The sequence below is a fragment of the Dendrobates tinctorius genome, unplaced genomic scaffold, assembly GCF_039654945.1.
Source record: "Dendrobates tinctorius isolate UK_male_01 unplaced genomic scaffold, ASM3965494v1 ptg000028l, whole genome shotgun sequence".
In the NCBI taxonomy this organism is placed as follows: Eukaryota; Metazoa; Chordata; class Amphibia; order Anura; family Dendrobatidae; genus Dendrobates; species Dendrobates tinctorius.
Window position 1 is genome coordinate 59,122,483 of NW_027361696.1, and position 144,179 is coordinate 59,266,661.

At 46.4% G+C, this 144,179-nt stretch overlaps 1 protein-coding gene across 1 annotated transcript; it reads left to right on the forward strand.

Annotated features, from left to right (window-relative positions):
• The first annotated feature begins 40,128 nt into the window (after positions 1-40,128).
• CBLC (Cbl proto-oncogene C) lies at positions 40,129-117,612 on the forward strand. The gene is made up of 10 exons (XM_073570803.1): positions 40,129-40,741; positions 85,204-85,350; positions 88,438-88,594; positions 88,895-89,016; positions 107,823-107,960; positions 108,695-108,782; positions 114,125-114,256; positions 115,307-115,393; positions 115,962-116,003; positions 116,165-117,612. The coding sequence occupies exons 1-10, from the start codon at positions 40,455-40,457 to the stop codon at positions 116,456-116,458; spliced, it is 1,494 nt and encodes a 497-aa protein (XP_073426904.1). The 5' UTR covers positions 40,129-40,454; the 3' UTR covers positions 116,459-117,612.
• The last annotated feature ends 26,567 nt before the right edge of the window (positions 117,613-144,179 follow it).

Below are 144,179 nucleotides of genomic sequence, written 5' to 3' on the forward strand. Positions count from 1 at the left end.
TACCATGCCTGGGTTATCAAGTCAAATCGTGAATTCCCCAGTACAAGATGAATCGGACATGGAGTGCACTGATGCACAGCCACTGCTAGATTTTTCTGCTGGTACATTCACTCAGAGCACTACATTGTCCTCGTAGTGTACTGAGCCAGAATCTGACCCTGATGAAACTCAGGTGCCCGTTCCCGCATACTATACCACCATACTCGGTGACACAGAGGAAGGTGCACATGAAATTGAAGAGGAGGTGATGGATGACCCAGTTGTTGACCCAGATTGGCATCCATTGGGGGAAGAGGGTGCCGCTGCCAATAGCTCAGAAGAGGAGGAGGAGGATCCGCAGCAGGCATCGACATCGCAACAGCGTTATCTGGCAGGCCCGTAGCAGTCCAAAAACGGGTTACAAAAACCCAAAGAGTTGCAGGACAGCTTGGCCGGACGGTCAAATTAGCACAGCGCGCAAGACCTCAAAATGTCTTCCATAGTAAGAAGAGTACAGTGTGGCACTTTTTTTAACAAAATCCTAATGATCAGGCAAAGGTTATCTGTAAGAAGTGCGCAAAGACCTTTAGCCGAGGGAAAAATCTTAGAAATTTGAATACCATTTGCATGCTTACACATTTAACCACCATGCACTTGCAAGCGTGGACGGACTGCCAAACCTCACGTACCGCATGTGCACCTGCTCCGAATGAAGGTAGTCAGCAACGCTACATCGCTTCCCCCACTGTAAGCCCACCGGTTAGCACACAACCAGCAGCAAATGTTGAGGTGTCATCGCAAGGCCAAACCAGTCAGAGAATCACAATGTTATTGTTGCGAAAGACTGAATCTAGGCCAACAGCTACACCATCACCAACCCTCTCTCTGTCTGCCATGTCCACCGCTAGTTCCACAATATGCAGCTCTCAAGTCCAGCTCACCCTACCAGAGACTCTCAGTAGGACAAGAAAGTACTCATCCTCTCATCCACGTACACAGTGTTTGAACGCCCACATTGCCAAACTAATCTTGTTAGAGATGATGCCCTACTGGTTGGTTGAAAGCTAAGCTTTCCGCGAGCTCATCGCCTACGCAGTACCACGCTATGACCTACCCAGTCGGCACTTCTTTTCTCGGAAAGCCATCCCAGCCCTCCACGTGAATGTGAAAGACCGCATTGTCCATGCACTCAAGCAATCAGTGAGTGGAAAGGTGCACCTCACAACAGATGCATGGTCCAGTAGGCATGGCCAGAGCCGTTACGGGTCCATCACTGCACACTGGGTTAATGTGGTGGATGCAGGGTCCACAGGGGACAGCGGCGGTGGGACAGTGCTGCCTAGCCCACGGTATAGGAAACAGTTGGCTGTAGGCGTTCGACCCTCCTCCTCCTCCAGAAGCGAAAGCTCGTCCACAGAGCGCAGTCGCACGAGCACTCCATCCGCAGCTGCCAGTGTTGAACACGAGGTGTCCCACTATCAAACAGCTAGTGGTAAGCGTCAGCAGGTTGTGTTGAAGATGATGTGTTTGGGCGACAACAGACACACTGCAGAGGTACTGGCTGACTACTTGCAGCGACAAACTGAGTCATGGCTGGGCAGTCTACATCTTGAGGCAGGCAAGGTAGTTAGTGATAACGGCCGGAATTTTGTGGCAGCCATAGCCCTTTCAAAACTCAGACACATACCTTGCCTTACTCACACCTTGAACCTGGTGGTGCAGTGCTTACTCAATAATTATCCGGAGTTAACAGCACTGCTCCATCAGGTGCGAAGACTGTGCTCGCACATCCACCGGTCGCCCGTACACTCCAATCGTATGCAGAAGCTGCAGCGATTGATCCACCTTCCCAAGCACCGCCTAATTCTCGATGTTGCAACAAGGTGGAACTCCACCCTGCACATGGTTCAGAGGCTGTGCAAACAGAGGCAGGCTGTAATGCATCTGTAGGAGGATACACGGGCAGGCAGTTTGAAGGCAGACATGGAGTTGTCTGATGTGCAGTGGTCGAAGCTGAAAGACCTCTGTAAAGTCCTTCAGTGTTTTGAGGAATGCACATGGCTGGTTATCGCAGACGACACCATCCTAAGCATGAGCATCCCACTTATGCGTCTGCTCATGCAAACTTTGACGTACATTAAGTAGCAGGCTTCTGCAGCCGAGGAGGAAGAGGAGGAGGGAAGCCTTGATGACAGTCAGCCATTGTCTGCACAGGGAACTCTTCTGGACGAGGAGGAAGAAGAAGAGGAAGAGGAGGAGGAGGATGATGGGGATGATTATTTAGGGGAGGAGGATGCTTCTCAGGGGCAAGAGAAAATGTTGGCGTGGCAAGGTCAGGTACAGGGTTTGTGCGTGACTGGAGGGATGTTGATTTGCCAGAAAGTGCTCCTCCACCCAGCACTCGCAGTGCATCATTGACACCTGGAACATTGGCCCAAATGTGTGATTATGCCTTGCAGATCCTAAAAAGGGACCCCCGCATTGCCAAAATGATGAACGATGACAACTACTGGTTGGCCAGCATCCTGGATCCACGCTATAAAGGCAAATTCCAAAATATCATGCCACAGGAGAACCTAGAGCTAATATTGGCTAACAAACAAGCAAATCTGGTAAACTGTTTGTTTGAGGCACTCCCAGCACACAACGGTGGTGATGGTTCTCCCACGAGCCGTAGGGGGCAACATGGAAGAGGTGCTCGTGGTGCACACAGCCGAAGTGGCGTTGGACACAGGAGTTTCATGACCATGTTGCGGACTGATTTTTCAATTACCGCTCACACGGCTGGTAATACTGCATCGATTGAAAGTGACAGGAGACAGCAGTTGTCAACTATGGTTACAAACTACTTCTCCCATATCGATGTTCTCCCTCACAGGTCATTCCCCTTTGACTATTGGGCCTGTAAACTGGACACCTGGCCTGAATTGGCACAATATGCCTTACAGGAGCTAGCTTGCCTTGCTGCTAGTGTGCTATCCGAAAGAGTCTTCAGTGCTGCTGGATCAATCCTAACAGAAAAAAGGACCCGTCTATCGACCCAAAATGTTGATGCTCTAACCTTCATTAAAATGAATCATGCATGGGTTTCAAAGGATTTTGTCCCACCTTCCCCTGCTGACACGTAGGTTGCCCGAAAAATGGATCGGTTTTGTCCTCCTCTTCCTCGGACTTTTCCAATTCCTCCATTTTCAGCTGCTGAATATCCAACATCAACATATGCCATTTTTCCACCTCCCTAACTGGGCTGCCTCCCCCCCAGGGCCGGGGTCACCACCTGGTGCACGCACCCGTGCGAGTGCCGTTGCCCTGGACAGGTGGGTGGGCCCACACTTGGGCGACTGCGCTGGCACAGGGTCCCTCATAGTACAATCAAGTGTCTCTGACGGTGGGGGTGCACACCCGCCGTCAGACACACCGGCGTACTATGAGGGACCTTGTGCCAGTACCGCCACCCACGAGTGGGCCCCCCCTGCTTGCTCAGGGCCGCAGCACTTGCAATACTTACCTCCCCCTGCTCCACCGCTGTTTAGTCTGGCCTGTTAAATCCTTCACTGGGACTGCCAATACAAATTTGGTGAACTGAGAGATGATGGTTAAAACGTAGCTATGCCCTGTCCTGCTGGTCTCTATCTTCAGATGATCAATGGCTTCCATTTGTTATGGACATTGACTCACAATGAGATGCAGTGGTGGTTTATCATCAGCTTTCACGGTTTTCCGACTCACAGACGTGTGACATTCCTGCCCACATTTTTAAATGTGTCCTCTGATCCAATCCGATAGAATCGCCTACGGCCTGTGGCTTCTGTCTTTTGCCCTCCAAAGTTACCTGACAGATCATGATAGGCAGTGAGGACAATGTCTACATCTCACCCTGTGATCACAATTTGATGGAGATGAGTAACGGTGATGGGATCCACGGTACTGCGATACAGCAAACCTTTCTTCACAAGAACTGTTTTCGCTGTCTCCACAGACAAAGTAATTGAGGGTCAGCATCGCCTCTGAGAATTCTCCCGGGAGTTTTTCCTGTGATTAGTAATTCCAAAATTTCTGCAATCACTCGACTTTCCATCTGTACTTGTATCCATCTCGTTTCCTCTTGCGGAGAGTCTGGACTGTCTTACTGAGACTGAAATATATATGAAGATTGAAAAATACCCCAACAGTGTATACTGGTGTACGCTTCGAATACATTACCCTTTTTCTACTTTTTAGATTCTTGTCTAATCCATACTGAGGCTGTGAGTGTCTTTGTCGGACTCCGGAAATATACACGGAGATTTTTAATGTTTAAACTATGCTATATATACCTGGTATCCAGTGATACTGTACCCTTTCTCAACTTTCTACAATACTGTCGAATCCATACTGGGCCTGAGACCGTCTCAGTCTTCCTCCTGATATATAGACATCGATTTGTAATGTGTAAACTATGCTACATATATACCTGTTATCCGGTGATACTGTATCCTTTTTCAACTTTCTACAATCTTGTCGAATCCATACTGGGCCTGAGACGGTCTGAGTCTGCCTCCTGATATATAGACATAAATTTGTAATGTGTAAACTATGCTACATATATACATGTTATCCGGTGATACTGTACCATTTCTCAACTTTCTACAATCTTGTCGAATCCATACTGGGCCTGAGACCGTCGTCGAACTTGAACACTTTGCTTAAAATTCGTCTGTTAGAGGTTCCGTTCGAGAACGGTTCGTTCACCAAAAGCGTAACTTTATTTTCACATTAATAATGGTTTTAAGTGTTAATAGACAGTTTCATGGCATAGTAGCGGTGTCTGGTAGCCAGCGGTGTAGTGCACCTGTCAAGGAGCTACACCGTGTGTGTTTCTAATAATTTTTTACCGCATCTTGTCCAGAAAATCCTTTTGGGCCTTGTAGGACTGTCTGCTACTCAGCAGAAGAGCCCATCCGTGAACCTAGCTATGCCACCTGTTTATGAAAGAACCAGTTTTTGACTGCATTTAGCCCAGTTAATACTGTGCCTAGTAACTGTGTCTGCTACTCAGCAGAGGAGCCCACCCGTGAACCAAGCTGTGCCACCTGTTTATGTAAGAACCATTTTTTAACTCCATTTAGCCCAGTCAATACTTTGGGCCTAGTACCTGTGTCTACTGCTCAGCAGAGGAGCCCACCCATAAACCTAGCTATGCCGCCTGTTTATGTAAGCACTGTCTGCTACTCAGCAGAGTTGCCCACCCGTGAACCAAGCTATGCTGCCTGTTTATGTAAGAACTGCGTGCTACTCAGCAGAGGAGCCCAGCTGTTAAGCAAGCTACAGCACCTGTGGTTTGGACAATTAATTTTTTCACATTCTTTCTGGAATGCCGGTTAGGCCGAATTCCGGTTGACCTGCAATTACTGGGAAATCCTCGTTCGCGGGGAAGAATTGGAATCCCAGATCACCATCACTAACTGGGTTCAGCGGGTTATCCGCACCTGTAAGCGACACACGCTGGTCCTTTCAGTGTAGCGCGCATGCAGCCCTGGACATGTAAGGTCATGACTAGTGTTGAGCGATACCGTCCGATACTTAAAAGTATCGTATCGGATGGTATCGGCCGATCTAAAAAAAATATCGGGTATCGCCGTTTCCGATCCCGGAAGTCCCATTCAAGTCTATGGGACTTCTAGTATCGGAATAAGAAAAACCCTATTTTTGCCTTGTACAGCCTCTCTGGGGTCTGTACGGGCCTTTCGGGGGGCTGTGCCGGCCTGCCGGGGGGTCTGTGCAGGCTCCAGTGGTCTGTGCAGGCCTGCCGGTGGTCTGTGCAGGCTCCGGTGGTCTGTGCAGGCCTGCCGGGGGGCTGTGCCGGCCTGCCGGTGGTCTGTGCAGGCTTCGGGGGTCTGTGCCGGCCTGCCGGGGGGGCTGTGCCGGCCTGCCGGTGGTCTGTGCAGGCTCCGGTGGTCTGTGCCGGCCTGCCGGGGGGCTGTGCCGGCCTGCCGGTGGGCTGTGCAGGCTCCGGGGGTCTGTGCCGGCCTGCCGGGGAGCTGTGCCGGCCTGCCGGTGGGCTGTGCAGGCTCCGGGGGTCTGTGCCGGCCTGTCGGGGAGCTGTGCCGGCCTGCTGGGGAGCTGTGCAGGCTCCAGTGGTCTGTGCTGGCCTGCCGGTGGGCTGTGCAGGCTCCGGGGGTCTGTGCAGGCATCGTCCGATGGGACTACAAGTCCCATCGGGCGATGCCTGCTACCATGACAGTGATTGACACATTAGCCAATGATGGGACAGTAGTAGTCCCATCATCCGGCTAATGTGTTGAATGTAAAAAAAAAAAAAAAATTTACATGCTACATACATGCTACATACATACAACATGCATACTACATATATGCTACATGCAACATACATACTACATGCAACATGCATACTACATACATGCTACATACTACATGCATGCTACATACATGCTACATACTACATACATGCTACATACATAATACATATATACTACATGCATGCAACATACATACAACATATATACTACATACATGCAACATGCATACTACATATATACTATATACACTACATGTAACATACATACTACATATATACTACATGCTACATACATGCTACATACTACATACATGCTACATACTACATACATAATACATATGTACTACATGCATGCAACATGCATACTACATATATACTATATATACTACATGTAACATACATACTACATATATACTACATGCTACATACATGCAACATACACACTACATGCTACATACATGCAACATACATACTACATACATGCTACATACATGCAACATACATACTACATACATGCTACATACTACATACATGCTACATACCACATGCATGCAACATGCATACTACATATATACTGCATATATACTACATGCATGCAACATACATATATACTACATACAATACATACAGTCATATGTAAAAGTTTGGGCACCCCTATTAATGTTAACCTTTTTTCTTTATAACAATTTTGGTTTTTGCAACAGCTATTTCAGTTTCATATATCTAATAACTGATGGACTCAGTTATATTTCTGGATTCAAATGAGGTTTATTGTACTAACAGAAAATGTGCAATCTGCATTTAAACAAAATTTGACCGGTGCAAAAGTATGGGCACCCTCATCATTTTCTTGATTTCAACACTCCTAACTACTTTTTACTGACTTCCTGAAGCACTAAATTGGTTTTGTAACCTCATTGAGCTTTGAACTTCATAGCCAGGTGTATCAAATCATGAGAAAAGGTATTTAAAGTGGCCACTTGCAAGTAGTTCTCCTATTTGATTCTCCTATGAAGAGTGGCATCATGGGCTCCTCAAAACAACTCTCAAATGATCTGAAAACAAAGATTATTCAACATAGCTTTTCAGGGGAAGGATACAAAAAGTTGTCTCAGAGATTTAACCTGTCAGTTTCCACTGTGAGGAACATAGTAAGGAAATGGAAGAACACAGGTACAGTTCTTGTTAAGCCCAGAAGTGGCAGGCCAAGAAAAATATCAGAAAGGCAGAGAAGAAGAATGGTGAGAACAGTCAAGGACAATCCACAGACCACCTCCAAAGACCTGCAGCATCATCTTGCTGCAGATGGTGTCACTGTGCATCGGTCAACAATACAGCGCACTTTGCACAAGGAGAAGCTGTATGGGAGAGTGATGCGAAAGAAGCCGTTTCTGCAAGCACGCCACAAACAGAGTCACCTGAGGTATGCAAAAGCACATTTGGACAAGCCAGATACATTTTGGAAGAAGGTCCTGTGGACTGATGAAACAAAGATTGAGTTGTTTGGTCATACAAAAAGGCGTTATGCATGCGCTGTATTGTTGACCGATGCACAGTGACACCATCTGCAGCAAGATGATGCTGCAGGTCTTTGGAGGTGGTCTGTGGATTGTCCTTGACTGTTCTCACCATTCTTCTTCTCTGCCTTTCTGATATTTTTCTTGGCCTGCCACTTCTGGGCTTAACAAGAACTGTACCTGTGTTCTTCCATTTCCTTACTATGTTCCTCACAGTGGAAACTGACAGGATAAATCTCTGAGACAACTTTTTGTATCCTTCCCCTGAAAAGCTATATTGAATAATCTTTGTTTTCAGATCATTTCAGAGTTGTTTTGAGGAGCCCATGATGCCACTCTTCATAGGAGAATCAAATAGGAGAACTACTTGCAAGTGGCCACTTTAAATACCTTTTCTCATGATTTGATACACCTGGCTATGAAGTTCAAAGCTCAATGAGGTTACAAAACCAATTTAATGCTTCAGGAAGTCAGTAAAAAGTAGTTAGGAGTGTTCAAATCAAGAAAACGATAAGGGTGCCCATACTTTTGCACCGGTCAAATTTTGTTTAAATGCAGATTGCACATTTTCTGTTAGTACAATAAACCTCATTTGAATCCAGAAATATAACTGAGTCCATCAGTTATTAGATATATGAAACTGAAATAGCTGTTGCAAAAACCAAAATTGTTATAAAGAAAAAAGGTTAACATTAATAGGGGTGCCCAAACTTTTACATATGACTGTACATATAGACATACAGTACATATAACATAGAGTACATAATCACCGTCACTTGTCACTTTGATCCCCGAAGCCATTGTCCCCTTGAGGAATAAATATCAAAATAAAAAAACACCAATATACTTACCCCGATCCGCAGAAGTCCACGAGGGTCCCACGTCCATCTTGCGTGGAGAACAGCAGCATCAGCTGATGCTACCGTTCTCTACCAGCTCCAGGAATACAATGACGGAAGGTAGGTATCCTTCCGCACTGTATTCCTCCACCACTTTAAAAAAAAAAAAAAGTCCCTAGTCTCACTTTATGCCATTGCTGCGTGGGAAATTCCAATTTTTGGGAAACACTATACTCTGGAGAATGATATATGGAGCCCACCATACACTGGAGCATTCCAAAGGTGGACATCAGACACTGGAGCAGCATTTACAGGGCCCATTATACACTGGAGCATTAGAAATGGGGCCCATTATATATGGAGCATTATTTGGGCCCATAAGACAGTGGAGCTTCATCTATGGGGACCAACATATACTGTAGCATTATGTGGAGCTCATCATATACTGTATTGAACATTATATGGGACCAATGATTCTGTATGGAGAAATATATGGGCCTCATTACTCTGTATAGCGCACTATGCGGTGACCATAATACTATATAGAGTAATATACTGTCCGTTTTTGGAGCTATTGGAGAATTTAAAATGGATATCAGTCATGTGATATAAGAAGTGAAGTATTTTTCATTGTACTATACTGCTATTTATCTGCCGTATCAGAGAATCATGAATTGCGGCATGTGTTAAAGGAGCCCATTAACACTCTTTGACCCTGGGTCCATGAAAATCTGGAGCCAGCCCTACCCCCCCACAGCTTCAGCCAAATAACCCCCAGTTTTCAATGCCTAACTATTATTATAAAGTAAATTAATGTTGACAAGCTTAAGTAATAAGAATTGATGTTTTTGGCATTAAAATGGGCACTGTAGGTGTGTCTACTGTCCTCCACTCACTGCCGACCTTGGTTCCCCATTGACTTGCATTGGGTTTCGTGTTTCAGTCGGACTTTCATGAAACCCGACTCGACCCGAAAAAAGGCAATGTCGCTCATCTCTAATTTCAATACATGTTAATAAGTGCATAAATGGTACGTAACATACAGATACACCACACGTGGACCACATAAAGCACATGGTAGAGAGAGGGAGATCAGGGTACCTGCCACCTCCTTACACACCCATAGTGTTATGCTTTTACAGCCCCCTGACATAGTATGATCCTCACACAGTCCCCCTGTACACAGTGTGATTCCTCCACAGTCCACTACATACATTATAATGCCCAAACAGCATTCTACATTCAGTATTATGCCCCCCACAGGACATTCCCACCACATGCAATATGATTGACTTAAGACCACCACACACACAAAATTGTACTTTAGTGGGCCATATAAAGCTGGTGCTTTACCACTAAGCAGGTATTGAAGAGGTTGCCCACTAATTTTTCATTGATGATCTATTTTTAGGTGACCATTGTTGACCAATGTCTGATTGGTCAGGGTCTGACACTCGTCACCCTCGCCGATCAGCCGTCACAGGTGGTGGTGGCGGCCGCCATTGGCAGGAAGTATTCACTTAGAGAGCTGGGCGTCTTCTGATAGTGGTCGCCGCAGGGTACTGCACATCTGCCTCCTATTAATTTGAATAAGTGTTGGAGCCATCAATGAAAAAGTAATGGACAACCTCTTTAATATTTATATCAAGCTAAGGAACATTAGTTAAAACTTGCTCATGTAAACCCTTTGCTATTGTCCCCTGTGCTTTATATTACATTTCAGACAAATCCGCTATAAACACAAGCCCACTACAAGAACAGTGTATGCTGAGAAGTTTTCTGCATGCACGGCTGAACATTTTCTGACTCAAGTAAATATGAGTAAGGCTAAAGACAGGTGAACATGTCATTGGTGCACGCACCACACTGGGGCCCAAGGGGCAAGAGGGGCCATTGCCACCTCCAAAGTAGCTGGAATTGGACTGCCAAGTAATAGTGATGAGCAAACGTGCTTGGATATGGTGCTCTCCGTGCATGCTTGGGTGTTAACAGAGTATCTTCTACGTCCTCGAATACTATGTTCGTATTCAACAGCCGAAACACATGCATGGATTGTCTTTTTGTTAGGCAATCCCTGCATATGCTGCTGCTGTCAAACAGCCACGAGACATGCAGCTGTAGGGACTCAAACATAGTATTCGAGCACGCCACTCGATTAGCACCCAAGCATGCTCAGATAACACCTTATCTAAGCACATTCGCTCATCTCCACAAAGTAACCAAATTCGGTTCCGATACAAGCGCCCTCTGCTGGCAGGAGAGATCCTATACACCTACTTCTGAACATGCTTTCTTTATATGAACACTCGGTGTTCGGACTCTCTCTGCTGGTAAGTAATGAGTACTTCACTGAAAATGTGACCTCGGTACTATTGTCACATTGACTAGCTTTTCTGGAAGTTCTACATTTTCACCATATGGTTTACAAATAGAAATGTGACTGTTGTAATGGGCATAATTATTAATAACTCCATATTGTCAGTTCATATTTCCTTATGCTCTTAGGTTATATTTTGTGTAATAGTCTAACAAGGGAAAAAGAAGGTTACATAATATAAAATTGCGGATTTAAAAAACTTTTTGAAATTTCATAAACTTTATTTTTTGCATTACATAGTGCAGGTAATAATCCTATGAAGGGGATTAATTATTTTTGTGCATTTTACATGACATGCTATCATGTAATAGTATAGGCTAGCTTTTTATATATTGTATATATAATACATAGTCATGTACTTCGGAGCCGTGTGCCTCTGCATTGTGCTTTCGTAACACAGCATCTGATAAAACATGCCATCATTCCTTATGGCAACTTCATTCCCTAGTCAAAAAATATTAATGTGCTGTTTTTTTCCATCTGTGACATAGACAGAGCTTACAGGTTTTTATCATCTGTGACATGGGGAGTCAAATAATTAACCAATATATGTAATATCAATTTTCACATGTGTTTTTGACATCTGTATGCTCGTTGTTCTGTCCAGCCATATAATTGCTGTCTAGAAAGTCATTTTTGTGTGTATTAATCCTTCATATATTTCATACTGTAAGGTAACAGCACCACCTGCTGGCCATTTAATGCATAGATTCTAGCTTAATTTGCAATGTATTGTGGGATTGTTCCTGTTACATCATAGTCTTGGCTTATGACACTGTGAGGGGAACAGCAGCCTTTATTCCTCCATGTGTCTTAGGAGAATCTACACCATTCGTGTTCTTCATGCTTCTTAAACAGCCTGCTCTAAGCATAGTTGGCAAGCACTATCTAGGTGTTATAATCCTGTGTTTGTGGTATTAAATAGGTAATCATCAGCTATGTATTACCTCATGGTACCTATGTATTACCTCATGGTACCTATATATTACCTCATGGTACCTATGTATTACCTCATGTTACCTATGTATTTACTCATGTTACCTATGTATTACCTCATGTTACCTATGTATTTACTCATGTTACCTATGTATTTACTCATTGTACCTATGTATTACCTCATGGTTCCTATGTATTACCTCATGGTACCTATGTTTTCCCTCATGTTACCTATGTATTACCTCATGGTACCTATGTATTTACTCATGTTACCTATGTATTACCTCATGGTACCTATGTATTACCTCATGGTACCTATGTTTTACCTCATGTTACCTATGTATTACCTCATGGTACCTATGTATTTACTCATGTTACCTATGTATTACCTCATGGTACCTATGTATTACCTCATGGTACCTATGTATTACCTCATGTTACTGTGTATTGCAGATTTTCTGTATTTTATGCTCTGTGCAGATATATATTCTGAAATGCTCCTGTTATTGCATTCTATAGTTTCACCCTTTCCTGTCACATCTGCAATCAATAAAAGAAGGTTGTAATTTTACAGCCTCTTTTCTTAATGAAGACAGGGGGTTTAGCTACATCTCATTGCACACCCTGCTAACGTGTATGAGGACACTATACTCGTTCTTTCTATTCCAGAAGGGGGCTGGAGGGGGCACAGCCTAAAGGAAGCCCCCATGACTGCAATGGGCGGGTAGGTTTTTGAATTTGTTTTGGCCGGGCAATAATGGTTGGCTGGGATGGGCCAGGGGAGGGGTTTGGGGTGGGGGGGGCAGCCTGGTCAGGGAAAAGTGCGGGAAAGCCTCACTTCACCAACGAATCTGAAGGAGAGAAGACCCTTACCTTAAACGAAGCAGCCAGATGGAGACCGTGGAGCAGCTGATGGCCAGACTTCAAGAGGCCGCCCGGTCCAGGAGGGGAGGATGGCTTCAAACTCAGCTTTCCACCATCCTCAGAGCAACGGACCCTCCAGGGACCAGCCGGCGAGGAAGAAGGACCAGACCCCCCGAAAGGCTGTCGCCGGAGGTGACGCGGCGCAGCAGGCGACGGCTGCGGAGCCCCTCCAGGGACCCTGCGGGCGGCGCAGGCACTGGGGTTGCTTCCCCTCCTAGCGCCCGTCCCGGCAGGAATCCGCTCAGCCGGGCTGTGGGCGCTTATAGCCGGAGAGCGGAGGGCGCCCAGGAGCAGGAAGTGAGACCGGAGGTGACGTCACGGGCTGGAGACGGCTCATCGCGGGGCCCAGCAGCGTCCAGCCGGCCCCAGGGAGATGGAGCAGGCCGCGGCAAGTCTGCTGCCACACGTGGGGGACGGCAGCGGGCAGTGACAGGAAGGACGGCGCCTGGTGGAGCGGCGGCAGGTACCCCCAGTGATGCGGACTGCTCCGGGGTGCCTGGCAGTCGGGGCGCCAGATGGAGTGGCGCAACGGGCGGGCGGGGGCAGCGAGGGGGCGCCCTGCTTGGCCTCACCACAGCAGGGAGAGCAGAGGGAGCAGCTGGCGGGAGGGGGCAGCGGGACGGCACCCCACCTGGCCCCAGCACAGCGCGGACGGCAGAGAGAGCGGCGGGCGGGAGGAGGCAGTTGGAGACCGCCCGACCTGGCCCCAACACAGAATGGAGGGTGGAGAGAGCGACTGGTACCCCCGACCGGATGCCCGGCAGTCGGCTGGAGTGTCATACGGACCGGTCAGGCTGGTCCGGGTCTAGAGAACGTCGCAGATCCCGTTCGGGCGGGAGTTCAAGGGAGCGTCGGGATTCTCGTGCTCGGGTCCCCCCTGGTGACGAGGAGGCCAGGGGCGCGGGCCTTGAGCAGCCGAGCGTGCTTCAGGAGGACGGAAGGCGTCAGGATTCTGGATATCCGGCTGGCGGGGACACAGCACCCGCGCAGCTTGGTGAGTATGGCTCTATGTCTTGTTTGTTGCCCACAGGGGCTGTATTACATGAGATTGGAGATAGGATGGGAGATGTTAGGGAACAGGGGGGCCTAGGGGTCCTACCGGAGCTGAGGTGCCCGGACTCAGGGATATTTTAGATACTATGCCAAAAGTATTGCGGAGATTGGAAGGGGGGGTAATTGGAGAAGCAGCTCCATCCCCGGCGGGGGTATGGTTAGCGGGGCGTGGTTCCGTCACTCAGTCAGTAGATGAGGCGGTTCGCTCTGTGGAAGGTGACGAGGGAGCATCGGCGGGGGTATCTGTCTCGGTGCAGACGGAAACGGATAAGGGGGATAAGATAAAACTGGACGATAGGGCAAAGGGGGAGGTTTATGTGTGTTTTGAGGGGCCTCTGGGTGCCCATTTGAAAAAAGAGGTGAAGGAAAAGATTTGGCGCGACGAGTATGTTGAGATATTTTCCCTGCTTCTGTTAGAAAAATTTAATCTGGAGAAGGGAAAAAAAGATGATAGTAAGAAAGAAGAGGAGGAAAAGAGGAGGTGGCGTCTGATTCCACAGACTTTTGTGAATTGGATGCAGGCATTCGCTATTTTGGCGAGTGTCATAGGTGAAAAGTCTCCAGATAATTGTTCTGGCTTGTTTTGTTATTTAGACGCTATTGGGGAGGCGCATCGTATCTACGGGGGGCAGGCGTGGCTGCGATATGACGAGCAGTTTAGACAGAGGAAGGCAGTAAGGCCAGAGATAAAGTGGGACCAGAAAGATATCGGGTTGTGGTTGAAGGTGATGGCTCCAGTGAGGTATGGGCAGTCCTTTCACGGGAGCGGGGGCGGTAGTAGTCAGCCGGCAGGTCACGGAAGTGGTGGTCAGGCAACCCAGGGAGGAAGAGAAAAGTCAGGGACGTGCTGGCAATTTAATGATGGGCAGTGCAAGTATGGGACCAACTGCAAGTTCAGGCATGCGTGCTCCCACTGTAACGGTGGCTCCCACGGGGCTTCAAAATGTTTTAAGAAGGGGAAGGGTAAGCCAAACGTGGGTGCCGGTCAAGGGGGAGAGCCCGGTGAGAGTTCAAAAGATGGCCCCCTTTCTAAATAGATACCCATCTAGGGCAGAGGCTAGTGTTCTTTGGCACGGTTTTGTTGAGGGTTTTAGGATTCCGGCTCCCGGCCATGTGGTTCCGCTTTCGTTAAAAAATTTGCGGTCGGCAGTAATGCATGCGGAGGTGGTTGATGCGAAATTGAATAAGGAAGTGGAATTGGGCAGGATGGCGGGTCCGTTCCCCGCGGCTCCAGTGGCGGGTTTGGTTGTTTCCCCATTGGGGGTAGTGCCAAAGAAGGAGCCGAACAAGTTTCGTTTGATTCAACATTTGTCGTACCCAAAGGGCTTGTCAGTCAATGACGGTATTGACCGAGAGTTGTGCTCAGTGGAGTATACCTCCTTTGATACGGCGGTGCATTGGGTGCGTCGTTATGGGTCAGGGGCTTTGTTGGCAAAGACGGACATCGAGTCCGCGTTTCGGTTATTGCCGGTTCATGCAGACAGCATTCCGCTGTTGGGTTGTTTTTCGGACGGGAATTTTTACCTTGATAGGTGTTTGCCGATGGGTTGTGCAATTTCGTGTTCGTTGTTCGAGATGTTTAGTACTTTTTTGGAGTGGGTGGTAAGGGATGTCGCAGGTGTGGAATCGATCATTCACTATCTGGATGACTTTCTTTTTATTGGTCCCCCGGATTCACCGTTGTGTAGGAATGCGTTAGCAGCCATGGTTTGGACGGCAGAGCATTTTGGGGTCCCGCTTGCATCAGAGAAGACGGAAGGGCCGAAAACCGTTATAAGTTTTTTGGGCATAATCATCGATTCGGAAAGGATGGAGTGTCGTTTGCCGGAGGACAAGTTGTCATTGTTGAAGCAGGAGGTGGATAGGATTGCGAAGTTGCATAAAGTGACTCTGAAGGAGTTGCAATCAGTGTTGGGGCGTTTGAATTTTGCCTGTAGGATCATGCCTATGGGCCGCATTTTTTCTCGTCGCTTGGCAGGTGCGACGGCAGGAGTAAAGGCTCCGCACCATTTTGTTCGTTTGAATAAAGAGCATAGGGTGGACTTGTTGGTTTGGCAGCGTTTTTTGCAGAATTACAATGGTCGGTCACTAATGCAGGAGGAGGCATTGAGCAATTTTGATTTTGAGATTTATACGGATGCAGCGGGTGGTTCTGGTTACGGCGCCTACTGCAAAGGAAAGTGGAGTGTGGGGCGTTGGCCTCAGGCCTGGCAGTTGCTGGGCCATACAAAAAACTTGGCATTGTTGGAACTGTTTCCTATTGTGGTGGCGGTGTTCGTGTGGGGTCCTATGTTTGCGAACCGGAAAGTGCGTTTTCATTGCGACAACGCCAGTGTAGTGGCGGTGATTAATAGCTTGTCGGCCTCTTCTCCCCCAGTGATCAGATTGGTTAGAGTTTTGGTTCTTCGCTGTCTGGAGTTGTATGCAGGGATTTCAGCAGTGCATGTGCCCGGTGTTTCGAACTCAATAGCAGACTCTTTGTCTCGTTTTCAGTGGGGGCGTTTTCGAGAGTTGGCACCAGGAGCGGATGTCGTGGGCGTGGAATGCCCTTCTCAGCTGTGGAAGGTGATTTTGGAAGAGCGGGAAGACTAATCCGGGAATCGTTATCTCAGCAAACCTGGTCGGCATACGAATCCTCGTGGCGAGTATGGCAGCGGTGGATGTCAGAATGGGATGGGGTTGATAGCGAGGAGGATAGGATGTTGTCGGTATTGTTTTTGGTCGGGAAGGCGGCTGACAGCGGTTGGTCCGCCGCTAAGGTCAACAAATTTGTGTCAGGCTTGGCTTTCGGTTTCAAGTTACAGGGGATGACGGACGTGACGAAGAATTTTTTGGTGAGACAGGCGTTGAAAGGCTTTCGTAGGGGTAAGAAAGTTTGTGATAAACGAAGGCCTATTTCGTTTACTATGTTGGAAAGCTTAGGCAGAGTCCTGGAGGGTATTTGTACTTCAGGATTCGAGTTGGTGCTGTTTAGGTTGGCTTTTTCTTTGGCCTTTTTTGGAGCAATGCGGATTGGCGAGGTGGTGTCATGCAGCAAGGTTTCACCTGGTGGGTTGCAGGCAGAAGATGTGGAATTTTGGTCAGGGGGCATCGTTTTTTGGATCCGGCGTTCAAAAACGGATCAACTGGGGAGGGGCAGAAGGGTAGTTTTGGGGCGCATTGGTCGGGCACTAATGTGCCCAAGTAGTTGTTTGGAATCATATTGGAATGTGTGGGCAGGTAGGACGGGGCCTCTTTTGTGCCATGCGGATGGCACCTATTTGTCTCGCTTCCAGTTCATTGCAGTCTTGAAGAGGGGATTGTTGGAGTTGGGCCTTCCCCAGGACAGGTTCGGGTCGCATTCTTTTAGGATCGGAGCGGCAACTGAGGCGGACGGTCTTGGTCTGGGGGCGGAGGCAATCAAAGGAATTGGCGGGTGGCAGTCGGATCGCTACTTGCTATATGTTCGACGTTAACAGTGGTTGTGGCTCCGGTTAAGTAATTTGTTTTTTATAATCTGTTATGTTTTTTCAGGTGGCGACCCCTTGCTTGCCTGGATATTTGGACATTCGTATGTGTATTGGGGTGCGCTGAGAGCTGATGCGAGGCCAGATGGTAGGCAGTTGGGTTTTAGGAGGGGACAGGTTCTGGTTCGGTGGTTGGGTTTTCGTGGTATGGTGTGGAGCAGGGTGTTCCCGGAATTTGCCAGGTCCGTCCGCCTGGACCGAGCCCCCGACGTTATCGTCATACATGTTGGAGGTAACGATTTGGGGGTCAGGCCGGTGAGGGACTTGATCAGGGACATACGTTCCGATTTTTTAAGATTGTGGGCATCTTTCCCGGAAGTGTTGACTGTATGGTCGGACGTTGTTCCGAGGCAAAAGTGGAGGCAGGCTAGGTCTTTAAAGGGCATTAACAGGGCAAGGGTCAAATTGAATCGAGCAGTGTCGGGGTTTGTGTCTAGGAATGGGGGCATTAGTGTCAGGCACTTTGAGTTGGAGGCAGGTGTCGGTAATTTTTGGTTGGGTGATCGGGTTCATTTAAATTCTATCGGCACTGATCTGTGGGCATTGGCAATACAAGAGGGGATCGAGAGGGCCTTGGTGGTTTTGGGGCACTCACGAGCCTGAGGTGGTCAGGGCTGTTCGTGGTTGGCGGGGGGTGGGGTTCTTGGAGTTGACGGTGATTGGTCGGGGAAGGAGTTGGATGTAATATTCCCGACAGTTTTAAAAAATGGTATGGGGGATCTGGCTTTTTGGTTATGGGCTCTGGACGGGGTTTTTACCTCGGGAGCTCTGGTGGTGAGTCTCCCGGAACGGGAGTTATGGTGCCCTTGAGCTGGGTTGGACGGCTGGGGGTAACATGGTGGTTTAGTTTTTGGTCTTGGGCCAAAAAGGTTTTTTATAGCCAGATCTTTTAGCTCCAAGAACCCTCCCCTCATATTATTTGTATTTAATATTTGGATGTTTATTGTTAATATTTGATTGTTTGTTAATAAATTGGCCGCTGTGGCCATAATTATCCAAAGGAAAAATGGTAGTCTGTGTTATTTTAAGAATATGGGATACTAGGAGTCGGGGTGGTTTTTGGGAGAAGAGAGAAAAACTGGATTCGCCATATGCGGTCAAGAAGGGGGCTGGAGGGGGCACAGCCTAAAGGAAGCCCCCCATGACTGCAATGGGCGGGTAGGTTTTTGAATTTGTTTTGGCCGGGCAATAATGGTTGGCTGGGATGGGCCAGGGGAGGGGTTTGGGGTGGGGGGGGCAGCCTGGTCAGGGAAAAGTGCGGGAAAGCCACACTTCACCAACGAATCTGAAGGAGAGAAGACCCACCCACCCTCCCTTTTTTAGGCAGCAGGATTGAATAAAAGGTGTTAGGGGATTTTTGTAATTGATAACAAAAAAAAAAAAAAAATAACAAAAAGAGGAAAAAGTAGCAGAGGCATTTTGGTGGGAATCTATGCGAGGCGCTGCTTGTTGCTGTCGTCACAGTGGCTAAGGGGCGGGGGGTGGGGTTCTTGGAGTTGACGGTGATTGGTCGGGGAAGGAGTTGGATGTAATATTCCCGACAGTTTTAAAAAATGGTATGGGGGATCTGGCTTTTTGGTTATGGGCTCTGGACGGGGTTTTTACCTCGGGAGCTCTGGTGGTAAGTCTCCCGGAACGGGAGTTACAGTGCCCTTGAGCTGGGTTGGACGGCTGGGGGTAACATGGTGGTTTAGTTTTTGGTCTTGGGCCAAAAAGGTTTTTTATAGCCAGATCTTTTAGCTCCAAGAACCCTCCCCTCATATTATTTGTATTTAATATTTGGATGTTTATTGTTAATATTTGATTGTTTGTTAATAAATTGGCCGCTGTGGCCATAATTATCCAAAGGAAAAATGGTAGTCTGTGTTATTTTAAGAATATGGGATACTAGGAGTCGGGGTGGTTTTTGGGAGAAGAGAGAAAAACTGGATTCGCCATATGCGGTCAAGAAGGGGGCTGGAGGGGGCACAGCCTAAAGGAAGCCCCCCATGACTGCAATGGGCGGGTAGGTTTTTGAATTTGTTTTGGCCGGGCAATAATGGTTGGCTGGGATGGGCCAGGGGAGGGGTTTGGGGTGGGGGGGGCAGCCTGGTCAGGGAAAAGTGCGGGAAAGCCACACTTCACCAACGAATCTGAAGGAGAGAAGACCCACCCACCCTCCCTTTTTTAGGCAGCAGGATTGAATAAAAGGTGTTAGGGGATTTTTGTAATTGATAACAAAAAAAAAAAAAAAATAACAAAAAGAGGAAAAAGTAGCAGAGGCATTTTGGTGGGAATCTATGCGAGGCGCTGCTTGTTGCTGTCGTCACAGTGGCTAAGGGGCGGGGGGTGGGGTTCTTGGAGTTGACGGTGATTGGTCGGGGAAGGAGTTGGATGTAATATTCCCGACAGTTTTAAAAAATGGTATGGGGGATCTGGCTTTTTGGTTATGGGCTCTGGACGGGGTTTTTACCTCGGGAGCTCTGGTGGTAAGTCTCCCGGAACGGGAGTTACAGTGCCCTTGAGCTGGGTTGGACGGCTGGGGGTAACATGGTGGTTTAGTTTTTGGTCTTGGGCCAAAAAGGTTTTTTATAGCCAGATCTTTTAGCTCCAAGAACCCTCCCCTCATATTATTTGTATTTAATATTTGGATGTTTATTGTTAATATTTGATTGTTTGTTAATAAATTGGCTGCTGTGGCCATAATTATCCAAAGGAAAAATGGTAGTCTGTGTTATTTTAAGAATATGGGATACTAGGAGTCGGGGTGGTTTTTGGGAGAAGAGAGAAAAACTGGATTCGCCATATGCGGTCAAGCGTACATTCAGTGAATATTCCTCTCTACCAAACTATGAGAACATTCCTCCTGCCTTTTGCAAAGCTTTTTTATGTGGGTGAAGTGAGAGCTACATGTTCCAAGGGTTGACCTAAAACTTCTCACTCCTCTACTTTAAGAGGCTCTGCAGAAACTGATGAAATGTAAAAATGGAAGCAACACGTCAGCCGGCAAATACGTGCTCCAAGTGATTGCTATGAAGCTACCCAAACCTCTACTTAATGAGTTCCTGAAGAACCTCGTGGAATGTATCATTAGGACTGTGGAAGACACCTGTACAAGGTTGAATTGTTGCCTCCAAACTACATGTTTATTATGACTCCTCTGGTTGTTTAATCATTTGAAAATCACATGTAGTGCCAGTGACCCTTGTTGTTTTCTTATTTCGTGATAAAAGTATAGGTATTTTAATGCAGATCACGCCTTGACTTGAAACTCTGACGTCCCATCCAAACGTCTGAAGACTGAGAGGTGACCTGTAGAGCTGGACCCATATTTTGCACTTTTTTATATGATCTTTATCAATGTTGACTGTCAAGATAAAGTTAATTAGCTACCTTAGTGAACATACGCTTCTTTGCCTGCTGAATGTCACTTTATACAATGTATAAGGAGGAATATGCATAAAATCTGCACTTTTTCTGCAGAAAAATGCTAATTATACTGTGTTTTTTATGTTAGATGACTTCCACTGGGAAGACACCACACAGGAACATAACCTTAAAGAGGTTGTTCACTACTTTATCATTGATGACCTATACTTAGAATACACCCGGGACACCTGCCGATTACCGTAACTGTTCTCGGTGACGGCGTCGGCCACCGGCCGGAACTACTCAGTTGTTGAGCTGATCTGTCTTCTGCTGATTGCCTTGGCAGGGAACTGCACGTGCAACTCCTATTGATTTAAATTGGAAGCAATGTACAGTACGCTCCTGAGGCCACTTTCAAAAGATGGAGCAACTCTGCAATAAAAGGGGGTTTTACACATAGCGATATCGCTAGCAATATCGCTAAAGCATCACCGATTTGGTGACGTAGCAGCGATATCGCTAACGATATTGCTATGTGTGATACTTACCTCCGACCGGCTCCCCCGCTGTCTGTCGCTGATCGCGCGAGATCGCGCAGCTCCATTTCTCGTCGGGCGCTTCCTGTGGCGCCGACGAGCGACGTGTGGAGGCGGGCGGGAGGACGTCAGGATCGCCGCGTCTGAAAGGTAAGTATCGACCGCTGCATCGCTGTGAGATCTGCCTGTGTGGCAGCTCACTAGCGATCATTTAGCGATGCATCAGCGATCCTGACCGGGTTGTATCGTGGTCAGGATCGCTGGTGCATCGCTAAATGTAAAAGGGCCTTAAGCCGTTCCAGGTGGTGACCACTGCCATCAACTAGCTGATCGGCAGGGGTGCCGGATATCAGACCCCGGACCCTGAGTGATCAGACATTCATGACCTATCCTGAGGAAGATATAGTAGACAACCTCTTTAAGTAACATAAGGATAAAAGGTAATTATGGTTGATAATTGGGTCTTTTAATACTCTAATATGTAGAGCAATTGTCTGACTTGCGGTAGAACCGGTTCTCCACGTTGTCCTACAATGGTGACCTTTCGCGACATTAGTGGCAGAAGCTCCAGTTCATAAAAAGCTGCTAATTAACATTCATACAGAGTTTAGAAGGGAAAATGTCACCTATTTACATGACAAACATAACAGGCCGAAGCTGGAATTTTCTAGATAGAATAGAAATCCATTAACAGTCTAGAAATAGATATTGGTGTGAAAGTTCCAGCGAAAGGTTTTGCTGATAAATCCATGTCTGCTCAATGACTTAATGGCTTTTCCATACATAGCCTTAGGTAGGTAGTAATTTGCTGATCAGTAGGAGCCCAACCACTATGGAAAAGGCATCTAACTTTTTATGTTCAGTGTATACAATACACAATCGTGTCCCTCTGTACTATAGAGCAACGTGCCTCAGTTTTGTGCCTTTGTAATACAGTTTCTGATGAAACATGCCATAATAATTTGTCAATTTAATCCCCCAGTCAACAAAAAAAACTAATGGTTTATTAGTTGTTAATATACAGTGGGTGAAATAAGTATTGAACACGTCACCAATTTTCTCAGTAAATATATTTCTAAAGATGCTATTGACATGAAATTCTCCCCAGATGTCGGTAACAACTCATCCAATCCACATAGGCAAAGAAATCCAATAGGGATGAGCGAATGTGTTTGGTGATACTCGGATATCAATCGAGTTTCTGGGTGCTCGGCTGTGCACAGAACTCGACAAGCATTCGCTGGTGCTCGGATTTGAAGCTTGAGTCCCCACCACGCATGTTTGGCGTCTGTTACACAGCCAATAAACATGTGGGGATTGCCTGTCAGTCACTTTAATGCCATAGCCATATAGGTAGTGGCAATACTGTGATTGGCTGGCCGCATTACCTCTTTAGAGGATATAAAAGGACAAGCGCTGCCACACTGACACCATTGCACAGCTTAAGGACAGTTCTGACAGAGCAGTTATCCAGGCCTGTGTGTGCACAGTTTAACTAATATAATCTAATCCTCTAGTATCGATACTGATGCTGATGCAAAACTATCATACTAACAGTCTTCCTAATGGCTAATCCTGTGTTTTCCTGTTGTATCAGATACATTCAGCATTTAGCCTAGGGACAGTTGCAGGAGTAGTGAGAGTGGCAGAATACAGCCTCTAGGCAGGGCTTAGGACTTTGCAGTCTGTTGCTAAATATATAGCTACTGCACGTCACCACATTCTTTTTTGGTGGGTGAAAAAGTTGACTATATTGTCATCCAGACAGTTTAACATGCTTAGTGTTACATTACAATAGTATATAAACCCCCCAAAAAGTTCACTTTTTTCTGGATTCGATTAGTCATCCATACAGTTTAAAGTGATTAGTGTTACATTATGGTGGTGTGGTATATAAAACTCAAAAAAAAGTTCAACTTTTTTTCTGGATTAAATTAGTCATCCATAGAGTTTAACGTGGTGAGTGTTGCATTACAGAGGTATATGAAACCCAAAAAAAGTTTTGTTTTTTTTCTGGATTCAATTAGTCATTCATAAATTTTAACGTGGTTAGCGTAACATTATGGTGGTATATAAAACTCCCAAAAAAGTAAAACTAAAAATTTCTGGATTAAATTAGTCATTTATCATTAGTCATTAGTGTTTAGCATTGTTAGTGTTAGATTACAGTGTATATACAAGTAAAAAAAAAAGTCAACTTTTTTTTGTGTACTCAATCAATCATCGATAGAGTTTAACGTGGTCTGCGTAAAATTGTACAGGTTTAACAATTTTTGAAACAACTTGGCCTGCTGCAGTTGACTATTAGGCCAAATGTCAGGATGCAGACATGAGGCTCAATTAGCTACTCCAAATCGTTTGTGATAAAACAGTTCCAAACATTGACTATCGTCATCCATACAGTTTAACCTGTTTTGTGTAAAATTACTGTGATTTAAAATTTTTGAAAACCGCTTGGTCTGATACAGTTGACCACATTTTTTTGGTTCATTAAAAATAATTTTCATTTAATAAAGGAAAATTGGTTTCCAGAGACCTAGAAAATGCGTAAGGTATGCTGTAAGTGCTGGAAAAGTGGAAGTTCTGATGTTGGTTCACGCAGATGCCGAGGACTTGGGCAGTTGCAACTGCACCACTGGAGCACAAGAAACAAGTCCATCCATGACAGATAGCTTACTGTCCCACTTTGCAGGGAGGCACGGTACACCACTTCTGAAGCCACACCAGTGTGAACAGTTGGTCGGTTGGATAGCAGATAATTAATGTCAGTCACTGCTTTTCAACCATGCTTCCACAGAATTTAAAATAAGTTAAACTCATGAAATTGGCCTGGACAGAAATGATGGTACCCCTGAAAATAATGTGACAAAAGGGACATGTTAAATCAAGGTGTGTCCACTAATTAGAATTACAGGTAGCTACAATCTTGGAATCAGTGAGTGTGTAACTTCTTGATTGTGGCCTCTCAGGGTGCAGAGTGCATGTTCCAAAAGGGACATGAGGAGATGCTGTATAGTGATGCACAAAATTTATAGCAGCCATGGTCAAAAGAAGATTACGGTGGGTAATGGCAAATTTTGTCTAAAGAGGTAGATGATGATGAGACACAGTTGCCGATAAGTCAGGTTGTTGTTAAGTCACCAATTCAGAAGGACCAGGGTGCGGCGGTGGAAGACAAGGTAGTAGTTGACAAAGTCACCAACCCAACCTGGGAAGCTAGCATGCAGAGCCAGGCTGTCAGCGCTGCGGGGGAGGGATCAGCAGCACCGAAACTTGCAGGAGAGATATTGGGGTGACCAGAGGGAGAAGTTGGGCAACTGATCTGTAGAGCACCGACACTCGTGAATTTCTCCATCAATGAGTTAGGTGTTCCCCAGACTGGGACTGCCAGTACAGTGAAGTATCAGGTTCCAACTTCTAATGCACTCAATGCAGAGGGGAGGATGAAGGAAGAATGAGGTGCCAGGAGAGGAAACAAGCAGAGGTAAATAGAGTTCTGAGACATAAAAAATGATCATTTTCAACCTGTGCCATGCCAAGATCAGCAGAGGTATGACCACTAAGAGCTGTCACGGTCACGTATGTCTGGACGCAGCGAGTACCGCAAGGCGAACTCATATGACACACGTGACCCTGGATACACCGCCTCCAGTGGGGCAAATTTAAATAATAAACACGTGCAGCTGGATACACCGGCTCCAACTGGCGAATTTAGACATTACATGTATATACAAGTCTGGAAACCCCGCCTCCAGTAAGGCGAATTTAAACAATAAGGCAAACCTGGGAAACATTAACAATGGTGGGCCCTGCGATAGGGAATAGGGAAATGGAGACCTCCTGAGCTCCCCTGAGCCAGTGGCCCTGCACTCCTAACGTTCCCTATGCCGGTTCCGCACCGGGCGCGCAACAGGAACCTAAACCCCTAGCTCGTCCTGACCTAAACCCTCACTAGGGAATTGGTCGGTGCAGAAACTAATCCCACCACTGCACTAAAGCACACATGAGGAAAGATGACAAAACAGGGGAAACACCACTTAGCTTTGCTCTGTTGTGTACGCTCCTAGCAACAGAGCCCACCACCTGTGTGCATCTTCTCCTCCACCCGGATCCATCACCATAACTGGTCCTTCACCATAGTGCAGCCTTGGAGCAGAGTCCACCACCAATTGCAGAAGTCCAGTAACAGAGTCACAAAGATGTGTTCAGCTCCTGCCCAAAAAGTCCAGCATGCTTGAGTCCAGCTCTCAGCAACCAAGTCCCGCATGCTGAGTGCAACTCTCTCCATAGTCGTCACTAGAGTTGAGCGAAAGGGGTCGAAAAATTTCAAAAGTCGCCGACTTTTGGCAAAGTCGGGTTTCATGAAACGAAACCCGACCCTAGGATGAGGTCGGCCACGAGGTCGGCGACTTAAGCGCCAAAGTCGCGTTTCAAAAGTTTGTTTTGCGCTCTTTTTCAGCCAATCAGGATCCACGGACACTGTGGGCAACGTGATGACATAGGCAGGGGTCACCACCATCTTTCAGAAGGGCATGCAAGTGATTGGCTTGCTTTGGTGGGCGTCACAGGGGGTATAAATGGGCGTGCACGCCGACCGCCATCTTACTTCTGCCGATCTCAGTATAGGTTGAGGTTGCTGCTGATTCTGTAGGGAGAGCGTTAGGCAGGGAAGAAGACAAAAAAACTGCTTCTGCTGCTAGCGATTTGGCCTGCACAACACACCAGTCACTGTGTGTGCAGTGCAAGGGGAGGCTATATAGTGGTGTATCAGTGGTGTTGGTTGTTGGGCTGCCTTCTAAGGCTTCCTGACATTCCTGCATTGCTGTTTACCCACTGCTCCGCAAACTGCTTTTTTAAAAGCAATCCCAATTTTTTTTTTTTGTCCTGCTGAGAAGAAAAAAAAACTGCTTCTGCTGCTAGCGATTTGGCCTGCACAACACACCAGTCACTGTGTGTGCAGTGCAAGGGGAGGCTATATTGTGGTGTATCAGTGGTGTTGGTTGTTGGGCTGCCTTTTAAGGCTTCCTGACAGGCTGGCATTGCTGTTTACCCACTGCTCTGCAAACTGCTTTTTTAAAAGCAATCCAATCTCCCTTATCCTCTAGTCACTTTTGTCACAGCTGTGCCATCGAGCCTGTGACATAGCGCTCAGATATCAGTGGGCCTCACACAATCCAAAAGTGTCCAGTGTCCACAAGTGTCTGCAGAAATTCAAAATCTCCCTTATCCTCTCGTCACTTTTGTCACAGCTGTGCCATCGAGCCTGTGACATAGCGCTCAGATATCAGTGGCCCTCACACGATCCAAAAGTGTCCAGTGTCCACAAGTGTCTGCAGAAATTCAAAATCTCCCTTATCCTCTAGTCACTTTGGTCACAGCTGTGCCATCGAGCCTGTCACATAGCGCTCAGATATTCATTGGGCCTCACACAATCCAAAAGTGTCCAGTGTCCACAAGTGTGTGCAGAAATTCAAAATCTCCCTTATCCTCTAGTCACTTTGGTCACAGCTGTGCCATCGAGCCTGTCACATAGCGCTCAGATATTCATTGGGCCTCACACAATCCAAAAGTGTCCAGTGTCCACAAGTGTGTGCAGAAATTCAAAATCTCCCTTATCCTCTAGTCACTTTGGTCACAGCTGTGCCATCGAGCCTGTCACATAGCGCTCAGATATTCATTGGGTCTCACACAATCCAAAAGTGTCCAGTGTCCACAAGTGTGTGCAGAAATTCAAAATCTCCCTTATCCTCTCGTCACTTTTGTCACAGCTGTGCCATCGAGCCTGTGACATAGCGCTCAGATATCAGTGGGCCTCACACAATCCAAAAGTGTCCAGTGTCCACAAGTGTGTGCAGAAATTCAAAATCTCCCTTATCCTCTAGTCACTTTGGTCACAGCTGTGCCATCGAGCCTGTCACATAGCGCTCAGATATTCATTGGGCCTCACACAATCCAAAAGTGTCCAGTGTCCACAAGTGTGTGCAGAAATTCAAAATCTCCCTTATCCTCTAGTCACTTTGGTCACAGCTGTGCCATCGAGCCTGTCACATAGCGCTCAGATATTCATTGGGTCTCACACAATCCAAAAGTGTCCAGTGTCCACAAGTGTGTGCAGAAATTCAAAATCTCCCTTATCCTCTCGTCACTTTTGTCACAGCTGTGCCATCGAGCCTGTGACATAGCGCTCAGATATCAGTGGGCCTCACACAATCCAAAAGTGTCCAGTGTCCACAAGTGTGTGCAGAAATTCAAAATCTCCCTTATCCTCTAGTCACTTTGGTCACAGCTGTGCCATCGAGCCTGTCACATAGCGCTCAGATATTCATTGGGCCTCACACAATCCAAAAGTGTCCAGTGTCCACAAGTGTGTGCAGAAATTCAAAATCTCCCTTATCCTCTAGTCACTTTGGTCACAGCTGTGCCATCGAGCCTGTCACATAGCGCTCAGATATTCATTGGGTCTCACACAATCCAAAAGTGTCCAGTGTCCACAAGTGTGTGCAGAAATTCAAAATCTCCCTTATCCTCTCGTCACTTTTGTCACAGCTGTGCCATCGAGCCTGTGACATAGCGCTCAGATATCAGTGGGCCTCACACAATCCAAAAGTGTCCAGTGTCCACAAGTGTGTGCAGAAATTCAAAATCTCCCTTATCCTCTAGTCACTTTGGTCACAGCTGTGCCATCGAGCCTGTCACATAGCGCTCAGATATTCATTGGGTCTCACACAATCCAAAAGTGTCCAGTGTCCACAAGTGTGTGCAGAAATTCAAAATCTCCCTTATCCTCTCGTCACTTTTGTCACAGCTGTGCCATCGAGCCTGTCACATAGCGCTCAGATATTCATTGGGTCTCACACAATCCAAAAGTGTCCAGTGTCCACAAGTGTGTGCAGAAATTCAAAATCTCCCTTATCCTCTCGTCACTTTTGTCACAGCTGTGCCATCGAGCCTGTGACATAGCGCTCAGATATCAGTGGGCCTCACACAATCCAAAAGTGTCCAGTGTCCACAAGTGTGTGCAGAAATTCAAAATCTCCCTTATCCTCTAGTCACTTTGGTCACAGCTGTGCCATCGAGCCTGTCACATAGCGCTCAGATATTCATTGGGTCTCACACAATCCAAAAGTGTCCAGTGTCCACAAGTGTGTGCAGAAATTCAAAATCTCCCTTATCCTCTCGACACTTTGGTCACAGCTGTGCTATCGAGCCTGTGACATAGCGCTCAGATATCAGTGGCCCTCAGACAATCCAAAAGTGTCCAGTGTCCACAAGTGTCTGCAGAAATTCAAAATCTCCCTTATCCTCTCGTCACTTTTGTCACAGCTGTGCCATCGAGCCTGTGACATAGCGCTCAGATATCAGTGGGCCTCACACAATCCAAAAGTGTCCAGTGTCCACAAGTGTCTGCAGAAATTCAAAATCTCCCCTGTCCTATAGACACCTTGTACCTTGTTTTACATTACTATATAGTTTGTTGGATTTTGTCTACATTTCTACCAAAAATGAGGAAGGCTGGTGGAAGAGGCCGTGGAATTGGGCGGGGGTTGGCAGCTGGTAATGATGGTGTTGGTGGTGGATCTGATGGTAGTGGCAAGAGCAAAATAGGACCGAATGCAGGAGGTGTTGAGCCTGCGTCATCGTCTGGCTACATAAGGCCTCGAACGCTTAGTTTTCTAGGAGTTGGCAAACCGCTTTTAAAGCCAGAGCATCAGGAAAAAGTTTTGTCTTACATTGCTGACTCAGCCTCCAGCTCTATCGCCTCCTCTTCTTCAGTTGTAAAAAGTAAAAGCACTGAGTCGTCATTGGAGGCTCATGTTCATGAACCACACCAGGAGGATGATGGGGATGATTACTTAGGGGAGGAGGATGCATCTCGTGGGGCAAGTGAAAATGTTGGCATGGCAAGGTCTGGTACAGGGTTTGTGCGTGACTGGAGGGATGTGGATTTGCCAGAAAGTGCTCCTCCAACCAGCACTCGCAGTGCATCATTGACACCGGGAACATTGGCCCACATGTCAGATTATGCCTTGCAGATCCTAAAAAGGGACCCACGCATTGCCAAAATGATGAACGATGACGACTACTGGTTGGCCAGCATCCTGGATCCACGCTATAAAGGCAAATTACAAAACATCATGCCACAGGAGAACCTTGACCTAATATTGGCTAATAAACAAGCAACTCTGGTAAATCGGTTGCTTGAGGAAATCCCAGCACACAGCAGCGGTGATGGTTCTCACACGAGCCGTACGGGACGGGGGCAGCTTGGCAGAGGTGTTCGTGGTGCACACAGCAGAAGTGGCGTTGGAGACAGGGGTTTCATGACAATGTTGTGGACTGATTTTTCAAGTACCGCTCACACAACTGGTAATACTGCATCGATGGAAAGTGACAGGAGACAGCAGTTGTCAACTATGGTTACAAACTACTTTTCCTCCCATATCGATGTTCTCCCACACAGGTCATTCCCCTTTGACTATTGGGCCGCTAAACTGGACACCTGGCCTGAATTGGCACAATATGCCTTACAGGAGCTCGCTTGCCCAGCTGCAAGTGTGCTATCGGAAAGAGTCTTCAGTGCATCTGGATCAATCCTGACAGAAAAAAGGAGCCGTCTGTCAACCCAAAATGTGGATGATCTAACCTTCATTAAAATGAACCACGCATGGGTTTCCAAGGATTTTGTCCCACCTTCCCCTGATGACACATAGGGTGACAGAAAAATGGCTTGCTTTGGTCCACCTCTTCCTGGGACTTGACCTATTTCACCTTTTGCATCAGCTGAATTTCCAACATCAACATATGCCACTTTCTAAAACTCCCTAACTGTGCTGCCTCCCCCCCCATGGCCGGGGTCACCACCTAGCGCACGACACCGTGCGAGTGCCGTTGCCCTGGACAGGTGGGTAGGCCGACTCTTGGGCGCGGGCACTGGCACAGGGTCCTTCATAGTGCAATCAAGTGTCTCTGACGGTGGTGGTGCACACCCGCCGTCAGACACACCGCCGTACTATGAGGGGCCCAGTGCCAGTACCGACGCCCACGAGTGGGCCCCCCTTGCTTGGGCAGGGCCCCAGCATTTGCAATCTTTACCTCTCCCTGCTCCTCCGCTGTGTAGTCTGGGCCGTCAAATCCATACTGTGCCTGACACCGTCTGAGCCTGCCTCCTGATGTATAGACATATATTTTGAATGTGTACGCTATCCATACATGTTATCTGGGGATACGGTACCCTTTCTAACCTTTGTGCAATCACGTGCAATCCATACTGGGCCTAACACCGTCTGAGCCTGCCTCCTGATGTATAGACATATATTTTGAATGTGTACGCTATCCATACATGTTATCCGGGGAAACGGTACCCTTTCTAACCTTTGTGCAATCACGTGCAATCCATACTGGGCCTAACACCGTCTTCCTGCCTCCTGATGTATAGACATATATTTTGAATGTGTACGCTATCCATACATGTTACCTGGGGATACGGTACCCTTTCTAACCTTTGTGCAATCACGTGCAATCCATACTGGGCCTAACACCGTCTGAGCCTGCCTCCTGATGTATAGACATATATTTTGAATGTGTACGCTATCCATACATGTTATCCGGGGAAACGGTACCCTTTCTAACCTTTGTGCAATCACGTGCAATCCATACTGGGCCTAACACCGTCTGAGCCTGCCTCCTGATGTATAGACATATATTTTGAATGTGTACGCTATCCATACATGTTATCCGGGGAAACGGTACCCTTTCTAACCTTTGTGCAATCACGTGCAATCCATACTGGGCCTAACACCGTCTTCCTGCCTCCTGATGTATAGATATATTTTGAATGTGTACGCTATCCATACATGTTATCTGGGGATACGGTACCCTTTCTAACCTTTGTGCAATCACGTGCAATCCATACTGGGCCTAACACCGTCTGAGCCTGCCTCCTGATGTATAGACATATATTTTGAATGTGTACGCTATCCATACATGTTATCCGGGGAAACGGTACCCTTTCTAACCTTTGTGCAATCACGTGCAATCCATACTGGGCCTAACACCGTCTGAGCCTGCCTCCTGATGTATAGACATATATTTTGAATGTGTACGCTATCCATACATGTTATCCGGGGATACGGTACCCTTTCTAACCTTTGTGCAATCACGTGCAATCCATACTGGGCCTAACACCGTCTGAGCCTGCCTCCTGATGTATAGACATATATTTTGAATGTGTACGCTATCCATACATGTTATCTGGGGATACGGTACCCTTTCTAACCTTTGTGCAATCACTTGCAAGCCATACTGGGCCTTACACCGTCTGAGCCTGCCTCCTGATGTATAGACATATATTTTGAATGTGTACGCTATCCATACATGTTATCCGGGGATACGGTACCCTTTCTAACCTTTGTGCAATCACGTGCAATCCATACTGGGCCTAACACCGTCTGAGCCTGCCTCCTGATGTATAGACATACACTCACTGGCCACTTTATTAGGTACACCATGCTAGTAAGGGGTTAGACCCCCTTTTGCCTTCAGAACTGCCTCAATTCTTCGTGGCAGAGATTCAACAAGGTGCTGGAAGCATTCCTCAGAGATTTTGGACCATATTGACATGATGGCATCACACAGTTGGCGCAGATTTGTCGGCTGCACATCCCTGATGCGAATCTCCCGTTCCACCACATCCCAAAGATGCTCTATTGGATTGAGATCTGGTGACTGAGGAGGCCATTTGAGTACAGTAAACTCATTGTCATGTTCAAGAAACCAATCTGAGATGATTCGAGCTTTATGACATGGCGCATTATCCTGCTGAAAGTAGCCATCAGATGTTGGGTACATTGTGGTCATAAAGGGATGGACATGGTGAGCAACAATACTCAGGTAGGCTGTGGCGTTGCAACGATGCTCAATTGGTACCAAGGGGCCCAAAGAGTGCCCAGAAAAAATTCCCCACACCATGACACCACCACCACCAGCCTGAACCGTTGATACAAGGCAGGATAGATCCATGCTTTCATGTTGTTTACGCCAAATTCTGACCCTACCATCCGAATGTCGCAGCAGAAATCGAGACTCATCAGACCAGGCAACGTTTTTCCAATCTTCTACTGTCCAATTTCGATGAGCTTGTGCAAATTGTAGCCTCAGTTTCCTGTTCTTAGCTGAGAGGAGTGGTACCCAGTGTGGTCTTCTGCTGCTGTAGCCCATCTGCCTCAAAGTTCGACGCACTGTGCGTTCAGAGATGCTCTTCTGCCTACCTTGGTTGTAACGGGTGGCAATTTGAGTCACTGTTGCCTTTCTATCAGCTCGAACCAGTCTGCCCATTCTCCTCTGACCTCTGCATCAACATGGCATTTCCGGCCACAGAACTGCCGCTCACTGGATTTTTTTTCTTTTTCGGACCATTCTCTGTAAACCCTAGAGATGGTTGTGCGTGAAAATCCCAGTAGATCAGCAGTTTCTGAAATTCTCAGACCAGCCCTTCTGGCACCAACAATCATGCCACGTTCAAAGGCACTCAAATCACCTTTCTTCCCCATACTGATGCTCGGTTTGAACTGCAGGAGATTGTCTTGACCATGTCTACATGCCTAAATGCACTGAGTTGCCGCCATGTGATTGGCTGATTAGAAATTAAGTATTAACACACAGTTGGACAGGTGTACCTAATAAAGTGGCCAGTGAGTGTATATTTTGAATGTGTACGCTATCCATACATGTTATCTGGGGATACGGTACCCTTTCTCACCTTTGTGCAATCACGTGTAATCCATACTGGGCGTGAGAACGGCTGGCGAGCTGTTAAGCAAGCTACAGCACCTGTGGTTTGCACACGTAAGTTTTTCATTTTTTCAGGAATGACGGTTAGGCCTAATTCCGGAACTGCGGTTGACCTGCACTTACTGGGAAATCATTGTTCGCGGGTAATAATTGTAATCAGTGATCCCCATCACTCACGTTGTTCAGCGGGTTATCTGCACCTGTAAGCGACAAACGCTGGCCTTTTCAGTGTAGCGCACATGCAGCCACGGACATGTAAGGGCATGACACACCAGTTATTGGCCAATCTCATGTGCCAGAGCCTCACGTGTCCCTCTAGTAAGCCGGACTCGGACCGCGGGGCATGACGGAGTCTCGTTCGTTAACGGAATTAAGCTTGCAATGTGTGCATCTGTTCTGTAGCTGGCATGGTTGAGGTTTCCCAGGTTGAGTCGAATTTAACCGTAGGCTCCACTCCTGGTTGTGCCCTTCTGGACATTCCTTTAAGGTTCAGCTTTGCAACCATACTGCCCACGTAAAACAAACACTTTGCCTTCATGAACGCTGTTTGGAGGGTCATGACTCGTGGGAATAACGCCGCCCAATCAGTTAACCTGCTAGAGAGATCGTTCGTTGCTCCCAAGCATGACATCACACTCCCTAGGAAGAAGGTAATGCCACTGTGGCGACCGTACTCCTGGGGGCGACACAAGTGCACTGATGCCCAGCCACTGCTCGATGAATCTGCTGGTACATTGACCCAGACCACTACATTCCCCTCGCACGCTACACGACCTGAATCTGACCCTGATGAAACTCAGGTTACCCTTCCCATATACAGTTCCATCTTACACGGTGACAAAGAGGAAGCTGCAGATGAAAGTGCAGGTTCGGCCCACCCGCCATCAGACACACCACCGTACTATCAGGGGCCCTGTGCCAGTGCCGTCGCCAACGAGTGGGCCCCCCCTGCTTGCTCAGGATCACAGCACTTGCAAAGTTGAAATACTGTGCAGTGAGATGGAAGATGGGGACGACGAGGAGTCCAGACAAGTACAGGGATTCCCTAGCGAGGAGACTTATTTGATTGTTTTCAATGTTGGGACAGCAATTTTTGGGGAGCACTATACTCTGGAGAATGATAGATGGGGCCCACCATACACTGGAACATTCCAAAGGTGGACATCAGACACTGGAGCAGCATTTACAGGGCCCATTATACACTAGAGCATTAGAAATGGGGCCCATTATGTTTGGAGCATTATTTGGGCCCATAAGACAGTGGAGCTTCATCCATGGGGACCAACATATACTGTAGCATTATGTGGAGCTCATCATATACTGTTTCAAACATTATATGGGACCAATGATTTTGTATGGAGAAATAGATGGGCCTCGTCATGAGATGTAAAAAGTGAGGTATTTTTCATTGTACTATACCGCTATTTCTCTGCCGTATCGGAGCATGATGAGTTGTGGTATCAGTTAAAGGGGCGCTCTTTCGCCCAGGGCACATGAAAACCTGCAGCCAGCCCTCCCCCCCCACAACTTTAGCCAAATAACCCCCATTTTTCAGTGCGTAACTTGTATTATGAAGTTAATTAAGGTTGACAAGCTTAAGTAAGAAGAATTGATGCTTTTGGCATTCAAATGGGCACTGTAGGTGTGTTTCCTGTCCTCCTCTCACTGCCGACTTTTATTCCCCATTGACTTACATTGGGTTTCGTGTTTCGGGACGACCCCGACTTTTCCCTATAATCGGACGATCTTGCTCGACCCGACTTTTGGAAAAGTCGGGTTTCACGAAACGAAACGCGACCCTAAAAAACCAAAAGTCGCTCAACTCTAGTCGTCACTCCACCAAGCCATGCAAGCACTTCCTGCCAACACCATAAACTGTGACTCCACCACGCCATGCCAGCCCTTCTTGCAGACCACCTAGCTGCCACTCGTCCCCTCTGGCTGGGCTGCGCAAGACTCATGTTCGCTCCTTCCTCCCCCAGGCTTACTTGCCAAATGAACACACAATATCACCAACAGTGATTGAACCCACCTGGCTCTCTTTTATAGAGCCTAACACCTGATTTGTAATTGCGTGCATATTAACCCTAAAACTAAGGTGCGATACCACTCACCACCACCGGGCAACTAAGAATGAAACACCACGTGTAATAATTCTAATGGCCACCGGGGGCAATCACTTTGGCACCTAGCCAATGGAAAAAAAATTTCAACTTTGTCCATTTAAACTGTCAGATCCAGCCTGGATCATGACAAGAGCCTAACCACCACCAGCATGATCTGGCACATGTCATCTAAGAACCTGACTCATAGGCTGAATGCCTGGGCCCACAATTGGTGCCATCAGGTGACACCATTGCCTCTTCCCCTGTGCTAGGTGCTTCCTAATCCCCTGTCATTAATACTGGCGCAGATACCTAATGCCCTGTACCTATCCATGCACATTCTGAGGCACTATCATCTGGCACTTCCAAAAACTTGTCCCAGCACAGAGTTAAGCTGTCCCTACTCCAGACCTTGGAACAAAAAAGAAAGTTCCCAGCCACCCACCCACAGGCTAAATGGGCACATTTCCAGGCTGCTTGCTGTGGAAATGTTGCTGTTTAGGCTCGTAGACATGGAGTTTTTCTGCCAACTCTCAGTACTCCATCCCCAGCAGCCACTATTCCTCCCAGTATGGTCTCCTGGCCTTGATCCAGGACGTGTCCAGTAGCATCACCTGTACTCTTGCCATTGCAGTTACTGGGATTGTACATTTAACAACCATAACGTGGAGAAGCGCTGTTGGCCAGGGACGCTACATTTCTCTGACTGCACACTGGGTGAACATTGTGAAGGCTGAGGCCAAGTCTCACCCTGGCATGACACATGTGCCACTGACACTGAGTATTGCTGGCCCTACTTCTATCAGGGTTTCTTCCACCTCCTACACAAGTTCCTGCAACCCCACCCTGCCCCTTCTCATACTACATCTCTGATTTGGTATCACAGACAGGGCCGGTTTTAGGCAAAGTGGGGCCCTAGGCAAAGTTTAAAATGGGACCCCAAATGCTAACATATTGCACATCACACAAGCATTTCGATTGTATTTACATGAGCTGAGTTCAGGATGCTAAATGAGTGTTATCGACAATATTGAAGTCGTTCAACACTAGTTTCCCGGCCTCTTTCCACCGTCTGAGAAAGAATGATGGGGACAGAATGATCACTAATGGATCAATCTGTCCCCATACAGTATCATGTTATCAGCAGCACATCTACAGTTAACACCCCATAGTCCTCCATATAGTATAATACACTCCTCAGTTTTCCATATAGTATAATACACTCCCCATAGTCCTCCATATAGTATAATACACTCCTCATAGCCCTACATATATTAATATACACTCAATACTCCATATAATATAATATAATACACTCCTCCATATATTAACATACACAGCTCAGTCCTCCATATAGTATAATACACTCCTCATAGTGCTCCATATAATGTAATACACCGCCAGTCATCCATGTAGTACAATTCACTTCCCATAGTATAATGCACACCATTGTTCTTCATATAGTATAATGTATTCCCCATAGTCCTCGATACAGTATAATGCAGCCCATATATAGTATAATGCAGCCACCCCATAGAGCATAATGCAGCCACCTCAGAGTATAATACAGCCCCGCCATCAATATAATTTTACCCCCATAGAACATAATGCATCCCCCCTCTTATAGTATAATGCAACCACCCCTTAGAGCATAATGCAGGAGGTCGGTAGCGGTTAGAGTGGGGCTATGCTGCAGCCCCAGCCTCTCAGAAAGGTCACTGATTCAGGAGTTCGGCAGTGGTGGCAGGAGAAGTGGGGCGAGACCGCGGGCTCCATCCTCTCAGAAGGGTCCCTGATTCAGGAGTTTGGTGGCAGTGGCAGGAGGAGTGGGGTGATGCCGCGGGTCCCATCTTCTCAGATGATGTTGGCACCGGTGAACGGAGATCACCTCTCCTGTAGACATCCCTTTGGAGGGTTTCGTGAAAGTGACTGCCAGAGGTGGCACATGCGAAGACTGATATCTCGGGAGGTGAGATCTTGTCCAAGATCTCCTTATATCTTAATTTTCGCATTCATCACCTCCAAAGGCCACTTTCCTAAAGCCCACTGCAAGGATATGTACAGGAGAGTACACTGGCGCAGACTTCTTCTGAGAGGACCGAACTCGCAGCATCGACCCACTCCTCCTGCCACCGCCGACCTCCTGAATCAGTGACCCTGGCTCCTGTGATCACGCTCCACTGCCACTCTCCCCCAGGTAAGATATCTTGTTACAATATGCACTCCCTTTTTCCTCAAAATTTTTTTATGACAATAAAGTGCGTCTTATAATCCAAAAAATGCGATTATATTTATATATACAGCTTGCACATTGTACAGTCCTTACTAGAATACAAGGACTTCAGCATTTTACTTCAATGCTACTTTTGCTCAAAAATGCAGAATTTCTGGCTTCTATATTATTATTTATTATTGTTATTATGCATTTATATAGCGCCATTTATCCCATGGCGCTTTACATGTGAAAAGGGGAAATATAGACAAGCATAATAAACATGTGTAAGACAAGGGACACTCAAGTACATAAGGAGAGGGGACCATGCCCGCGAGGGCTCACAGTCTACAGGGATGGGTGAGGATACAGTAGGAGAGGGTAGAGCAGGTCGTGCGGTGGTTCAGTAGACCGAGGATCATTGCAGGCTGTAGGCTTGTTGGAACAGGTGGGTCTTCAGCTTCTTCTTGAAGGTTTCCGTTGATGGTGAGAGTCTGATGTGTTGCGGCAGAGAGTTACAGAGTATGGGGGAAGCACGGGAGAAGTCTTCTATGCGGTTGTGGGAAGAAGAGATAAGGGGGGAATAGAGAAGGAGATCTTGAGATGATCAAAGGTTGCGTGCGGTTAGGTACCTAGAGACCATGTCACAGATGTATGGAGGGGACAGGTTTTGGATGGCTTTGTATGTCATGGTTAGGGTTTTGAATTGGAGCCTCTGGGCAATAGGAAGCCAGTGAAGGGCCAGGCATAGGGGGGAGGCTGGGGAATAGTGGGGAGACAGGTGGATTAGTCGGGCAGCAGAGTGTAGGATGGACTGGAGCGGAGCCAAAGTGCTAGAGGGGAGGCCAGAGAGTAGGAGGTTGCAGTAGTCGAGGCGGAACATGATAAGAGCATGCACTAGTGTTTTTGTGGTTTCGTGGTTGAGGAATGAGCGGATCCAGGAAATATTTTTGAGTTTGAGGCAGCAGGAGGAGGCGAGGGCTTGGATATGTGGTTTGAAAGAGAGCATAGAGTCGAAAAATCACCCCAAGGCACCAAGCGTGCGGGACTGTGGAAAGAAAGCAGCCATTGACATTGATGGATAGGTCTGGTGGAGGGGTAGAGTGAGATGGGGGAAAGATGATGAATTCTGTTTTGTCCATGTTCAGTTTGAGAAAGCGAGCAGAGAAGAAGGCTGAGATAGCAGACAGATATTGTGGGATTTCAGTCAGTAAGGAGGAGAGGTTGGGTCCAGATAGGTAGATCTGCGTGTCATCGGCATAGAGGTGATACTGCAAACCGTGGGATTCTATGAGCTGTCCCAAGTCAAAGGTGTAGATGGAGAATAGTAGGGGTCCTAGGACAGAGCCTTGAGGAACACCAACAGACAGGGGGTGAGGTGAGGAGGTGGTGTGTGAGAGGGAGACGCTAAATGTTGGGTCTGTTAGGTAATGCTATATTTGGATTATACAGCAATTTGAACACTGATGATATATTATTCTCTTTTCATCTAGAGCACAGGTAACAGACATTATACTTATGAAATACAAGAGGTCATCAGTACCAATGCCTATCAATAAACATGTCCCACAAGGGATCTAATACTTTCCCTTTAGCTGCCATTGAATTAGCTGCTTGTACTTTATAATAATCACTTTGGCCTTCAGCTCTGATTTCCTGCTGAGCATGTGCTTATTTGCATTAGATAATATGAGCAAGCAGAGCAGCATTTTAAAGCATGAGGGAAATAACAAATTGATATGTTTACACTTATTCAATCCAATGCCTCCTTGGTCTACAGAGTTTATATATTGATAAGTGTTATGGCTGGAAGTAAGGAATGTATGGAGAGTAATACTGCTTGTGTATTGGCCACTGTCAAATACTGCAGTTTTTCCACCCTGATATAACACTGTGGCAATGGGGTTCACTCCAGTTGTGACTGCATCCTCTATAGCTATGCCTTTGCTCTTGCTCAATTGTGTGTGAACTTAACAGCAGGCCCTATAAAAGCTCCTACATAAATATGAGGTCAACTGATCACTTAGGGATTGCTATGAGCTCACCTGGAGAGATAGATTCTTTAAGCCATAGGTCACCGTGAGAAACAGAAAGCAAAGGTGATAGCACAGCTAGCTGGATTTGCTTGGTCTGCCAGTACCAGGATACCAGGGTGATGGGGCATCACTGTCGACGTCATGTTGACTGACAGCTGGCTCCCAGCAGTTAGGCAGCAATGTCAATCAACATGATATTCACAATGATGCCCCATCGACAGAGCAGAGAGGATAGAAGGAGCCTCTTTGTTGATGTGACTGAAAGTAGGAGATGTCCATGACGTCTTTGAGCTTGGAGTGACCATCGCGCGGTAGAACAGACCGGTAGCACACAACTACCTGCCAATAAGTACTAACCACCATAGCAAAAAAAGTCCTGGATAGCCCCATTACGTTTGATGAAGAGGAGAAGAGTATTCGCTTACACCTTGCCTCTGGGATGTCAGCACCTTCCATGGCTTCTTGCAGGTAAGGTCTTACTCACCACCAAAGGGTTTCAGTCTATGATAATTGCTATTGACAAGAGCTGTTTTGTGTCACTGTATGAAACCATAATGTCTTCTGTGTATGAAATCGAGTTCTTCCTGCATTCATCATGTGTGATACAGTATCAGTGAGCGCCACCCATCACAGCAGCACCTGTGCTCACGTGGAGTGGGTGTGACACACTCACACAAACAGGAAGAGATCCTGCGCTGTGGATCTGTCACTCTCTGCTTTCAGGTCACTGACTATAGAACTTTACACCCGTAACTTTTCACATTGATTTTCAACCTCTTCCTTCTTCCCTTCACTCATTTTCACTTTCCCATAACTGTAACTCCCAACATCTACTTCTGCGTCTAATTCCTTTACTTCCTCTTCTCCGACTCAATGCTTTGTGCCTGCCCTGATCGTCTTCATCGTGGGACTCCTTTTGCTCATCAGACCTAAGCCTCTTTTATATCTGAGGTTCTTACTAGCTTTGATCCTAATTCTTTTGCCTTCCTTATATACCCATGCACACATTACATGGAAGGCACAATGGCAACCTGGACAGAAAGACAATGGAGAAGCTCATACAGGGGCTGGATGGATTGTCAAGGCTTAATGGGGTCCCCCAATTGCAAAGGAGTCACCCCTACCTTCCAGACATTACCCGAGACACAAAAGATCATCTGCGTCAAATTCTAGATAAGACCTCGGACCTGGGTCAGAACCCGTACCTGCAGGTGACAGTGAACAGTCTGTTGGCCAAGACAGCGCAATGCTCGGAAATGGTGAATAAGGAAGGGACATTGGCCAGGTAAGTGCAAAGCCTAATATATGGTCAGGAGAGCTGTAGCTATCATTGCAAATGATCATTTACCCAATCATGGTATCTCAATTGGAATGCGATTCATAGATCTTAATAATACATTATTTTGTGACAACTGACAATCTCCATCTTACTACATAAATATACAGTATATACACTCACTGGCCACTTTATTAGGTACACCTGTCCAACTGTGTGTTAAGACTTAATTTCTAATCAGCCAATCACATGGCGGCAACTCAGTGCATTTAGGCATGTAGACATGGTCAAGACAATCTCCTGCAGTTCAAACCGAGCATCAGTATGGGGAAGAAAGGTGATTTGAGTGCCTTTGAACGTGGCATGATTGTTGGTGCCAGAAGGGCAGGTCTGAGTATTTCAGAAACTGCTGATCTACTGGGATTTTCACGCACAACCATCTCTAGGGTTTACAGAGAATGGTCCGAAAAAGAAAAAAAATCCAGTGAGCGGCAGTTCTGTGGCCGGAAATGCCTTGTTGATGCCAGAGGTCAGAGGAGAATGGGCAGACTGGTTCGAGCTGATAGAAAGGCAACAGTGACTCAAATTGCCACCCGTTACAACCAAGGTAGGCAGAAGAGCATCTCTGAACGCACAGTGCGTCGAACTTTGAGGCAGATGGGCTACAGCAGCAGAAGACCACACTGGGTACCACTCCTCTCAGCTAAGAACAGGAAACTGAGGCTACAATTTGCACAAGCTCATCGAAATTGGACAGTAGAAGATTGGAAAAACGTTGCCTGGTCTGATGAGTCTCGATTTCTGCTGCGACATTCGGATGGTAGGGTCAGAATTTGGCGTAAACAACATGAAAGCATGGATCCATCCTGCCTTGTATCAACGGTTCAGGCTGGTGGTGGTGGTGTCATGGTGTGGGGAATTTTTTCTTGGCACTCTTTGGGCCCCTTGGTACCAATTGAGCATCGTTGCAACGCCACAGCCTACCTGAGTATTGTTGCTGACCATGTCCATCCCTTTATGACCACAATGTACCCAACATCTGATGGCTACTTTCAGCAGGATAATGCGCCATGTCATAAAGCTCGAATCATCTCAGATTGGTTTCTTGAACATGACAATGAGTTCACTGTACTCAAATGGCCTCCTCAGTCACCAGATCTCAATCCAATTGAGCATCTTTGGGATGTGGTGGAACGGGAGATTCGCATCAGGGATGTGCAGCCGACAAATCTGCGCCAACTGTGTGATGCCATCATGTCAATATGGTCCAAAATCTCTGAGGAATGCTTCCAGCACCTTGTTGAATCTCTGCCACGAAGAATTGAGGCAGTTCTGAAGGCAAAAGGGGGTCCAACCCGTTACTAGCATGGTGTACCTAATAAAGTGGCCAGTGAGTGTACATCGTCTACAAAAACATAACTGTATATTATACATGGGGCACTGGTAAAGGTGGAAGATGCATATGTCATACAATGTGGTCTTTGACACCAGGAGCTTGGGCAAAAGGCCAGTTGCTACAAATCCAAAGCATATTCATAAATTTGCAAAATATGAAAGGTGCACAACCATAGAGTGTAAGCTCTTATGATCAGCAGTGTCTTCTCTCTCTCCTGTAGAGTGTAAGATCTCATGGTCAGTGGGGTCCTCTCCTGTAGAGTGTAAGCTCTTATGGTCAGTTGGGTCCTCTCTCCTGTAGAGTGTAAGCTCTTATCGTCAGCGGGGTTCTCTCTCTCCTGTAGAGTGTAAACTCTTATGGTCAGCGGAGTCCTCTCGCTCCTATAGATTGTAAACTATTTTGATAAGTGGGGTTTTCCCTTTCCTGTAGAGTGTGAGCTCTTATGGTCAGCAGGGTCCTCTCTCTCCTGTACAGTGTAATCTCTTATGGTCAGTGGGGTCCTCTCTCTCCTGTAGAGTGTAAGCTGTTATGGTGAGCGGGGTCTGCTCTCTCCTATAGAATGTAAGCTCTTATGGTCAGCAGGGTCCTCTCTCTCTTGTAGAGGGTAATCTATTATGGTCAGTGGAGTCCGCTCTCTCCTGTAGAGCTGTAGAGTGTAGGCTCTTATGGTCAGTGGGGTCCTCTCTCCTGTAGAGTGGAATTTATTATAGTCAGCGGAGTCCTCTCTCTCTCTCGTAGAGAGTAGTTTCTTATGGTCAGCGGGGTCCTCTCTCTGTTCTGTAGAGTGTAATCTCTTATAGTCAGTGGAGTCCTCTCTCCTGTGGAGTGTAGACGCTTATGGTCAGCAGTGTCTTCTCTCTCTCTCCTGTAGTGTAAGCTCTTATGGTCAATGGGGTCCTCTCTCTCCTGTAAAGTGTAGGCTCCTATGATCAGTGAGGTCCTCTCTCTCTCCTGTAGAGTGTAAGCTCTTATGGTCAGTGGGGTCTTTTCTGTCTCTCCTGTAGAGTGTAAGCTCTTATGATCATAAGTGTCTTCTCTCTCTCCTGTAGAGTGTAAGCTCTTATGGTCAGTGGGGTCCTCTCTGTCCTGTAGAGTGTAATTTCTTATGGTCAGTGGGGTCCTCTATTGCCTGTCAGCAGAGTCCTCGCTCTCTCTCTCTCTCTTGTATAGTAGTAAGGAAAGCTGGGAAAAGGAAGAGCACACAATAGGGTTTTAAATGTTAAAACAACACAGAAATCAACAGGGATCTGCTCACCTGGTGGTGTTGCAACAAAGCAACATGTATCAAACACATAAATTAGTTGCTGCAGGACACCAGTCCAAATGACTTAAAGAAAGAACATATCAGGGGAAAGTGTCACTGGATGTGCCGCTGATAATTATATCCAACAAGTATTTCCTTGAAAACTGTATATTAACAGGTTTAAAAAGTCAACGCATTTCGAGGACAACGCAGGACCTCTTCATCAGGACAAAAATGCAGGACACTTCACCCAGATATATTCTTTCTCCTGTAGAGTATAAGCTCTCATGGTCAGCAGAGTCCTCTGTCTCTCCTGTAGTGTAGTTTCTTATGGTCAGCGGAGTCCTCTCTCTCTGTCTCCTGTAGTTTAGTCTCTTATGATCAGCAGAGTCCTCTGTCTCTCCTGTAGTGTAGTTTCTTATGGTCAGCAGAGTCCTCTCTCTCTCCTGTAGTGTAGTTTCTTATGGTCAGCAGAGTCCTCTCTCTCTCCTGTTGTGTACTTTCGTATGGTCAGCAGAGTCCTCTCTCTCTCTCCTCTCTCCACATGTACTGAGGAAATTTTGAAAAATTTGAATTTCAAAAATTTTGCTCATCTCCAGTAGTGAGAGTCATTATAGGTGTGAATGACAATCTGAATTCCAGACCTGTAGATGACACTTCAGCATTATATTATAAGGCTGAGTTCACACGTGGCGTTTTTTTCACGTTTCCGCGGCGGTTTTAACCGCGCAATTTTGCCGCGAAAACGCGAAAAATAAGCATCCCATGCATCCCTATGGGATTCCGCAATGCTGTGGTAATGCTGCGGTTTTTACCGTGGCGGAATCGCTTCGCGGTAAAAGCCGCAGCATGCTCATTAATTTGCGGAATCGCGGCGATCCCGCACCCATAGGAATGCATTGTTCCGCTTACTTCCCGCATGTGGCTGTGCACACCATGCGGAAAGTAAGCAGAACATTTGCGGATGGTACCCACGGTCCGGAGGAGAGGAGACTGTCCTCCGGGCTTTGGGTACCATATCCCTGTAAAAAATAGAATTTAAAATAAAAAATATTGTTATTCTCACCTTCCGGCGTCCCGCGCAGACTTCCCGCTTCTCTCCACGCTCCCGGTCCCAGTAATCCTTTGCGAAAATGCCCGCGATGGTGTCCGTTCTCGCGGGATCGCGAAGTCTCGCGGTCATTCGCGCGACGTCATCGCGAATTACCGCGAGACATCGCGATCCCGCGAGAACGGACATCATCGCGGGCATTTTCGCAAAGGATTACTGGGAACGGATGCGCGGGACGCCGGAAGGTGAGAATAACACTATTTGTTATTTTTTTTACATTCTATTTTTTACTACTGATGCCGCATAGGCGGCCTCAGTAGTAAAAAGTTGGTCACACTCGTCAAACACTATGTTTGACGAGTGTGACCAACCTGTCAATCAGTTCTCCAAGCGATGCTACAGATCGCTTGGAGAATGCTAGCATTTTGCAAGCTAATTACGCTTGCAAAATGCTAGTTTTTCCACGGGAAAATCGCGGGAATTTAAAATGCGATTTTCCCGCGGAATGGAATTCCGGAATTGTCACGGTAATTTCCGCGAGAGTTACGGTACGTGTGCACTTAGCCTAAGGGCTCATTCACACAAGTTTAGAAATCAAATAAGTGCAAAGTGCACGCTGACCAATGTTATTCAACGAGTTAGTGGAGAGCTGAGAGTTTTCCCTCAGCTGTAATTGGGCTTAAGAAAAAATAGAAGCATTCTGTGAGTGCATGCGAGAATCGGATTGGACTCTCCTATACAAGTCAATGTTTGCAGGAAAAAAAAAATCGGTCCAATTTTTACTCAACCATATCAAAAGAAACCTGTACAGTTAATTCACAGTGTGAACCCTAAGAATAGAGAGATAGATGATGGATATATAGAATAGTATTGATAAACAGATACAATACATAGATGTACTGTAGATATATAATTTAACAAGCCCCCTACATATAATAAACTTGTACCTTTTAGTGCCTTTTATCTGTTTAGGACAGGAGTGGGCAATTCATTTTCCAAAAGGGCCACATGCGACATCATGGCTGTTGTGGAAAGCCAAACTAATAGGCTGAAATTAATTCCGCTCAATATTAGTATTAACATGTTAACATAAATATAAAATAATTATTACTAAGTGTATCATTTAATATTGATCAGAATTAAGTATGCTGACATCCTACTAAAGAGCATGTAAGCCCACACACAGCCACCTATATGCCATATAAGCCCCCACACAGCCTCTATACACAGTATGAACTTGCACACAGCCCCGTTATACACAGTATGAGCCCCCACATAGCCTCCTAAATACAGCATGAGCCCCCACATAGATTTGTGTATACAGCATGAGTCCCAACATTGCCTCCTATTACAGCTTGAGCCCCACATAACCTTCCATACAGAGCTTGAGCCTACACATAGCTGTCACAGTTCGTATTACCCTGTTAGTTTAGTAGGTGTATTACGGTGCACTTCTACTCCCCTCTTTCCTGAGTGGGGAAAGGGTACAGACTGATGGCGGATTTAGGAGTTAAGGCAAGGACGTGGCCCTGGTGTCTTCACCATCAGAAGTAATCCAGGGAACAGGGCGAGCTAGGGCACCCCTAGTGCTGGGGACAGGGAAGGAGCCCCTGGTCCCGGGACACCCAATAACAGAGTCGTGACACTGTCATACGCATGTCTGTGTGCCGTCCAATTTCTTTCTCGCACCCATTGACATACATTGAAGAGTGTGATTCTCACAGCCACTCCCAGCATGCTGCGATTTTTTTCATAGTCTGATTAGAGCTGAGGAAAACCGTGCAGATCAGCCCTGACTCATTGAATAACATTGATCAGAGCGCAATGCGATGTTTTCTCACTGATATGATTTATACGCTAATGTGAGCGAGCCCAAACAGAGATAATATCTCCTGCAATAGATTTAGAAAAAAACTTGAAACTGAATTAGTAACCACGCCACACGCAATAAGCTACAGTTGTAGCAGAGCTGAACTTGCTTGTAGTGCACCATGATATCACAGTGGAGTCTTTTGATTTGATTGGATGACACTCGCACGTGAAAATCGGATGTCTGAATGAGGTCTAAGGCTGTGTGCCCATGTAGCGATTTTTAAACGTTTCCACGGCATTTTTTAAAGTGCGATTCTGCCGCGGAAGCGCTTAAAATAAGTGTTCCATGCATTTGTAATAGAAAACGCACATGTTGTGCCAATGGTGCGTTTTTTACCACTGCGGAATCGCTTAGCGGTAAAAAACGCAGCATGTTCATTCATTTTGCGGACTCGCCCGTGATTCCGCATACCATCAATTATATGAGCAAAAACGCATGGGAAAACGCATGTCAAAACGCTTGACAACCGCGTTTCTGCTCAGGAAAAAATCGCTTGAAAATCACTACATGGGCACATAGCCTTAAGGAGAAGAATAAGTTGATTTATGGCCACTTGTAAACTACAAACTGTTATAAAAAGTAACTACGGTAATCAGTAATAATAAAAATCTGAGTAAAGGAGGATGTAAAAGAAATGTTTCATTTCCCTCTACAGATACAGACATACACTCTGTGGAAGCACTGGGGCAAAACACTCAACTGAGAATCAGTCAGCTAGCTCATTCTGACACTGAAAGTTTGTAACTTTTTTATCTGTCTTTTTCTGAGCTCCTTTCAACTGATTTATGACCACAGATCACATTAAAAGTTGAATGTGTCGGGAAACAAAAAGCCTGTAAAAGCCAAACGGTGCAAAATGTGTAAAGAACCCCAAATGCAAAAGTGATTGTTAGCCCAAAATACATCCATTTAAGTAAAAAAAACATTGCCCCAAAATGTTGCCAATCCCTTTAATAATAAAATTTAGGTTTTTCCTTAATTGCTCCCATTATATAACACCCAGTCCCTCATCCCCCGATGTATAAAATTCGTCTCCTCATCCCCCGGTGTAGAATGTTCGGCCCTTCACCCCTGGTGTATAATATCTGGCCCCTCGCCCCCAGTATATAACATGTGGTCCCTCGCCCCCCCTTGTATAACATCCAGGTCCTCGCCCCTGGAGTTTAACATATGGCCCCTCGCCTCCAGTATATAAAATATGTCCCCTCGCTCCCAGTGTGATAGCATCCAGCCACTCATCCCCGTTGTATAAAATTTGTTCCCTTGTCCTCTGGTGTATAACATTTGGCCCCTCGCCCCCCTGGTGTATAACATCCGGCCCCCTAGCTCTCCCCAGTTAATAACATTTGGCCCCTAAACTCCCAATGTACGACATCCGGCCCCTTAACCCCCTGGTGTATAGCATATGGCCCCTCACCCCCAGTGTATAACATCCAGCCACAGAGGAAGGATCTGCAGCAGCTCAGCCTCAAAGTGATGACCTTGTAACATTACAGCTCTAAGAAGTAGAGGGCAGTAAAAATCACCAACGCTCTGCTGAATTCATAGCTGCAGAGTCCAGACCTAGTCTCTTATTAACATTAGCACAAACACTGTGCACCCTCCAGGAGCTCCATGGCCGAGCAGCTGCATGCAGCCGTACATCACCAAGCACAATGCTGAGCGTCGGATGGAGTGGTATATAGCCGCCACCACTGGACTCTGGAGGAAATGTGTTCTGTGCAGTGATGGATCACACTTCTCTGTCTGGCATCTGATGGACGAGTCTGAGTTTGTCAAAAGTAGGCAACGTTAAGAACCAGGAAGTATGCAAAGGTTAGAAAAATACTTCCTTATTGCTGCTGAAAAAACCTTCTGAACAGACAGGTACAAAGTCAATACTGAAGAAGCATGGAACTGGAGGTTACTACCTGCTCATTGCATTTGATCCAATGTGTCACTATTTTTTTCCAAATTCCATATGAATCTATTAGAAGAAAAAATTGTTATAAAATGCGAGACGTGCGGAGAACAAAATGAGCATGTAGGTATTATACCACGGATCTGTATAACAGGGATCCATAAGACGCAATATAAGGCAGAAGTCAATCCGGCCAAACCTGATCTCCCACAGCATTGATCCAAATAGTGGTAAAATCCCCCAAAGGCAGGAACATAAGAAACAACTTTTCTAACTCAAAGTATGAGAATATTTCGGTCGATCATATTTCTCTGATAAGATATATCACAATGTGTTTTATAAGTTATTTTCATAAAAAATAAACTTTAAAATGACGGTTACTCTTTAAGGATGCCGTCATTTTTTGTTTTTGTATTTTCACTTTTTCCTCCTTTTCATCTAAGAGCCATACATTTTTTTATTTTTTCATCAAGATAACTGTTTTAGGGCGTATTTTTTGCTGGAGACGTTGCAGTTTTGTAAGATACCATTTTTTTTTTTACCATATAATGTTTGGAAAGAAAGGAATAAAATTCCAAGTTAGATGAAATGGTTAATAAACAAAATTCCAACATTATTGGGTTTGGTTTTTACAGCGTTAATATTGCGGTAAAAATGATGGGGCAATCATGATTCACGGGGTCGGTACGATTACAGCGATGCCAGGTTTTATTATTATTATTTATTTTGTTTTGTTTTTATTATTATTTATATTTACGGCAGTTTTTTTTATTTTGTTCTGTTAGTTTTATTAATATTATTTTATTTATTTTTATTTTATTTTGTTTTGTTATAATTTTTATTTGTTTATTTTTGTTTATTATATTTTGTTTGTTTTATCATTTTTATTTATTTTTTGTTTTGTTTGTTTCATCATCATCATCATCATCATTTTAGTGACTTAGAAAAAATCCTGAAATTTGCTAAAGAAAAAGCTTTTTTATTTTTCTGTCTGCTTTTTTGCCTGATGACCTTTAGTTTTTACTGGTACAACTTAGAGGTATATCCGACATTTGGACCGTTTTTTGGGGGAGGTATGGCAACCGAAAAAACGGCATTACATATTGAGTGGATATCCAAATTATCCATCGTTCTCCAATGCAGGCGGAGATACCACGTTTCATTTAGTCTCATCACATTTGGATCTCGCTTTTTTTTTCCGTTTCTGCTCCCGACATACTTTAGCGGAGAGGTCTTGAAAAGCTTTCTTAGGGCACTTCACGATGAAGTGTTCACTTTATTTCCACATCTGAGTCAAATTCATTCCAATGTAGAAGGAATTGTAATTTAACCCTTTGGGCTACATAGTTGGTGCCTGGGTGAGAGCCCCCTGGGGGTCATGTATCAATCTGCTCAAAATGATCATTTCCCATTGATAATAATGAGTAGAAACTTTACATTTATTGTCACAAATTGTATGCGCTGCATATATCACGCACTCAAAAAAAATCACTTTTGTGGTGCTCCCTCTCTCTAAGAAGAGCTTCTTCAGCAGCTGCAACAGGTCTCATCCAATTCAATGTCCCTTCTTTGTGAGAAGGATGAAAGAATTTCAGTTAAATAAGATGGATGGTGGATAAGAATCTCCCTCTAATGTATACCCCTTTATTATAGATTATTGGAATTTCATGGCCTGTAGAAAGGTACTCAGTCCTTGTGGAAGTCCTATGTAAAAAAAACAGATGAGTTATCAGACTTTTTTACATAGGACTGCCACAAGAACTGAGATAACAAACATATTGTTATATCGCCATGAATCCTGCCAAGTGACAATCTCGCCTTTTCTCCATGTCATCAGTAAGTTAATAAGGGCTCATACCCATTTGCGAGAAAAAAAAAGTCTGATTTCCGGACCGAAAAAAACGGACGATTGCTATGCGAGTGTCATGCAAGTGTCATGCGAGTGTAATGTGGTTTCTGTGTGATTTTTCCATGGAACATGCGTATGAAATCCGTATGCAATGCGATTTTAACATGAGATTTTACATACAGCAGTCCTCTCTATGTAAAAACTCATGTTAAAATCGCATTGTAAAAAAAACTGTACACATCGTTTAAAAAACAAATAATCCTTAATGTATATATATATATATATATATATACAGTGTATATATATATATGTACAGTATATATAGATAGATAGCTAGATAGATAGCTTAAAAGCAGGCAGATGCCGGGTACAGTATAGAATAGAATAGGTTAGAATATAATAGATAGAGTAGATATATAGATATATGCATGTAGAACAGGTGTATATATATATATATATATATATATATAAAAGTCATTGACACACACATATTTTCCATCTTTATTTCACTCCCAATCCAATTGAAGCCATCGTTCTCCTGTAAAAAATCCAAAATAAGAAAGCAACAATATCCCATACCTGTCCGCCGTACAGTCAAGTCCCACGCTGCAATCCATGTGAAGGGGTTAAATAGTTTACAACCGGGAGCGGCGCTAATGCGACCGGCCTAGCTGTAAACCATGGAGGAATGACTGAGAAGCGGTAGTCACTGAGGCTGTGCAGACTCCCCGCCTGACCCGCGGTAAACTGACAGCGTGGAAAAAGGTTCAGAAACTTTCCCACGCTAATCAGTTCATCTCCGGTCAGGCAGGGAGGCTTTGCAGGCAGCTTCTCAGCCATTCCTCCATGGTTTACAGCCGGGCCGGTTGCATTAGCGCCACTCCCGATTGTAAACTATTTAACCCCTACAGATGGATTGCAGCATGGGACTTGACTGTACGGCAGACAGGTATGGGATATTGTTGATTTCTTATTTCTTTTTTTACAGGAGAACGATGGTTTTGATTGGATTGGGAGTGAAATAAAGATGGAAAAAATGTATGTATTTAGTTCATTAAAACTCTTTATTCTTAATGTCTGTGTGTTTTTTTAACTCTTTCAGACTAGTGGATTAATAATGTCTTATTGACACCTCTCCATTATTAACCAGGCTTAATATCACATTACAGTAGCACCTTACATTAACCCCTTATTACCCCATATACCTCCCACTACAGGGCAATGGGAAGAGAGAGGATAAGTGGCAGAATTGGTGCATCTTACAGATGCGTCTTTTCTGGGGTGGCTGGGGGCAGATTTTTTTTAGCCAGGGGGGCCCAAAAACAATGGTCAATCTCAAGGCTATTAATTTCTACCCTCAGTCACTTGCTTGCCCTCTCTGGCGGAGAAAATTGCGCGGGAGCCCACACAAGTTTTTTTCCGTGAATTAATCCTTTAATTTAATGCCTACAGCTCCATAATTTTACACACATATACTACTAACATTATTAGTTAGGGACATATATAAATCTAGCGGATATGCAATGGTTTACTGTATGTAAACCATGTGTCATACATATCCTGTCGAGTTCTGTAATGATTTTACAAAAGCCGACAAATGAATTATCACCTATTCTACTATGTATCTCTCTCTCTATATATATAAAGATATATATATATATATATATATATATATACAGTATATGTCACTGATATATATCTTATCATATATATTTATACACACCTATTCTACAGTACGTGTATACATGTATTCTATGCTTTGTATTCTAACATGTCAGTGTGATTTTACTGTATAGTATCATATGAATTGCCGGCTTTTCAAAGGACACCGGTGCGTAAAAATCAGACAGCGCTCAAATGGTGCGAATGCTGTCCGATTTTTTTCTCGCACCCATTGACTTGCATAGGCAAGTCTCATCGGAGAATCGCAGCACTACGCAGCATGCTGCGATTTTTTTTCTCAGTCCGATTTCGGCTGAGAAAAAAAATCGAAAATAAGATGTCACCTATTGAATAACATTGGTCCGAGTGCAATCCGAATTTTATCGGATTGCACTCAGCCGTATTTCTCACAAGTAATAGTTTAATGTGGAAACTTTATAGAGCAGTCTCCTCGTGTGTCACCACGTGATAAAGGAGCTGACTGACTGCTCATTTCATTAGCAAAGCCAGCCCCCTTCTTTGTCTATACATCGGCTGTGTCGGGGAAAGGATCTAGCTTGGCCAGTGAAATAGGTAGTCATACAAGTCATACAGCCCTCTTTATCACATGGTAACATGTAGGGATTGGGGGACAAGCTCTCCCTTGTGGCAAAACTGGAAGGGTAGTGCAGGTACCAAAGACGAGTGAACAGAGTAGCATAGGAGTTGCCCCCACACCATAGCCAGGTGCTGCTCGACTGATTCTGGATCAGTTTTTCTTTTTCTTCTGCGCCTCTCCATTCCAAAGATATGCTGCCCCGATAATAGTTATTAAAATGTTCGTAGTCGTGGCCATTTTGATTGACCAGCCTCTGAGGAACAAAAGCAAACGCCCACAGAGAAGTCCTGTGGTATACACCCAGTTGCCAGAAAGAAAATTTGCATGCTTATTTCCAGTGGGCATAACTTTGGAACAGAGGGGTACAGAAGAAAAAGAAAAATTGTTCCAGAACCAATGTAGCAGTGGCAATTGGAAGAGGTACTAGCCTTAATTTTTAAAAATCCAATGAAAGGTCCCCTTTCACCCCTTTACCCCCGAGGGTGGTTTGCACATTAATAACCAGGCCAATTTTTGCAATTCTGACCACTGTCCCTTTATGAGGTAAAATCTCTGGAACGCTTCAACGGATCTTGGTGATTCTGACGTTGTTTTTTCGTAACATATTGTACTTCATGATAGTGGTAAAATTTCTTTGATATGACTTCCATTTATTTATGAAAAAAACAGAAATAAGGCAAAAATTTAGCAATTTTCAAACTTTTAATTTTTATGCCCTTAAAATAGAGAAATATGTCACACAAAATAGTTAATAAATAACATTTCCCACATGTCTATTTTACATCAGCACAATTTTGGAAACAAATTTTTCTTTTTGCTAGGAAGTCATAAGGGTTAAAAGTTGACCAGCGATTTCTCATTTTTACAATAAAATTTACAAAACCATTTTTTTAGGGACCATCTCACTTTTGAAGTCACTTTGAGGGGTGTACTGTATATGGCAGAAAATACCGATAAGTGACACCATTCTAAAAACTGCACCCATCAAGGTGCGCAAAACCACATTCAAGAAGTTTATTAACACTTCAGGTGTTTCACAGGAGCAGAAGCAATGTGGAAGGAAAAAATGAACCTTTAACTTTTTAGTGACAAAAATGATCTTTTAGCAACAATTTTTTTATTTTCACAAAAGTAAAAGTAGAAAATTGACAGATAAAGTTGTTGTGCAATTTCTCCTGAGTACGCAGATACCCCATTTGCGGGGGAAAACCACTGTTTGGGCGCATGGCAGGGCTTGGTGTGGAAGGAGCGCTGTTTGACTTTTTCAAACCAAAATTGGCTGGATTTGACATTGGATGCCATGTTGCGTTTAAAGAGCCCCTGATGTGCCTAAACAGTGAAAAAACCCTACAAGTGACCCAATTTTGGAAACTAGACCCCAAGGAACTTGTGTAGATGTGTGGTGAGCACTTTGAATCCCCAAGTGCTTCACACAAGTTTACAACGCATGGGCATGAAAATTAAAAAACAATTTTTTATTTTCCCAAGGGTAACAGGAGAAACTGAACCCCAAAAGTTGTTTTCCAATTTGTCCTGAGTACGCTGATACCCCATATGTATGGGGGAACCACTGTTTGGGCGCACGGGAGAGCTCGGAAGGGAAGGAGCACTTTTTGACTTTTTCAAACCAAAATTGGCTGGAATAGAGATCTGACGCCATGTAGCGTTTGGAGAGCCCCTGATGCGCCTAAACAATGGAAACCTCCCACAAGTCACACTATTTTGGAAACTAGACCCCCCAAAGAAACTTATCTAGATGTGTGGTGAGCATTTTGAACCCCCAAGTGCGTCACAGAAGTTTACAACGTCCAGGTGTGAAAATTAAAAACCATATTTTTTCCACAAACATGATCTTTTAGTTGCCAATTTTTTATTTTTCCCAAGGGTAACAGGAGAAATTGGACCCCAAAAGTTGTTGTCCAATTTGTCCTGAGTATGCAGGTAAACCCATATGTGGGAGAAAACTACTGTTTGGGCACACGTCGGGGCTCGGAAAGAAAGTAATGACGTTTTGGAATGCAGACTTTGATAGAATGGTCTGCGGGCACTATGATCCGTTTGCAGAGCCCCTGATGTGCCTAAACAGTAAAAAAATACACTAGTGCTCCCTCTTTGGAAACTAGACCCTCAAGGAACTTATCTAGATTTGCCCCCTTTTGGAAATAATCTACTGTTTCCTCTAAATTAGTAGTGCATAGAGGTGTGGTACAATTTGAAGCAATCTTTCATACACAGGCCAGGTTCTTCGGAGCAGGTGTCGCATTGATAAATGGTGTCCTTGCATATTCCCCTTTTGTAACACTCAGCACCTTTATTGCGGCTTACCTTTTTTTTTCCAGTAGGTAGCACCACCTTCAGGAAATGCTGACCTTGTACGATACGAGCAACTTCAGCTCCGGAAGTACTGGGGCCTGCTCTTTCCTGAGTGCTAAATATCAGGGCCTTAACAACTACCTCCTGGAACTGAAGGTACGACATATCGGTGTGACGTGCACATCGTAACAGCAGGAAAGAGTTGAGCATTGCCATTTGTACGATGTGCATGGCCAGTTTTTTGTACCACACTCTGGCCTTTCTCAAAGCACTTTACGGTTAGAGGAGTTAATCAGTGAGATCAACGCCCCCCCATATTTTTGTTGTACCCCAGTACACAGTCCAGTTTGCAGACCTGTGTAGAGGTACCTCGTACAGTGCCAAGAGAAGGACATCCCTCTTGTCCTTGTGCTTGACCACCGGTAGGTGGTTGCTACATTGGGCTCTGCTGTCATCACTTCACACTGTGCATTAGCGTCAACGCCCCCCCCATATTTTTGTTGTACCCCAGTACACAGTCCGGTTTGCAGACCTGTGTAGAGGTACCTCATACAGTGCCAAGAGAAGGACATCCCTCTTGTCCTTGTGCTTGACCACCGGTAGGTGGTTGCTACATTGGGCTCTGCTGTCATCACTTCACACTGTGCATCAGTGGTATAATGGAGGAATTTGTGGCTGGCCTCAAAACGTGTCCAGGCTATGACCATTCGGAACACTGGAGTGTTGTGCAAAATATCAACACTCCAATATTGCCGAAGTTCTGGGTTCTTCAGGATCCCTATGTGAAGGACCAGGCCCCAAAACTGCATCATTTCAACTGTATCTACAGGAGACCAGTTAGAAAATTGATCAACGGGGGTTTTGCGTCAAAAATTGTTGAGCATATAAATTAGATTGGTCCACCATGAGGATAACAAAATCCTCAGAGAAAAAGGCTTTGAAAAAGTCTATGTGAGGCTGGTGGTGTCAAACTTGATTCTTGATTCCGCCACAAAATCAAGAATCAGTGGCTTGTAATTTTCAGATGGGGGGTGCAAGATCCATATGGGGTGCGCTGGTTCATCTTCATCTTCTGGAATGGTGGGTGCTGCCTCATCTTTTGTCCTGGGGCGTCTGCATGGCAGTTCCGCAGGACCTGAGGAGGAAGATGAGGAGGATGAAGTGGAAGAGGATGAAGAATCTAAGAAATAAAGAAATGTGGGATCCTCTCTTTCGCTATCAGTGTCGGAGGCAAGGAAAGCATATGCCTCCTCCAGTCAATAGCGTTGTTGGGATGAATGTGACAGGCGGGACATTTTTTAATGATATATGGTGCTTGTGTCAAGTACTTTATTTTTAACTGTTTGTGTATGTATGGGGGGATAGTGCTGGTGCAAACTTGTCTGAAGAGAAAAAGCTAAAAGAAAAAACAAATGGGGAGAAAAAAATGCCTGTGGAAAAAAAGTGTAAAACAGCAGGCACAAGCTCTGATGAGTGAACTGGTTCACTTTTCAAACTTTTGCGGCTGCTGGATGTGCGCACGGAGGTGGTGAAAATAAAAGTGTCTAAAACAGCAGGCACGACCTCTGATAAGTGAACTGTTTCACTTACCAAAGTTCAGCGGCTGCTGGATGTGCACACGGGGGTGGCACAAGGGGGGGGTGAGGAAAAAAAATGGAAAACGGCAGGCTCGAGCTCTGATAAGTGTACTGCGTCACTTATCAAAGTTTGGCGGCTGCTGGATGTGCGCACGGAGGTGGCGCAAAGGGGGATGACAAAGAAAAGCGAGCACTAGTGTTGATCGGTGAACTGCGTCACCAATCAATGCTCGGTGGCTAAATGTGCACATGGAGGCAGCGCTAAGCGAGGGTGAAGGGGGTAAAGACAGGGGAAAGGGAAGGGGGATTGGGGTGGATGAAGAAAGATCGGGCATGGATCAACACTTATGGTTGTAGTCTCTCTTCTTTCTTCTGTCTTCTTTCTTCTGGCTTCAGCAGGGATTGTGGTGTCACAGGCTTCTCTGGCACCACAAGGACGAGCAGAGCAGGGGATCTAGCAGTGTCACCACTCTGCAGGAATCCTCAGCAAGTGTGAGGACCTGCAGAGCAGTCACAGGCGGGTCACAGAGCAGTCACCGATCCTAGGCAGGTCACCGGCAGGTCACAGCGCGGCTGTGCCCTGTGATTGGCATGATCGACGATTACATCGATCGCGCCAATCAGCTTCTGCAGGCCATGCTTGGCCTTTCCTAGGCAGCGGCCTAGGATCGGTGCTCTTACAGCACCGATCCTAGGCCGATCCCGGCAGGGCACAGTGCGGTAACACCGTGGCTGTGCCCTGCGATTGGCACGATCAATATGATTGTTGATCGCGCCAATCTGAGGGTTTTTTGCCAATGCCTGGCTGAGAACCAGGGCCGACGTTAGGGGCAGGCAGACCAGGCAGCTGCCTAGGGCCCCCGCCCTCCTGCCCCCAGCGCCGACTCCCTCCGCCGCCGCATTGAACTATACCGGCGTCATAGACGCCAGTACAGTTCACAGCAATGATGGAGGAGAGAGCGTCAGCTCGCTCTCCCATCATTCTCCGCTCTGGCTCTGACACAGCGGGTGCGCTCTCTCATCGCTCTCTCACTGTGTGCCAGGCAGAGCAGGAGACAGGAGTCGGGAGCAGCGCAGACACGAGAGAAGGTGAGGAGTGTTTTTTTTTTGTTTTTTTTTATATATAGTTGTGTGTGCTGGACTGTGGGGCCACTCTCAGGGGGGGGGGGGTATGCTATGAGGGGCTGGGCTATATATACCATGTGGGGCTGGGCTGTATATACCATGTGGGGCTGGGCTATATATACCATATGGGGCTGGGCTGTATATACCATGTGGGGCTGGGCTATATATATCATGTGGGGATGGGCTGTATATACCATGTGCAGCTGGGCTATATATACCATGTGAGGCTGGGCTATATATACCATGTGAGGCTGGGCTATATATACCATGTGGGGCTGGGCTATATATATCATGTGGGACTGGGCTGTATATACCATGTGCGGCTAGGCTATATATACCATGTGGGACTGGGCTGTATATACCATTTGTGGCTGGGCTATATATACCATGTGGGGCTGGCCTGTATATACCATGTGTGGCTGGGCTATATATATCATGTGGGGCTGGGCTGTATTTACCATGTGCAGCTGGGCTATATATACCATGTGGGGCTGGGCTGTATATATCATGTGGGGCTGGGCTATATATACCATGTGGGGCTGGGCTGTATATACCATGTGAGGCTGGGCTGTATATACCATGTGGGGCTGGGCTGTATATACCATGTGGGGCTGGGCTGTATATACCATGTGGGGATGAGCTGTATATACCATGTGGGGCTGGGCTATATATGCCAGTTGTGGCTGGGCTGTATATACCATGTGGGACTGAGCTGTATATACCATGTGAGGCTGGGCTGTATATACCATGTGGGGCTGGGCTGTGTATACCATGTGCGGCTGGGCTGTATATACCACGTGGCGCTGGGCTGTATATACCATGTGGGGCTGGGCTCTATATACCATGAGGGGCTGAGATGTATATACCATGTGCGGCTGGGCTGTATATACCATGTGCGGCTGGGCTGTTTATACCATGTGTGACTGGGCTGTATATACCATGTGGGGCTGGGCTGTATATACCATGTGGGGCTGGGCTATATATACCATGTGGGGCTGGACTGTATATACCATGTGGGGCTGGGCAGTATATACCATGTGCGGCTGGACTGTATATACTATGTGCGGCTTGTCTGTATATACCATGTGCGGCTGGGCTGTATATACCATGTGCGGCTGGGCTGTATATACCATGTGGGGCTGGGCTGTATATACCATGTGCAGCTGGGCTGTATATACCATGTGCGAATGGGCTGTATTTACCATGTGGGGCTGGGCAGTATATACCATGTGGGGCTGGGCTGTATACTATGCGGCTATGTTATATACCATGGGGGGTTACATTTTACATTATATTCTATGGGGGAGGCTGTGTTATATAATATGGGGGGCTGCATTATATTCTATGGAGAAGTGGGCTGTATTATATTCCATTTGGGGATACATTACATTCTATGGGGGGCTGTATTATATTTATTATATTCTATGGGAGGTGATTGCATCATACTCTGAGGAGGCTACATTATACTATATGAGGGGGCTGCATTGTATTCTATGGGGGGGCTGCCTTATATTCTGTGGGGGGCTAGATTATATTGTATGGGGGCTTCATTATACTTTATGAGGGGGGCTACATTATATTCTATTGGGGCTGCATTATACTATATGAGGAGGGCTACATTATACTATATAAGGGGCTGCATTATATTCTATGGGGGGTTGCAATATACTCTGAGGGGGCTGCCATATATTCTATGGAGGGGCTGCATTATACTATATGAGGGGGGCTGCATTATATTCTATGGGGGGTTACATTATATTCTGTGGAGTGGCTGCATTATACTCTGTGTGGTAGCTGCATTATGCTCTAAGGGGTGGCTGCATTATACTATAAGAGGGGGGCTGCATTATATTCTATGGGGGGTTACATTAAATTGTATGGCAAGGTTTCATTATACTCTGTGGGGTGGCTGCATTATGCTCTATGGGGTGGCTGCATTATACTATATGTGGGCTGTATTATACTATATCGAGGACTATGGGGAATACATTATATGAAGAACTATGAGGTGCATTATACCATGGGAAGTGAATTGTACTACATGGATGACTATGGCAGTGCATTATACTATATGGAGCACTATGAGGAGTGTATTATACTATATGGAGGACTGAGCAGTGTATTTTAATATATGGAGGGCTATGAGGAGTATATTATACTATATGGAGAACTGAGGAGTGTATTATTGTTATGCGGGGCTTAGGTCAAAGAAGGCTGAAATACCCGGGGCCTCTGCGGAGTCCCTCCAACTAGGGAAAACCCTGTCTGACCCTCAACCCAGGGTTTTTGCTGATGGTGCAAATGCCTGAGCCTCCAACCTTTCCTTATCTCCTGCTCAGCCCTAAGCTGAACCCTCCACCCAGTGAGTCGTCAAACCACCAAAGCCCACACAGTAATGACAGACAGGGAGAAATTAAACCGCACCGTGCCACATACACACAGGACAATACCGTAATGTGAACAGGGCAAAACAAAACACAAATATAGGAAGGCGAAAAGGTAACAACGGATCATACGCCACCAGCTACGAATTTCTCTCTCCAACTTCTCCTCTCCAGACCGGAACCACTTGGCATAAAACACAAGCTATAATCGGCGACGCCCATAGGCCAGCACGACTATTTAAAGACCGTGGGCGTGACCAAACATCCCACCTGATTTCCAGCTAGATTAACCCCCAATAACCTGAGTAAAATCAAGCCGGCGCCACTGAGGCTATAGTGGACGGAGATGGAACTACCGCTGCCTGCCGGACGCTGTGGTGTGAATAGCGTCCGACATGACAGTACCCCGTCTTCTACGAGGGTCCGCAGGGCCCTCAAGACTCATAGGACCCAGCTTGTCCGGATGACGGCGGTGAAACGAACTGACCAGCCGATCCGCATGTATGTCCGTGGCTGGTACCCAAGACCTCTCCTCCGGACCATACCCCCGCCAGTGTACCAAATACTGGAGAGTACGGTGCAGTACTCGAGAGTACACCACCTTGGAGACTTCAAACTCTAAATCGCCATCCACCATGACTGGAGGTGGCATCGGCGTCGTGTCCACAGAGCCTACCACCTTTTTTAATAAAGCCCTGTGAAACACGTTGTGTATCTTGTATACCGCAGGAAGTTCCAACTGATAAGCAACCGGGTTAATGATGGCAGCAATCTTAAAAGGGCCAATAAACCTTGGACCCAATTTCAATGATGGAATTTTGAGTTTTATGTTTTTAGTAGCTAACCACACCCAATCACCCACACACAGGTCCAGACCTGGCACGCGTCTAGCATCAGCCACTCGTTTGTACCTTGCACTCATGCTCAGCAATCGCTGTTTCACACTCCTCCAGACCGATGATAGTTGAACTCCTAGCTGGTCCTCCTCCGGGACGCCCCCAGAGCCACCCTGACGCAAGGTACAAAATTGAGGATGGTGCCCGTAAACACAAAAGAACGGAGACTCTCCCGATGATTCTTGGCGGTGATTATTTAACGCAAACTCGGCCAAGGGAAGGAATGTCGACCACTCCTCTTGGTTGTCAGACACAAAACATCGCAAATACTGCTCCAGATTTTGGTTCATGCGCTCAGTTTGACCATTTGACTGCGGATGAAACGCCGACGAATGAGACAACTTGATCCCCAATCGTGAGCAAAAAGCTTTCCAAAATTTCGCCACAAACTGGGTACCCCTATCAGACACTATGTCCGACGGAACTCTGTGTAGTCTGACCACCTCCTGCACAAAAACGTTAGCCAACGTCTTCGCGTTGGGCAAGGAAGGCAACGACACAAAATGTGCCATCTTCGAAAATCGATCAACCACCACCAGGATGACCGTGTTCCCCGCCGAGGCAGGCAAGTCCGTGATAAAGTCCATGAAGATTTCTGTCCATGGTCTACTAGGTACCCCCAGAGGCTGTAGAGTGCCAGCAGGACGGGATCTGGGCGACTTGGCCCTGGCGCACGTGATGCAAGCTGCCACGTACGAGACCACGTCCTGCCGGATCTTTGGCCACCAGAAGCGGCGAGATACCAGCTCCAAGGTGCCCCTAACCCCTGGATGACTGGCCAGGACAGAGTCGTGGTGTTCCCCAACACCTTAAGACGAAGATGAAGGGGTACGAATGACTTGTTAGCGGGAAGTCCTGGCGGTACCTCCTCCTGGGCCTCGGCAATCTCCGCCTCTACCTCAGTCGTGAGAGCCGAAACCATTACACCTTCCTGGAGTATGGGTACCGGATCTTCCCGAGGTTCTCCCCCCGGAAAACACCTGGACAAGGCATCCGCCTTGGTGTTTTTAGCCCCAGGACGGTAAGTCACCAGAAAGGTAAATCGAGTAAAAAGCAATGCCCAGCGAGCCTGCCTGGGAGACAGACGCTTGGCAGACTCCAGATAGAGCAGGTTTTTATGGTCGGTGATGACTGTGACCTGGTGGACCGCCCCCTCCAAGAAGTGTCGCCATCCTCAAAAGCCAATTTGATGGCCAACAACTCCCTGTTGCCGATATCGTAATTCCGTTCAGCCACCGACAGCTTCTTGGAGAAGTAGGCGCATGGACGCATATTGCTCAAGGACGAGCCCTGTGACAGTACTGCCCCCACTCCCACCTCAGACGCATCGACCTCCACAGTAAAAGGTTTAGATACGTCCGATTGCACCAGAATGGGGGCTGAAGCAAAACGTTTTTTCAGAAGCTCAAATGCACGCACCGCCACCTCAGACCAGATGGCGAGATTGGTACCTTTTCTCGTCATGTCCGTGAGCGGTTTGGCTATAGTAGAAAAATTCTTGATAAACTTCCTATAATAGTTGGCAAACTCAAGGAACCGCTGGAGCGATTTTAGATTATCAGGCCGTTCCCATCGCAGCACCGCTTGCACCTTCGCGGCGTCCATTTTAAACCCTGCGGCGGACACAATATATCCCAAAAAAGGCAACTCCTGAACAAAAAATACGCATTTTTCCAGCTTAGCATAGAGCTTATTCTCCCGGAGCAATTGTAACACCTACCTGACATGCTCTAAATGAGTGTCCCGGTCGCTCGAATAAATGAGGATATCATCCACGTACATAATCACAAATTTCCCCAGCACATGAGCGAATTCATCATTTATGAAATGTTGGAAAACAGCAGGCACGGTTGTCAACCCAAATGGCATAACTAGGCTTTCAAAATGACCCTCAGGGGTATTAAACGCCGTCTTCCACTCATCCCCCTGACGGACCCTTATGAGGTTGTACGCCCCCCTGAGGTCAAGTTTGGAAAACCATTTCGCACCAGCCACCTGGTTGAACAAATCAGGGATCAGAGGCATCGGGTAGGGATCACGGACCGTAATCTGGTTTAACTCCCGGAAATCCAGACACAGGCGTAACCCCCCATCTTTCTTCTTAATGAAGAAAAACCCCGCTGCTACAGGCGAGGATGAAGGCCGGATGTGCCCTTTACTTAGACTCTCCGCGATGTAGTGATCTGTTAGTGATCCATTAGTGATTGTTCTGTCCCCATCATTCTTTCTCAGACGGTGGAAAGAGGCCGGGAAACAAGTGTTGAACGACTTCAATATTGTTGATCACACTCATTTAGCGGCCTGAACTCAGCACATGTAACTACAACTGAAATGCTTCTGTGTGATGTGCAATATGTTAGCATTTGGGGCCCCATTTTAAACTTTGCCTATTGCCCCACTTTGCCTAAAACCGGCCCTGCTGGGGCCTCACTGTTTCAGCCAATCTGATTGGCTGAAACTATGAGAGAGGCTGCGATTGTCTGTTCAGAAATGAACAACCAATCACAGCGATCGTGAGTGCGGGTGGGTGTGGACACCCCCCCGGGATGCTGACATCATCTTCCCTGAGGTAAGATGGAATCGGAATTTTAATGCGATCACCGAGACTTCAGTCGCGGTGGTCGCATTAAAGATATGACGTACTATCCCTTCCATGGTCAGACAGGCCTAGGTTACATGGACGGAATAGTATGTCGGATGGCAGAAAGAGGTTAAATGCAGAAGTTAAATTCTAACTGTGGCATTTAAGTGGAATGATTCCATGATGCGGCCTTTGTTGCAACCATCCCCACCCAACATATCTAACCTCCCCAGTGACGCAATCACAGTTTGAAGTCCCCTAAGGGAAAAAAAAAGCAAAACCGAAGAAAAAATGTTTTTAAAAATATAAAAGTTTGAACCACCTCTCCCTTTGACCAGTTAAAAATGGAGAAGTTAAAAATGAATGTATATATTGATACTATAGCATCCGTAAAATGTCCCATCTATGAAAATATAAAAATCCAGAAACTCCAGAATTGCTTTTTTTTCTTGCTCATCACCTACCTCAAAATTAAAAGTGATGAAAAATTCATATGTATCCCAAAATGTTATCATTAAAAATGTCAGCTCGACATGCAAAAAAAAAAAAAAAACAAGCCGTCACTCAGCACCACTAAATAAAAAATTACACATTTCAGAAACTGGCAAGACAAGCTAAAATTATTTTTTTTAATGTTCTGATTTTTTTTAGCCATTAAAATAAAAGCAAAAAAAGTACAGGTCTCAGAGAATGGGGACAAAAATCTAATTTTTCTTTATTTTTTTAACAAATTTTTAGAATTATTTAAGTGTGGTATCACCATAATTGTACTGAACTGAGGAATTACATTGGCATAAAAACAAAAAAACAATTTTTGGAATGAGGTTTTTTTTTACCATTTCATTGCACTTGGGTTTCTTTTAATTAACATTATATGTTCAAAACTGAGACTCATCTTGCAAAATACAAGCTTTTATATGGCGATATTGATGGAATAGTAGATAAAGTGGCGATGAATGGGAAGAAAAAAATGGAGACAAAGAAAAAGAAAATTTGCCCAACGAACAAGGGGTTAAAATGTATTGGATCAATTTACTCATCGGCATACATTTGTTCTAAATCCTGGCTCGATCATCTTGACTTTCCAGATTTTCCAGTGTTTGCTATAGTTGTCTACTCGCTGTGTTACATACTTAGCATTCCTCTTCAGTGCAATGATCTGGGGTTTTTCATCTTTTGCTGTAGTATTTGCTCACTGTCGGAAAATTTGATGTAATGGAATTAAAGGGCATAATCCTACAAAAGTGGACCTCACCTAGTTATCAAAGTCTGACCACAAAGACCACAATGACAAAGACAAAGTCCCCAAGACCCAACTTTTTATATTAATACACTGTAGATGACCAGACATGAATTCATGGGATGGTAACAATGGCCAATGTACACATGACGCACAACAGATACATTTACATTTGAATTATGATGAATGAGAACTGTTTCATTGTGTGTAAAGTAAACAAAAAAACCTTCTACTGCTAATTGGAAACCATCAACAAGTTGCTGTTGACTGACGCTTTGTTTTCTGTACACAAAAAGTACTGGACAAAAGTTTGGAGACATCGGTTCATGCAATGGCTTTCCTTGTTCTTTTTAGAATGTGCACATTATAGACTCAGACTGAAGGCAGCAAAATAACTAAGGAATTCATTGACAGGTCACCACGTAAAGAGATCATTTATAGAATCACCAGCCATCAGAAAGTGTTTGCAACCATTGGGTGCGATTTGCAGAGGCAGGGCTAGTACAACTGTTGTAAGTCAAAATACGGTAAAAACCATTCTCCTAAGGAAAGAGAAATATGAGTCCATCATTATTTTAAAATATGAGGGTCAGTTAATCTTGAAAATTGCTAGAACCTTGAAGATATCCTCAAGTGCAATTATGAAAATCATCAAATGCTATGATGAAACTGTCATTAGAAATAATAACCTCTGCTGCAGAGGATAAGTTCATCAAAGTAATCATATTCAGAAACTGCTAATTTCCAGCCCCTCATGTAACATAAATGATGGTAATACATCAAGTCGCAGATTCAGCATCACCTTTTCATAGGATAATGCTAAGAGCAAGCCTTCATGGTTGATTTGTTGCAAAGAATCCACTACTGAAGACCACAAACAAGAAGTCTTGGATGGGCCAGGCAAAGCAAAGACAGGACAAGAGATCAGTGGAAATCTGAACTGAGGTCTGGTGAGTCAGAATGTGAACATTTTTAAACTAATTTCCATGTTCAAAGGTGAGCAGATGGCTTCAACATGTCTGATGCCCACCATGAAACATGACGTGTGAAGTGTGATGGTGTGGCCATGCTTTGCTGGTGACAGTGTTGGTGATTTATTTCACATTCATGGCATACTTGCCCAGCATGGCCACCATAAAATTCTGCAATGATTGCCCCAACATCTGGTTTAGACTTAGCGGGATCGTCATTTGTGTTGCAATAGGACAATGACCCAAAACACTTCTAGGTTCTGTAAGGGTTATGTGACCAAGAAGAGGAGGGATGGAGACTGCGTCTGATGACATGGCCTCCACAATCACCCAACCTCAAGTCAATTGAGATGCTTCTGGTTGAGTTGGACACAGAGTGAAGGCAAAGCTGCCAACAAGTCCTCAGCACCTTTGGGATCTCCTTCAAGACTGGGGGAAGCCATTCCAGATGACAACCTGTTGAAGAAGGGTGCTGTGAGGAATCTAAGGTCTAACTCATATTTTGGATTATTTCACACGTTTCTTTACTTCTTGTTTCCATATCTGCTTCTTCATAGTTTTACTACCTTAAGTCTGAATCTACAATGTGCACATCCCAATGAAAACAAGAAAAAACATTCCATTAACAGGTGCCTCCAAACTTTTCATTGCTGCTGTACTTAATACATTGAGTGGTTACTGGTGTCCTGCCTGGAATAGGCTGTGACTTTGATTATCTTATTAACTTTTATACAGTATGTGTCCATTATTAATTATGGAACAAAAGCCATAACAAAACAGAAAAAAATAAAAAATTATAAATAGAATGAGTCAAAGCAACTGTCCTGCTTGCTGACAGTTTCCAGTTAGCATTTGTTTTCCATTATGTAGAGCTAGAGAGTAAACACAAAATACAAAAAAAGGAAAGCAGCAAAAACATTGATGTAAATTTATTAAACAGATGGTGAATTTCCCATTCCCTGATTGTATTGGCTAGATTTAATATTCAAAATGGTGATTATGGAACAAAAAAACACACTTACGGACAGAAATGAAAAAAGTGTCTGGGGCAACAGTAGCTTTATGGTTGTCACTGTTATGTGAGCATTTCAGCTGTCTCCTTGCAGTGAGGGCAAGCTGTAGTAATGGGACTGATAATGTAATGAGAACTAGTGGCTGTCACTGTCATGATTGTGTCTGCTAGGCCTCAAAACAAAAACCTGCCTTGGTTACCTATAGCAACCAATCAGAGCTCAGCTTTCATTTTGCCAGAGCTGTGTATGAAATGAAAGCTTAGGTCTGATTAGTTGCTATGGAAACAAATACCATTAATTTTTTTGAACATTTTTGATAAATGAGGCTCATTGTTTATAGTCTATAGAGATACTGGGGTTGGCACTGTTTTGGGCAAACTGGTTGTTATTATCCAGTCCAATCTCTGTATCTTCTTGTTGCTGCTGGGATCTAGTTGTCGCTGGGCTGTTCCAGCATCCCTCCTAGGAGTCCCTGATGAGGAGCTTCTTGCGTGTGGACTGTAAGCGCGGCGGTGGTGAGGGCGAACGGCGTCTCGTCTGCCTCTAATTCATCATCTCGACTTCTCCCTGGGGTGGTGTGTCGGATTCTGGAGAGCGCGTCGGCGTGCACGTTTTCAGCTCCCCGTTTGTAGATGATCTTATAATTGAATTTGGCCATCGGAGCCACCCACCACTGCTCGAGGGCCCCAAGTTTGACATTCTCCAAATGGGCTAACGGGTTGTTATCGGTCCACACTACTACCTTGGAGCCCGCCAGGTACTCTGCGAACCGCTCCGTCATTGCCAACACTACCGCGAGGAGCTCGAGCTTAAAGGAGCTGTAATTGTCGTGCAGCGACCGGCTACCATAGGCGATCAATTTCTCCCGGCCATTCTGCACCTGTGACAACACAGCTCCTAGTCCTTGGAGGCTCCCGTAGGTATGCAGGATGAACGGTTGCGAGAAATACGCATATGCCAATACCGGGGCATCCGAGAGAGCAGCCTTGAGATCTTGAAACGCATCTTCTTGCGGTTGCTGCCACTGGATCTTCCGTCCATTTGCCCCGGCGGGAGCCCCCTTCAGCTGGTCTTGCAGGGCTCGATCTCGGCGTGCAAAATTCTTCACGAACCGACGGTAATAGCCAGCCAACCCCAAGAAGGCCCGCACGTTCTTCACTGTCTTCACCGTCTCGGGGGTGGGCCACCCCTGGATGGCAGTGACCTTTCCCAGGGATGGTCGGACGCCCTCTGCAGAGACAATATGCCCCAGGTACTTGATTTGGGTGTGGAACAAGTGGCATTTCTGGGGCTTTACCTTTAACCCGTACTTCTGCAGCCGGCCGAGCACCTGCCCCAACTGCTTCAGGTGGTCCTCGAACGTGGCGGAATAGATGATAATATCGTCCAGGTATATCAACGTGGCTTCAAAGTTGAGGTCTCCTAGACACCGCTCCATCAACCGCTGGAAAGTTCCTGGGGTGATGGCCATCCCAAACGGCATCCGATTCAACTAGAACAGTCCCATGGGAAGGATGAATGCCGTCTTGGCCCTGTCTTCCTCCGACATCGGTACCTGCCACTGGCCAGGTCAAGGGTGGAAAAGTACGTTGCGTTCCCCAGGGCGGACAGGGACTCTTCTATGTGGGGCAGTGGATACGAATCCTTGTTCAACTTCCGATAATCCACACAAAAACGCAGAGTGCCATCTTTTTTTCCAAACCAGGACAATAGGGGCCGCCCAAGGGCTTTGGCTTTCTCGTATGACCCCCTACCGGAGCATTTGGGCTAACAGAGTTTTCACCTCCTGGTATAGCTGCGGTGGTATTTGCCAATATCGCTCCCGGATGGGGGCCGCCCCTGTCGTGGGAATCCCATGCGTGATGGCCGTGGTACATCCGAAGTCGTCCTCGTGGCTGGCGAAGACACTGTAAAATTGTCCAAGAAGTGTCTCTACTTGGAGAAGCTGGGCTGGCGCTAGGCCGGAAAGTTCGGCCCGCATTCTCTCCAGGATGACTCGTCCTTTTTCTTGGGCCGAGGATGCAGCAGCCTGTTGGGTTCATACCGTTACTGCCCAGGGATCTTCGGGTTGCACCCTCAACTGGACCGCGGCATCCGGCAGCATCTCCTCCAATGGCCTTACTAGTTTGGCCATTTCGGCCCGGGGCTTCAGGGCGACATCCTGATATCCAGGTTGACACAACATACCAAGACGGTCCCTTCCCGCGCACTGTGGCCAGGGAGCGGGCCACCAGGATGCCAGGGTGCAGGCGCTCCGAGTAACATGGTTCCACCTGCACCTCCATGCCCTCCAGTGGTATCGGGGCCCGGATCGGCAGAGCCACCACCGTCTGCCCCGGAGGAAGCACGAGCGGAGGGGCCGCCAGTGCGATGACCTTGCCCAGCGCCTCACCCTCCTGACACTCCTGGAGCACTCGTGCCTCCCGCACCAACCGCTGGAAGACCTGCCCCACTGACTTAGGGTCTCCTGCGTGGAATCATTGAGGAGTAGATTGCCAAACTCCCGCAGTATGTTCATGCCCAAGATGATCGGATGACGATCGTTAGTCTCTCCTTGGGTTAGGATCCAGGTTAGGTTTGGTGGTCTTTCGGCATAGTAGTTGCTGGGCCCAGTTGCTGAGGCGATGACGGTCTTTGCGCACTCCGGCGCGCTGATGACACTGGAGCCCCACAGGCTCCTGCGGAGTCCTTGGATGGTTGGGCCGCAGCCCCTGGCCTGGTGCAAGCGGCAGTGATGTGTGGTGGTGAATGACAGGCCACCTGCGCAGCTAATGGCTGCGACGGGGAGTCCGCGGTCAGCAGAGGCCCGGCCCCTTCTGCGGACCGGAGCGGGACAGTGGTGGCCACCGACGGCACTGTACTGGCTGCGGCCACTTGTGGGAACAGGGCGGCTGCAGGTGGCGGGGAACAGGCCGCAGCCGCGGGCTGGAGCAAAACAGCAGCGGCCACGGGTGACCATGGGTAGGTCGCAGTCGCGGGCTGAGGGGAGGCGGCAGCGGGTTGAACTGGGGCCGCAGGATGGAGCGGGGCAGCAAGTCTCAGATGATCGCCTCGGTAGCGTTCTTCCTGACACTGGTGAGTCGCTCTCGCTTTCAGCCGCTCCCACAGTCTCCTGCTGTCTCTGTCCCGGTCTGCTGACTCATCGTCCCGGGAATTCCCCGCCTCCTTTATACTGGTCCCTCCCCCAGCCCATCTGTCTGTCACAACGGTCCGTCCCCGAATCCTGCCCCCCCGGGGACAGTGTCCCCCGGAACCCAGATGACGGCTCCCTTAGTTCCGACCCGGACAATCAACGGGGGCCGTTCCTCCCACAACTGCAGATGATGAAGTGTGTTTGAGGGGGTACTGCACGTGATGAAATGATAGGGGGATAGGGGTCTGCAAATGATGAAGTAAGGGCGACTGCAGATGAAGTGAAGGGGGACAGGGGACTGTAAATGATGAAGTAAGCTGGACTGCAAATGATGAGTGGGGGTGATGGGGACTGCAAATAATGATGTGGGGGATGATGGGGACTGCAAATGATGATGTGGGGGATGATGGGGACTGCAAATGTTGATGTGGGGTGATGGGGACTGCACATGATGAAGTGGGGGTGATGGGGACTGCAAATTATGACGTTGGGGTGATGGGGACTGCAAATGATGATGTGGGGGTGATGGGGACTGCAAATGATGATGTGGGGGTGATGTGTACTGCAAATGATGAAGTGGGGGTGATGAGGACTTCAAATGATGATGTGGGGGTGATGGGGATTTCAAATGATGATGTGGGGTTGATGGGGACTGCAGATGATGAAGTGGAGGTGATGGGGACTGAAAATGATAAAGTGGGGGTGTTGGGGACTGCAAATGATGATGCGGGGATGATGGGGACTGCAGATGATGATGTGGGGTTGATGTGGACTGCAGATGATGAAGTGTGTTTGAGGGGGTACTGCACATGATGAAATAATAGGGGACTGTAAATGATGAAGTAAGGTGGACTGCAAATGATGAAGTGGGGGTGATGGGGACTGCAAATCAAGTGAGTGTGAGGGACAGGGACAGCAATTGAATTGAAGGTGGGGGTAGGGAGAGAAAATAGTGAATTGAAGGTGGGGAGTGGGGAGAGCAAATAATGATGAATCTTGAGGGTGGGGGAGTAAATGAAGTATTGAATGTGGGGAAGAGCAGTTGATAATGAAGAAAGGGTGGTAGAGAGAGAAGACATGGCAATGAATTGAGGCAGAAGGGGCATGTAACTATAATGAATCGGGGTAAGGGTTAGTGCGGAAGGTATGTAGTGGGGGGCGTTGAGGATAAAGTGACTGATAATGAATTGGGGGAAAGAGTACAGATGCTAATTAATTTATATATTAAATAGGGAAAGTGGCTATGTACAGATAGTAGGGGCACAGTGGTGGATTATAATTTAGATTTGGAATGGTGGGTTGCACAATAACTAATTATATATTAATGGTGGGTGAATGTCTGTATTCAGATGTGTAGTGTAGAAGAAAGGAAAAAGAGTGGGGAATGTTCTCTGGAAGTTGAGCTCTAGATAACTGTGTTATTTTATGCAAATTGCCTCTTCAGAGAGGAAGAGGACTTGAACTCTATAGCGCCACCTGTTGGTAGTAGCGATCTTACAAGTCACAATCAACCTTTAGCGAGTCTTGTAATATGACTTAGGATAAAAGGGTTAAAGGGTTGATTATGACTTGTAGGATTGCTACTACCAACAGGTGATGGTATAGAGTTCAAGTCCTCTTCCTCTCTGAAGAGGCAGTTTGCATATTATTTTCCCAGAGGAGCATTGCACGGCGAATAAGCCTCCTTACCTTGACAAGCCAGATGTTATAACTTTATATACTCCGTGTAATGGAGGTCAGTGACGTGGATCAGAAAAGAGGCCTGAGCTCATAGGTTTTCAGTTCTGTAGTATTTATCAGAATCAAGCAGGTTTACAGATAAGACACAGCAGGGTAAAAGCAGATGAAGATAATAACGCAGTGAGCAAACGTACAGACCGTGGAGACGTATGAAGTCCAAGTTGCCAGATCCGGAGACCTGGAGAGCTGGCCAGGCCTGCTAGCAGGAAACAGTCCTTGAAGCGGAGGTGGGTGCAGAGCTGATCCGAAGAAACAAGTCTTTACAATGAGACCAAGATTCACAGGCAGGCAGGGTATCCCAAGGTAACGAAGAGACGAGCTAGGTAGCAGTCCTTCCAGCTTGATAACAAGTCCAAGAACAAGTATACTCAGGCAATGAGTAATCATACAGAGCAGACAGGAGCAAGAGAGATCAACACAGGAAATAAGATGGCCCCCATTGAGGCTCGTGACTCCATCTTGAATGAGGGCAAAAATGAACTAAACTAAGGGCAAGGCAGAAACTGAGCGACAGACATAAGGCAAGGATTTCAGAGAAACGGATATGCAGGCCAAGTCCTTACACTACTCTCCCCTTAAAAGACGTCCTCTGGACGATCTTAAGTCCGGCTTATTGGGATATCTGCTGTGGAACAGTCTGATTGAGGAGCATGGACGTTCTCCACTGGTTCCCAGGAATTCTCTTCAGCCGAATATCCTTGCCATTTTACCAAGTATTGGAGACGTCTCCTATGAACCCGTGAATCCAAGATCCTTTCCACGATGAATTCCTCTTGCCCGTCAACGAGAACTGGGTCAGGAGGAGCAGAGGTGCATCCGGGAAAAGGGTTAGGCACTGCCGGCTTTAACAAAGAGACATGAAAGACAGGATGAATTTTCAATGAGTTAGGCAACTTGAGTCGACAGGCTACAGATTTCACTACACTGCTGATCTTATATGGGCCGACATATTTTTGCCCCAGTTTAGACGTTGGGATCCTGAGCTTCAAGTTCTTAGTTGAGAGCCAAACCATGTCTCCTACCTTGTACATTGGAGCTGGCTTACGGAATTTGTCTGCTGCCTTCTTGTATCTTTCCTGTGCTGAACCTAAAGTGTCTTTAAGAACTTCCAAATTGCGTTGCAAGGATGAAATGCGGTCAGCTACCGCAGGCACAGACATGTCTATTGGAAGTCGAGGAATAATACTGGGGTGGTATCCCTTGTTGGCAAAGAACGGAGACAATTTGGTGGAAGCATTCTGAGAATTATTATATGTGAATTCAGCCAACGGAAGCAAACTCACCCAGTCGTCCTGTAGGTGGCACACATAGCAACGCAGATATTGTTCCAAGGTCTGATTGGTCTGTTCAGTTTGGCCGTTAGACTGTGGATGAAAAGCAGATGACAATTTTACTTTGATGTCCAGAGCAGCACAGAAGCTTTGCCAAAACCGTGAGGTAAATTGAACCCCACGATCCGATATTACTTCATCCGGAGCTCCGTGCAAACAAAAAACATTTTGTACAACAAGATCTGCTGTTTGTTTAGCTGTTGGTACACCAGCACAGGAATGAAATGAGCAGCTTTAGTCAGCCGGTCAACTACTACTAGAATTGTGTTTTTCCCCTGTGACAGCGGCAACTCAACAATAAAGTCCATTGAAATAGACCCCCAAGGACGAGATGGAACAGGCAGAGGTTGCAAGAGTCCTGTCGGTGAGGAGCGAGGAACTTTTGACCTGGCACATACCTCACATGACGACACATACTGAAGCACATCTTTCCGAAAGGTTGGCCACCAAAAAAAACGAGACAGAAATTCCTGAGTCTTCTGAACTCCCCTATGGCTGGCAAACTTTGAGTCATGCATTAGTTTTAAGACACTCAGTTTTACTGTTTCTGGAACATACAAACGCTGTCCTTGAAACCAAAGTCCACTCTTGAAAGTTAGATTTACCTGGGTGGGGGGTAGCCCCAAAAGCGAATCTGCAGCATAAGCCTCCTTAATCTCTGTTAAAAGATCTTGATTATGTAGGACACTTACAAAGTTCTTCTCAGATAGAATGGTCCTTGGAGGCGAAGCCAGAGTTGCTTCATCTGAATGAATCCTGGACAGTGCATCAGCCTTTCCATTGCGAGAGCCCGGCCTATAGGAGATGACAAAATTAAACTGGTTAAGGAAAAGATTCCACCGAGCATGTCTGGGTTTTAGACATCTTGCCGACCTCATAAATTCGAGATTCCGGTGATCCGTGAGTATAACAATTTGTTGGGATGCTCCTTGTAACAGATGTCTCCATTCTTTAAATGCGGTTATAATGGCTAACAGTTCTTTGTTGCCAACGTCGTAATTCCTTTCGGCAGGTGATAACTTTTGAGAGAGAAAGGCACACGGATGCAAGAGATCTTTCTCACCTGTCCTTTGCGAGAGTATGGCCCCTACCGCACAGTCCGAGGCGTCCACTTCCACTATGAAGGCCTTGTCTGGGTCAGGATGTACGAGAACGGGAGCTGTCGTAAATTTAGGCTGTAATGTGGAGAATGCTGTTTTGAGCTTGAGGTGACCAGACAAATGGTGTCTTCTTCCGGGTTAAATGAGTGATGGGTGCAACGATTGCTGAAAAATTTTTAATGAATCGTCTGTAGAAATTAGCGAATCCGATGAATCGCTGTACCTCCTTCACTGATTTGGGAGTTGGCCACTCCTGAATGGCTTGCGTCTTGCTTACATCCATGCTGAGACCCTGGGGAGAAATAACATATCCCAAAAATTGAATTTCTGTTTTGTGAAACTCACATTTCTCCAGTTTAATGTATAAATGATTTTGCCATAGACGATCCAAAACCATTTTCACGTGTCGCTGATGATCCTCGATATTGCTGGAAAAAATTAAAATGTCATCCATGTAAATCACAACAAAAATATCAAGTATGTCTCTGAAAACATCATTTGCCAAGTGCTGGAACGTAGCTGGTGCATTATGGAGGCCAAAAGACATAACTAGGTACTCAAAATGTCCATATCGTGATCGAAATGCCGCTTTCCACTCGTCGCTAGGACGAATCCGTACTAAATTGTATGCTCCACGAAGATCTAATTTAGTGAAGATTTTGGCGTGTCGAACTCTCTCAAGTAACTCGGGAATTAGTGGAAGTGGGTAAGAGTTCCTGATTGTGATTTTGTTGAGCTCCCAGTAGTCAATGCATGGACGAATTGAACCATCTTTCTTTTTGACAAAGAAGATTGGGGCACCCGCTGGGGAGGAAGATGGTCGTATAAACCCTTTAGCTAAATTTTCGTCAATATACTCTTTAAGAGCTTTTAATTCCGGACCAGACAGTGGATAAATACTCCCGAATGGAATTGCGGCACCAGGCAATAATTCCACGGGGCAATCATATGGCCGATGTGGCGGTAATTTATCCGCATTTTTCTTGTCACACACATCACTAAAATCCCGATACTCTACCGGTAGTGTCGAGTCGACCGCGGCTGCTGTTTTCACTGGAGCCAGCTCTCCAGACGCTGCTGATTCATTTGGAAATTGTAACTCCTTTGTTGTCCAATTGATCGTAGGATTACGCAGCCGTAACCAAGGCAGACCTAAAATAATAGGAAAATTAGGAGAGGAAATCAGTAAAAAAGACATTTTTTCTGAATGATCTGCCCCCATATGGATCTTTAGTGGGACTGTTTCGAGTTTCACAGGCCCAGATATCAATGGAGACCCGTCCACAGTCTCCATAAACACCGGAGAGTCCCTCTTTCGTGAAAGAATGCCATGTTTGTCAGCAAAGGAAGTGTCCATGAGATTGCTGCAAGCTCCAGAGTCTATCATGGCGGAGTACGTGATCCAGCGGGAATGTACCCAGATCTTGATAGAAATGCAACAGAGCGAATCTCTCCTGGCTGTGGTAGAACTTGCAGAAAGTAAGGCGATATCCACAGGTGATGACGAGGCCTCCGATGAATCATCAGGGAAAACAAAATTTGCAGCCGTTATTTCCTGACTGTGTGAATGAGAACCTACCGAAGAAATATCTGAAAAGTCAAGTTCGGTCACTGCAGCTGCGGACTTGCGATTTTTCCCAGGGCACTCCGATATATAATGACCCGACTTTCCGCAATAGAAACACAAGTTCTCCTTGAAACGATATTCCTTACGTGTATCAATGACTTTTCTCCGTACTGCGTCGACCTGCATAGGTTCAGACTCTGTCTGGGATAGTCTTGCTCGACGCCTCCCTGGTGGAGGAAGGGAAAGGCATGAGGTTATTACGATTAGCCTCAGCCCATTTTTCCTGTCGACGTTCAGTGAGACGAATGTCAATCCGAATACAATGATGTCTAAAGTCAGCTAGATTAGTAGGTGATTCTCCTCTAGCCAGTTCGTCCTTAATTGAAGCAGACCAAACCTCTCCTGAACACTGCATACTTTGAAGAATCGCACCATGTCGTATCCAGCACCCACCTCCGGAACTCCATTGCATATTCCACCACCGGACGCTTCCCTTGACGAAGTGTCAGTAATGCAGTTTCTGCTGTTAAACTTCGGTTGGGGTCATCAAACATTTGAGACATTGTGGCAGTAAAGTCATTCAAAGAATTCAGGCATACATCATTAGTCTCAATTAATGGATTAGCCCAGGCTAACGCTTTGTTTGTTAGCAACATAATCATAGTCAATACTTTATCTCGATCAGTTAAGAACTGGGCCGCACGTGCAGAGAAATACAGCTGACATTGATTAAAAAATCCCCGAAATTTCTCTCTTTCACCACCGAACCTGAATGGTGGGAGTTTAGGAAAACCCGGACCCGGAGCTGGAATTGGAGCCGGGGCAGCAACCACAGCTGCAGTCTCTACATTTGAAAGTCGAGACGCTAAGGCCTGAATAGACGTATCGGCCACATTCGCGTTATGATTGGTTTGCGATTCTAAGGTCCCCAGCTTTGTTTTAATAGCCTGCAGCTCCCCGAGAAGTCCAGAAATAAATGAGCAAAGTTTCTTCATTCGTACCTGAATAGAATCTGACCCAGAGATCTCCATCTTTGATGGCTTGAGTATTCTGTTATAACTTTATATACTCCGTGTAATGGAGGTCAGTGACGTGGATCAGAAAAGAGGCCTGAGCTCATAGGTTTTCAGTTCTGTAGTATTTATCAGCATCAAGCAGGTTTACAGATAAGACACAGCAGGGTAAAAGCAGATGAAGATAATAACGCAGTGAGCAAACGTACAGACCGTGTAGACGTATGAAGTCCAAGTTGCCAGATCCGTAGACCTGGAGAGAAGGCCAGGCCTGCTAGCAGGAAACAGTCCTTGAAGCGGAGGTGGGAGCAGAGCTGATCCGAAGAAACAAGTCTTTACAATGAGACCAAGATTCACAGGCAGGCGGGGAATCCCAAGGTAACGAAGAGACGAACTAGGTAGCAGTCCTTCCAGCTTGATAACAAGTCCAAGAACAAGTATACTCAAGCAATGAGTAATCATACAGAGCATCCTTATATACAGAGCAGACAGGAACAAGAGAGATCAAGACAGGAAATAAGATGGCCCTCGTTGAGGCTCGTGACTCCATCTTGGATGAGGGCAAAAATGAACTAAACTAAGGGCAAAGCAGAAACTGAGCGACAGACATAAGGCAAGGATTTTAGAGAAACGGATATGCAGGCCAAGTCCTTACACCAGAGCTGGTATGTCACTCTCCACAAGGAGAAACCTTACCCCTTAGACCTGTGTTATTTTATGCAGAGACAAGTCCTGGCTGATAGAAGTGATGGCGGTCTGCGCTGGATTAAAAAGAAATGCAAAAATCAAGGAATTCAGCTAGAGATTTCACTGGTGAGTTAGTGTGTTACCTGTACACTGACACTATACACTGTATACAGAGATCCTGTGTATAATGTCACCGGGGATCACTGTATTACTTGTACACTGACACTATATACAGAGCTCATGTGTATAATGGCACCGGTGATCACTGTATTACCTGTACACAGACACTGCATACTAAGTACAGATCTGTGTATAATGGCACTTATGGTGATACTATTTTTTTTTATTAATGATGAGTACTGTACTAGTCAATCACAATGTGGTTGCAATGTGTTGTTCGGTGTCATGCTCGCCATGTCTCTCATGTCCGCCATGTCTGTTTTGCCTCATGACCCCTGAAGCGGTGTGCACGCGCATCTCATATCTGCTATCCTGCATGTTCCCTAGAGCAGTGTGCACACTTACCTCATGACTGTTGAGCTGCGGGATTTCTGCTCTGCCTTCCGTGATCGTCTCGTCATGTCTAGAACCTCTGATCATGTGTCCTTCCTATGTTCCAGCAGAGGCTGGTTCTGCATTCATCTCTGCATGTCTGTAACTCTGATCATGTGACCTGCCTAGGTTTCAGCACTGGTTCTGCAATCATCTCTGCATGTCTGGAACTCTGATCATGTGACCTGCCTAGGGTTCAGCACTGGTTCTGCAATCATTCCTGCATGTCTGGAATCCTGATCATGTGACTGCTCCCTGTGTTCCTGGAGGATCTGAACTGGAAGTTCTCCACTGGCTGACCCGGAAGTGGAGGTGCTCTGCCCTATATCAGACCGTCCCTTCCTATGCTCAGGGCCTGAGTATTGTGTTGCTTCCCTGCATGGCTGCTTGGTCTGTTGGGTCGCTCCCTCTATTCTGTGCCCTTGCACTTTGCTCTGTCGTGCGTCTCTGCACACGCTCCGTGCTCGTATTCCGTCTCTTGTCTCGTGCTTTGTCTCGTGTTGTCCTTCATGCTCTGTTTGTCCTCGCTATTCTTCCTTGTTATGTTTTGCTCTGTACCCTGTCCCTGATGTGTCGCTCTACACATGCAGGCCTCCATTCTGTACCCTGTCCCTGACGTGTCTCTCTACACGTGCAGGCCTCCGTTTTGAACCCTGTCCCTGGCATGCTTCTCGGCACGCGCAGGTCTCACCTTGTACCTCCCTGGCATGTCCTCTGCATGCGCAGGACTCTGTCTCGTACTCTATGCCTTGTCTCTGATGCTTTGTGTGCTCTTCGCATGCGCCTGGCCTTCCTAGCCTCCTGTTCGTGCCTCAGCCGTGCCGGCCCTAGCCGTGCCCGCCTGCCTGTGCCGCAGCCGTGCTCGTTGGTCAGTGACAGCTGTGTCGCCTGCTATGCCTCAGACGGGTTCGCTGGAGTCGTGCCCGTCTGTCAGTGCTGCAGCCTGTCCAGCTAGCCAGTGCCCCAGCCGTGCTCTCTGTGCTTCTTTGCACTTCACGCTGCCTCTGCACTGTGCTTTAGTGCTCTCTTGCACTCACAGGCCCTAGCCTGTCCCTGGCATGTCCTCTACACGCACAGGCCTCCGTCCTTGTACCCTTCCCTGGCGTGTCTCTTTGCACGCGCAGGACACCGTCCCTGTACCTGTCCCTGGCGTGTCCTCTACATGCGCAGGCCTCCATCCTTGTACCTGTCCCTGGCATACATCTCTACATGCGCAGGCCTCCGTCCTGTGAACCTGACTATTTGTTCCTTGTAGATGGCATTATAGGTCACTATGTGGTGATAATATGGTGTCTGGGCATGGGGTGGTGTTATTTATCCCTTGCATGTGGTATTATTGGTCATTTTAAAATTTGAAAAATAAATAAAAATATACCTAAATTGTATTGCATATTTTAACAAATGTTTAATAGGTTACAGTAGAATAGGGCCCAGTCAAAAGAGTCTACCTTGTCGTCGTGGCTGATTAAAAAATTATTTTGGCCAAAACAAAAGCTGCTGGCTATGTGTGTGATCTGGTCATGGAAACTATTAATGTGTGATTGGTGAGAAGTGGAGTTTTTCCAAGAGAGAGCAGTGGCACTGTGGACAGTTTGAGGGGTGGAGGCGGGGCTGGAGTGGAGTGTCAATGGGGCTCTGAAAATTTTGCCAGTTTGGGCCCCGAAATACCTAGTGGCAGCCCTGCACCCAATACTCATCGGCTATGGCAATGTAATTGCAGGGTGACGATGACATTGTCATGGCAGCTGTGGGTCCTATTAATGGCTTCTGTGTCTGCCATGTTTGAACACGTGTAAAGGACAAAGTCATAGAATGCTCATTGTACATGATACTACAATATTGCAATCACAGGGATCAGTGAAAAAATGTAAAAAAAAAAACTAATAAAAATATAAAATTCATGTCACCTCCACCTTTTCCCAAAACCCAAAAAACATCTAAAAAAAAAATAAAACCATATTTGGTATCACAGTGTGAGTGACTGAATTAATAAAATTTAGCATAATATTTATCCAACACGGGTAAAAAAAAAGAGAGTCGATGCTTCATGGTCATTTTGCCTCCCAAAGAAAAGAGAATAAAAAGAGGTCAAAAAGGCGAGGAGGAAAGAGTGAAAGCAAAATGGGGTCTGCTAGGCCTCAGTCCGCCAAGTGACCGCACAAATCAGTAGCCAGCACTATTGTAGTTGTAGATGACTTTAATATTGGAGTATAATGGCAGTATTATGGGTGTGCTGACCATTAAAATGATGGCATAGTCTATATTTTATAGTGCACAACTTCATCCTTCCAGCAGGGATAGGGGTCGCTATTGTTGATGAGCTTATAAAATACAGTTCTCTATGGCCAATTTGGAGGACATCAAATTATTAAATCTGCAGAAGTGTAGGTGATGAATATTCTACTACATGACATTTCTAGAGCATTGATGAAAGTTATTGTAAAACATTGTAAAAAGCTGGAGGTGCTGGAAAAAAGTAAGACGTGGTCCCTAACCTGCGGTTACACAGCTGTCACAAAAGTACAGCACCCAGCATGCCCTGAAATCTGCAAGCCGTCTCATACGCCTATTACTAATACAATCTCATTCAGTATTTTTTAGGCTATATACAGTCATATGTAAATGTTTGGGCACCCCTATTAATGTTAACCTTTTTTCTTTATAACAATTTTGGTTTTTGCAACAGCTATTTCAGTTTCATATATCTAATAACTGATGGACTCAGTTATATTTCTGGATTCAAATGAGGTTTATTGTACTAACAGAAAATGTGCAATCTGCATTTAAACAAAATTTCACCGGTGCAAAAGTATGGGCACCCTTATCATTTTCTTGATTTGAACACTCCTAACTACTTTTTACTGACTTCCTGAAGCACTAAATTGGTTTTGTAACCTCATTGAGCTTTGATCTTCATAGCCAGGTGTATCAAATCATGAGAAAAGGTATTTAAAGTGGCCACTTGCAAGTAGTTCTCCTATTTGATTCTCCTATGAAGAGTGGCATCATGGGCTCCTCAAAACAACTCTCAAATGATCTGAAAACAAAGATTATTCAACATAGCTTTTCAGGGGAAGGATACAAAAAGTTGTCTCAGAGATTTAACCTGTCAGTTTCCACTGTGAGGAACATAGTAAGGAAATGGAAGAATACAGGTACAGTTCTTGTTAAGCCCAGAAGTGGCAGGCCAAGAAAAATATCAGAAAGGCAGAGAAGAAGAATGGTGAGAACAGTCAAGGACAATCCACAGACCACCTCCAAAGACCTGCAGCATCATCTTGCTGCAGATGGTGTCACTGTGCATCGGTCAACAATACAGCGCACTTTGCACAAGGAGAAGCTGTATGGGAGAGTGATGCGAAAGAAGCCGTTTCTGCAAGCACGCCACAAACAGAGTCGCCTGAGGTATGCAAAAGCACATTTGGACAAGCCAGATACATTTTGGAAGAAGGTCCTGTGGACTGATGAAACAAAGATTGAGTTGTTTGGTCATACAAAAAGGCATTATGCATGCGCTGTATTGTTGACCGATGCACAGTGACACCATCTGGAGCAAGATGATGCTGCAGGTCTTTGGAGGTGGTCTGTGGATTGTCCTTGACTGTTCTCACCATTCTTCTTCTCTGCCTTTCTGATATTTTTCTTGGCCTGCCACTTCTGGGCTTAACAAGAACTGTACCTGTGTTCTTCCATTTCCTTACTATGTTCCTCACAGTGGAAACTGACAGGTTAAGGTTAACATTAATAGGGGTGCCCAAACTTTTACATATGACTGTAAGGGACTTTAACCTAAAATCACTTGATTGTTTGTAATATATACTTCAGTATTGCAGCATACAATAAAAATCATGGTATCTTATGAAGCTAAGCTTATACAGTATTTAGATAGGCTTCACTAGAGCACCCATATGGACCTTGATAAATGCTCTAGATAAGGGAACTAAAGGTAAAATAATCAAATTTGCAGACAATGCAAAGATAGGAGGGATAGCTAAAGGGGGTTTTACACATAGCGATATTGCTAGCGATATCGCTATGTGTGATACTTACCTCCGACTGGCTCCCCCGCTGTCTGTCGCTGATCGCGCGAGATCGGCCGGCTCCATTCCTCGTCGGGCGCTTCCTGCTGGGCATCCTGTGGCACCGACGAGCGACGCGTGGAGGCGGGCGGGAGGACGTCAGGATCGCCGCGTCTGAAGGTAACTATCGTCCGCTGTATCGCTGCTGCATCGCTGAGAGATCTGCCTGTGTGGCAGCTCACTAGCGATCATTTAGCGATGCACCAGCAATCCTGACCGGGTCGTATCGTGGTTGGGATCGCTGGTGCATCGCTAAATGTAAAAGGGCCTTTACACTAGAGAAGACAGAGAAAGGATTCAGAAGGATCTAGATAAGCTTGAACAATGAGCAGTGACTAATAGGATGGTATTTAACTGGAAGAAATGCAAGATTCTACATCTGGGCAAGAAAAACAAAAATTACATCTACAGAATGGGAGGAATAGAACTAAGCAACAGCAAGTGTGAAAAAGACTTGGGTTTTACTAATTAATCACAGACATCAGTCAACAGTGTGATGCAGCAGCAAAAAAGGCAGACACAGTTCTAGGATGTATTAAGAGAAGCATAGAGTCCAGATCATGTGAAGTAATTATCCCCCTCTACTCCTCCTTGGTCAGGATAAATACACCCCAAAACGGAGAATATATACAGTAGTCTCTCACACATGCTCAACACCAAGTCAGGGAGCTAAGGAACCAAGAGATAAAGACCAAGAATAAGGACACTCCAATTACTGAATTATAGCCAAAGAAAGAATATGGAGTTCAAGTCCAAAAATAATTACAACTTGTACCTTTTTAATTATTCTTGGACTTGAACTCCATACTCTTTCTTTGGGTATAATACTCCTTGGTCAAGCCTCATCTGGAATACTGTGTCCAGTTCTGGGCACCACATTTTAAAAAAAGACATGGAACAAGGTCAGAGAAGAGCTACCAGGATGGTGCGCAGACAGCAAAGTATGTCTTACAAGGAACGGTTAAAGGATCTGGGAATGTTTGGTTTGCAATAAAAGAGGCTAAAAGCAGATAATACTTATCTACAAAATTTTGAAGGGATGTCTCAGTGTAGAGGGATCATCCTTATTCTCATTTGCACATGGAAACATGAGAAGCAATGGAATGAAATTGAAAGAGAAAGTTGATGATTAGATATTAGAAAAAACTTTTTGACAGTGAGGGTGATCAATGAGTGGAACAAGCTGCCACGAGAGGTGGTGAGATATCCTTCAATGGACGTCTTCAACCAGAGGCAGGGCAGACATCTGTCTGAGATGGTTTAGTGAATCCTGCATTGAGCAGGAAGTTTGACACGATGAGCCTGGAGGTCCCTTCCAGCTCTAATCTAGGATTCTATGACCTTTAAGAAGCTCTGGGTGCCATTGCAGCCTTTTGACAATCATGTTGCATGTAAAAGGCCAATGGCCTTGTAGGATCACAACTTAAATGTTGCTGAGATCAGAGATTGAAGGGTCATTTCAGTCATTAAAAAGCAGCGATCAGAGATAGCCTGTCTCTAACAGCAGCTCTGATCATTGCTTTTAGAGACAGGTGCTGGCTGTACACCACAGCCATTACCTGCCCTGTGCTTTTAACAGGCACTTGCCCTCCTGAGCCTGCTCCCGGCACCAACAACCTCTTCTTGATGATTTATTATGTGCCAAGGGATGGATTACATTATGCAGAGAATGGTCAGTTCTTGCAGTTGAAAAATGGGCAATGGTAAGGATCTAAACAACTTTGACATTTGCAAAATTGTGATGACTAGATGACGGTCAAAACATTTCCAAAATAGCAGGACTTATATGTACCAAAATTGATCCATGGAAGGTTATGGGTACTTTAAGGTTCTCAAGGAGGCCAACCCTTATTCCTTTACTAGATTTTAAGGTTATTCCCATCTTCATGTTTGAATATTGTCAGATAGAGCTTGTAAAAACAAGTAATTTTGCAGTTTACTATGTATTAAAATTTTCAGCCGTTCTTGAGATACCAGGTTAAAAGTTTGATGAATGAAAGGTGAAACCGCTCACCTTGTAAGGCTGTGTGAGACACAACCCTTAAAAAGCCTAAAGACCAGATGCAGCAGCTTTCATAGAATATTAATAAAAGTAACCGGATTGTGGATGCGTTATAGGCCACCAACTCTTTCCTCGGGACAACCATGCAAAAATTGGCTATTTTTGTATAGTTGTCCTGAGGAAGGAGTTGATGGACTCTGAAACACGTTGACAATAAACCTGCAATTTTATCTACTATAGCTCGTGTCATCATTCCAGAGGTCGGTCTCCAAGCTAACGTTCCGTAAACAAAAGAAAAGTGTTAAAATCTCAAGAATGGCTGCAAATTTTAATAAGCAGTAAATTGCAAAAGTGCTTGTTTTTACAAGTACTATCCAAAAAATGTTTTTTAAAGTTTGAAATAAACCTATAAGGGTTCTGCTGCTAGCGTCTAGCGTCTTGTTGGTAGTCTTGTGGTGTCCATACCTTGATGGATCTAGCTGTTTTGGGGACACATGGGGAAACAATATATTAAGCAGGTAGTTATAATGCTTGACTGACCTGTGCACAGAGAATAGTCTAAATCAGCATACCTATAGGAAGAATGTGTCAAACTACGGAAATATGATCTTCCTGGTTAATCTGGTTTCACTCTATGACTAGAACATTTGTTGAACCTTCAGTCAAGTTATTCCGGTAGTTTTTCCATTGTTATCTTTGCACTCTTTGGCAGCAAGTGGACTGTTGGCAATCATTTAACTGTTACGTAAAGACCAAATAGCAACTGGAATGCAATGATGGAACTTGACATTGAGGAGATATCACTTTTTTGCATTCATATGCTAGTTTCCTTTCCTGCAATGTGGCACAATGTATCAATACATGTTGAACCAAATATGGAGATATTCATTGGGGGACTACTGTTTGGAGAGAGGATCTGCATCATGTGGTAAAAGGATAGAAGGTCATTAAGTGCAAGAGGGTCTTATTTGGGTAAAATGGAGAGATGGTGGGCAATGGTGCTCACCTGGTAGGGTTGTGTGCTCACAATTAGTAAAAAGACTCAAGGTTGCTGCAAACTCACGACTTGGAAAACATCAGAGAATGGAGTGAAATGGGTTAAACTGCGATCGAAAAGGAGTCAGAAATCAAGGAATGCAGTTTTTTTGTCAATGCGTTTTGAAGTGCCACATTGCTTCATCAGGACAACCCACAGTGTTTTCTCCTGATGAAGCATGCCACTGCGAAAAGTTTTTGCAAATGAGGTCGGGATGACACATGTGAGAAGCTCGGACGAGTCACGCATCTTAATACCCGGCACTGCCGCCGGCACTGTGGAGCGGACCATGCGGCTGCATAGAAATACATGCAGCCGCATGCTTCGCTCTGGAGTGCCGGCAGCAGTGCCGGGTATTAAGATGCGTGACTCGTCCGAGCTTCTCACATGTGAGATCCCAGCCAAAGCCACATTTCTGAATCCCTGACTCTATTCATCGGCAGAGCAGATTTAACCCATTTCTCTTCATTCTCTGATACCTCTATGATGTGGCCATTTGTTTCTTTTGCTGTCCCACTCTACTCTTTAATTCATGATGCAATGTTTTTTTTTCTTACAGAAGGAACCTCACTAAGTTGTCACTAATCTTTAGTCACATTCTGTGTGAGCTTCGAGCTTTGTTCCCCGGAGGCCGCTTTCAAGGAAATTCGTATCGGATTACAAAACTTGAGGCATCTAAATTTTGGGGACAAACATTTGGGACAAGGTAACCTTGCTATGTGAAACTTTTTAAACTTGTTATCTTATTAGATCAGCCAATTATGCAAAAAGGTTTCAGCACCTTTTGACAATAAAGGGGGTTGACCCATAAACAACACATATCACTAGAGATGAGCGAATCGATTCAATGTGAATCAAATTAATGTCAAATTTTATGAAATTTGCAGGTCCCCATGGATTTGAACAATTTGTAGATTCATTTGTGCGAATTGACCAAAAAATGATTGATACAATTATCTGTAATGTGTAACAAGGTGTCAGCCAGAAAAGACTCACAAGACCACAGGAAGGAATGAATAAGATTTCCTATAATGTCTTGTAGTTATCACATCACATGGTATAGCAAAGCCAATCAGGAGGGAATATCATAGCCTGTATAAAAGCAGAAGCAGGGCATGCAGCAGCCATTTTAGTGTGATTTTAGAATAGTGAGAGGATGTCAAATCTTACAGCTCAACAACAGAAGTAGGAAGATAACGTCCTAAAGCATTGGATGCATATTTCAAACAGTAATGTCTTGTACAGCTGCAGCAGTGAAGATGATGAGTGCAGTAGTCTGTAAATAATGCAGATTATCAATTGATAAAGGAGACAGCAGAGGTTCCAGCAGCAGTGCTAGACTCAGTGTCATTGGTCAGTGATAGCTGGCATCTATCCTACTAGACTTGATTTGCAGTAACTTATTTTTTCTTAAATTGTAATGCACTAGAAAGCAGAAGCAAGGCAGCACAATATTTTTTTCAAAAAATCTAAAATCAGTGTCAGATGGTGTACATTTTTGGCACCAGTGACTATACGGAGTTTTTCCATATCTTGTACAATACTTTTTTGTGAAGTGGGAAAGGAGGAATAATTGTTTTTTAAAATATACAAAAGGAAATTCCCCAAAATCAAGACATTTAAATATGACTGTCTACCCCATAAAATGTTGGTGCCACAGTTTTTTTTTACTGAATATTGCTTTTTAGTACTTACCTAGCATTTCTTATTATATAGTTTGAGAACGGTGTTGAAATTTGTTGAAAAAATGCATAAAACAGTTTGAAAGCAAGTATGTTGCTCTATTTTTGCACACCTGTTTCACTAGTCCAATTCGACGACCATGCATGCCACACCTAAACTTCAACCTTGTGCCACATTTTGCTTTCTATACATGAACCCAGCTTCTGAGCATTTCTTAATATGTCCTTTTTGGCAATGGTTGAATAATTGGGGTTTAAAAGGTTGTCAAATGTTAATTATGGTTTTATACAAAATTTTTGGTAAGAGAAAAAGTGGCAACTGCAATGGAACGGGTAATGTAAAAGAAAAAACAGACTTTGGCAAAGAATGTGGAGCCGCTAGCAACAGCAGAAGCACCATTACTATCACTAGCACAAGCAAGAGGTACTACTAAACTCATGCCATGATGTTACCTCTGACAGCGACATCATCAGTTTGAGTCAGCATTCTGCACAGATCTGTCTGATTACAGATAACTAAGAGGAATAACTTTTGGACCATTTTTTTAAATCATAAAAAACATGAAAAGTTTTTCAGTGCATTATGTTAATTAATGGGCTGTTGGTTACTACCAGTTTATCATCCTTTTTTATGATGATGTCAATTTGACATTTTAAATGTTGTGTTTGTTTCTAAACAGCTTGAACAGGGTTGAATATGGTTCTAGGAGATCTTACATCTTTTCAGGGAAATTGCAGGCATTGCAGTATTGAGATTTGTGGCAAACTGATTTGCTGTACATCAAATTTTTTGGGAAAAATTAATTAAGCTTGGCAATTTTGAATTTCACAAGATTTTTTTATCTTTTGCAAGTTATCTTGCAAATTTCAAGATAACTATTTTAAAAAAAAAAATAGTTATCTTGCAATTTTCACATTGGCCACTGGCTGTTCTAGACTCCTGTCTTTTTAAGAAGAATTTACTATCTATTCCTTATCCTCAGAGGCATGATTACAGTGACAAGTGACATCTATGTAAACAGCTGATAACACAGGATCCAAGGGTACCGTCACACATAGCGACTCACCAGCGATCCCGACAACGATATCAACATGTCAGGATCGCTGGTGAGTCTCTATGTGATCGCTTCACCAGCGATCAGCACCAGCGACTCCGAGCGCCTGACGTCACTGTGTACTTTAGTTACCAGCGTGCTGATGCAGGGAGCTGGTAACTAAGGTACACATCGGGTTTCTAAGGGACGTGCGTCACTTAGAAACCCGATGTGTACCTTAGTTACCAGCTCCCTTCATCAGCGCGCTGGTAACTAAGGTACACAGAGGGTTTCTAAGCACCGCACGGTGCTTAGAAACACTGCATTTACCTTAGTAACCAGCTGATCGCTGGTCTCCCGCCTGTCACACGCAGCGATGCGTGAGGTCCAGCGGGAGACCAGCGATCAAAGAAATGTCCAGGGCTTTCCAAGAGAGATCAGCGATACCAGCAGGGGGGGCGGTCACTGATCGCTGTCACACACATCGATCTCGCTGGTGAAATAGCTGTTGTGTCACAAAACTTGTGACTCAGCAGCGATCTCGCTAGCGAGATCGCTATGTGTGACGGGGCCCTAACAATCACAAAATGCAATGTCATAGCCCAGACTGCTCCCCCCTCCTTTCACAATGACCTTTGCACACACACATTAGATGCTTCAATACACAAGATTGGGTCATTGCTGCTAATGTACATGTATATTTACCGAAACAACAGGAAAAAAAACCCAGTGGCCAGTGGAAGATTTGCTAAATTTTTTTTATTTTTTTTTAAACATTGTGATATAGAAAAAAAACATTGCCAATATTTTTCAAAAATACAATTAACACAAAAGCCAGTTTTAAACAATAGCTCATTTCTGAAGACCTTCTTCCCTTCAAAAACACAATTAGGATTTTACATATGTTTTTTCAAGCTCCCTATAGAAGTATATGGGAAAAAAACAGACAAGTATAACATTTCTGTAAGTAGTAGCAAGGCCTAAAAATGGTGAAATTAGTGGTTCATGATCAAGCATTGGATTGGTTACACAATATTTTGTTTAAAATGATCTACTTACAATGTATATATTTTCCAGGTGTTTTGTGAGATGGGAGGAATTCAGGGACGCACTTCATGCTGTACATCCCATCGGAGAGGGACCACTGGAGTCCGCCCTTCGCACTACGATGGATCTTACATGTAGTGATTACATTTCAGTTTTTGAGTTTGACATCTTCTCTCGTCTATTTCAGGTAAATTACACCTTGAAGAAAATAACTGGAAGTAGTCTTCTTTTTAGAGAAACAGATCCACCCTAGTCCATGGGCCAGTAATGCAAACCATCCCAATTTTATTGCATGCCGAAGTGCAATATCACACATAGCCCATAGATGAGGGCGGCACTGTTTTGGAAATAAATGTGAGCTTTTTACAAAATATTAAAAAGCTTTTCAATAATAATTGGAATCTATTTTCTATTGTATCTTTTCTGATCTGTGGTTTTGTTGGCTCTGCATGCTTCCCAAAAATGCCTTTTATTATTGTCCCCCTAGCCATGGGAAACTTTACTCCAGAATTGGATGTTGCTGGCTGTCACACATCCTGGGTACATGGCGTTCCTAACTTATGATGAAGTCAAGGATCTTCTAAAAAGTCATATCCACAAACCTGGCAGGTGAGGCAGCACCATTATACTGTAAAGAGCATTATGTGGGGCCTATTATGCTGTATGGAGGACAATGTGGAGCCCATCATACTGTATGGAGGACTATGTGGTGCATATAATACTGTATGGAGCACTATGTAGTTCCCATAATAATGTATAGAGGACTATGTGGTGCATATAATACTGTATGGAGCACTATGTAGTTCCCATAATACTGTATGGAGGACTATGTGGTGCCAAATATACTGTATGGACAAATACAGTGAAGGAAATAATTATTTGATCCTTTGCTGAGTTCGTAAGTTCACCCACTGACAAAGACATGAACAGTTTATAATTTTAAGGGTAGGATAATTTTAACATTGAGAGATAGAATATCAAAAATAGAATCCAGAAAATCATATTGTATAAATTATATAAGTTTATTTGCATTTTGCAGTGAGAAATAAGTATTTGATCCCCTACCAACCATTAAGAGTTCTGGCTCCTACAGACCAGTTAGACGCTCCTAATCAACTCATTACTTGCATTAAAGACCGCTGTCTTACATAGTCACCTTTATAAAAGACTCCTGTCCTCAGACTCAATTAATCAGTCAGATTCTAACCTCTACAACATGGGCAAGACCAAAAGAGCTTTATAAGGATGTCAGGGACAAGATCATAGACCTGTACAATGCTGGAATGGGCTACAAAACCATAAGTAAGATGCTAGGTGATAAGAGACAACAATAGTAAGAAAATGGAAGAAATACACTATGACTGTCAATCGACATCGATCTGGGGCACTATGCAAAATCTCACCTCGTGGGGTATCCTTGTTCATGAGGAATGTGAGAGATCAGCCTAAAACTACATGAGGGGAACTTTTCAATGATCTCAAGGCAGCTGGGACCACAGTCACCAAGAAAACCTTTGGTAACCCATTACGCCGTAAAGGTTTAAAATTCTGCAGCATCCCTAAGGTCCTCCTGCTCAAGAAGGCACATGTGCAGGCCAATTTGAAGCTTTCCAATGAACACCTGGATGATTCTGTGTGTGATTGGGAGAAGGTGCTGTGGTTAGATGAGACCAAAATTGAGCTCTTTGGCATTAACTCGCCTTGTTTGGAGGAAGAGAAATGCTGCCTATGACCCAATGATCACTGTCCCTACTGTCAAGCATGGAGGAGGAAACATTATGTTTTGGGGGGTTTCTCTGCTAAGGCACAGGACTACGTCACCGCGTCAATGGGAGAATGGATGGAGCCATGTACTGTAGAATCCTGAGTGACAACCTCCATGCCTCTGAAAGGACATTATAAATTGGTCATGGCTGAGTCTTCCAGCAAGACAATAAATGAATGGCTCAAAAAGAAGCACATTAAGGTCATGGAGTTTCCTAGCCAGTCTCCAGACCTTAATCCCATAGAAAACTTATGGAGGGAGTTGAAGCTCTGAGTTGCCAAGCGACAGCCTCAAAATCTTAATGATTTAGAGATGTTCTTCAAAGAGTAGTGGACCAAAATTCCTCCCGACATGTACGCAAATGTCATCATCAACTACAACAAACGACTGACTGCTGTGCTTGCCAGCAAGTGTTTTGCCACCAAGTATTAAGTTTTGTTTGCCAGAGGGATCAAATACTTATTTCTCACTGCAAAATGCAAATAAATTTATATAATTTAGACAATGTGATTTTCTGGATATTATTTTTGATATTTTATCTCTCAATGTTAAAATTAACCTATCCTTAAAATTATAGACTGTTCATGTCTTTGTCAGTGGGCAAACTTACAAAATCAGCAAGGGATCAAATACTTATTTCCTTCACTGTATATGAGGCCCATCATACTGTATGTAAGGTTATATTTTCTGGTCTATAATGAAAAGTCTGCAATCACTGTGTGCTGTGCTCTGCAAGGATTTGTTCATTTAGGAGCGATTGTAGAATTTGCAATAGATATCACTCAAATAATGTAAGAAGTGAGTGAAATCTTTGGCATTGTAGTATGCTTATATTTGTTATTTATGCATCATGTATTGATATGTGTTAAAGGGGCCCAGTGAGACTCTTTCTCCCGGGGCCCAAGAAAACCTGGAGCTGTCCCTGCAACCTTTGCATTGTTGGAGTGAAACAAAAACTGTAAAATAACGCCTTAAAAGAGTTTTCAAGGATCATAAAAGGTTTTATTTTTCCAAGAAAGAGTGAGTATAACTAGGGGCAGACTGCAATGAAATGGATGTTGAGATCATCATAGGAACAGACTCTTCTATTAAAATCTAAATGCTAGCCTCCCTAACATGTTTCGCCATGACTGGCATCATCAGGGGTAAAGTGAAGCCTTTTTACCTCTGATGAAGCCAATCATGGCGAAACATGTCGGGAAGTCTAACATAATAGTGAAATATGAGTGTTCCTCTGAATATATTAACATGCATCTCCGGAGGAGAACCTGCTCCATAGAAGTTGGGTGTGTTTCTGAAAACTCTACATGCAAATTTTGCTGTAGACTACGTTGCGGATCCGTTGTAGGAAAAATTTGTTCCAAATACGCAATGTCTTAATTTCCAGCATTTAGAGAAGACAATTGCAGTGAGACGAGTAGTAAATTAGGTTTTTTAAAATCGTCCCAGACAGACAACTAGGTGATATACTCTGTTTGATCAGTTGATTTTCAAGACCACACACGTTATGCCGCAGTGACCACATTACACATCACGTTTCATGAGGATAGAGGAACAATTGTATCTCACCACTCATTAATGTCATTGAGAGTATTTTGCTGATACTCAAAAAACAAACAACTGTGGCTAAACAAACCACATGATATTCGCCTCCCTGGGTGAGGCTTTTGTGGCTCCCAATGGCTATGACGTAGTATTGAAATGAGGCTATTGACACCTTCTAAGTATTTATTTTTTCACTTAAAATGCCTATATTTCCAGCTAAAATCATTTATTAAAAATGTTGCATAATTTAGTTTATACAGCCATTAGTTATCACAGTACATAGTAGATGAAAAATAAGTTACCAGTAGTGCTGAGGGAACATGCTCGGATAAGGCATTATCTGAGCATGCTTGGGTGCTAACCAAGTGTCCCCGCACCGAGTGATCCACGGAAAATATTAGAGACATGTCCGATTTGGTCTAAGGGTTTGACTGAATCATCACTGCAAGTCAATGGGTTTGTGACAAAATTTAACACAGCTCGAATTACATCTGGATGAGGTCCGATTTTCAGGGACTTGCAGAACAGAGAAGGTGGAAACACTTTTTTTTGCTATTTTTCCACATATGATAAAAATGGATGACACTCAGATCACACTCTGGTGAAAGTCTGATGATCAATCCGTTTTTCTCATATGTGGAAAAATCGGACATGTGAATGAGCCCTAATATCAAGTCTTTGATGCTGATTTATGACCAAATCAACTTTCACCCTAAATGTTTAATGTAATGATAAATCAGCTGAGAAGAAAGTTCCGATTAGAAGTTAGTGTTACAGATTCTAAAGTCAGAGGAGATTGGTGATGGATTCACTGGTAACTCATTCTGCAGCCTGCTATGTACAATGATACATAGAGGCTATAGAAGAGAAACGGATAAACTTTTATATTGAAACCTAATTAAAAAAATTATGTTTAACCAAAAATGCATGCAAGTCCTGCAAACCGCTTTGTTCATCTGTAATGGACGTGGTAATAAAGCAGCAATATTTTTCTAATCCTGTACAAGCCCTTTAATTCAGGACGTAAATGGAAAGCTGACTGCTGCCTTGTGCTGTCATGTTAATATGAATAACTTGCTGTTGATGCCGAACTAACACAATCTCTGTGCAATAAAAGATGCAAAATCCCACAATACAGTTCCTGACCCCGCGGACTTTACACCGTTATATTTCTTATTTCCTGATTAATAGTTTACCTTCTCTTTGCATTTAGCAGAATGAGGCAATGTGTAACATCATTGCCTCCATAATTCACAATTCCCCATTCTCCAAGATGGGAATGTGGCATTCCATACATTATACTGATGCACCAAGTCCCTCAATGTACGCAGTAAAGGATTATGTATATGCATATATATAAGAGAATAACTATGATGTATATGTAGTGACCCGGTCCAGACTGGGTATGTCCCTTTAAGTAACCCTGGACCGTGAGTAGCTTTGGTGCACCTCAACTCACCCCTAAGTTATCCTTTTACTGTTATGTCGTTTAACTAGGGATGGGCGAATCTACTCGTTAGGACTCGTTACTCTGCGAGTAGTAGGGGACTCGCAGGAGTCGGTACTCTGCGAGTTTCCAAGCGATTACTCGCACAGTAACGAGTCCAATGCAAATCAATGGCAATCCTAGTTTTTTCAGAGTTTAATACAAGCAATCCTAGTTTCTTAGCGATTTTGTGTCCCGCTGTCAGCAGCGAGTCTTAGCGAGTCTAGGACTCCTATATACTGTATTCGGGACTCGCAGAATACAGAATATGTTAATTTTCAGAGACAGCCTAGTTTGTTAGGTGAGAAAACTGTGAAGAGCACTACTATGATTGGCTGCTGTCCATCGTGATGCCTATGTCATGTATCACAGGCAAGGCTGTATATAAACCCTGCCCCCGCCATTTTGGGCACATTCCTGTGACGATCTGAGCTAGTGCAGGGCGAGTTGGAGACATAGAGCAGATCTAGGGACTGTTAGTCAGTGTAGGACCTCAAGATTCCTCACATATAACACAAAAGTTCTTTTCAGAACTACCAGGACGGAGGAGTACTGTAGAGGACTGTAGGCAGGGAGAAAGGCAGGAGCAGCCTTACAGTGCATACAGCACCATCCTCAGAGCTTAGCTTACTCACTCAGCTTCCATCAGAGCTGAAATCAGAAGCATAGCTGAGCAAATTTTCTTTTTTTTTTCCACCAGATATTATTGGGGTCATATTTACCCCTGCAGCGTTATTGTTTCTGTGGCAGACCAGTGCGTTGCTGCTATCTATCCCACCAGCTAATAGCACGCACGCTGCCTGCTTGTGTGCACTAAACAATTTTTTCAGGGAGAGTGCGTCGCTTCTCTGCTAAGTTACAGCACGCACTTCACCCCAGAGCCGTGACGCAGACAGCACCACAGTCCACCTAGGTGACTGCCTTTGCGCACTAAACAATTTTTTCGGGGAGAGTGCAGGGTTTCTCTGCTACCAGCTAATAGCACGCACGTTACCTTCCTGCTGTGCCAATACGCATCACTAGCCTTGATTGTCCTCCTATTACAGTCCCCTGTAGTTATCCCCTTTGTTGCACTGTGCATCCCCTGAGACTACAGCACGGGTCACATCACATCCCCCAGTGAAGTAGACCCCGGCCCGGTGCTGGGTACCACGGTTTCAGTGCGTCACAGACGCCAATGGTGACACAAGAAATCTCACTCTCTCCTAATCCAAAAAAGGGTACAGTAAAAGAAAATAGAAGAAATGACATCACATAACTCTTACCCATGTTTGCCTGCCCATCTTCTCCAGCGTGATCAAATGACGGGAACATACTTCTGGCGATGGACCTCCAAGCCATATTTCGCTGTCTTTCATCACCATAGCCAGGGTGGGTGGGCTGCCACAGCTGGGGCCACTCTTCAACCAGGCCGATCAGCCTCTCTGTATCACGTCTGCTACACATCTTTGGTGGGCCTGTGTGTGCAGATCAGATCGCCCTGTGTGTGCAGATCAGATCGCCCTGTGTGTGCAGATCAGATCTGCCTGTGTGTGCAGAATATCAGATCAGCCTGTGCAGTAAATCGGTTAGCACAGGCGACTTCCTGTTTAGCTTCTAGCGTGATGTAGAAACGATTTTCTGTGCTTTAGGGATGAATTCTAAATCGCTAAGCTAGGGGCCACTTGCGAGAGTAAAGAGTAAAAAAAATGGCAGCACAGGAATCGCTGCAATACTCGCATCCCCATTCATTAACATTGGACTCGCTAGACTTGAAATGAATAGCGAGTTTCCGAGTCGGACCCGTTAGAGTCTAGCGATTCCGAGTATTTCAGGATTCGCCCATCCCTACGTTTAACTGAATCCATTACTCACTAATCTCATATATTCATGATTTATATATTAATCTCACAATGTGAAGTCTGACACAAGAATTGAGAGTTATCTATTGGTCGGTGACCCCGTCACCAAGGCTCAATGGGGGAAGCTACCTCCAGTATCAGTGGAGACAAGACAGGGTTCTGGAAGGTTCCCTGAGGAGTCTGGTTCAAGATGTGACCCAGAGCAGACCTCATGTGAGGGGTCTCCTGACCCCCTCCAGGCTCCAAGCCTGGAGGTTCATCCTTCTCTTCAACTCAAGACTTACAGCCAGGCCTAATGCCTTGGATCTTCCCCTGACTTCTACAGCCAAGATGGCTGGAGACTTTTAACCTTTATTTTAACCCTGGATCCCCGCTGTCCAGTGTAAGGCGTGTTTCTCCAGCATTAGGTCGCACTAAATGTGTCCAGATGAACCTATTGCTCTGCGTGTTGAGGAAATTGAGGGTCCCCCGCCTCACCGCAAATTATCCGTTATTTACTTCAAGTATATTTTTGCACGTACCGTGACCAGCTGAGGAAATGAATACGGGATTTCAGGTCTGTACATATTGCCATATATTCCCTCTTCTGCCTTTATGCCACCAAGAGACTTTGAACTCTCTTATAATTACCTGCAAGTGCTGCTCCTAACTAATACAGGTTCTTATAGCTCCAGAACCTCAATTCTGTGTCAGAATCCAATCCGGAACTGTATTGGTCGTGGTTTCCCCACGTGAACTGTAAACCATTACTTCATGTTATATTTCCCGTTCTGCTGAAGTAAAGCAGCAGTTATCCCCGAGACCAGTTGTCTGTGGTTATTCAATTGGCTGTGGATGCTGCGTGGGGGTGGATAACAGTAAACGGAATGGCCCCATACCAGGGCTGTTGCATATACTCCTAAAGAGATGTGAGTCAAGACTAAGGATAAATCCACAGGAGATAGGATGTTTGAGAGTGAATCTACTGAGGATTTTACACTTGGAATTGCAAAAGTTGTAAACTGTCAATTGCAGAATGTAAGATGAAGTTGTAGATTTTCATAACAGACATCATACTTAGTAACTCAGATCTGCAGCTCCTCATTAACAGTGTCAGCCATAGTGCCTGTCTGATAGTGCTAGCCACAGCTCCCCAATAACAGTGCCAGCCATAGTGCCCATCTCATAGTGCTACCCACAGCTCCCCAATAACAGTGCCAGCCATAGTGCCCATCTGATAGTGCTAACCACAGCTCCCCAATAACAGTGCCAGACATAGTGCCCGTCTGATAGTGCTAGCCACAGCTCCCCAATAACAGTGCCAGATATAGTGCCCGTCTGATAGTGCTAGCCACAGCTCCCCAATAACAGTGCCAGCCATAGTGCCCATCTCATAGTGCTACCCACAGCTCCCCAATAACAGTGCCAGCCATAGTGCCCATCTGATAGTGCTAACCACAGCTCCCCAATAACAGTGCCAGCCATAGTATCCATCTGATAGTGCTAGCCACAGCTCCCCAATAACAGTGCCAGCCATAGTGCCCGTCTGATAGTGCTAGCCACAGCTCCCCAATAACAGTGCCAGCCATAGTGCCCATCTCATAGTGCTACCCACAGCTCCCCAATAACAGTGCCAGCCATAGTGCCCATCTGATAGTGCTAACCACAGCTCCCCAATAACAGTGCCAGACATAGTGCCCGTCTGATAGTGCTAGCCACAGCTCCCCAATAACAGTGCCAGATATAGTGCCCGTCTGATAGTGCTAGCCACAGCTCCCCAATAACAGTGCCAGCCATAGTGCCCATCTCATAGTGCTACCCACAGCTCCCCAATAACAGTGCCAGCCATAGTGCCCATCTGATAGTGCTAACCACAGCTCCCCAATAACAGTGCCAGCCATAGTATCCATCTGATAGTGCTAGCCACAGCTCCCCAATAACAATGTCAGCCATAGTGCCCATCTGATAGTGCTAACTACAGCTCTCCAATATCAGTGTCAGACATACTGCCCATCTGACAGTGCTAGCCACTGATCCCCAATAACAGTGACAGACATAGTGCCCATCAGATAGTGCTAGCCACAGCTCCCCAATAAGTGTCAGCCATAGTGCCCATCTGATAGTGATAGCCACAGCTCCCCAATAACAGTGCCAGCCATAGTGCCCATCTCATAGTGCTACTCAGAGCTCCCCAATAAAAGTGGCAGCCATTGTGCCCATCTGATAGTGCTAACCACAGCTCCCCAATAACACTGTCAGCCATAGTGCCTGTCTTATAGTGCTAGCCACAGCTCCCCAATAACAGTGTCAGCCATAGAGCCCATCTGATAGTGCTAACCACAGCTCCCCAAAAACAGTGTCAGCCATAGGGCCTATCTGAAAGTGCTAGCCACAGCTCCTTATTAACAGTGTAAGCCATAGTGCCTGTCTGATAGTGATAGCCACAGCTCCCCAATAACAGTGCCAGCCATAGTGCCCATCTCATAGTGCTAACCACAGCTCCCCAATTACAGTGCCAGCCACAGTGTCTGTCCTATAGTGCTAGCCACAGCTCCCAAATAAAAGTGTCAGCCATAGTGCCCATCTAAAAGTGCTGAACAAAGCTCTCCAATAACAGTGCCAGTGATAGTGCCCATCTGATAGTCCTAGCCACAGCTCCCCAATAACAGTGCCAGCCATAATGCCCATCTCATAGTGCTAACTACAGCTCCCCAATAACAGTGCCAGCCATAGTGCCCGTCTTATAGTGCTAGCCACAGCTCCCCAATAAAAGTGTCAGCCATAGTGCCCATTTGATAGTGTTAGCCACAGCTCCCCAATAACAGTACCAGCCATAGTGCCTATCTGATAGCGCTAGCTACAGCTCTTCAATAACAGTGCCAGCCATAGTGCCTTTCTGACAGTGCTAGCTACAGCTTTCCAATAACAGTGCCAGCCATAGTGCCCATCTGATAGTGCTAGCCACAGCTTCCCAATAACAGTGTCAGCCATAGTGCCCGTCTGATAGTGCTAACTACAGCTTTCCAATAATAGTGCCAGCCATAATGCCGATCTGATAGAGCTAGCCACTGCTCCACAATAACAGTGCCAGCCATAGTGCCCATCTGAAAGTGCTAACCACAGCTCCCCAATAACTGTGTCAGCCATAGTGCCCATCTGATAGTGCTAACCACAGCTCTTCAATAACAGTGCCAGCCATAGTGCCTGTCTGATAGCGCTAGCTGCAGCTTTCCAAAAACAGTGGCAGCCATAGTGCCCGTCTGATAGTGCTAGCCTCAGCTCCCCAATATCAGTGCCAGCCATAGTGCCGATCAGCTCCTCAACAACAGTGCCAGCCATAGTACCCGTCTGATAGTGCTAGCTACAGCTTTTCAATAACAGTGCCAGCCAAAGTGCCCGTCTGATAGTGCTAGCCACTGCTCCCCAATAACAGTGTTAGCCATAGTGCCCATCTGATAGTCCTAGCCACAGCTCCCCAATAACAGTGCCAGCCATAGTGCCTATCTGATAGTGCTAGCTACAGCTCCCCAATAACAGTGTCAACCATAGTGCCCATCTGATAGTGCTAGCTACAGCTCCCCAATAACAGTGTCAGCTATAGTGCCCGTCTGATAGTGCTAGCCACTGCTCCCCAATAACAGTACCAGCTATAGTGCCCATCTGACAGTGCTAACCACAGCTCTTCAATAACAGTGTCAGCCATAGTTACCGTCTGATAGTGCTAGCTACAGCTTTCCAATAACAGTGCCAGCCATAGTGTCCGTCTGATAGTGCTATCCAAAGCTCCCCAATAACAGTGCCAGCCACAGTGCCCGTCTGAAAGTGTGAACCACAGCTCCCCAATAAATGTGTCAGCCACAGTGCCCATCTGATAGTACTAGCCACAGCTCCCCAATAACTGTCAGCCATAGTGCCCATCTCATAGTGCTAACCACAGCTCTTCAATAAAAGTGCCAGTCATAGTGCCTGTCTGATAGTGCTAGCTACAGCTTTCCAAAAACAGTGGCAGCCATAGTGCCCATCTGATAGTGCTAGCCTCAGCTCCCCAATATCAGTGCCAGCCATAGTGCCGATCTGATAGTGCTAACCACAGCTCCTTAACAACAGTGCCAGCCATAGTGCCCGTCTGATAGTGCTAGCCACTGCTCCCCAATAACAGTGTTAGCCATAGTGCCCATCTGATAGTGCTAACCACAGCTCCCCAATAACAGTGCCAGCCATAGTGCCCATCTGATATTGCTAGCCACAGCTCCCCAATAACAGTGTTAGCCATAGTGCCCATCTGATAGTGCTAACCACAGCTCCCCAATAAAAGTGTCAGCCATAGTGCCCATCTGATATTGGAAAGCTGTAGCTAGCACTAACAGTGCCAGCCATAGTGCCCATCTGATAGGGCTAACCACAGCTCCCCAATAACTATCAGGCAGAGTGCCCAACTGATAGTGCTAACCACAGCTCCTCAATAACAGTGCCAGCCATAGTGCTCGTCTGATAGTGCTAGCTAAAGCTTTCCAATAACAGTGCCAGTCACAGTGCCCATCTGATAGTGCTAGCCACAGCTCCCCAATAACAGTGCCAGCCATAGTGCCCATCTGATAGGGCTAACCACAGCTCCCCAATAACTGTCAGGCAGAGTGCCCAACTGATAGTGCTAACCACAGCTCCTCAATAACAGTGCCAGCCATAGTGCTCGTCTGATAGTGCTAGCTAAAGCTTTCCAATAACAGTGCCAGTCACAGTGCCCATCTGATAGTGCTAACCACAGCTCTTCAAAAACAGTGCCAGCCATAGTGCCTGTCTGATAGTGCTAGCTACAGCTTTCCAAAAACAGTGGCAGCCATAGTGCCCGTCTGATAGTACTAGCCACAGCTCCCCAATAACTGTCAGCCATAGTGCCCATCTGATAGTGCTAACCACAGCTCTTCAATAAAAGTGCCAGTCATAGTGCCTGTCTGATAGTGCTAGCTACAGCTTTCCAAAAACAGTGGCAGCCATAGTGCCCGTCTGATAGTGCTAGCCTCAGCTCCCCAATATCAGTGCCAGCCATAGTGCCGATCTGATAGTGCTAACCACAGCTCCTCAACAACAGTGCCAGCCATAGTGCCCATCTGATAGTGCTAGCCACTGCTCCCCAATAACAGTGTTAGCCATAGTGCCCATCTGATAGTGCTAACCACAGCTCCCCAATAACAGTGCCAGCCATAGTGCCCATCTGATAGTGCTAGCCACAGCTCCCCAATAACAGTGTTAGCCATAGTGCCCATCTGATAGGGCTAACCACAGCTCCCCAATAACTGTCAGGCAGAGTGCCCAACTGATAGTGCTAACCACAGCTCCTCAATAACAGTGCCAGCCATAGTGCTTGTCTGATAGTGCTAGCTACAGCTTTCCAAAAACAGTGGCAGCCATAGTGCCCATCTGATAGTGCTAGCCTCAGCTCCCCAATATCAGTGCCAGCCATAGTGCCCGTCTGATAGTGCTAGCTACAGCTTTTCAATAACAGTGCCAGCCATGCTGCTCATCTGATAGTGCTAGCCACAGCTCCCCAATAACAGTGCCAGCCATACTGCTCATCTGATAGTGCTAGCCACAGCTCCCCAATAACAGTGCCAGCCATACTGCTCATCTGATAGTGCTAGCCACAGCTCCCCAATAACAGTGCCAGCCATAGTGCCTATCTGATAGTGCTAGCTACAGCTCCCCAATAACAGTGCCAGCCTTAGTGCCCGTCTGATAGTGCTAGCTACAGCTCCCCAATAACAGTGCCAGCCATAGCACCCGTCTGATAGTGCTAGCCACTGCTCTCCAATAACAGTACCAGCCATAGTGCCCATCTGATAGTGCTAACCACAGCTCCTCAATAACAGTGCCAGCCATAGTTACCATCTGATAGTTCTAGCTACAGCTTTCCATTAACAGTGCCAGCCATAGTGCCTGTCTGATAGTGCTACCCACAGCTCCCCATTAAGGCCTCTTTCACACTTCAGTTTTTTAGCATCAGTTCAAAAGAGAGAGAGAGAGAGAGAGAGAGAGAGAGAGAGAGAGAGAATTTTGTCCAGCACCCAGTAAGAATTTTGGGTTAAATCAGTGTCTGGAGGATCCGCCACAGAAAAAACGTTGCAAGCTCCGTTTTGAAATCTTTGAGGATGGTGACGGACAGCAACTTTTGGCGGATCCTCACAAAAAAACGGATACAACGGACAGCAATCCGTCACAATCCACCATTAATGCAAGTCAATGGGGAAAAAAACGGATCCTCAAAAGAAAATTGAGGATCCGTTTTTTTCAAAACCTGGCGGATTGTGACTGATTGTAAAAAAAACGGAAGTGTGAAAGAGGCCTAACAGTTCCAGCCATAGTGCCCGTCTGATGGTGCGAACCACAGCTCCCCAATAAATGTGTGAGCCACTGTGCCCATATGATAGTGCTAACCACAGCTCTACAATAACAGTGCCAGCCATAGTGCCCGTCTGATAGTACTAGCCACAGCTCCCCAATAACTGTCAGCCATAGTGCCCATCTGATAGTGCGAACCACAGCTCCTCAATAACAGTGTCAGCCATAGTTACCATCTGATAGTTCTAGCTACAGCTTTCCAATAACAGTGCCAGCCATAGTGCCTGTCTGATAGGGCTACCCACAGCTCCCCAATGACAGTGCCAGCCATAGTGCCCGTCTGATAGTGCTAGACACAGCTCCCCAATGACAGTGCCAGCCATAGTGCCCGTCTGATAGTGCTAACCACAGCTCCTCAATAACAGTGCCAGCCATAGTGCCTATCTGATAGTGCTAGCTACAGCTTTCCAATAACAGTGCCAGCCACAGTGTCCGTCTGATAGTGCTAGCCACTGATCCCCAATAACAGTACCAGCTATAGTGCCCATCTGATAGTGCTAACCACAGCTCCTCAATAACAGTGTCAGCCATAGTGCCCATCTGATAGTGCTAGCCACAGCTCCCCAATAACAGTGCCAGCCATAGTGCCTGTCTTATAGAGCTAGCCACAGCTCCCCAATAAAAGTGTTAGCCATAGTGCCCATCTGATAGTGCTAGCCACAGCTCCCCAATAACAGTGCAAGCCATAGTGCCCATCTGATAGTGCTAATCACAGCTCTTCAATAACAGTGCCAGCCATAGTGCCTGTCTGATATTGGGAAGCTGTGGCTAGCACAAACAGTGCCAGCCATAGTGCCCGTCTGACAGTGCTACCCACAGCTCCCCATTAACAGTGCCAGCCACAGTGCCCGTCTGAAAGTGCGAACCACAGCTCCCCAATAAATGTGTCAGCCACAGTACCCATCTGATAGTGCTAACCACAGTTCCTCAATAACAGTGTCAGCCATAGTGCCCATCTGATAGTTCTAGCCACAGCTCCCCAATAACAGTGCCAGCCATAGTGCCCATCTGATAGTGCTAATCACAGCTCTTCAATAACAGTGCCAGCCATAGTGCCTGTCTGATAGTGCTAGCCACAGCTTCCCAATAACAGTGCCAGCCATAGTGCCCGTCTGACAGTGCTAGCAACAGCTTCCCAATAACAGCGTCAGCCATACTGCCCATCGGATAGTGCTAACTACAGCTTTCCAATAACAATGCCAGCCATAATGTCGATCTGATAGTGCTAGCCACTGCTCCACAATAACAGTGCCAGCCATAGTGCCCATCTGAAAGTGCTAACCACAGCTCCCCAATAACTTTGTCAGCCATAGTGCACATCTGAAAGTGCTAACCACAGCTCTTCAATAACAGTGCCAGCCATAGTGCCCGTCTGATAGTGCTAGCTACAGCTTTCCAATAACAGTGTCAGCCATATTGCCCCTCTGATAGTGCTACCCACAGCTCCCCATTAACAGTGCTAGCCATAGTGCCCGTCTGATAGTACTAGCCACAGCTCCCCAATAACTGTCAGCCATAGTGCCCTTCTGATAGTGCTAACCACAGCTCTACAATAACAGTGCCAGCCATAGTGCCCGTCTGAAAGTGCTAGCTACAGCTCCCCATTAACAGTGCCAGCCATAGTGCCCGTCTGATAGTGCTAGCCACTGCTCCCCAATAACAGTACCAGCTATAGTGCCCATCTGATAGTGCTAACCACAGCTCCCCAATAACAGTGCCAGCCATAGCACCCATCTGATAGTGCTAGACACAGCTCCCCAAAAACAGTGTCAGCCAATGGGGCCCATCTGATAGTGCTAGCCACAGCTCCTCATTAACAGTGTCAGCCATAGTGCCTGTCTGATAGTGCTAACCACAGCTCCCCCATAACAGTGCCAGCCGTAGTGCCTGTCTTATAGTGCTAGCCACTGCTCCCAAATAAAAGTGTCAGCCATAGTGCCCATCTAAAAGTGCTGACCAAAGCTCCCCAATAACAGTGCCAGTGAGAGTGCCCATCTAATAGTGCTAGCCACAGCTCCCCAATAACAGTGCCAGCCATAGTGCCTGTCTTATAGAGCTAGCCACAGCTCCCCAATAAAAGTGTCAGCCATAGTGCCCATGTGATAGTGTTAGCCACAGCTCCCCAATAACAGTGCCAGCCATAGTGCCCATCTGATAGTGCTAGCCACAGCTCCCCAATAACAGTGCAAGCCATAGTGCCCATCTGATAGTGCTAATCACAGCTCTTCAATAACAGTGCCAGCCATAGTGCCTGTCTGATATTGGGAAGCTGTGGCTAGCACTAACAGTGCCAGCCATAGTGCCCGTCTGACAGTGCTAGCCACAGCTTCCCAATAACAGTGTCAGCCATACTGCCCGTCGGATAGTGCTAACTACAGCTTTCCAATAACAGTGCCAGCCATAGTGCCCATTTGATAGTGCTAACCACAGCTCTTCAGTAACATTGCTAGTCATAGTGCCCGTCTGATAGTGCTAGCTACAGCTTTCCAATAACAGTGTCAGCCATATTGCCCCTCTGATAGTGCTACCCACAGCTCCCCATTAACAGTGCCAGCCACAGTGCCCGTCTGAAAGTGCGAACCACAGCTCCCCAATAAATGTGTCAGCCACAGTACCCATCTGATAGTGCTAACCACAGTTCCTCAATAACAGTGTCAGCCATAGTGCCCATCTGATAGTTCTAGCCACAGCTCCCCAATAACAGTGCCAGCCATAGTGCCCATCTGATAGTGCTAATCACAGCTCTTCAATAACAGTGCCAGCCATAGTGCCTGTCTGATAGTGCTAGCCACAGCTTCCCAATAACAGTGCCAGCCATAGTGCCCGTCTGACAGTGCTAGCAACAGCTTCCCAATAACAGCGTCAGCCATACTGCCCATCGGATAGTGCTAACTACAGCTTTCCAATAACAGTGCCAGCCATAATGTCGATCTGATAGTGCTAGCCACTGCTCCACAATAACAGTGCCAGCCATAGTGCCCATCTGAAAGTGCTAACCACAGCTCCCCAATAACTTTGTCAGCCATAGTGCACATCTGAAAGTGCTAACCACAGCTCTTCAATAACAGTGCCAGCCATAGTGCCCGTCTGATAGTGCTAGCTACAGCTTTCCAATAACAGTGTCAGCCATATTGCCCCTCTGATAGTGCTACCCACAGCTCCCCATTAACAGTGCTAGCCATAGTGCCTGTCTGATAGTACTAGCCACAGCTCCCCAATAACTGTCAGCCATAGTGCCCTTCTGATAGTGCTAACCACAGCTCTACAATAACAGTGCCAGCCATAGTGCCCGTCTGAAAGTGCTAGCTACAGCTCCCCATTAACAGTGCCAGCCATAGTGCCCGTCTGAAAGTGCGAACCACAGCTCCCCAATAACTGTGCCAGCCATAGTGCCCATCTGATAGTGCTAATCACAGCTCTTCAATAACAGTGCCAGCCATAGTGCCCGTCTGATATTGGGAAGCTGTGGCTAGCACAAACAGTGCCAGCCATAGTGCCCGTCTGACAGTGCTACCCACAGCTCCCCATTAACAGTGCCAGCCACAGTGCCCGTCTGAAAGTGCGAACCACAGCTCCCCAATAAATGTGTCAGCCACAGTACCCATCTGATAGTGCTAACCACAGTTCCTCAATAACAGTGTCAGCCATAGTGCCCATCTGATAGTTCTAGCCACAGCTCCCCAATAACAGTGCCAGCCATAGTGCCCATCTGATAGTGCTAATCACAGCTCTTCAATAACAGTGCCAGCCATAGTGCCCCTCTGATAGTGCTACCCACAGCTCCCCATTAACAGTGCCAGCCATAGTGCCCGTCTGACAGTGCTAGCTACAGCTTTCCAATAACAGTGTCAGCCATATTGCCCCTCTGATAGTGCTACCCACAGCTCCCCATTAACAGTGCCAGCCACAGTGCCCGTCTGAAAGTGCGAACCACAGCTCCCCAATAAATGTGTCAGCCACAGTACCCATCTGATAGTGCTAACCACAGTTCCTCAATAACAGTGTCAGCCATAGTGCCCATCTGATAGTTCTAGCCACAGCTTCCCAATAACAGTGCCAGCCATAGTGCCCATCTGATAGTGCTAATCACAGCTCTTCAATAACAGTGCCAGCCATAGTGCCTGTCTGATAGTGCTAGCCACAGCTTCCCAATAACAGTGCCAGCCATAGTGCCCGTCTGACAGTGCTAGCAACAGCTTCCCAATAACAGCGTCAGCCATACTGCCCGTCGGATAGTGCTAACTACAGCTTTCCAATAACAGTGCCAGCCATAATGTCGATCTGATAGTGCTAGCCACTGCTCCACAATAACAGTGCCAGCCATAGTGCCCATCTGAAAGTGCTAACCACAGCTCCCCAATAACTTTGTCAGCCATAGTGCACATCTGAAAGTGCTAACCACAGCTCTTCAATAACAGTGCCAGCCATAGTGCCCATCTGATAGTGCTAGCTACAGCTTTCCAATAACAGTGTCAGCCATATTGCCCCTCTGATAGTGCTACCCACAGCTCCCCATTAACAGTGCTAGCCATAGTGCCCGTCTGATAGTACTAGCCACAGCTCCCCAATAACTGTCAGCCATAGTGCCCTTCTGATAGTGCTAACCACAGCTCTACAATAACAGTGCCAGCCATAGTGCCCGTCTGAAAGTGCTAGCTACAGCTCCCCATTAACAGTGCCAGCCATAGTGCCCGTCTGATAGTGCTAGCCACTGCTCCCCAATAACAGTACCAGCTATAGTGCCCATCTGATAGTGCTAACCACAGCTCCCCAATAACAGTGCCAGCCATAGCACCCATCTGATAGTGCTAGACACAGCTCCCCAAAAACAGTGTCAGCCAATGGGGCCCATCTGATAGTGCTAGCCACAGCTCCTCATTAACAGTGTCAGCCATAGTGCCTGTCTTATAGTGCTAGCCACAGCTCCCAAATAAAAGTGTCAGCCATAGTGCCCATCTAAAAGTGCTGACCAAAGCTCCCCAATAACAGTGCCAGTGAGAGTGCCCATCTGATAGTGCTAGCCACAGCTCCCCAATAACAGTGCCAGCCATAGTGCCTGTCTTATAGAGCTAGCCACAGCTCCCCAATAAAAGTGTCAGCCATAGTGCCCATGTGATAGTGTTAGCCACAGCTCCCCAATAACAGTGCCAGCCATAGTGCCCATCTGATAGTGCTAATCACAGCTCTTCAATAACAGTGCCAGCCATAGTGCCTGTCTGATATTGGGAAGCTGTGGCTAGCACTAACAGTGCCAGCCATAGTGCCCGTCTGACAGTGCTAGCCACAGCTTCCCAATAACAGTGTCAGCCATACTGCCCGTCGGATAGTGCTAACTACAGCTTTCCAATAACAGTGCCAGCCATAGTGCCCATTTGATAGTGCTAACCACAGCTCTTCAGTAACATTGCTAGTCATAGTGCCCGTCTGATAGTGCTAGCTACAGCTTTCCAATAACAGTGTCAGCCATATTGCCCCTCTGATAGTGCTACCCACAGCTCCCCATTAACAGTGCCAGCCACAGTGCCCGTCTGAAAGTGCGAACCACAGCTCCCCAATAAATGTGTCAGCCACAGTACCCATCTGATAGTGCTAACCACAGTTCCTCAATAACAGTGTCAGCCATAGTGCCCATCTGATAGTGCTAATCACAGCTCTTCAATAACAGTGCCAGCCATAGTGCCTGTCTGATAGTGCTAGCCACAGCTTCCCAATAACAGTGCCAGCCATAGTGCCCGTCTGACAGTGCTAGCAACAGCTTCCCAATAACAGCGTCAGCCATACTGCCCATCGGATAGTGTTAACTACAGCTTTCCAATAACAGTGCCAGCCATAATGTCGATCTGATAGTGCTAGCAACAGCTTCCCAATAACAGCGTCAGCCATACTGCCCATCTGAAAGTGCTAACCACAGCTCCCCAATAACTTTGTCAGCCATAGTGCCCATCTGAAAGTGCTAACCACAGCTCTTCAATAACAGTGCCAGCCATAGTGCCCGTCTGATAGTGCTAGCTACAGCTTTCCAATAACAGTGTCAGCCATATTGCCCCTCTGATAGTGCTACCCACAGCTCCCCATTAACAGTGCCAGCCATAGTGCCCGTCTGATAGTGCTAGCTACAGCTCCCCAATAACAGTGCCAGCCATAGTGCCCATCTGATAGTGCTAACCACAGCTCCCCAATAACAGTGCCAGCCATAGTGCCATCTGATAGTGCTAGCCACAGCTCCCCAATAACAGTGTCAGCCATAGTGCCATCTGATAGTGCTAACCACAGCTCCCCAATAACAGTGCCAGCCATAGCGCCCCTATATCTGTATCAATGAAATTATCCTTATAGCAGTCAGACCAAGGCTCCGTGTCTATGTCGACGTTAATATCCCGAATGATCTCTTCTCTTTCCACAGCTATATCTTCCGGTTGAGCTGCACACATCTCGGACAGTGGGCAATCGGCTACGTGACATCTGGGGGCAACATCCTACAGACCATCCCACATAACAAGTCATTACACGAAGCTCTGAAGGAAGGAGAGAGAGAAGGCCTGTGAGTGGGGCGAGGGGACATGGGCAGTGGATGAACTGTAGCCTTGTAGGACAACTGGGTCTTATAGGGTTTGAAAAACATGGCTGCTTTATTCCCAAAACAGCACCACACCTGTCCATAGGTTGTACACGGTACTGCAGCTCGCCTTTATTATAGCGAATGGGGTTGAACTGCAATACATTATACAACCTGTGGCAAGCGGAGGCGCTGTCTTTGGAAGAAAGCAGTTGTGTAAAAACGTGCGCTATGTCTATGGGTGGGCACTGAATATGGAGATATTTTTTAAGTTACATTTTTAAGACCTCAATATTATTTTTGCTATTGGATATCATTTAAAAAAAATTATAAGGTTTTTATTTTATTGCATACTCAACCTTCTTGTGCTCTCTGGTCCTAAATTACATGAGAAAAGCTCAGAAAAGATCTAAAAGACAGAAAATGATCTAAAAAGTCTCCTGTAAGACTGTCACTAAGCGCTCGCTAATCGAATCTCAGCTGACTCATTCTGCAACACAGAGGGTACATAAGGCAAAAGGAGCAAAATGTATAATGAGACCCAATTGTAAAAATAAATATTAGCCCCGATTACATGAATTTAAGTATATTAAAAAAAAATTTCCCCAAGGGTGGACAACCCCATTGATAGAAGGGCTTTGCGGCTTCTCCGGCACCGGTACTCCCTCTGTGCCCCCTGTACCTACACCCCTGACTGTACTTTTGTGCTGTGACCGCAGGTATCTCTATCCGAATGGTTTGAACGCCAACCCGGATTTATCAGCACTCAGTGACCCAGCTCCAAACACAGTGATTCAGGTGACACAGGTAAGTAACGAGCAAGGATATGAATGAAGAAGGAATAGCAGATTAGGAACACCAAGGTTTACAAGGTTTAGCCTTGAGCGCCTTCTAGTGGTGGAAATGTATTAATTTCTGAAAACTATGGAAAGTACAGTATACACAGTGTGAATAAATACAGAGATACATCATGCCAATCTCTCTCCTATGGGCCCATACTACTTTTCATGGAAGATATTGTAGTATTGCTTGATGGAATATTATGAGCCATATCATAGGCAGCACCACAGGCTGTGTACATATGTAGGGAAGGTGACCTGATGGACGGACGGACTAGTCAGAGTGAAGAAAGATAGGTTTGCACAGTGTAGGTAGGTGTCAGTTATTATAGAAGGGAAACAGCTAGGAAAGTGTAGTGGACGTGCAGTACCTTGGGTGGACATTAGATGGCAGGGAGGAGTGTGAGCAAAGGACTTTACAGCAGCTTAGGGCTTTAGAAACCGTTGGTCATGGGGGGCGTGGTGACAGTTAGAGTGACAGTTTCAAGGAACCAGGAGAGTTATAAATACTGAGGGAGGGTTCCAGAAGGTTCCAGTCCCCAGGGGGAGCTCAGGTGACAGGAGGACAACGCCAGTCTGTGTGCCCTGAGGAGAATCCGACCAAGGGGACTGAGGAGAGGAAACGTCAGGGGGGTGGTCCTGACAGGAAAGGACCGCAGCAGAGACGAGGCTCTGGGTGAAGGACACCGTATGTGACACGACGACTGAGCAGTAGAAGCGCTGTTGGTTTACGGGCCTAAGGCGGCCACAGTGTCACCTGTCAGGAGCGTCGACAGTAAAGGAGGGGACGGTGTGTGCAGACACGTCCCTAGTGTACGGTGTGAGAAGCGGCTCTGGAAACGGAGGGCCGCGAGGTGTGCCGTCAGTCGGACGGCCAGCGTGAATAAACTTGGACCTGTTGCACCCAGAATCTGCCTCCATCGTGTCTCTGTTATCATCTCTGCGCGGTAAGAAGTGGGACCACCCCCTATCATCCCCCAGCTCGGCCCACCACCGACCCTACATTTGGCGTAGTCGGCAGGATCGCCGCCGCTAATACATCATCTTCTGCGGCAGGCCTGCCTTAAAGAATGGAAAAAGACTTGGACTACTCTGTTTGGATTACAATTACCTGTGGATTACAAATTACCTACCTGTGGAATACAAATGGGGAATGCTGTGGCGGATCTGTGTGGCCAGCAGAGGATCCGGGGCGGTACCAGGTACTGTGCAGTATGGCGGTGTTGCTTCAGCGCAGAGGAGAGGTCCAGGTGTTTGCAGTTGTTCAGAATGGACTGGGACCCCCTCCAACGTACCCCAAAAGGAAGCAGTATGTGCTTGGAGATCGACGCTTCCATATATTGGACCCTGACAGGAGGGTGGAGAGGCCTGCCGACGCCTCACCTCACAAAGGGAGTGGCACAGAAGAAAAACTTGGCTGCGGCTGTCTGATGCCATTTGAGTGCTGCCCAACGGACGGTATGAGACTCTGCAGGTGTCGTGGCCTCGGCCGCCTAGAGTGGCAGTGGCGGCAGGGGATGGAGCTGTGCCAGAAGTCGCCCTCAGAGCCACGGGAGAGCAGCGGGATGTTGAGCTGGGGAGCGGAGCCTGAGCGGAGTCAGCGAGAACGGCCGCCGCCAATACCAGCAGAGGACTTCTCAGCGGAGCCCCCGAGTTTGGGGGAAAATCCCGCGGGACAGTGGAGCGAGGGACGGAGGCTGCGGGTGAAGCCGCGTATTGATGTGATGGAGGCCGCAGCGCTGGGGAAGGTGAGAGTACCCCCGGCACCACCAGTGCCTCCGCCAGCGGCCCTCATCATTCCGCCGCAGCACGCTGCCCCCTGCGCAACGGAAGGCCTTGGTACATCGGGCCCGGTGGTGTATGCAGAGTTGAGCGAGGCCCCTGCTCAAGTCCCTGAGGTACTCGGCCTGGAGCCGCCAGTGCGGAAGTCATCCAAAGAAGACGCTGCTGCGTTCCCCCTGCTGATAGCAGCTGCGTCGTTGGAACCGGCCGTTACTCCGGCTCCATTGGAAGTAGTGGATGCGGCCTGTCCTGAGGCCGCGGTTATGCCGCTGCTGGAGTCGACTGCGGCCGACTTAGTGGGCCCTGTGATTCCAGCCTCCGAGGACCCGGTTGTCCCCATTTGCCACTTGGCCCCAGTGGCTGTTGAGCCGCAAAAATCATCGGCCGCCTCTGATCCACGCCCTTCCTCGGTTAAGTCCCGCCCACCGGACTCCAGGGCTCATGCCGGACCCTCTGTTTGGGTCGCAGGAGTTATAGAGAAGAAGAGGGCCAGGGGGCAAGAAGTCTGGAACCTGCTCCATGAGAGGAGAGAGGCTGGCATGGCGGCTGCACGAACCCCCGGGACGGCTCGTTTATACTATCTTGCAGAAAGGGACACTTCTTGCATCCTGGGAGCTCCATGGTTGTGGGGTCCCATACTACTGACCACCGAAAGGAGGATTGAACTGTCAGGAGTTCGTTGCACCGTTGTGCAGGTCAAAAGGACAGTTCGCGGTCAGCTTTTAAAAAAAAAAAAAGAAATGTTTATCTGTGATTTTTATGTCTGTTTTTCTATGTTCCTCTTACAGGATAGTTTGTGTTTACTTTTTAGACTGACAGAGCGCGGGATACTTAGAAGAGAGGGAGTGTCCATGTCCAAGGAAGGGAGGAGGAAAGGAGACATGCAATGTTATGTTATATTTTGGTTTCAAAAGCAAGAAAAAAAAAAATTATAAAAATGGGTACTTGTGCTATTATAAAGTTGTTTAATGTATAATATGCCAAAGTAAATGCAACAGGTCCGGGTAAGGGAAGGTCTGCGGGACCAAAGGAAAGTGTGAGATCCGGTAGGGATCTAAGAGTTGAGGAGGTCTGGGAGACCGGGACGCCGACCATGACATGTAATTGAAAGAAGGAAAATGAGTTGGAAGACGTGAGAAAGACAGCCGTCCTAGGTCAGGTCCCCAACACCACGGACACCCCTGAAGAAGGAAAGGCGGGCGCCGGCAATGATCTGGTAGGTGAGTGGCCTCGATCATGGCGTACCGGATAGTGAAAGGTAACAGTAGGGGAGAGTAGGGGAAAGATACATGCCGTAGAGAGAATACGGGTGTACCTTGCCCAATTTGAAAGACCTTGTCATGTGGCGTGCGCGCTGGTGAGTAGCAGTAGGCTGCTCAGAGCATAGTGCTCCCAGTATGGTTCGGCCCCCACAGATAGTGGGTTTGGCTCAACTTCTGGTCCGACAACAGAATGTAGGTGTAGATTCAGAACGACAAAAGCAGGGATGACGATTGTCGAGGACGACAATGGACAAAGGAAGGGGGAGTGTAGGGAAGGTGACCTGATGGACGGACGGACTAGTCAGAGTGAAGAAAGATAGGTTTGCACAGTGTAGGTAGGTGTCAGTTATTATAGAAGGGAAACAGCTAGGAAAGTGTAGTGGACGTGCAGTACCTTGGGTGGACATTAGATGGCAGGGAGGAGTGTGAGCAAAGGACTTTACAGCAGCTTAGGGCTTTAGAAACCGTTGGTCATGGGGGGCGTGGTGACAGTTAGAGTGACAGTTTCAAGGAACCAGGAGAGTTATAAATACTGAGGGAGGGTTCCAGAAGGTTCCAGTCCCCAGGGGGAGCTCAGGTGACAGGAGGACAACGCCAGTCTGTGTGCCCTGAGGAGAATCCGACCAAGGGGACTGAGGAGAGGAAACGTCAGGGGGGTGGTCCTGACAGGAAAGGACCGCAGCAGAGACGAGGCTCTGGGTGAAGGACACCGTATGTAACACGACGACTGAGCAGTAGAAGCGCTGTTGGTTTACGGGCCTAAGGCGGCCACAGTGACGGACCTGTCAGGAGCGTCGACAGTAAAGGAGGGGACGGTGTGTGCAGACACGTCCCTAGTGTACGGTGTGAGAAGCGGCTCTGGAAACGGAGGGCCGCGAGGTGTGCCGTCAGTCGGACGGCCAGCGTGAATAAACTTGGACCTGTTGCACCCAGAATCTGCCTCCATCGTGTCTCTGTTATCATCTCTGCGCGGTAAGAAGTGGGACCACCCCCTATCATCCCCCAGCTCGGCCCACCACCGACCCTACACATATACCACTGCTATCACACATCCATCACAAACTACGGTATATGTCCATAATGCCATACAGTTCTATGTAAAGAAATGTTTCATTTATTTTTACATATGATGATCCATTTGAAAAAAACCTTGAAATTGGCAAACTGGTCACCAAGTCAGATATTCATGCTTCCTGTTCTGTACATAAAACTTTTTAGCAGTTTTATTATCTTTACAGACAGGATTACAATGCTAGGGAACACCTCTTTATACAGCAGATAACACAAGATCCACCATTCACAATAGGTGATGTCACAGCTCACCTCCTCCTCCTGTATAATGACTGATAACACCTTTATATACAGTAGAAAACACAGGATCCATCATTCACAATAGGTGATGTCACAACTCACCTCCTCCTCCTGTACAATGACTGATAACACCTCTATTTACAGTAAATAAAACAGGATCCACCATTCACAATAGGTGATATCACAGCTCACCTCCTCCTCCTGTACATTGACTGAAAACACCTTTATATACAGAAGATAATACAGGATCCACCATTCACAATAGGTGATGTCACAGCTCACCTCCTCCTCCTGTACAATGACTTATAACACCATAATATACAGTAGATAACACAGGATTCACCATTCACAATAAGCAATGTCACAGCTCACCTCCTCCTCCTGTACAATGACTAATAACACCTCTACATACAGTAGATAACACAGGATCCACCATTCACAATAGGTGATGTCACAGCTCACCTCCTCCTCCTGTACAATGACTGATAACACCTATATATACAGTCGATAAAACAGGATCCACCATTCACCATAGTTGATATCACAGCTCACCTCCTCCTCCTATACAATGACTGATAACACCTTTATATACAGTAGATAACACAGGATCCACCATTCACAATAGGTGATGTCACAGCTTACCTTCTTGTTAAACATACACAGAGCCTGATGTAGGCGATCAATGCTGACTGCTTACATTTTTGTTCAAAAGGGAAAAAGCTACAAATGGCACCTAGTACATATGCCACCTGCCATAAATGCCACCTCCTGTAAATGAAACCTTCCGCAGATGCCACCTGCTGCAGTGACTTCTCCCTGCCCGATACAGTCACTTGACCTGTCTTCTCGCTCACTGTTGGAAGCCCAAATTCTAGACTCCTTTACTGTATATTTCTGTTCTGTCTTTTGTCTATTTATCTGATGTATTGTTCTTTATTTTTTTCTCTCCATGTAGGAACAATGGGAATTGTATTCAGATATGGATTCCACATTTCAGTTGTGTAAGATCTGCACGGACAATGAGAAGAACACTCGGTTACAGCCCTGCGGACACTTACTGTGCGACGCGTGCCTGACTTCATGGCAGGTAAGACACCAGGGTGCACTTATTTAGTCATGCTTGTGCGGGTAGTCTTTAGGATATATATTTATTGCATATATGTAAAGTAAGATAGTTGGCACCTGCAGTGTATGGAGCGGGCTGAGCTCTTATGGATTCTCCATTGGCCAACTTTTTTGAGAACCCGAGACATCTTCCATTTTTCTAAGAGCCTTAGGCCTGTTTCACACTTACATTTTTCTCGGCCGTTGGCAGCCGCCAAAAAGGCGGAGAATGGATCCGTAGCCGTGGAAACACCAACGGGAGCCACCGGACCGTTGGTGCGCCGGCATCCGCCGATGTGGGAAAGTTAAAGGAACCGCGCAGAAAAAAAAAATACCGCCGATGTAGCGGGATGAAGAGGCCGAGCTATTGCGGGAATCCCCAGGTATCGCGGGATGAAGAGGTCGGCGTATCGCGGGAATCCCCAGGTATTGTGGGATGAAGAGGCCGGCATATCGCGGGAATCCCCAGGTATCACGGGATGACGAGGCCGGCGTATCACAGGAATCTCTAGTCATCGTGGGATGAAGAGGCCGGGCTATCGTGGGAATCCCCAGGAATCGCGGGATGAAGAGGCCGGCGTATCGTGGGAATCCCCAGGTATGGAGAGAGAGAGAGAGATCATCCAGCCAGCAGCAAGACTGGATTCAGGGTTAAACATGTGGCAAAAGTCAAAAACGCGGATCCGGACACCAAAAAAAGTTGCATTGTCCGTTCTGTGATCCCAGCGGACGCCAAAATTTTGGCGGAGCCGCACAAATACGGATGCAACAGGTGATCGTCAGTCAAAATCCACCAATAATGAAAGTCAATGGGGAAAAAAACGGATCCGCCAAGAAAAATGGCGGATCCGTTTTTTTTTGCAAATCGGCGGATTTTGACTGATGGTGACAAACTGATGTGTGAAACAGGCCTTACGGATGTTTTCATGACGGATAGATAACAATAATGAATAGTCATAGTGATGTTGCAGCGGGTCGCTGACATCTGAGTAACTTGTCTTTTACTGAATGGTCTTGGCTTTCTTTCCTGTAGAAATCGGAAAACACGTGTCCATTCTGCCGCACCACAATAACAGGCCGAGAGGAGGTTCACATTGCTGGACTTTCAGATGAAGGACAGGTGGGTATTATCAGGGACTTCTATATGGGATTATAGGGAACATAAAGCTACCTATCATTGCCCAATGGTTCACCACAAACTGAGCAATGGCAGGTCATATTGCATCAACATGGTCCATTAAAACAAACATGGCAGTACGGTGGTCTTCAGGGCCTGGGCACAGTACTTACTGCCACTACCACCACTGTGTGGTAGGGTCATACATATAGATGGACACACATCTTCAATAGCTGCCAGCCTAAAGCTAATCTTCATGATATCCTTTTACACATGCTAGACACCCCTGGTGGTTGCCTCCCTAAGAACAAAAGGGTTGGCTATGCTGAAATTCATCTGACATCATCTGCCATGAAGCGTCAGCATAATACACTTACGATAGTCCTCCAAATTTGGTGGGTTCAGCCATCTTTTATGATTATGGGCACCTGAAGTTCTAGACCTCTTGTCCACAGTGGAAATGAACATGATCAATTTTGGGTTCTCCTAGACAGGAAAATACATAAATGTTTGCCTGCATTTCTTATAAAGTTCTTCTCCAATTCTTTCCTTGTATTTCCTTGTGTTGTAGACAACAAATCCAAAAAGCACCACAGCCCAGCCAGACCATGATGTGAGTAATGAACCCTGTGGCTCCAGTCGGTTGTATGGCTATCTCTGTCTGTCTTGTGGTCTCTGCAGTGTTTTCTCCTGTTGTCTGACCTCCTAGAAGACTCTCCATGTTTGTCTGTTCCAAGATGACTTTATAACCATGACGTTATCTTGTGCCAGCAGAATGCTGCCTCAAATGTATGGGGTGCACGCTCTGACAACGTCGTCGATGAAGAGGTAGACTGGATTAGAAACCGACCATTACCACCACCTCCGGATATCCCCAGTACCTCAACTCACCACCTGTCCACACGGGTTTTACCTAGTGCACCCACTGAACCTCTTCCTTCTACATCTAGATGGTCATTCTTTCCTGGAAATAATAGACCTGCACTGCTCACTCGAAGACCAAAATTGCAGGCTCAAGATATCATTAGTAGAAGTCCAAATCCAGGCTGGCCAACAAGACGTTTATAGGGAAGACAGAAGGAAAGAATGGATGGACCAAACAAGGAATGGATGGACCAAACTAGGAATTGAATGAACCAACCAAGGAATGCATGGGCCAACCAAGGAATGGATGGACTGACCAAGGAATGCATCGACCAACCAAAGAATGAATGGACCAACCAAGGAATGAATGGACCAACCAAAGAATAAATGGACTATCCATAGAAGGGATGGAGCAATCAAAGAATGGATGTACCAACGAAAAAAATGAAGGGATCCACCAAAGAATGTATGGACCAGCCACTTGTTGGTGATGTGTGTGTGAGATTTATTTTTGACTCTTTAATCAAGAACTTCCATCAGAGACTTTGAAGACTTCTGTTGCTATCTCTCTCTCCATATAATGAAGGATATCTTAATATGTTTTTATAAGGTTTTGGTTGAAATTTGCAAAAATAACAGTTCATTGATGCCCACATCAGGTACACATTATAGTTCTCCATAAAAAAAAGTTATAACACTCAAGAAGAAGCAAAAATCAATCCTTGGGTTTAGTCTAGACGTTCAGAGGGGTCACAGAAGATAATGAGTGTCCGAAGACTGTGGAGAACTCAAAGGAATAAATTAAACTGTGTATTATCAGTGGGCACCTTAAGAGGGGGCCCTATAGGACCCTATAGGAAACAATCGAGATGCCCCCATTTTCTGGTGGTGATTTACATTGTTGTTTTACGAGGCTTTGGAGAAAAATGCACACATTTTGCAAGCTGGTATTTCACAGATGGGGGATGGGTCAGATTAGCCAACCTCATATTGTAGATGACCCTACGACAACGTACTTGACTTGGATCTATCGGTGGGACTTTTAAGGAGAAAACTTCTGAAATAAAGCATCACACATTGAAGTGGGCAACATTTGAGGATGCGGATGCTTCTCCAAATTAGATTTCTGCCCTAAGAGGTCATCATTAACACTTGGCCATTGACTAATGCCTTAAAATATCATCTGGGGACGATTTTAAAGAAAATGTACTCTTTAGGAACATTTGGCATTGCTATAATGTAGAGTAGCCTGCAGAGGGCGAGAAGGCATCAGGAATAAGAAAAGTCTTGGCAATAATGTAAATGAGGTTGGTCTAATCACAATTCACGACTATTCAATAAAACTGGAATATTGTGCATTTTCATGAATTTTTAATGCTTCTAAAGCTTCAGCAGAATTTATGATCTAATATCGTCCAAAAACAGTGGTTGATAAATGGTTAATTAAAAGCTTAGAAAGAAACATACATTACAATATGTAAGGAGCAGCGCCTGTGTCTGAGGACGTGAGCGACTCTTTATAGCCTTCGTGTTCACTCTTTTCCTGCCTGTGTAAGTTCTTTAAAAAATTACCCATGGTTTAAACTACTTTTTATGCTAATATTTTTTAAAATATGTATTTTTTATATTCTCACACTTAGTGCTCAATCACTATATTGAAAAGAAAATGTGCAATTTTTACACTAACCATTAGGCCAATTATTAGAGTCCTACTTTATATATATATATATATATATATATATACACATATATATAGCAATAGACTGTCTCAGACCCTATTTGTTTGTATAGATGCATCATCTGAGCATGCTCTAATCTGGGAAAAATCAGTCAATATACAAGAGGAGGAGAAGGTAGGCTGTGATATCAACCATAGTGAATGATGGATCCTGTGTTATTTATTGTGTATACAGGTGTTATCAGTCATTAAACAGCAGGAGGAGGAGGAGGTGAGCTGTGACATCACCTATTGTGAATGATGGATCCTGTGCTATCTACCATATATAGAGGAGTTATCAGTCATTGTACAAGAGGAAATACAGAAAAACCGCAGTATAACAAACGTGTAAAAATACTCTGTTGTAAAAAATATCTGTAACAGTAAACAGCAAGTGCTAGTAAAAAATGATAACAAAAACAGGGTATTTAGTTGATACGTTTTTTGCAAAAAATGTATGCTAAGCCACTCCACCAACATCAAGGTATACCCATCTTAGAGCAGTCCCTAACCGATGTATTTAAAACCTGATCATGTGAACAGTACCTATATGAGCAAGATTCAGAAAGGCAATGCCTGATGTGGATACGCTGTGGAAGACGGCTAATTTATATGTGCATGGCTCACAAGGGAGGGGCGGGGATCTCCCAAAACTTGCAAAAGCAAGAAACTAATAGATTGTTCACTTTTGTGCATGGCTCATGTGTGTTTTTATTGTACAAGAGGAGGAGGAAGTGAACTGTGACATAGCTTGTTGTAAATGATGGATCCTGTGTTATCTACTGTATAAAGAGGTGTTATCAGCCATTCTATTGGAGGAGGAGGTGAGCTCTGACATCATCTATTGTGACTTGTGGATTCTGCGTTATCTACTGTATATAAAAGAGTTATCAGTCATTGGAGAGGAGGAGGAGGCGAGCTATGACATCACCTATTGTGAATGATGGATCTTGTGTTATCAGCTGTATATAGAGGTGCTATCAATCATTGTACAGGAGGAGGAGGTGCACTGTGACATCACCTATTGTGAATGATGGATCCTGTGTTATTTGCTGTATATAGGTGTGTTATTGGTCATTGTACAGGAGGAGGAGGTGAGCTGTGACATCACCTATTGTGAATGGTGGATCCCATGTTATCTACTGTATATAGAGGTATTATCAGTCATTGTACAGGAGGAGGTGAGCTGTGACACCACCTATTATGAATAGTGGATCCTGTGTTATCTACTGTATATAGAGGTGTTATCAATCATTGTAATCTTGTCTGTGATAATAATGAAACTGCTGAAAAGTCATATTTATATCTGTACAGAGCAGAAAATGTGAGTGTGACAAGCGTCAGCTTAAGCTGTGTCGTTTTTCTTGAATGAGTGGACCCTCTGGGCTGTGGCGCCCACCCACCTAGGGCGAGCTGACCTAGTGAGGAACCACCCCCTATACAGGGAGTGTCAGGGGCAAGACCAAGGAGGTGAGCCACCACGGCAGCTGGACCAGACGGCCGGCTCAGGGAAACAAGACAAGGCGAGACAAGACGTTAGTTCATGGAAACTTCATTAAGGAACACTTCTGGGTACAACAGGTGCAAAACATGAGCACACAGAGTACATAGAGAAAGGTGCGTGCAAGGGCACGCCGAGGTCCAAGCATGGTACATGCAGATGGTAGACAGAGGCACGAGGACATCGGACTCCGGACAGCAGGCAACGATCAACCGGGACATCAGGTTCTGTAGCTCTGAAGGTGATCGGCAGGTTCCGGACATCCGGTAAGCAAACCAGGATTCCATGCAAGGAGACAAGACAAAGTTAGAAACAGGATGCATGTCAACGAACACGCCCGGGTCAGGTTCACAGGACGGAGGCCTGCGCATGCCAAGGGGCATGCCAGGGACAGGTACAGGGACGGTGGCCTGTGCGTGCGAGGTGACACGCCAGGGATAGATACAGGACGGAGGTCTGCGCATGCAGAGGACACGCCAGGGACCAAGATAGGGTACTGTGGCATTGGAATCCGGGGTGCTGGCATCGACCGACAGGGTCCAGGAATCAGACTGCGGAAGTCAGCTCCAGACATCAGGCCGCAGTCATCTAGGTCCGGACCTCTGGCAGCGGTCGGCAGGTTATGGAATCCGGCAGGCAAGACAGGGTTCAGAGCAGAGCAAAGTAGGCAAAAGACTTTGTGCAAGAGTAGCACGAAAAGGCACAGTGCGAAAACCAGCGTGCGTGCAAGGGAGCACGGAAACCACGGCTGGGGCAGCGGCAGGCGGTACCGACGGTGGCATAAGCAGACGGGCACGACTTAGAGGCGGCACACCTGCGGCTCACACAGCCGGTAACCACTATAGCACTGGACGGCGGGCACGGCTGAGGCACACAGACGAGCACGACTAGAGGCGGCACGGCTGAGGCATAACAGGCAGGCACAGGGCGACCAGGCGCGTGCACGAGAGCACGGAGCCACAAGGCAGGGCTAGGCAAAGGTACAGGACAGAGACACGTGCGAAACAGCACGGCAAAGCCTAGTACGAAAGGTGCAAGGGCGCACGAAACATCAGCGACAAGGCATAGGGTAAGAGGCAGAGTCCTGCGCATGCAGAGGGCATGCCAGGGGAAAAGTACAAGATGAGGCCTGCGCGTGTGGAGAGACTCGCCAGGGACAGAGTCTAGCAGTGGAGCATTGGCCGAAGCCCAGAGACGGGCCAAGGGAGAGCCTTGGGACTAGACAGAGTACAGAGCGGAGGCCTGCACGTGTAGAGAGGCACGTCAGGGACAGGGTACAGAACGGTGACCTGCACGTGTAGAGAGACACATCAGGGACAGGGTACAGAGCGGAGGCCTGCACGTGTAGAGGGACATCAGGGACAGGGTACAGAGTGGTGGTCTGCACGTGTAGAGAGACACATCAGGGACAGGGTACAGAGCAGTGGTCTGCACGTGTAGAGAGACACGTCAGGGACAGGGTACAGAGCGGAGGCCTGCACGTGTAGAGAGGCACGTCAGGGACAGGGTACAGAACGGTGACCTGCACGTGTAGAGAGACACATCAGGGACAGGGTACAGAGCGGAGGCCTGCACGTGTAGAGAGACATCAGGGACAGGGTACAGAGCGGTGGTCTGCACGTGTAGAGAGTCACGTCAGGGACAGGGTACAGAGCGGTGGTCTGCACGTGTAGAGAGACACGTCAGGGACAGGGTACAGAGCGGAGGCCTGCACGTGTAGAAAGACACATCAGGGACAGGGTACAGAACATAGCATACCAAGGAAGCATAGCAAGGACAAGCAAAGCACGAAGGACAACACGAGACAAAGCACGAGACAAGAGACGGAATACGAGCACGGAGCGTGTGCAGAGACGCACGACAGAGCAAAGTGCAAGGGCACAGAATAGAGGGAGCGACCCAGCAGACCAAGCAGCCATGCAGGGAAGCAACACAATACTCAGGCCCTGAGCAAAGGAAGGGGCGGTCTGATATAGGGCATAGCACCTCCACTTCTGGGTCAGGACCAGCGGAGAACTTCCAGTTCAGATCCTCCAGGATCACAGGGAGCAGTCACATGATCAGGATTCCAGACATGCAGGGATGATTGCAGAACCAGTGCTGAAACCTAGGCAGGTCACATGATCAGAGTTCCAGACATGCAGGGATGATTGCAGAACCAGTGCTGAAACCTAGGCAGGTCACATGATCAGAGTTCCAGACATGCAGAGATGATTGCAGAACCAGCCTATGCTGGAGCATAGGAAGGACACATGATCAGGGGTTCTAGACATGACGAGATGATCACAGAAGGCAGAGCAGAAACGCAGGCATCCTGCAGCTCAGCAGACATGAGGTGAGTGTGCACACTGCTGTAGGGAACATGCAAGATAGCAGACACGAGATGCGCGTGCACACCGCTCCAGGGGTCATGAGGCAAAACAGACATAGCGGACATGACAGTGAGTGTAGCAAAAGGCCAAATGGCCTGTGAAAAAACTGAAATATTTCTCATTTTTATATATACTCTATAGATGGATAAATAATTGTTTTCTAATTTTTAATAAATGTAAAAACCTGAATTAACAAAAAGACATTTTCTGACCACTCAGGATGTAAAAATACCCCAGCCTACATGCATTGAATCAGATTTATTATGTGTTTTTGACAATTTTTACATCCTCATTAGATGTATTGGAGAGGTTTCTATGAAGATAATGTGGTTTAGAGAAAAGGTATGTGGCTAAAAAATGTGCTAAGTTCTTCAAAATTTTGGCCCAAAATATAGGTGTAAAGTAAGCCAACCAATAAGTGATGTCAGGAACAGAAAAGTGTCACACGTCTTGAAAAAGTTTCCACAGAGTGCAACACTTTGGCAAATAGGTCTCCACCACTTCCCGCCTCGTTTAGTTTTATAGCCGATAGATTACTTTGTTTTTTTGCGATATTCTGGCCTCCGGCAGCCACAGTCAGGGCAGTATTGGGGTATACTGAGGACTAGAGTTGAGCAACTTTGGTCGTATCGGGTTTCGTGAAACCGGAATGAAACAAAATTTGATTCGGATGAAACTGGTCCGACTAGGGCAAAAAAAGTCGGAGTTTCGTCCAAAACCTGACCCCAATGCAAGTCAATGGGAAATAAAACATGCAAAACACAAGCCGCAGAGACACCATCACTTGTTTCTCAACGCAAGCAATGACTAGCCAGGTCTTTCCCCGGGAAGGAACAACCACGGGAATGTCAGTCTCTAATGAAGGAAACCACCTATGCCAAAACATGGTATCCATCCACAGACAGCTGTTTTGGGGTATTGCCCCTCATCAGTGTGGAGTAGGAAACTGGCCAGTAGGAGCAATGCCTAGTAGAAGACTGTGAAAAAGGAGGATGAATGAACTCATGGAGATCAAGTTGGATGTTGATCTCCATGAGTCATTCATCCTCATTTTTCACAGTCTTCTACTAGGCATTGCTCCTACTGGCCAGTTTCCTACTCCACACTGATGAGGGGCAATACCCCGAAACAGCTGTCTGTAGATGGATACCATGTTTTGGCATAGGTGGTTTCCTTCATTGGAGACTGCCCTTCCCGTGTTTGTTCCTTCCCGGGGAAAGACCTGGCAAGTCATTGCTTGCATTGAGAAACATGTGATGGTGTCTCCGCAGCTTGTGTTTTGCATGTTTTTACATATTTCCCATAAGGGATGGGGGCATTGCTCTAGAATCACTGCGTTGAGAAACATGTGATGGTGTCTCCGCAGTGGTGGATGTTGATCTCCATGAGTTCATTCATCCTCATTTTTCACAATGGGAAATAAAAGTCGGCAATGAGCGGATGACATTCATCCACTCAATGCCAACTTTTATTCCTCATAGACTTGCATTGGGGTCGGGTTTCAGACGAAACTCCGACTTATTTTGCCCTAGTCGGACCAGTTTCATCCGACTCAAATTTTGTTTCATTCGGGTTTCACGAAACCCGATCCGACCAAAGTTGCTCAACTCTACTGAGGACATCCTCGACTATCCTAGTTCCTGGGATGCCACACAATGACTTTTATTCCCTGAGCAGTCGATTTTCATTTTTGCTCTCTGTTGGAGTTTACGGTAGGTGTTGGGTGATTTTTTTTTTACCGTATGGCGGTGTCATGCAACCAGGTGATATTCCGGACGCGGCAGGTTTGACTTTCTCCAGGGAGTCAAGGTTTACTGGGCAGGTGATTGGTTTTCTTCTTCTTTCAGAATATCTCCGTTGCGCTCACCCATGAATATTCGTGCAATAATTCCACTCCTTGCAGCAGAATGTTCTGTTGTTTCGTAAGAGTTGCAGTCGGGTATTGATTATCTTTCCTCCCTGTTGATGCAGAGCCGTAAGCCCCCGTCACACACAGCGATCTGGCTAGCGAGATTGCTGCTGAGTCACAAGTTTTGTGACGCAACAGCGATCTCACCAGCGAGATCGCTGTGTGTGACACTTATCAGCGACAGGCCCCCCTGCCAGGTATCGCTGATTGTGCTCGAATTGCCTAGATATTTTTTTGATTGCTGGTCTCCCGCTGGCCAGCATGCATCGCTGCGTGATCAGTGAGCTGGCGCTGGTAACTAAGGTACACATCGGGTTTCTAAGCGACGCGCAGCACTTAGAAACCCGATGTGTACCTTGGTTACCTGCTCCCTGCACCAGCCCGCTGGTATCTAACATACACATCGGGTTTCTAAGCGACGTGCGTCGCTTGTTACCCGCGTGTCGCTGTCCTGATAGCTGCTGAGATCTGCCTGTTTGGCAGCTCACCAGCGATCATGTAGCGAGGCACCAGCGATCCAGACAAGTTCATATCGTTGTCGGGATCGCTGGTGAGTCGATATGTGTGAGGGGGCCCTTAGATATGTGCTGAGAACTGCCACCTACTCAGTGCCGGCATCCTTCCTATTAACCTATGAACATCTGGAGTCATCACTAGGCTTTGCTTCACAGTAAAGGGGATCTGGCAGCAAGATCGTCCTCCTCTTAAACCATGTACATGAGCCTTTAGATAAAAGAAAGACAAACGCATCGGTAATTTTATACCTGGTATCCGTTGCCTGAATCTATAAAAATAAATTATTTTTGCAATATCCAAATAAGCCTTAAAGTGCTTTATTGCATCTAGAGCACGTAACCAAATTCTGCCTCTGGAGGCTAGTTCCAATTTTGGCGCTCGGAGTTGCAGAAAAAAAGATATAGCTTGAAGACCAGGCCAAGGACAATAGCCAGAGACAAAACAGCCGGAGACTTCTCCCAGTGCCGCTCCAGATGATTGACAGGTCTCTTGCGTGTCTGCATTTAGCAAAAGATTAATCAATGACATTGGGAAAAGCCGCATCTTTTAAGGATATTTTCAGAGAAAAATTTACCTGGCTGAAAACATACTGATTGTGGTTTGGGCAGAAAGATTAACTTGCAGGTTCCCTTTAGCCTAAAAACATGACTCTCCCAGTAACATAGGCTGGATGTGAGATCAGTGTCTCTGTCTCAGTAATTTGGCTGGATGTGAAGTCTGTGTGTCTCTCCCGGTAATATAGGCTGGATGCAAGATCTGTGTGTCTTTCCCGGTAATATAGTCTGGATGTGAGATTTGTGTGTTTCTCCCAGTAATATAGGCAGCATGTGAGCTCTGTACATCTCTCCTAGTAATATAGGCTGGATGTGAGATCTGCGTGTCTCTATTAGTAATGTAGGCTGGATGTGAGATTTGTGTGTCTCTCCCAGTAATGTAGGCTGGATGTGAGATCTGTGTGTCTCTCCCACTAATATAGTCTGGATGTGAGCTCTGTGTGTCTCTCCCAGTAATTTAGTCTGGATGTGAGCTCTGTGTGTCTCTCCTAGTAATTTAGTCTGGATGTGAGCTCTGTGTGTCTCTCCCTGTAATATAGGCTGAATGTGAGGTTTGTGTCTGTGGCGCCCCTGAGGGTTCAGTCACCACAGAGGTACTGCACCTCCTCCTGAGGTGTAGTATCCCACTTCCCAGGTAAGATGGAACACCTGACCAAACTCCACCACTCACATCCAACACAAACACTTTAAAATAGCAGAGCACCCTTTGTGGCTCCCTGCTTGGAACACAAAGAGTGCTGGGTGGTGGGTGAAACCAGGGGCTGGCTGGTACTTTTCAGCCTTAGGGGCAATCACAAGGCAGTGGCCCTCCAGTTGTGGTGCTTTTGCCCTGCTTATCTCTGGCCGCTGCATTAAAGCAGCAGAGATAGCAGGCTTTAATAACAGGCTGGTACATAGATATGGGAACAGATCGGAGCTTGCTGAATATGTAAGGGAGCAGAACCAAGGTTGCTGCTTACATAGATACTGTAAAAGAAGCAAGCTGACTACATAGACACGAGACCGGAACCAAGATTGCTACGTAGATAAGGAAACTGACTGGAGCTTACTACAGAGATATGGGAGCAGAACCAAGCTTACTACAGTGATATGGGAAAAGAATAGAGGTTACTACAGAGATATGGGAACAGAGCAGAGCTTACTACAGAGACATGGGAGCAGAACCGAGCTTACTACAGAGATATGGGAGTAGAACCAAGCTTACAACAGAGATATGGGAGCAGAACAGAGCTTACTGCAGAGATAAGGGAGCAGAATCAAGTTTGCTGCTTACATAGATACTGTAACAGAAGCAAGCTGACTACAGAGATATGGAAGCAGAACCAAGCTTACTACAGAGATATGGGAAAAGAACAGAGCTTACTCCAGAGATATGGGAGCAGAAAGGAGCTTACTACAGAGCTATGGAAGTAGAACCAAGCTTACTACAGAGATATGGGAGCAGAGCCGAGATTACTACAGAGATAAGGGAGCAGAACCGAGATTACTACAGAGATAAGGGAACAGAACCGAGATTACTACAGAGATAAGGGAGCAGAACCGAGATTACTACAGAGATAAGGGAGCAGAACCGAGATTACTACAGAGATAAGGGAGCTGAACCGAGTTTACAACAGAGATAAGGGAGCAGAACCGAGCTTACTACAGAGATATGGGAGCAGAATCGAGCTCACTACAGAGATATGGGAGCAGAACAGAGCTTACGACAGAGATAAGGGAGCAGAACTGAGATTACGACAGAGATAAGGGAGCAGAACCGAGTTTACTACAGAGATATGGGAGCAGAACTGAGCTTACTACAGCAATATGGGAGCAGAACCGAGCTTACTACAGAGATATGGGAGCAGAACCGAGCTTACTACAGAGATAAGGAAGCAGAACCGAGCTTAATACAGAGATATGGGTGCAGAACCGAGCTTACTACAGAGATATGGGAGTAGAACCAAGCTTACAACAGAGATATGGGAGCAGAACAGAGCTTACTGCAGAGATAAGGGAGCAGAATCAAGTTTGCTGCTTACATAGATACTGTAACAGAAGCAAGCTGACTACAGAGATATGGAAGCAGAACCAAGCTTACTACAGAGATATGGGAAAAGAACAGAGCTTACTCCAGAGATATGGGAGCAGAAAGGAGCTTACTACAGAGCTATGGAAGTAGAACCAAGCTTACTACAGAGATATGGGAGCAGAACCGAGATTACTACAGAGATAAGGGAGCAGAACCGAGATTACTACAGAGATAAGGGAGCAGAACCGAGATTACTACAGAGATATGGGAGCAGAACCGAGATTACTACAGAGATAAGGGAGCAGAACCGAGATTACTACAGAGATAAGGGAGCAGAACCGAGTTTACAACAGAGATAAGGGAGCAGAACCGAGCTTACTACAGAGATATGGGAGCAGAATCAAGCTCACTACAGAGATATGGGAGCAGAATCGAGCTTACTACAGAGATATTGGAGCAGAACAGAGCTTACGACAGAGATAAGGGAGCAGAACTGAGCTTACTACAGGGATAAGGAAGCAGAACCAAGCTTACTACAGTGATATGGGAGCAGAACCGAGCTTACTACAGAGATATGGGAGCAGAATTGAGCTCACTACAGGGATATGGGAGCAGAACCGAGCTTACTACAGAGATATTGGAGCAGAACCGAGCTTACTACAGAGATATGGGAGCAGAATTGAGCTCACTACAGAGATATGGGAGCAGAACCGAGCTGACTACAGAGATATTGGAGCAGAACAGAGCTTACTACAGAGATAAGGGAGCAGAACCGAGCTTACGACAGAGATAAGGGAGCAGAACAGAGCTTACTACAGAGATATGGGAGCAGAACTGAGCTTACTACAGAGATAAGGGAGCAGAACCGAGCTTACTACAAAGATAAGGGAGCAGACCCGAGCTTACTACAGAGATATGGGAGCAGAACAAAGATTACTACAGAGATATTGGAGCAGAACAAAGATTACTACAGAGATATTGGAGCAGAACAGAGCTTACTCCAGAGATATGGGAGCAGAACGGAGCTTACTTCAGAGATATGGGAGCAGAACAGAGCTTACTGCAGAGATAAGGGAGCAGAACCAAGCTTGATGTCTACATAGATACTGTAACAGAAGAAAGCTGAGTACAGAGATAAGGAAGCAGAACCGAGCTTACTACAGAGATATTGGAGCAGAACCGAGCTTATTTCAGAGATATGGGAGCAGAACTGAGCTTACTAGAGAGATAAGGAAGCAGAACAGAGATTACTACAGAGATAAGGGAGCAGAACCGAGTTTACAACAGAGATAAGGGAGCAGAACCGAGCTTACTACAGAGATATGGGAGCAGAATCGAGCTCACTACAGAGATATGGGAGCAGAATCGAGCTTACTACAGAGATATTGGAGCAGAACAGAGCTTACGACAGAGATAAGGGAGCAGAACTGAGCTTACTACAGGGATAAGGAAGCAGAACCGAGCTTACTACAGAGATATGGGAGCAGAACTGAGCTTACTAGAGAGATAAGGGAGCAGAACCGAGATTACTACAAAGATAAGGGAGCAGAACCGAGTTTACAACAGAGATAAGGGAGCAGAACCGAGCTTACTACAGAGATATGGGAGCAGAATCGAGCTCACTACAGAGATATGGGAGCAGAATCGAGCTTACTACAGAGATATTGGAGCAGAACAGAGCTTACGACAGAGATAAAGGAGCAGAACTGAGCTTACTACAGGGATAAGGAAGCACAACCGAGCTTACTACAGAGATATGGGAGCAGAACCGAGATTACTACAGAGATATGGGAGCAGAACCGAGATTACTACAGAGATAAGGGAACAGAACAGAGCTTACGACAGAGATAAGGGAGCAGAACTGAGCTTACGACAGAGATAAGGGAGCAGAACCGAGCTTACTACAGAGATATGGGAGCAGAACTGAGCTTACTACAGCGATATGGGAGCAGAACCGAGCTTACTACAGAGATATGGGAGCAGAACCGAGCTTACTACAGAGATAAGGAAGCAGAACCGAGCTTACTACAGAGATATGGGTGCAGAACCGAGCTTACTACAGAGATATGGGAGTAGAACCAAGCTTACAACAGAGATATGGGAGCAGAACAGAGCTTACTGCAGAGATAAGGGATCAGAATCAAGTTTGCTGCTTACATAGATACTGTAACAGAAGCAAACTGACTACAGAGATATGGAAGCAGAACCGAGCTTACTACAGAGATATGGGAAAAGAACAGAGCTTACTCCAGAGATATGGGAGCAGAAAGGAGCTTACTACAGAGCTATGGAAGTAGAACCAAGCTTACTACAGAGATATGGGAGCAGAACCGAGATTACTACAGAGATAAGGGAGCAGAACCGAGATTACTACAGAGATATGGGAGCAGAACCGAGATTACTACAGAGATAAGGGAGCAGAACCGAGATTACTACAGAGATAAGGGAGCAGAACCGAGTTTACAACAGAGATAAGGGAGCAGAACCGAGCTTACTACAGAGATATGGGAGCAGAATCGAGCTCACTACAGAGATATGGGAGCAGAATCGAGCTTACTACAGAGATATTGGAGCAGAACAGAGCTCACGACAAAGATAAGGGAGCAGAACTGAGCTTACTACAGGGATAAGGAAGCAGAACCGAGCTTACTACAGAGATATGGGAGCAGAACCGAGCTTACTACAGAGATATGGGAGCAGAATTGAGCTCACTACAGGGATATGGGAGCAGAACCGAGCTTACTACAGAGATATTGGAGCAGAACCGAGCTTACTACAGAGATATGGGAGCAGAATTGAGCTCACTACAGAGATATGGGAGCAGAACCGAGCTGACTACAGAGATATGGGAGCAGAACTGAGCTTATTACAGAGATAAGGGAGCAGAACCGAGCTTACTACAAAGATAAGGGAGTAGACCCGAGCTTACTACAGAGATATGGGAGCAGAACAAAGATTACTACAGAGATATTGGAGCAGAACAAAGATTACTACAGAGATATTGGAGCAGAACAGAGCTTACTCCAGAGATATGGGAGCAGAACGGAGCTTACTACAGAGATATGGGAGCAGAACAGAGCTTACTGCAGAGATAAGGGAGCTGAACCAAGCTTGCTGTCTACATAGATACTGTAACAGAAGAAAGCTGAGTACAGAGATAAGGAAGCAGAACTGAGCTTACTACAGAGATATTGGAGCAGAACCGAGCTTATTTCAGAGATATGGGAGCAGAACTGAGCTTACTAGAGAGATAAGGAAGCAGAACAGAGCTTACTATGTCTACTACAAGATACAGAAACAGAACCAAGCTTATGGCATACATATTATACCAAAATCTAAATTACTACATCGATACAGTACCAGAACCAAGGTTCCTGCTTAGATATGGTACCATAACTGAGCTTACTTACAAACATACATACAACTCCAGAAACACGGACATATAAACACACGGTGCGCAGGGGCATTGCTAGGGTCCTTAAAGATCAAGCCCCAAAGTGCATGTCACCCCATAAGACCAACCTTTAGCCATTTAAAATAGCATGTATATATAATTACAGTATACCACTGTTGCTAACAAAAAACACACAATGTAAAGACCAATATGATCAATATTACTACTATAAAAGGCCAAAACAATACGTCTGCACAATGCCCACTCTACTATCACCACCACACCGCGAATACATAATATAATATGACCATTACCTCTAAATAACAAAACACTCTATTCAAAGATCAATGACACCACCATACACATTCTACTACATAATAACCGAACCGAAACACATTAAGCTGTTACTAAATAAATAAAAAAAAACAAAAGCTTCTAAAAAGAGCACTAGTCCCACCTTACAGGAACCCTATATTGGTAGATACCAGTCCTGCAGAACACACACATGATTACAGTCAGGGCTGCCACTGTCAGAGACACCGCACTACACTTGCTCATAGAGCCAGTGCGCGTGTCCTGAGTACAGAAGCAGTGCTAAGAGTTACCTGGGGAGCAGGGCAGCAGAGGTGACAATGCGTGCTACAAGCTAATAGTGTCAGGGTCCAGTCAGCGCTGGAAAGTAAAGAGGCACGGGACCTGCGGACACTGAAAATGAGCAAGCTTGCACGGGACCTATGGTCATGTGACTGCAAGGGGGCGTGGCTTAGCGTCCTGCTTTCAGATATGACAGTACAATTCAGAGTCAGGCAAAACAGAGGTCACAACAGTACGGGCAAACGGAGTACAGGAGGGACAAACAGACGGGAAGTCAGACAAAGCCAAAGGGCATACACAGGATCACAGTACAGTACCAGGGATGAGACAGAGCGGATAATCAGGGCCAAGCAGAGATCAAAACAAAACAGACATAGGAGGTACCAGGCAGAATCCAAAGCGATATCCAGGGAACAGACCGAGTCATACACAGAGAATCAAGCAACCAGAACACAGCACTAACACACTCAGGAGTCACCACACAATGCCAAGGGCAAGAGTATAACTGACAGGGATGGGAGCGTCCTGAAGCTATAAGAAGCCTCCCCAGAACCAGGGAGAGGCCACAATCATAGCCCCAGGTGTGCAGGTAAGCCTGCATCAGGATCACAACCTTTAACCCCAGAAATGCCAGTCATCAGCACTGGTTCCAAACATTAACCCCACGTGTGCGAGTCAAACCCGCACTGAGATCATGACAGTACCCCCCTCTCAACGGGGGGCCTCTGGACCCCCAGGCTTGCCCGGGTACTTAGCATGGAAAGCCCGTACCAGGCGATCAGCATGCATCAACCGGGCCGATACCCAGGACCTGTCCTCCGGTCCATACCCCTTCCAATGAACCAGGTACTGTACCGACCGCCGTACCAACCTAGAATCTACGATATGACCAACCTCGTACTCCACCTGCCCCTCGACCAAAACAGGAGAAGCAGCAGACTCTGAGTCTCCCCGGACTGCTTCAAAAGGTTTCAGTAGAGATTTGTGGAAGACGTTAGGGATCTTGAAAGAGGGTGGAAGGCACAGCCTATACGCCACTGGATTGATTTTTTCCACAATCTTGTATGGGCCAATGAATTTGGGTCCTAACTTGGCTGACGGAATCTTTAACTTAATGTTTCGCGTGGAGAGCCAAACTTTCTCTCCAACCTGAAACGTGGGACCAGGTGTTCGTTTCCTGTCCGCGAAAAACTTATACCTGCCTTGAGACCTGGATATACGCCGCTGGACTTCTGCCCATGTATCTTTTAACCGCTGAACAGAGTCCTCAGCCCCGGGGCACCCCGAATCCAGATGAGAAAACTCACCAAAATGAGGACTGAACCCATAGTTAATCAAGAAAGGGGACCTACCAGTGGATTGACTCACCCGACTATTGAAGGCAAATTCAGCCAACGGCAGTGCATCGCACCAGTCACTCTGTCTAGCAGAGGTTAGGCACCTGAGGATCTGGTCCAGGGACTGGTTAGCGCGCTTCGTCTGCCCATTGCTCTCAGGATGGTATGCAGACGAAAAGGACAGAGACATACCTAATTTTTTGCAGAAAGCACGCCAAAACTTAGCCACAAACTGCACACCACAATCAGACACCACATTCAGGGGTACCCCATGCAACCGGATCACATGCTGCACAAACAACCTGGACAAAGTCTCAGCTGACGGTAGTGCGGACAGGGGTACGAAATGAGCCTGCTTAGAAAACCTGTCCACCACTACCCATACCACTGTATTACCCTTAGATGGAGGGAGATTGGTAACAAAATCCATGGACAAGTGAGTCCATGGCCTCTCGGGCACTGCCAAGGGTATCAGCTCCCCTGCCGGCCGGCTATGAGAGCTTTTAGAACGAGCACAGACCCCACAACCAGCAATGAATTTTTTTATGTCCGAACCAAGGGTAGGCCACCAAAAGATCCTAGCCACCGCCAGACGTGTGGCTGAAATACCAGGGTGAGCACTCAGCTTGGATTCATGGAACTCCTGCAAGAGTTTCAGGCGAAGTTGCTCTGGGACAAACAACTTCCCCTCTGGCTTGGCCGCCGAGGCCTGCGACTGGGCCCCCTGAATCTCCCGTTCCAATTCAGATGAGACCTCTGCTATCACAACCCCAGGGTGAACAATGGAGGACGGTGGCTCAGGGGGCGACACCGGCTGAAAACTGCGTGATAAGGCGTCAGCCTTGACATTCTTAGACCCTGGACGAAATGTAATCGTAAACTGAAAACGGGAAAAAAAAGTGACCAACGGGCTTGTCTGGGCGTTAGTCTTTTAGCAGATTCAATGTACGACAAATTTTTGTGATCCGTGATCACCGTAACCGGGTGACTGGCCCCCTCCAAAAAGTGCCTCCATTCTTCAAACGCCAATTTGACCGCAAGAAGCTCTCTATTGCCTACGTCGTAATTTCTTTCCGCAGCAGAGAACTTCTTGGAAAAGAAAGCACATGGCCTGAGGTTGGTTAGAGTGGCAGGCCCTGGGGACAACACCGCCCCCACCCCCACCTCAGAGGCGTCCACTTCCACGACGAATGGTTTGCACGGATCTGGCTGCACTAACACAGGAGCAGACATAAAACATTTTTTCAGCGTCGCAAAGGCCTCTTTTGCGAGCGAGGACCAATTTCTCACATCCGCACCTTTGCATGTTAGATCCGTGAGAGGTTTGACCACTTGCGAAAACCCCCGGATAAATTTGCGGTAATAATTGGCGAACCCCAAGAAGCGCTGAAGACCCTTAAGATCTCGGGGTTGCACCCAATCCGCAATGGCTTGCACCTTCTTGGGGTCCAAGCGAAAACCCTCACCGGATACAATTAACCCCAAAAAGGACAACTCTTGTACACAGAATACACATTTTTCCAATTTGGCATACAAATGATTTTCTCTCAGCCTTTGGAGCACAGTTCGTACATGTTCCAAATGAGAATACTTGTCGGGGGAATATATCAAAATATCATCTAAGTAGATAACGACAAAACGACCAATGAGATCCGAGAATACCATGTTGATGAAATTCTGAAATATGGCAGGGGCGTTGGTAAGACCAAACGGCATGACTAAATTTTCAAATAGTCCCTCGGTCGTGAGGAACGCGGTTTTCCATTCATCCCCCTCACGGACCCTTATCAAATTATATGCCCCCCGAAGGTCCAGTTTAGAAAACCACTTTGCCCCTGATAGTTGGTTACATAAATCGGGAATCAACGGAAGGGGGTACGTATTCCGTACAGTAATTTGATTAAGCTCCCGGAAGTCGAGACAGGGACGTAACCCGCCATCTTTTTTCTTTACAAAAAAGAAACCTGCCGCCACAGGTGAGACTGAAGGACGTATGTGTCCTTTGCGCAGACTTTCAGTAATGTACTCCTTCATAGCCAAGCGCTCAGGACCGGACAAATTAAACAGACAGGCTTTGGGTAATTTAGCCCCGGGACCAGCTCAATAGCGCAGTCAAAGGGTCTATGTGGCGGTAACATCTCGGCCTCGCTTTCGGAGAATACATCTTCGAAGTCCTTCAGGCATTCCGGAATACCTTCCAGCTCGACAGATGATACAGACACAGATTTAACAGGTTCAACCAGCAGTGCGGATTTATCATACAACTCAAAATCATTAAACCCCCATTGTACAATCTCCCCCGTTTTCCAGTTAATAACTGGGTTATGGTGTTGTAACCAGGGCATGCCCAACACCAACGCTGCAGGTAGATTGTCTAGCACAAAACAACTTATGTTTTCCACATGAGTAGCGCCCACTCTGAGCGAGAACACATCAGACATAAAGCGAATTCCCTCCTTAGTGAGGGGAGATGAGTCAATGGCCATCAACTTGATCGGAACCTTGAGCCTAACTGTCCCTATCTTGCAGTGTGTGACCAATTGGGAGTCAATAAGATTAATAGATGATCCGCAGTCCACGAAGGCTGTAGAGGAAAAAGAACTACCATCCACAAACAGTTCCACAGGCAGTACTACTTTAGAAAACGAGGAAAATGGTACCTGAGGGTCTGAGCAGCCTCCCCGTTGACTACCCAGACCTAGTCGTTTCCCGCCGACCGGGTTTGAAGACGGGCAATTAGGGCACTCCCTTTTCCAATGTCCCATTTTACCGCAGTAAAAGCATAACTGCATGTCCTTCCGGCGTTTCCTCTCTGTATCCTTCAGGGAGAGGGCGCCTACATCCATGGGCTCAGGGGCAGTCTCTTTTCCACTGGGGAATAATGGAGTATCCACCTGCATCACCCCTCTGGCCCGCAGCCTGCGGTCCATCCGGACGGCCTGGGTCATGGCGTCCTCGAGAGAGTTAGGTGGTGGATGTAACGCCAAGGCATCCTGCAGCCGCTCGGACAAGCCTCTGCGAAAGAGTCCTCGGAGTGCGGCGTCGCTCCAAGAGACCTCTGCCGCCCAGCCGCGGAACTCAGAACAAAACCACTCAGCTGAGTGTTTCCCCTGACAGACACTCATCAACATGTCCTCTGCCAATCGCACTCGGTCAGGTTCATCATAAATGTGCCTGAGGGCCTCAAAGAATGCGTTCACTGACATACGTTCAGGAGCAGAGGAAGACAGAGAGAAAGCCCATGCTTGCGGAGCCCCCCAAAGTAGGGAAATAATGACCCCCACCCTCTGGAACTCATCCCCGGAGGAGCGGGGCCTTAGAGAAAAAAAAAGCTTGCATCCTTCTCTGAAAGACCTGAACTCCTTTTTATCCCCTGAGAAAAGGTCTGGTAATTTGACCGGAGATTTGGGGGACGCTAATGACACATCCCTACCCCCAGAACCAGAAGCCCCTGCATCGACAGCCCCCTGCACAGTAACCACCAACTGTTGCTGGGTCTGGGCCATCGTGCGTTGTTCCACATTGAGCTTATGGAACATTTGGGTCAGGTGCTTGACCTGATCAGCCAAGGCTTGTATGGGATCCATGAGGATAACACACTTTTTTTTTTTTCTTCAGAAAAAAAACAAACAAACCTGAAATGGTCAGTTATAATGTCAGAGACACCGCACTACACTTGCTCATAGAGCCAGTGCGCGTGTCCTGAGTACAGAAGCAGTGCTAAGAGTTACCTGGGGAGCAGGGCAGCAGAGGTGACAATGCGTGCTACAAGCTAATAGTGTCAGGGTCCAGTCAGCGCTGGAAAGTAAAGAGGCACGGGACCTGCGGACACTGAAAATGAGCAAGCTTGCACGGGACCTTTGGTCATGTGACTGCAAGGGGGCGTGGCTTAGCGTCCTGCTTTCAGATATGACAGTACAATTCAGAGTCAGGCAAAACAGAGGTCACAACAGTACGGGCAAACGGAGTACAGGAGGGACAAACAGACGGGAAGTCAGACAAAGCCAAAGGGCATACACAGGATCACAGTACAGTACCAGGGATGAGACAGAGCAGATAATCAGGGCCAAGCAGAGATCAAAACAAAACAGACATAGGAGGTACCAGGCAGAATCCAAAGCGATATCCAGGGAACAGACCGAGTCATACACAGAGAATCAAGTAACCAGAACACAGCACTAACACACTCAGGAGTCACCACACAATGCCAAGGGCAAGAGTATAACTGACAGGGATGGGAGCGTCCTGAAGCTATAAGAAGCCTCCCCAGAACCAGGGAGAGGCCACAATCATAGCCCCAGGTGTGCAGGTAAGCCTGCATCAGGATCACAACCTTTAACCCCAGAAATGCCAGTCATCAGCACTGGTTCCAAACATTAACCCCACGTGTGCGAGTCAAACCCGCACTGAGATCATGACAGCCACTAGGAATTTCGGGGCCCCATACTGGCAAAATTTCCGGGCCCCCTTGGGACTCCATCCAGGCTCCACCCCAGTTCCGCCTCCACACCTCGAGCCTTCCACAGTCCCATCGCGCGCTCTTGGAAAAACTCATCTTCTGCACCACGTCCTCACCAATCTGATATTAACAGTTCCCAGCAAACATCAGATCACATACATAACCAGCAGCTTTTGTTTTGGCCAAAAGAATTTTTAAGCCACCACCACAACAAGGTAGACTGTTATGAATGAGTAACCGTAGGAGGCAAAAACAGAAATACTAGCTAAGTCCAGAAAACCAGAGAAGTTGGCAGCTATCGGATTGCAGACCCCTGAACCTATTAACAACAACTAGCAGTAGCCGTGGGGGGTTCCTACGGTGCCCTAGACCCCTCGATCACAGCCGGAGAACTAAATAGCCTAAAGACAGAAAGGGAAATCTAAACTGCCCCAGAGCAGACCCCAAAGCAATAGGCAGCCCCCAACATATAATGACGGTGAAGCAAGATGAAAAAACACACAGATAGAAAGATAGGCTGAGCAAATGATGGGGCCAAAGCTAACTAAATAGGACAGGATAGAAAAGCTGCTGTCTGCAATCCGCCAAAGCCCTATCAAAACAAGAGCCAACAGACTGATGGGGATTTTCTGAAGACAGAGCAAAAAGGAATTCAGCTCACCCCAGCAGGGAATGGAAGAAATCCAGAAAAACAAGGCAAAACAAAACCAAAACACAAATGCAAAAAGCAGAGCAGAAAACTTAGCTTTTGAGGAGCAGGAATCAGACTGGTCTCCTAGAATCCCTCAGGGAAATCACCAGCAAGGCAGAAGGGCGTTGGGTGCCTTATATCCAGTCAGCAATTCCAGTCACCCAGTCATCATTATCCTGCTCAGGTGCTTGGTAATCAGCCTCACTACCTTCCTCCACCAGAAGAGGGAGTTCATCAGACCTCAATGGTGAAGGGGAAAATGAACTCACAACAGTAGACTCTTTTGGCTGGGCCATATTCTACTCTTACTTATTAAACATTTCCTAAAATATCCAGCACTCTTTAGGTTTATTTTTATTTATTTTTCTTTAAGGGAATGAGTCGCATATATTTTTTAGAATGACCATTAATACCACATACAAGGGACAAAAACCATCACACCATGACCATACCATATATTACCACCACATAGCGACCGAATAATACCATATATAAGGAACAAATACCTCCATACCATGACCAGACCACATATTACCATCACATAGTGACCAAATAATACCACATACAGGAAGAAATAACGCCACACCATAACCAGATCACATACTACCACCATATAGTGACTGAATACTACAATATAGATCATTAATAAAAAAACACAACACTAATGCCATTATACACAGGAACTTTGTATATAGTGTATAGTGTACAGGTAATACAGAGATCACCAGTGACATTATACACAGGAGTTTTCTATATAGTGTCAGTGTACAGGTAATACAGTGATGACCGGTGACATTATACACAGGAGCTCTGTATATAGTGTCAGTGTACAGGTAATACAGTGATCACCAGTGACATTATACACAGGAGCTCTGCATATAATGTCAGTGTACAGGTAATACAGTGATCACCAGTGACATTATACACAGGAGCTCTGTATATAGTGTCAGTGTACAGGTAATACAGTGATCACCAGTGACATTATACACAGGTGTTCTGTAGATAGTGTATAGTGTACAGGTAATACAGTGATCACCAGTGACATTATACACAGGAGCTCTGTATATAGTGTCAATATACAGGTAATACAGAGATCACCAGTGACAATATACACAGGAGCTCTGTATATAGTGTCAGTGTACAGGTAATACAGTGATCACCAGTGACATTATACACAGGAGCGCTGTATATAGTATATAGTGTACAGGTAATACAGTGATCATCAGTGACATTATACACAGGAGCTCTGTATATAGTGTATAGTGTACAGGTAATACTGTGATCACCAGTGACAATATACACAGGAGTGCTGCATATAGTATATAGTGTACAGGTAATACAGCGATCACCAGTGACATTATACACAGGAGCTCTGTATATAGTGTATAGTGTACAGGTAATACAGCGATCACCAGTGACATTATACACAGTACCTCTGTATATAGTGCACAGTGAGCAGGTTATAGTGTATAGTGTCAGTGTACAGGTACAGTAGCACACAGACTCACAAGTGACGCCTCCAGCTGAAGTCCCTCATCTTTGCTTTTCTTTTTTATGCAGCGCAGACTGCCATCATTTCTTTCAGCCAGGACTCATCTCTGCATAAAATAACACACAGTTAGCTAGAGCACCGCTTCCAGAGCACAGCGCTCACTTTTCCATTCTTCTATACTACACATCTAAATACAGACATGCACCCACCATTAATATATAATTAGTTATTATGCAACCCACCATTCCAAATATAAATTATAATTCACCACTGCGCCCCCACCAACAATAAATAGCAATTTCCCCTCCTAGTAAATATATACATTTATTAGTCCCTATACATTAATTAGTCCCTGTACTCTTCCTCCAATTCATTACCAGTCACTGCATTTTCAACGTCCCCCATTATGTGCCTCCCGCTCCCCCAATTCATTATATTTACATGCCCCTTCTGCCCCAATTCATTGTCATGTCTTTCTCTCCCACCCTCTATTCATTATCAACTGCTCTACCCCACATTCAATACATCATTTACTCCCATCACCCTGAAAATTCATTATTTGCTCTCCCCCAGGTCCTCATTTGTTCTGCCCATCCCCCACCTTCAATTCATTTGCTGTCCCCCGTCCCTCACTTTATCATTCGCTGTCCCCCTTCTCCCCCCACTTCATCATGTGCAGCAGTCCCCTTTCGTTCATGTGCAGTCCCCTGTCTCCTCCCTCACATCATCATATGCAGCCCCCCACCATCATTGGCAGCCCCCCTCCATCATTTGCAGCCCCCTCCATCATTTCTAGCCCCTCCATCATTTCCAGCCCCCTCCATCATTTCCAGCACTCCTCCATCATTTCCAGCACACCCTCCATCATTTCCAGCACTCCCTCCATCATTTCCAGCACTCCCTCCATCATTTCCAGCACTCCTCCATCATTTCCAGCACCCCCTCCATCATTTGCAGGCCCCCTCCATCATTTGCAGACCCCCTCCATCATTTGCAGCCCTACTCCATCATTTGCAGCCCCCTCCATCATTTGCAGCCCCCCTTTCATCATTTGCAGCCCCCTCCATCATTTGCAGCCCCCCTCCATCATTGGCAGCCTCCCCTCCATCATTGGCAGCCGCCTCCATCATTTGCAGCCCCGCTCCATCATTTGCAGCCCCCCCTTTATCATTTCCAGCACCCCCTCCAGCATTTGTAGCCCCCCTTCATCATTGGCAGCCCCGCTTTCTTCATTTGCAGTACCCCTCCATCATTTGCACTGCAGCACCCCTGCCATCATTGGCAGCCCCCCTCCATCATTGGCAGCCCCCTCCATCATTGGCAGCAACCTACATCATTGGCATCCCCTCCAGCATTTGTAGCCCCCCTTCATCATTGGCAGCCCCGCTTTCTTCATTTGCAGTACCCCCTCCATCATTTGCACTGCAGCACCCCCTCCATCATTGGCAGCCCCCTCCATCATTGGCAGCCCCCGCCATCATTTGCAGGCCCCCTCCATCATTTGCAGGCCCCCTCCATCATTTGCAGACCCCCTCCATCATTTGCAGACCCCCTCCATCATTTGCAGCCCCCTTCCATCATTTGCAGCCCCACGCCATCATTGGCAGCCCCCCTTTCTTCATTTACAGCCCCCTCCATCATTTGCAGCCCCCCTCCATCATTGGCAGCCCCCTCCATCATTGGCAGCCCCCTACATCATTTCCAGCACCCCCTCCATCATTTGCAGGCCCCCTCCATCATTTGCAGACCTCCATCATTTGCAGACCCCCTCCATCATTTGCAGCCCCCTTCCATTATTTGCAGCCCCACTCCATCATTGGCAGCCCCCCTTTCTTCATTTACAGCCCCCTCCATCATTTGCAACCCCCTCACCCATTTAATTCATTTGATAAAGAAAAAAAAAACGTTTTTCATACTTACCTCATAAGTGATCCCCCCCCCAGCAGGCACAGCTCCTCTTGTCATGGTAGACGCTGTACCTGGAAGGAGCCCATACATTGTATCATTTCAGCAGTGAATCAGCTAGGCTGTATTGGCTGCTGCGAGGACCTGAAAGGTGTCCATACATTCTAGCATATTCACTACTGAGACAGCTAGACTGTATGGGCTGTAGTCAGGACCTGCAAGGAGCCCCTACATTCTAGCTACAGCCATGTCACATGACCAGAAGTCCAGGGAGGGCGGAGGGAGAGAGTCGCAGCTGCGCAGCTGTCAAGGTAAAACAGCTATGCAGTATGCTCAGCTCAGAGAAAGCTGCCGGCCCGACGTGTGCGCCTGGGGGAGCGGCCCGGGGGGCATTTGCCTCCCTGCCACCCGGCCCAGCCCGCCCCTGGGTGGAGCTGAGATGAGACAAGAGAGTGGGAGAATGTTAGGAAGTAGTCAGTTGGTGAGAGAAGATCCCCAGAGAGGGATGGAATGAAAAGAAGTGCTGCAGCAGACTTCAGTGACCTGGAGTTGCTGGCACGGGAAAGAGCAATAGAAAGCCTGATTCTTCAGAAGGACGAAAGATTAGTACGGGATGTAAGGAGAAGAGAACTGAGGGCAAGGGTGAAAGCAGAGCCCTTCCTCAAGTTTAAAGCGCATGGTCCGGAGTCCGGTCTCCGAGGTTGTATGGATGCTGATGTTCCTGCAGCAGAAACCGGAGGAATAGAAGTTGTCACCACTTTATTCCCACCTAAGACATGGGGGCACAACAGCAACGTGTGTGAGCCGGGACATGATAGCAAGAAGTCCCCGAAGCAGGCTACAGCTGTCTGCCGTACAAATGGAGTGTTGAGTAACGTCAAGCAGGAGGAACTTCAGTGTAACTCAGAACTGCAAGTACCTCAGATAAGCACTAGAAAGGAGACATTCAGGACAGGCACACGAAAGGGAGTGCTGGAAAGGTTAATTCCATCTGCCTGGGAGTTGGCTGAGCCCTGGTCTGGAGACCGCGGCATTGAAGCGGGCACCTGGCTGTGCCAGGAATGTGAGTAAAAGAACTGGAACTGCACTCAGCTGTCTCCTTGCCTTCTTCCTGCGCCAACCCACTCCGCACTGCTACATCCCTGTGCCTAACACTGCACCCTTTCCCTCAACACCTATTACTATTGCCCTGGGACTACAGCTCCACCTGTGGGGAGCTTTAACATCATTGCTGCACCACACCATCTGTCCCAGAGAAGCAACCCTGCAGCGCAGGCCAAACTGACGAGAAACCACAAGTGGCGTCACGAATCATCTCAATTACATTATCTCCATCACTCTACCCCTTTAACATTGACTGCCTGAGGCCACGGAGCGGGTCACTGCCACTGTGACGTCTCCCATTGAAATCAACGGGCCCGGCACCGAGTACCCCACGGCCTCTGGGAGTGAGTCAATTTTGGTGTCACGAACAGGATGACAAAGCCCGGTACCACCGGGTCCTGTGAGCTGAAGATTTATTGGACTTAAAAATTGCTGAAAATGTGCAAAACAACCAAAATGATAGACTGTAAAATGGACTCTAAAAATGGCCGCCGGCGTGGTGAAGAAGGACGTGACAACATGGGTGGCCCTAAGAAAAGAGCGCAAACAGTCCTGGGCCTCCCCTGCCTGAACTTCTATGCAACAGCGACATGGCACACCCCCAGAGGGGTTCATATACTGGCTTGGTATGGAGGAAGAGGAAGAAGGCGCCGCCCCAGGAAGGAGGAGCAAAGCCCTGTGGCAGGAAGGGAACCCAGAGAGAAGCTAGAACGCCAGGACGCCATGTTGGGAGAAGGATGGAGACCTGAAGAGCGCGAGGAAGAGGAGCTTGCCTTCCCCGGCGCAGTAGTCGAAGGCCCCAGCCCTGTTTCTGCCATGGACCGCCAGCAATTAGAAGGGGAGTTTGCGATGCTGAGTCACCATCTGCGGCTAAAGCAGGAGGCTCTGCGGACCTTGGACCGGCAGCACACCCAGGAGGGGCCTGCAGAAAGGGTACCTCTACCACTGGTACCCGCCGCCGCTACACCAGTTCCACCCCAGGCAGCACCTGTGAAACCTGCGGCCGCTGCAATGCCACTGGCAGCGCACGTCACCATGATACTGACGCCGGATGCTGGCTGCCAGGAGGAGTTACCTGAGGGCCCAGGAGACGACTACGAAGCAGAGACTGTGTTCCTGCCTGGACCTGGAGCTGCCACGCAGGTCCCATCGAAGGCCTTATCAGACCCTGAACCTGAACCAGCTCCACTCCAATCGCTGCCTGCTGACCAGGCAGCTCCAGCAACCACCGCTGCCACCGGCTACCGTCCAGTGCCTGCATCGGAGCCGAGACCACCGGGAAGCGTCAGGTATGGCCGCCGCCCCTGCAGTCGGGGAGACCCCTTGTTAGGAACGGCGCAACGCACTAAATAAAAATAATAATAAAGTGCGTTCACCGCTCGGTGTCCACCGTACAGTAGATGATATGACTGCTGCTAAGTGGTGGCAGGAGCAATATGGCGGAAATGCGCACGTGGGTTAAACATCACCCAAGTGCGCAGAGCAATCTCTGTTAAGTCACTGAGGTGCCAACAAAGACAAATACAATAAGGCTGAGCCTGTTGGAGTCACAGTACTCAGAGTAAATGCACACACGTTATCTGGTCACAGGAGCAGAGCCAAAGACAGCAGAACTGCGTCCGTCTAGACCTACTGTGTGTGCGACATCACAACTGCGGACGCCAAGGAGGGCTGCAACTGCAGCACGGCGTAGGACACTGCCGCTAGACGACAAAGCTAGTACGCAAGCGCAATGTCGGACGCTAGCAACTGTGCATGATGTAGTAGTGGCGCGCTGGCGCTAACTCTAAGCTTAGTCCCTGTCCACATATGTAATATCAGAGGGTGAGTCATTCACCAGAATCATACATTCATCATCATACACACGGTAGCAACTAGAGACTATACTAGCGCATGGCGGAACGGCCATGCGTGCTTTTTATAGCAGCCGGGACCTTCCGGAAGCTCCCAGATCTCCGAGATGGACCAATGAGATCTGGAGCAGGACCTGAGCACATGACTCCCGATTTCCAGTGGGAAATCGTCTCATGAGCATGCTCAGTAGGAGGACAGAGGGACTTATCCCATGGAGAGATTTGCTGCAAGGCAATCTCCTCTGCGGTAGATAAACAGCAAGAGACCGCAGAATGTAAGGGTCTGGATTCCTGCAGAGCAAACGCAGAAACCTGACGCCTAACATTACCCACCCTCCTAGGGCCCCCTCCTCCCTGAGCCTTCCGATCCACCACCTTGTGCCCATCAGGGGCATAGGCCTCAGACCCGTCCGAAGGCAAGTCTGATGTCCCGGTAGGTGACAAGGAAAACCGGGACACGTGGAAGGCATCAGAGGTGGCAAGGTCGCCAGGTTTGAGAAGGGACATGTGGGAGAC

What these genes read in the sequence shown, in the direction of transcription:
- CBLC (XM_073570803.1), top strand. Translation starts at nt 40,455, where the DNA reads ATGCACACATTACATGGAAGGCACAATGGCAACCTGGACAGAAAGACA. An exon ending in TCTTCTCTCGTCTATTTCAG is followed by an intron (nt 88,595 to 88,894) that starts GTAAATTACACC and finishes TTGTCCCCCTAG; the next exon opens with CCATGGGAAACTTTACTCCA. An exon ending in CAGCCCAGCCAGACCATGAT is followed by an intron (nt 116,004 to 116,164) that starts GTGAGTAATGAA and finishes TTGTGCCAGCAG; the next exon opens with AATGCTGCCTCAAATGTATG.